Source organism: Macaca nemestrina, chromosome 10 (assembly GCF_043159975.1).
Source record: "Macaca nemestrina isolate mMacNem1 chromosome 10, mMacNem.hap1, whole genome shotgun sequence".
Lineage (NCBI taxonomy): Eukaryota > Metazoa > Chordata > Mammalia > Primates > Cercopithecidae > Macaca > Macaca nemestrina.
The window spans coordinates 64,134,523-64,278,701 of NC_092134.1; the positions used below are offsets into that span (position 1 = coordinate 64,134,523).

At 39.2% G+C, this 144,179-nt stretch overlaps 1 protein-coding gene and 2 pseudogenes across 4 annotated transcripts; 1 reads left to right on the forward strand and 2 right to left on the reverse strand.

Annotated features, from left to right (window-relative positions):
* The first annotated feature begins 6,445 nt into the window (after positions 1–6,445).
* LOC105473483 (adenosylhomocysteinase pseudogene) lies at positions 6,446–7,875 on the forward strand (annotated as a pseudogene).
* Positions 7,876–20,583: 12,708 nt separating this feature from the next.
* LOC139356709 (glycoprotein-N-acetylgalactosamine 3-beta-galactosyltransferase 1 pseudogene) lies at positions 20,584–45,328 on the reverse strand (annotated as a pseudogene).
* A 154-nt stretch (positions 45,329–45,482) lies between these two features.
* On the reverse strand, positions 45,483–79,950 carry LOC105473399 (cleavage and polyadenylation specific factor 6). 4 transcript variants are annotated; one of them, XM_011727205.3, is made up of 11 exons: positions 79,801–79,950; positions 68,561–68,770; positions 66,775–66,878; positions 63,020–63,165; positions 61,957–62,130; positions 61,717–61,827; positions 60,773–61,277; positions 60,325–60,440; positions 59,674–59,827; positions 57,313–57,502; positions 45,483–50,318 (listed from the first exon to the last, which is right to left on the reverse strand). In XM_011727205.3, the coding sequence occupies exons 1-10, from the start codon at positions 79,858–79,860 to the stop codon at positions 57,316–57,318; spliced, it is 1,767 nt and encodes a 588-aa protein (XP_011725507.1). In that variant the 5' UTR covers positions 79,861–79,950; the 3' UTR covers positions 45,483–50,318; positions 57,313–57,315. The 4 variants fall into 4 exon arrangements, with proteins under 4 accessions (XP_011725507.1, XP_011725505.1, XP_011725508.1 ...); XM_011727203.3 differs by having other exon boundaries at positions 57,313–57,505; positions 79,801–79,937; XM_011727206.3 differs by lacking the exon at positions 61,717–61,827.
* Between the last annotated feature and the right edge of the window lie 64,229 nt (positions 79,951–144,179).

A 144,179-nucleotide genomic window follows, 5' to 3' on the forward strand; every position in this document is an offset into this window, starting at 1 on the left:
ACAGACGTGAGCCACCGCGCCCGGCAAGAGTGTTCTTTAATAAATGTGTGTGCTTGTGATATATGGGTCCCTCTGAAGTGTGGAACTCAGAGCAGAGGCCCCTTTTTTTCTGAGTCGATGAGTGATACTGGTATTTGGTACTTTTCATCTTCTCTATACTATGTTTTTCTGGTTAGTTTTCTTCGTCTGATGCCATGTTTGACTGCTCTTTCTCACATTTTTTTCCCTCTAGTATCCTTATCTACCAGTGCAACGGCAAATACTACAGATCATATATCCTCGTTGGCTCTTTCCAGGAGCCGCTACAATCCCTCCCCAGCCCACTGTGCCAACAGCCCATTCACACTACCTGTTAACACGACTTAACTATTTTTACATTGAGGATCTTCATCTGGTATCCAGTTTTGCTGGGTGTTATGGGTTAAATCGTGGTCCCACGTAAGTAAAAAACATGTTGAAGTCCTAACTCCTAGTACTTCAGAATGTGACTTCATCTGGCAGAGACTGGAGTTATGCAACTGCAAACCAAAGCACACCAAAAATTGCCAGTCAGCCACCAAAAGCTGGGAAGAGGCAAGGAAGGACATTTCTGCAGTTTCCAGAGGAAGTGTAGCCCTGCTTATACCTTGATTTTGAACTTCCAGGTCCCAGAACTGAAGAGACAATGAGTATCTATTGTTTTGTGGTACTTTGTTATGACCACACTAGGAAACTAATACACAGTGTGTTTTACCCATTTCTTGTTGCTCTGGTTCATTTCTAAAAGAAGATGAAACTTTGGATCTAAGATGCCATCAAGTTCATAGTGTCAGCAGTTCTCCACATTTGCAGAATTGTGAGACTAGAATTGTCTACATGATTGCCCTAAAAGAAATGGGTTTCTATTCCATCTACTAACCCACAAAAGATCCTTAATAAATAAATATACATGAGAAGTATTTTCATATATGGAGGCAACTAAACTTCTCCATAGCATAAGTTTGACTGTAATTTGGAAAATGTTTGAATTATTATGAGATCATTTGGGTCCTTGCAAAGTTTTTGCATTCTTAGAAACAGAGGCTCCCTGTAAGTAAACATAACCAAGTCATGGTAAAAGTCTCGGATGTCCTCCCAGTCCCATATGGGGACATAGGCTTATGACGTCAGAAAAACATGAAATTCTGTTTTCCACTGAGGACTCTGGAGGCCTCAACATAGTCACTATTCCATATATTTCTACACTCCCACTACTCTCCACAAGGAGTAGCTCACTGGAGAGTGAATATTTTGTAAAAATGTGTAGTTCTTGGGGTTTCAACTTTCTTTCTTTTTTTTTTTTTGATTCGGAGTCTCACTCTGTGGCCCAGGCTGGAGTGCAGTGGTGCGATCTCTGCTCACTGCAAGCTCCCCGTCCTGGGTTCACGCCATTCTCCTGCCTCAGCCTCCCAAGTAGCTGGGACCACAGGTGCCCATCACCATGCCTGGCTAATTTTTTGTATTTTTTAGTAGAGACAGGGTTTCATCATGTCAGCCAGGATGCTCTCAATCTCCTGACCTCGTGATACACCTGCCTCAGCCTCCCAAAGTGCTGGGATTACAGGCGTGAGCCACCATGCCAGGCCCGGGTTTCAACTTTCTATCAGGAAAGGCGAGAAGTGGAAGGTGGCCTTTCAAATGTGGTTTGACCATTCTGAATCTATCATCATGATGCTTGGCTTGTGCAAATCCCAAACATCCATTGATTAATAAGAACATTCTCTGACAGCTACTTTCCCATTTCTCTCCTCCTCTTTACCTGTTTATTATTTTTTAAAAATTAGATAGAGTCTTGCTATATTGCCCAGGCAGGACTTGAACTCCTAGGCTCAAGCAATCCTTCTGCCTCAGCCTCCGGAGTAGCATGGATTACAGGTGCATGTCACCATGCCCAGCTTCTCTGCTCTTCCTTAGAACAATACTCTTATTACTATTATTATTGTGGTTAAAAAACACAGTGTTGTATTTATCATCTTTGTATTAGGCCATTCTTGCGTTGCTATAAAGAAATACCTGAGACTGGGTAATTTATAAAGGAAAGAGGTTTATTTGGCTCACAGTTTGCAGGCTGTATAAGCATGGTGCTGACATCAGCTGGCTTCTGGGGAGGCCTCAGGGAACTTTTACTCATGATGGAAGGCAAAGTGGGAGCTTGCATGTCCCACGGTGAAAGCAGGGGCAAGATTGTGGGGAGAGGTGCCACACACTTTTAAACGACCAGATCTTGTATGAACTCAGATCAAGAGCTCACTTATCACCAAGGGGATGGCCTAAGTCATTCATGAGGGATCTGCCCCCATGACACAAACACCTCCCACCAAGGTCACCTCGAACATTGGGGATTATATTTCGACATGAGATTTGAGTGGGGACAAATGTCCAAACTATATCATTCCATCTCTGCATCCCCCTTCTCATGTCCTCCTAACATTGCAAAATAAGATTATGCTTTCCCAATAGTCTCTCACAGTCTTAACTTGTTCCAGCTTTAACTCAAAAGTCCAAAATCTCAAATAAGACAAGCCAAGTCTTGTCCACCTATGAGCCAGCCTGTAAAATCAAACAAGTTATTTAGTTTCAAGATACAATAGAAGTACCAGCATTGGGTAATCATTCCCATCTCAAAAGGGAGAAATCGGTCAAAAGAAAGGGGCTACAAGCCCCATGCAAGTTAGAAACCCTGCATTAATTCTTAAAGCTTCAAAACATTCTCCTTTGGGCCGGGCGCGGTGGCTCAAGCCTGTAATCCCAGCACTTTGGGAGGCCGAGATGGGCGGATCACAAGGTCAGGAGATCGAGACCATCCTGGCTAACACGGTGAAACCCCGTCTCTACTAAAAATACAAAAAACTAGCCGGGCGAGGTGGCGGGCGCCTGTAGTCCCAGCTACTCGGGAGGCTGAGACAGGAGAATGGCGTAAACCCAGGAGGCGGAGCTTGCAGTGAGCTGAGATCTGGCCACTGCACTCCAGCCCAGGCGACACAGTGAGACTCCATCTCAAAAAAAAAAAAAAAAAAAAAAAAAAAAAAAAAAAAAACCATTCTCCTTTGACTTCATGTCCCACATCCAGGGCACACTGATATGAGGGTTGGGCTCCCAAAGCCTTGAGCAGCCCTGCCCCTGTGGCTTTATGGGTTCTGTCCCACAGCTGATCTCACAGGTTGTTGAGTGCATGCAGTTTTTCCAGGCACAGGGTGCAAGCTGCCAGTGGATCTACCACTCTGGGTTCTTGAGGACAGTGGTCCCATCCACTAGGCAGTGCCCCAGTGGGAACTCTGTGTAGGCTCCAACTCCACATTTCCCCTCAGTACTGCCCTAGCAGAGGTTCTTTTTGAGGGCTCTGCCCCTGTAGCAGGCTTCTGCCTGGGCACCCAGGCTTTTTCATATATCCTCTGAAATACAGATGAAGGCTGGCACACCTCATTCACTCTTTCACCCTACAGTCTTAACACCATGTGGAAGGCACCAAGGCTTACAGTGGCTTTCACTCTCCAGAGCAGTGGCATGAGCAGTATCTGGGGTCTTTTGAGCCAAGGCTTGAGCCAGAGTGGCCAGAATGTAGGGAACAGTGTCCTGAGGCTGTGCAGGGCAATGGGGCCCTGGGCCTGCCCACGAAACCATTCTTCCCTCCTAGCCCTCTGGGCCTGTGATGGGGGTGCTCCCATGAAGGTCTCTGAAATGACTTTGAGGTCTTTTTCCCACTCTCTTTGATATCAGCACTTGGCTCCCTTTTAGTTATGCAAATATCTCTGGCAAAATGTTGCTCCACAGCCTGCTTGAATTTCTCTCTCGAAAAACCTTTTATTCTCTTTGCCACATGGCTAGGCTGCAAAATTTCCAAGTATTCTCTCATCTTTCTATCTTCTTCTCTGCCTTCCAAACTCTTCCAACCTCTGCCTGTTACCCAGTTCCAAAGTCAGTTCCACATTTTCAGGCGTCTTTATAGCAATGCCCTACTCCTCAGTACCAATTTTCTGTATTAGGCCATTCTTGCATTGCTATAAAGAAATATCCAAGACTGGGTAATTTATAAAGTGTAGGGAAAAGAAAGAGAGCTCAGACTGTTACTGTGTCTATGTAGAAAAGGAAGACAAAAGAAACCATTTTGACCTGTACCCTGAACAATTGCTTTGCCCTGAGATGCTGTTAATCTGTAACTTTGCCCCAACCTTGAGCTCACAGAAACATGTGATGCATGGAATCAAGGTTTAAGGGATCTAGGGCTGTGCAGGATATGCCTTGTTAACCAAATGGTTACAGGCAGTATGCTTGGGAAAAGTCATCACCATTCTCTATTCTTGGCAAACCAGGGGCACAATGCACTGCAGAAAGCTGCAGGGACCTCTGCCCTGGAAAGTCAGGTATTATCCAAGGTTTCTCCCTATGTGATAGTCTGAAATATGGCCTTGTGGGAGGGGAAAGACCTGACTGTCGCCTGGCCCAACACCCGTGAAGGGTCTGTGCTGAGGAGGATTAGTAAATGAGGAAGGCCTCTTGCAGTTGAGATAAAAGGAAGGGCTCTGTCTCCTGCCTGCCCCTGGGAACTGAATGTCTCGGTATAAAACCCGATTGTATATTTGTTCAATTCTGATATAGGAGAAAAACTGCCCTGTGGTGGGAGGCGAGACATGTTGGCAGCAATGCTGCTTTGTTACTTTTTACTCCACTGAGATGTTTGGGTGGAGACAAGCATAAATCTGGCCTACGTGCACATCCAGGCATAGTACCTTCCCTTGAACTCACTTGTGACACATATTCCTTTGCTCACATGTTTTCTTGCTGACCTTCTCCCCACTATCGCCCTGCTTTCCTGCCGCATTCCCCTTGCTGAGATAGTGAAAATAGTAATCAATAAATACTGAGGGAACTCAGAGATCAGTGCCGGTGCGGGTCCTCCGTATGCTGAGCGCCGGTCCCCTGGGCCCACTTTTCTTTCTCTATACTTTGTCTCTGTGTCTTATTTCTTTTCTCGGTCTTTCGTCCCGCCTGATGAGAAATACCCATAGGTGTGGAGGGGCTGGCCCCCTTCAATAAAGAAAGGAGGTTTCACTGGCTCATGGTTGTGCAGGCCGTTCAAGCATGGCACCAACATTGCTCAGCTTGTGGGGAGGCCTCAGGGAGCTTTCACTCGTGGTAGAAGGTGAAGTGGGAGCTTGCACATCACATGGTGAAAGCAAAAGTGAGAGAGAGAGAGAGAGAGAGAGAGGTGGAAGAGGTGACACATACTTTTAAATGCCCAGATCTCATGCAAACTCAGAGGAAGAGCTCACTTATCACCAGGGGATGGCCCAAGTCATTCATAGGGGATCCACCTCATGATCCAAACACCTCCCACCAGACCCCACCTCCAACACTGGGGATTACATTTCAACATGAGATTTGGTTAGAGACAAATAACCAGACTATAGGCCAGGTGCAGTGGGTTATGCCTGCAATCCCAGCACTTTGGGTCAAGAGATTTGTAATTTCCTTTTCTGGTCAATGTTAGTGCACAAAAACACAAATTATTTTTATGTGTTGACTTTGTATTCTGCAATTTTTTTCAAAGTGTTTATTGTAATTTTTGTGGAATCTTTAGAATTTTCTAAATATGAGATCATATTGTTAGCAAATAGAGATAATTTTACTTCTTTTCCAATTTGGATGTCTTATATTTCTTTTTCTTGCCAAGTAGCTCTTGCCAGACTTCCCATATTAAATATTAGTGGTGACAGTGCAAATCCTTGCCTTAATCTTAGAGGAAAAGCTTTCAGTCCTTCTCCATTGAATGTGATGCTGATAGGAAAGAACTCACTATTGCCAGATTGTTAATTGTTTTCTGTTTGTTGTGTAGCTTTTTGCCCCTCTTTCTTCCCTTGCTGTCTCCTTTTGTGTTTTGTTTATTTTTTTGTAGTGACATAGTTTGATTTCCTTCTCATTTCCCTTTGTGTATATTCTGTAGATATTTTCTTTGTGGTTACCATTGCAATTACATAAAACATCTTAACATTGTAACATTCTGTTTTATGCTGCTAATAACTTACCTTCATTCATGTGTAAAAACTCTGCTCCTTTACATCCTGCCCCTCTTCATGTTATTAATAACACAAATTTTCTCTTTTTATAATTAGTATCCAGTAATATACATACATAATTACTTCTAATTTTTTTAAATTCAATTTTATTTTATTTCAAGACAGGGTCTCATATCATTCAGGCTGGAGTGCAGTGATGTGATCATGGCTCACTGCAGCCTCAACCTCTTGGGCTCAAGCAATCCTTTTGCCTCACTTACCCAAGTAGCTAGGACTACAGGCATGTACCACCATGCCTGGCTCCTTTTTTTTTTTTTTTTTTTTTGGAGAGAGATGAGGTCTTGCTATGTTGCCCATGAAGGAAGAGCAAATATAAATTGATAAGAAAAAAAACAAAAACAAAACAACCACCCTATGAAAAAATGAGTAACAAACAGACACATGACTCAAAAAAGGAAATGCATATGGATTTTAAGCATATAAAAAGTTGCTAGGCCTGCCCAGCACTGCGCGCCCCATGTCAGAGTCCCAGCCCCCTTCGCCTGTGTCCATCATTCCATGCACAAGCACCACCAGCATGTCTGACAAACTGCCCGACACAGTCACTGACATCAGCCTGGACGCCTGGGGACACAAGGCCCTGGACATTGTGGAGGCTGATGTGGTGGGCCTGATGTACATGAGGAAGTTGTTCCTGGCTCCAAGCCACTGAAAGGCACTCACATCACTAGCTGCCTGAAAATGACAATGGAGACCATTGTCCTCATTGAAACCCTCATTACCTCAAGTGCTGAGATGCAGTGGTCCAGCTGCAACATCTTCTCCACCTAGAACCATGTGGCAGCTGCCATAGCCAAGGCTGGCATTCCAGTGTGCACCTGGAAGGGTGAAAGAGATGACAAGTACCTGTGGTGCATCGAGCAGGTACTGTATTTCAAAGATAGGCCCCTCAACATGATTCTGGATGATGCTGGTGGCCTCAACCAACCTCATTTACACCAGGTACCCACAGCTTCTGTCAGTCAGCTGAGGCATCTTTGAGGAGACCATGACTGGGTCCACAGGATGATGGCCAGCGGGATCATGAGGATGCCCACCATCAATGTCAGTGACTCCATCAAGAAGAGCAGGTTTGAAAACCTCTATGTCTGCCAGCAGTCCCACATGGATAATATCAAGTGGGCCACAGATGTGATGATTGCTGGCAAGGTAGCTGCGGTGGTGGTCTGTGGTGATGTGGGCAATGGTTGTGTCCAGGCCCTGAAAGGTTTTGGGGCTTGCATAATCATCACCAAAATCGACCCACTCAACACACTGCAGGCTGCTACTGAGAGCTATGAGGTGACTACCATGGAGGAGGCCTGCCAGGATGGCAACATCTTTGACACCACCAGACTTTTTCAATATCATCCTTGGCCAGCACATTGAGCAGATGAAGGATGTTGCCAGTGAATAACATTGGACCCTTTGACATGGAGATCAATGTCAAGTAGCTCAACGAGAATGCTGTGGAGAAGGTGAACATCCAGCCCCAGCTGGATGAGGCAGTGACTGAAGCCCGCCTGTGCAAGCTGAACATGAAGCTGACCAAGCTGACCACGAAGCAGGCCCAGTACCTGGGCATGACCCATGATGGCCCTTCAAGCCTGATCACTACTACTGCTTAAAGGCAGGCCTGCCCTTCACCTTCCAGTTGCTGTCCTTACCCAGGCCCCAGCTTTCCTCCCCAAGAGCAAATGACACCAACCTTGAGATGTGTTTGGCAGTGTCCCCCATTGACTCCCTAAGGTTGATTCCTCAGTTTTTGACCTCTACTGCATCCCTCATATGGTTCCAAGTGTGACAGGGGAAGCTGAGAGGCACCTCCTCAAACCCTGGTCATGATGGGGGTATGAAGGAGACATCCATTGGGAACCAGCTCAGTGGTCTTGGAACTGCTAAGTTAGTCCTTCCTTAGCCTGAAGTTGGCAGTGGGGTCACAAAGCCAATGTACTTTACCATCCAGTGCTTCACTTGGCCTACAGACTTATGCCCGTGGTGCTTGGTTTATAGGTTCACTGGTTCTTCAGCCCATGACAGGTGAGAGAGAGCTATATATATTGAAGGGCAAGGGAGAACTGAAGGGCAAGGAAGAACTGTTCCTGAGAGCCTGGCTTAGTGCTGGGCCTTCCCTTAAACCTCCTTACAATGAGGTTGGTACTTTTAGTCCCCATTTTACAGGGGTTAGAATAGTTAAGTGACAACCAAGAAAGGACAGGGAAGTGACAGCTTGAGGTTGAGAGAGGCCAGAAAAACATAAAAGCAGGCATAGACCTGCCACCATTTTGTAACAAGAATGGTTCTTATCACAACTCTCAGTCAAAAAGAGAGTAATTTGGTTTATAATGTCTATATAGTGTTTGTAATATTAAAATAAAGCAGGAGTTTGGTAAATAAAAATTTGGGTGCCTAAAAGGAAAAAAAGGATGCTTAATGACATTCATAATACAAGAAATGTGAATTAAACTGTAATCTGATGCTACTTTTGGTCTATTACATTGGCAAAAATCAAAAGGCTTGACAAAATCCTATGTTAGCAAGGATATAGAGAAACAGACACTTTCATACATTGCTGGTGGAAGAATGTTCAGTCTCCTCAAGATCATGTTGGCTATGTTGTTATCTGTCAAAACTACACACTTCCTCAGCCAATTCATTTCTAGGATTTTGTCCACTACAGTTTCACATGTGTAAAATGACACGCATAAGGTTCCGCTTCAGCATCATTTATTACAGGAAAACACTGGAAAAAACCTACATGCACTGAAGAGCAAACTGATTACATAAATTATGTCACACATATATACAATGAGATAATATGTAGTCATACACAAAATTAAGGAAGTTAATTATATACAGATATAGTATGTTTGCAATATATATTTAAACATTAAAAAGCAAGGTACAGGGCTGGGTGCAGTGATTCATGTGTGTAATCCTAGCACTTTGGAAGGTCAAGGTAGGCGAATCACTTGAGCCCAGGAGTTTGAGACCCTCCTGGGAAACATGGTGAAACCCCATCTGTACAAAAAAATACAAAAATGAGCCGGTCGTGGTGCCCCATGCCTGTGGTCCCAGTTACTTGAGGCTGAGGCTGGGAGATCACTTGAGATGGGAAGCGGAGGTTGCAGTGAACCAAGATCGTGCCACTACACTCCAGCCTGCATGACAGAGCGAGGCCCTGTGTCAAAAACAAAACAAAACAGACAAAAAAACCCCACCAAAATTACTCAATTCTGATATTTGTACTCATCAGTACAAGTACTGATACAGGCTACCACAAGCATAAACCTTGAAAAAAGTATGCTAAGTCAAAGAAGTCAGTCACAAGAGACCACATATTGTACGATTCCATTCTTGTAAAATGCGCAAAATAGGGAAATTATTATAGAGACAGAAGATAGATTAGTGGTTGTCTAGGTCTGTGTGGGAGGAGTGTTAGAGGATAGGTGGGTAATAGCTAAAGGGTACATGGTTTTTCTTTTTTTTATTGTGGTAAAATATACAAAACATAAAATTTACCATCTTAACATATTGTACAATACCGCGGCATTAAATGCATTCATAATGTTGTGCATCCATCACGACCATCCATCTCCAGAACTCTTTTTATTTTGTAAAACTGAAACTCTACCCATTAAACAATAATTTTCAATTCTTCCCTCCCCATCCCCAGCACCTGGCAACCACCATTCTACTTCCTATGATTTCGACTACTCTAATTGAAATGGAATCATACAGTTATTTGTCTTTTTGAGACTGCCATTTCACTAAGCAGAATGTCCTCAAGATTATTCCATGTTGTAACATGTGTCAGATTTTCCTTCCTTTTTAAGGTTGGATAGTATTCCATTTGATTGTAGATGCTTTACCACATTTTGTGAACCCTTCATCCCTGGATGGACGCTTGGGTTTCTTCCACGTTTTGGCTATTGTGCCTAATGCTATGAATATGGATGTACAAATATAAACATTCTTATTCACTCTATTGACATACATAGATTTTTAAAAATGTGACAGATTCATCTATGATCAAATCCTTTTGAAAATCTGGGGCAGGATAAGTACACCAATGGTTCACTATGTTGAATCTCGGTTTACCACTTCACTAATTTCTCCTGTTATCTCTACAATTTTCTTTAATTTTTTAAAAATTTGCTATTCTTTTGATATCTTATTGCAGGAAATGCTTAAATCAGGGAATCAACAAACTTTTTTTGTAAAGGGCCAGATGATAAATATTTTAGGCTTTGTGGTGGTAAATATTTTAGGTTACTTACTCTGCTGTCAGAGTGTAAAAACACTCATAGAGAATAAACCTTTATTTTCAAAAATTAGCAGGGGGCTGGATTTGGCTTATGGGCCACATTCTGCTGATCCCTGGCTTACATCATTAGATCCCTCATAGATATGTTTCCATTGTTCATTGTTTCTCTTGGCTTTTATCCATGTTTTGTCTTCTGGTAAATCCAATAATTTTTTATTGAGTGTCAGAATAGCATTTGAAGAACTATAGATAGTTTGAAACTCTGTATGATGTTAATCTTCTCCAGATAACTTACTTCTGCTTTTGGTAGGCAAGTAGAACAATGTCACTAGCAGTTCCTCTTAATTCCCATAAACCAACAAGGATTGAGACAATCTGAAGCTAAATGAGTCTTTTGGGGTTCCAAATGAAAACCTGAGGTGTACACCTTCTCTTAGCAGCCTTCATCTTCAATTTTTGTTCCTTCAGCACCATGCATCTGTTGAAACCCCTATTGAGCTTCTAGACCTCTTGGCCTCCTTCAGAATTGGCAGGAAGAGGTGGCCTCAAATACCAGACTCTTTGGGGTTCTCTCCTTTCCTAGATACTAACCCCACAATTCCTCATGCATTACTTGCTTTCTGAGGCTTCAGGCAGATATATTTTCTCCAGCTTTTCTGGTTGTCTTCAGTGAGAGAGGAAGCCTAAACCATCAATTTTACCATAGCTTGAAACAGAGCTCTCTTTGTGGCAACCATTCTGGGTCAATATTTCCTATTATAGTGCACCTTTTCAATGTATACATTTGAGCCTTCAGTTTGCAAAATTACATTTGGATTTTCTACTAAGAATTTTAATTGTGACTGTTAAATTTCCTTTGCCTACCTTCTTATATTTCTGTAACTCAATGGTGCTCAGCTTACTTTTTAAAAAAGGTTTAAGAACTACTGCTTTTTAAAAAGGGATTTAGGACGCTGAGGTGCGAGGATTACCTGAGGCCAGGAAATGGAAACCAGCCTGGTGAATGTAGTAAGACCCTCCACCTCAAAAACAAAAAATTGACTCACTTTTCTTTCAATACCGTTTTTAGGCCAGGCACGGTGGTTCACACCTGTAATCTAAGCACTTTGGGAGGCTGAGATGGTCAGATCACTTGAGGCCAGGAGTTTGAGACCACCCAGGCTAACATGGCAAAACCCCATCTCTACTAAAAATAGAAAAAAAAATTAGCCAGGCATAGTGGCACACCTGTAGTGAGCCAAGATGGCTCCACTGCACTCCAGCCTGGGTGATAGAGCGAGACTCCATCTCAAAAAAAAAAAAAAAAAACTATTTTCATTTCTATGATGGTTTTCCTTTTTTCTTTTATTTCCTCCCTCCATCTGTCATTTCTTATTTCATCTCCTTCAATTATCTGACCATATATGTTGTACTTTTGCATTGTGTTCTTTTACAACAGCAGTAGGTGTCTCATTGTCTACTGATTTCAATTCATAGTAAAAATGTTTGGCGGCCCCACTCTTTACATTTGCAGGGCCTGGGGCAAGAGTAAAAACGGAACCCCCAGCCACATGTCTAAATGTAAAGGTTATAAATCAAGCTTTGGAGCTATTAAATAAACCACATCCTGCTCTCTTACTTGGGCCAATATACCTTTATGAGATTAAAATATGCAGAGAGATGGTTTTTATATGATTGAAATGCAGTCAATATAAAAGAGAACTAAATTTAATTATTACTGCACATGTCTAGGTGTTCTGTTCATGGATAAGCAATGTTTGCATAAAAAATAAACACATGCATTTCATAAATTATATTTGTTATTTTTTTGCCTTCATTTTAGCACAATCACAATATATCACAACAAATGTTATACTGTTTTCACATAATTTCTGTTGCATTGGCAGAAATCATCTAGATGATTACAAAAGAAACATTTTATTCAAAGTGTACCAAATTTCCACAAAGGGGTAAAAAATGTGTACACTTTGAACACAAAGAGAAGCAATAAAATCAGTAGGGCACTTAGTGGAAAACGATACTGTATTATGCAAAAATCTTTTGCATTTATGTTGAGGCAAAATATGACAGGTTGCCATTTCCGCTTCCTGAAACTTCTGACACTCCAGTCCTCGCTGATCTATGCAGCAGTGCCAGTAGCAGTCAATCCATAAACCCGAATAAAAGTTGGGCAGAGTTACCCATTGTTTTAAAGATACTGGGCAAAGGATTTGGAGAAGCATTTCTCTGAGGATCCAATGGCATTGTTCACAAAAATTTAGAACTATTATTCATGCTGTGCTGACACTGAGCATCAAATCCAAAAGTACAGAGCTGCCTATGTGTTCTTTAGTAAATACATGTGCTTGTGATATATGGGTCCCTCTGAAGTGTGGAACCCAGAGCAGGGGCTCCTTTTTTCTGGGTAGATGGGTGATACTGGTATTTGGTACTTTCCATCTTCTCTATACTGTGTTTTTCTGGTTAATTTTGTCTGATGCCATGTTTGACTGCTCTTTTCACATTTATTTTCCTCTAGTATCCTTATGTACCAGTGCAATGGCAATATCTCAGATCATATATCCTCATTTGTTCTTTCTAGGAGCTGCTACGATCCCTCCCCAGCCCACTATGCCAACAGTCCATTCACACCACCTGTCAACACTACTTAACTATTTTTACATTTGAGGATCTTCATCTGGTATCCAGTTTTGCTTGGTGTTATGGGTTGAATCGGGTTCCCATGTAAGTAAAAGATATGTTGAAGTTCTAACTCTTAGTACCTCAGAATGTGACCTCATCTGGAATTAGGGTCATTGCAGATGTAATTGGTTAATATGAGGTCATACTGGAAGAGAGTAGGCTCCTGATCCAATCTTAATGGTATCCTTATAAGAAGACAGTCAAGGGAGATCAGAGACACACATGGAAAATGACATGTTATGACTAAGGCAAAGACTGGAGTTATGCAACTGCAAACAAGGCCAAATATTGCCAGTAAACCAAAAGCTGGGAAGAGGTAAGGAAGGACTTCTCTGGAGTTTCCAGAGGAAGCATAGATCTGTTTACACCTTGATTTTGAACTTCTAGGTCCCAGAACTGAAGAGACAATGAGTATCTATTGTTTTGTGGTACTTTGTTATGACCGCACTAAGAAACTTATACAGTGTGTTTTACCTGTCTCTTGTTGCTTTGGTTCATTTCTACAAGATCAAACTTTGGATCCAAGATGTCATCAAGTTACTAGTGTCAATGATTCGCCACATTTGCAGCATTATGAGATTAGAATTGTCTACATGATTGCCCTAAAAGGAATGGGTTTCTATTCCATCTATTAACCCACAAAAATCCTGAATAAATATATATAAGAAGAATTTTCATATACGGAGGCAACTAAACTTCTCCATAGCATATGACTGCAATATGGAAGGTGTTTGCACTATTGTGAGATCATTTGTGTCCTTGCAAAGTTTTTGCATTCTTAGAAACAGAGGCTACCTGTAAGTAAACATAACCAAGTTGTGCTAAAAGTCCATGATGCCCTCCCAGTCCCATATGGAGACAATGTTTTCCATTGAAGACTCTGGAGGCCTCAACGTATTCACTGTTCCATACCTTTCTTACACTCCCACTACTCCCCACAAGGAGTAGCTCATTGGAGGTGACTATTTTGTAAAAATGTGTACTTCTTGAGGCTTCAACTTTATATAAAGAAAGGCAAGAAGTGGAAGGTGGCCTTCCAAATGTGGCTTGACTGTTCTGAATCTATCATCATGACACTTGGCTTGTGCAAATTCCAAACACCCACTGCTTAATAATAACATTCCCTTCTAGTTACTTTCCCATTTCTCTTTTCAATTTTTAAAAATTAGAGATGAGGTCTTGCTATGTTGCCCAGGCTGGACTTGAACTCCTGGGCTCAAGAAACCCTTCCTCCTCAGCGTCCTGTGTAGCATGGACTACAAGCGCATGACTCCATGGCCAGATTCACAGCTCTTCTTTACAATACACTTATTACTATTATTATTGTAGTAAAAAAGAAAACACATGTTACCTTTACTATCTTAATCATTTTTTACTTAAAATGATTAATTCTGATAGTGTTAAATATATTCAAATTATTGTGCAACAGATCTCTAGAATGTTTCATCTTGCAAAACCGAAACTCTATATCCACAAAACACTAAGCCCTCTTCCCCCACCCACAGCCCTTAAAAACCACCTTTCTACACTGTTTCTGTGATTTCTGACCACTCTAACTATTCTATATGAGTGGAATCATATAGTATTTGTCCTGTTATGAATGCCTTACTTCACTTGACATCATGTCCTTGAGGATAACTCATGTTGTAGCATATGACAGAATTTCTTTTTAAGGGTACATAGTATTACATTGTATAAATATACCACACTTTCCTTATCCATTCATCTGTTAATGGACATTAGGGTTGCTTCCACTTCTTGGCTATTGTGAATAATGCCATAATAAACATGGGTGTGCAAGTATAATTTAGAGACCTTGCTTTCAATTATTTTGCATGTATACCCAGAGGTGAAATTACTAGATAATATGGTTTTTCTAATTTTTTGAGGAACCTCCATACTGTTTCCCACAGTGGCTGTACATTACCACCATCAATGCATAAGGGTTACAACTTCTCCACATCCTCTCAAACATATATTACTCCTGTTCTTTTGATAGTGGCCATAATGATATGTATGAGGTAATACCTTGTTGTGGTTTTGATTTCCATTTCTTTAATGATTTGTGATATTGAGCATCATTCTGTGCATTTATTGGCTATTTGCATATCACCTCTGGAGAAATGTCTGTTCAGGTCCTTTATCCATTTTTAACTTTTTTTTTTTTTTTTTTTGGTCGCTGAGTTGTAAGTTCCTTATATATTCTGGATACTAACCCCTTATCAGGTACATGATTTGCAATTATTTTCTCCCATTCTATAGGTTGCCTTTCACTGTTTCCTTTAATGTGCTAAAGCATTTAAGTTTGATGTAGTTCCATTTATCAATTACTGCTTTTGTTGCCTGTTTTTGGTGTTGTATTCAAGAAATCATTGCCAAATCCAATGTTCTGAAGACTTCCTCCCATAATTTTCTAGTTTTATAGTTTCTAGGAGTTTTATATTTGCAAGTCTTAAGAGTTCAGTCTTTGATCCATCCTTTTAAATTTTTGTATGTGGTACAGGGTAAGGATCCAACATCACGCTTTTGCATCCAGTTTCCCCAACGCCATTTAGTGGAGATACTCCTTTCCCTATTGTGGAAAAGTGTCATAGATACAGTCAAAGTTCATGTGGCCATATGTACAAATACTTATCTCTCGGCTAACTTGTTCCATTGGTTTATATATTTATTTTTATGCCATCATCACATCATCTTTTTTTTTTTTTTTTTTTTTTTTTTTGAGACGGAGTCTTGCTCTGTCGCCCAGGCTGGAGTGCAGTGGCCGGATCTCAGCTCACTGCAAGCTCTGCCTCCCGGGTTCACGCCATTCTCCTGCCTCAGCCTCCCAAGTAGCTGGGACTATAGGCGCCCGCCATCACGCCCGGCTAAGTTTTTGTATTTTTAGTAGAGACGGGGTTTCACCGTGTTAGCCAGGCTGGTCTCGATCTCCTGGCCTCGTGATCCGCCCGTCTCGGCCTCCCAAAGTGCTGGGATTACAGGCTTGAGCCACCGCGCCTGGCCCACATCATCTTAATTGCAGTTTTTGTGGTATGTTTTGAAATCATTTAAGTGTAGGCCTTCTACTCAGTCCTTTTTTAAGATTGTTTTGCCTATTTGAGGTCCCTTGAGGATCCATATACAATTTAGAGCTTTTTCTATTTTCTGTAAAAAATGAATTGGAATGTTGATAGATATTGCATTGAATCTGTAGATTGCTTTAGGTAGTATGGATATTTTAACAATATTAAGTCTTCCAAGCCATGAGCATGGGCTCTTTTTTTTTTTTTTTTTTTTTTTTGAGAGGGAGTCTTGCTCTGTAGCCCGGGCTGGAGTGCAGTGGCTGGATCTCAGCTCACTGCAAGCTCCGCCTCCCGGGTTTACGCCATTCTCCTGCCTCAGCCTCCGGAGTAGCTGGGACTACAGGCACCTGCCACCTCGCCCGGCTAGTTTTTTGTATTTTTAGTAGAGACGGGGTTTCACCGTGTTCGCCAGGATGGTCTCGATCTCCTGACCTCGTGATCCGCCGGTCTCGGCCTCCCAAAGTGCTGGGATTACAGGCTTGAGCCACCGTGCCCGGCCGAGCATGGGCTCTTAATCCACTTATCTGAATCTTCTTTGATTTCTTTACAATGTTTTGTAGTTTTCAGTATACAAGTCTTTCATGTCCTAAGTATTTTATCCTTTTTCATGTTACAGTATATGGTATGTATTTTTAATTTCCTTTTCTGATTGGTCACTGTTAGTGCATAAAAACTCAAATGACTTTTATGTGTTGACTTTGTGTCTTGTAATTTTGCTGAAATTAGTTGTAATTTTGTGGTATCTTTAGAATTTTCTAAATATGAGAGCATACTGTCAGCAAACAGAGGTAGTTTTACCTCTTTTCCAATTTGGATGTCTTATATTTCTTTTTCTTGCCTAATAGCTCTTGCCAGGCTTCTCACATTAAATATTGTGGGGAAAAGAAAGATAGATCAGACTGTTACTGTGTCTATATAGAAAGAAGTAGACATAAGAGACTCCATTTTGTTCTTATTTGAGACGCTGTTAATCTGTGACCCTACCCCCAACCTTGTCCTTGCTGGAGACACGTGCTATGGTGACTCAAGGTTTAAAGGATTTTGGGCTGTGCAGGGTGTGCTTTGTTAAATAAGTGCCTGAAGGCAGCTTGCTGGTTAAAAGTCATCACCATTCTCTTAATCTCAAGTACCCAGGGATACGCACACTGCCAAAAGTCGCAGGGACCTCTGCCTAGGAAAGCTAGGTATTGTCCAAGGCTTCTCCCCATGTGATGGTCTGAAATATGGCCTCATGGGAAGGGAAAGATCTGAACGTCCCCCAGCCTGACACCCGTGAAGGGTCTGTGCTGAGGAGGACTAGTACAAGAGGAAAGAAGGCCTCTTGGCGGTTGTTGGCAGCTGAGATAGAGAAAAGCATCTGTCTCCTGCCCGTCCCTGGGCAATGGAACATCTCGGTATAAAACCCGATTGTATGTTCTGTTTACTGAGAAAGGAGAAATCCGCCTTAGGGCGAAAGGCGGGACTTGCTAGTGCAATGCTGCTCTTTATGCAGTAAAAAGGTTTATGGAGATGTTTGCATATGCATATCAAGGCACAGCACTTTTCCTTAAACTTATTCATGTCACAGAGAACTTTATTCATATGTCTTACTGCTGACTTTCTCCCTACAATGATCCTATTATCCTGCCACTTCCTTTTCTTTAAGATGGTAAAGATAATTATCAATAAATACTAAGGGAACTCAGAGACCAGTGCTGGCGTGGGTCCTCGGTATGCCGAGCGCCAGTCCCCTGGGCCCACTTTTTCTTTCTCTATACTTTGTCTCTGTGTCTCATTTCTTTTCTCAAGTCTCTCGTTCCACCTAACGAGAAACACCCACAGGTGTGGAGGGGCAGGCCACCCCTTCATCTGGTGCCCAACGTGGGTGCTTTTCTCTAAGGTGAAGGTACGCTCGAGCGTGGTCATTGAGGACAAGTCGACGAGAGACTCCCGAGTACGTCTACAGTCAGCCTTGTGGTAAGCTTGTGCTCTAGGAAGAACCTAGGGTAATAATGGGGCAAACTAAAAGTAAATATGCCTCTTTATCGCAGCTTTATTAAAATTCACTTAAAAAGAGGGGGAGTTAAAGTCTCCACCAAAAATCTAATTACGTTATTTCAAACAATAGAACAGTTTTGCCCATGGTTTCCAGAACAGGGAACTTTAGATCTAAAAGACTGGGAAAAAATTGGCAAAGAATTAAAACAAGCAAGTAGGGAAGCTAAAATCATCCCACTCACAGTATGGAATGATTGGGTCATTATTAAAGTAGCTTTAGAACTGTTTCAAACAGAAGAAGATAGCGTTTCAGTTTCTGATGTCCCTGAAAGCTGTGTAGTAGATTGTGAAAAAGAGGCAGGGATAGAATCCCGGAAAGGAACGGAAAGTTCACACTGTAAATGTGTAGCAGAGCCGGTAATGGCTCGGTCAACGCAAAATGTTGACGATAATCAATTACAGGAAGTGATATATCTTGAAACATTAAAATTAGAAGAGAGAGGTCCAGAATTAGCAGAGCCATCAGAGTCTAAACCACGATGGCCAACTCCTCTTACAGCAGCTCAGATGCCTGTAACTTTACAACCTCAAATGCAGGTCAAGTACAAACTCCAAAAGAAGATCAAATAGAAAAAGATAGAGTCTCTGTCATGGCAATGACAATCCAAATACAGTGTCCACAATATCAGCCGGAAGAAAATAAGACCCAGCCACCAGTAGCCTATCAATACTGGCCGCCAGCCGAACTTCAGTATCGGCTGCCCCCAGAAAATCCATATGGACAGCCAGGAACATTTCCAGCGCCACAGCACAGGGTGCCATATCCTCAGCCGCTCACCATGAGACTTAATCCTACAGCACCGCCTAGTACACAGGGTAGTGTAAGGCAAGAAAACAAGGAGATATTGAAGCATGGCAATTCCTGGTAATATTAGACTCAAGACCACCTGGAGAAGGGGCCCATGAGGGAGAGCCTCCCATAGCTGAAGCCAGATATGAGTCCTTTTCTATAAAAAAGCTAAAAGAAATGAAAGAGGGAGTAAAACAGTATGGACCCAGCTCTCCTTACATGAGAACATTATTAGATTCCATCGCTCATGGACATAGACTCATTCCTTATGATTGGGAGATTCTGGCAAAATCATCACTCTCACCCTCTCAATCTTTACAATTTAAGACTTGGTGGATTGATGAGGCACAAGAACAGGTCCGAAGAAGTAGGACTGCCAATCCTCCAATTAACATAGACGCAGATCAACTATTAGGAATAGGTCAAAATTGGAGCACTGCTAGCCAACAAGTAATAATGCCAAATGAGGCCATTGAGTAAATTAGGGCTACCTGCCTTAGGGCCTGGGAGAAAATCCAAGACCCAGGAACCACCTGCCCCTCCTTGAATACAATAAGACAAGGCTCTAAAGAGCCCTACCCTGATTTTGTAGCAAGACTTCAAGATGCTGCTCAAAAGTCAATTACCAATGAGAATGCCCGTAAGGTCATAGTGGAGTTGATGGCATATGAAAAAGCCAATCCTGATTGTCAGTCAGCCATTAAGCCTTTAATAGGAAGGGTTCCATCTCAGAGTACGTTAAAGCCTGCGATGGAATTGGAGGAGCTATGCATAAAGCTATGCTTATGGCTCAAGCAATCACAGGAGTTGCTTTAGGAGGACAAGTTAGAATATTTGGGGGAAAATGTTACAATTGTGGTCAAATTGGTCATCTAAAAAAGAATTGCCTAGTCTCAGATAAACAAAATGTAACTACTGAAGCTACTACAACAACAGATAAAGAGCCACCTGGCCTATGTCCAAGATGTAAAAAGAGAAAACATTGGGGTCATCAATGTCGTTCTAAATTTGATAAAAATGGGCAACCACTGTCGGGAAACGAGAGGAGAGGACAGCCTCAGGCCCTGCAACCAACTGGGGCATTCCCAATTCAGCCTTTTGTTCCTCAGGGTTTTCAGGAACAACAACCCCCACTGTCACAAGTGTCTCAGGGAATAAGCCAGTTATCACAATACAGCAGTTATCCCCCGCCACAAGCGGCAGTGCAGCGGTAGATTTATGCACCATACAAGCAGTCTCTCTGCTTCCAGGGGAGCCTCCATGAAAAATCCCCACAGGGGTATACGGCCCATTGCCTGAGGGGACTATAGGAGGAATCTTAGGAAGATCAAGTTTAAATCTAAAGGGAGTTCAAATTCATACTGGTGTGGTTGATTCAGACTATAAAGGCGAAATTCAATTGGTTATTAGTTCCTCAATTCCTTGGAGTGCCAGTCCAGGAGACAGGATTGCTCAATTATTACTCCTACTTTATATTAAAGTTGGAAACAGTGAGATAAAAAGAACAGGAGGGTTTGGAAGCACTGATCCGGCAGAAAAGGCTGCATATTGGGCAAGTCAGGTCTCTGAGAGCAGACCTGTGTGTAAGGCCATTATTCAAGGAAAAGAGTTTGAAGGGTTGGTAGACACTGGAGCAGATGTCTCTGTCATTGCTTTAAATCAGTGGCCAAAAAATTGGCCTGAACAAAAGGCTGTTACAAGACTTGTCGGTGTAGGCACAGCTTCAGAAGTGTATCAAAGTACAATGATTTTACATTGTTTAGGGCCAGATGATCAAGAAAGTACTGTTCAGCCAATGATTACTTCAATTCCTGTTAGTCTATGGGGTCGAGATTTGTTACAACAATGGGGTGCGGAAATCATTATGCCCGCTCCATTATACAGCCCCACGAGTCAAAAAATCATGACTAAGATGGGATATATACCAGGAAAGGGATTAGGAAAAAATGAAAATGGCATTAAAGTCCCAATTAAGACTGAGAAAAATCAAGAAAGGAATAGGGTATCCTTTTTAGGGGCGGCCACTGTAGAGCCGCCTAAACCCATTCCATTAACTTGGAAAACAGAAAAACCGGTATGGGTAAATCAGTGGCCGCTACCGAAACAAAAACTGGAGGCTTTACATTTATTAGCAAAGGAACAATTAGAAAAGGGACACATTGAGCCTTCATTCTCGCCCTGAAATTCTCCTGTATTTGTAATTCAGAAAAAATCAGGCAAATGGCATATGTTAATGGACTTAAGAGCCGTAAATGCCGTAATTCAACCCACGGGGCCTCTTCAACCCGGACTGCCCTCTCCGGCCATGATCCCAAAAGACTGGCCTTTAATTATAATTGATCTTAAGGATTGCTTTTTTACCATTCCTCTGGCAGAGCAGGATTGTGAAAAATTTGCCTTTACTATACCAGCCATAAAAAATAAAGAACCAGCCACCAGGTTTCAGTGGAAAGTATTACCTCAGGGAATGCTTAATAGTCCAACTATTTGTCAAACTTTTGTAGGTCAAGTCCTTCAACCAGTTAGAGACAAATTGTTCAGATTGTTCTATCGTTCACTATATTCATGCTATTTTATGTGCTGCAGAAACAAGAGACAAATTAATTGACTGTTACACATTTCTGCAAGCAGAGGTTGCCAACGCAGGACTAACAATAGCATCTGATAAGATCCAAACCTCTACTCCTTTTCATTATTTAGGGATGCAGATAGAAAAGAGAAAAATTAAGCCACAAAAAATAGAAATAAGAAAAGACACATTAAAAACATTAAATGACTTTCAGAAATTGTTAGGCGATATTAATTGGATTCGGCCAACTCTAGGCATTCCTACTTATGCCATGTCAAATTTGTTCTCTATCCTTAAAGGAGACCCAGACTTAAATAGTAAAAGAATATTAACCCCAGAGGCAACAAAAGAAATTTTTTTTTTTTTTTTTTTTTTTTTTTGAGACGGAGTCTCGCTCTGTCGCCCAGGCTGGAGTGCAGTGGCCGCATCTCAGCTCACTGCAAGCTCCGCCTCCCGGGTCTACGCCATTCTCCTGCCCCAGCCTCCCGAGTAGCTGGGACTACAGGCGCCCGCCACCTCACCCGGCTAGTTTTTTGTATTTTTTAGTAGAGACGGGGTTTCACCGTATTAGCCAGGCTGGTCTCGATCTCCTGACCTTGTGATCCGCCCGTCTCGGCCTCCCAAAGTGCTGGGATCACAGGCTTGAGCCACCGCGCCCGGCCAACAAAAGAAATTAAATTAGTGGAAGAAAAAATTCAGTCAGAGCAAATAAGTAAAATAGATCCCTTAGCCCCACTCCAACTTTTGATTTTTGCTACTGCACATTCTCCAACAGGCATCATTGTTCAAAATACTGATCTTGTGGAGTGGTCATTCCTTCCTCACAGTACAATTAAGACTTTTACATTGTACTTGGATGAAATAGCTACATTAATTGGTCAGGCAAGATTACAAATAATAAAATTGTGTGGTAATGACCCAGACAAAATAGTTGTTCCCTTAACCAAGGAACAAGTTAGACAAGCCTTTATCAATTCTGGTGCATAGCAGATTGGTCTTGCTGATTTTGTGGGAATTATTGATAATCATTACCCAAAACCAAAAATCTTCCAGTTTTTAAAATTGACTACTTGGATTTTACCTAAAATTATCAGACATGAACCTCTAGAAAATGCTCTGACAGTATTTACTGATGGTTCCAGCAATGGAAAAGCAGCTTACACAGGGCCAAAAGAGCGAGTAATCAAAACTCAATATCAATCGGCTCAAAGGGCAGAGTTGGTTTCAGTCATTACAGTGTTACAAGATTTTAATCAACCTGTTAATATTATATCAGATTCTGCATATGTAGTACAGGCTACAAGGGATGTTGAGACAGCTCTAATTAAATATAGCACGGATGATCAGTTAAACCAGCTGTTCAATTTACTACAACAAACTGTAAGAAAAAGGAATTTCCCATTTTATATTACTCATATTCGAGCACACACTAATTTACCAGGACCTTTAACTAAAGCAAATGAACAAGCTGACTTACTGGTATCCTCTGCATTCATAAAAGCACAAGAACTTCATGCTTTGACTCATGTAAATGCAGCAGGGTTAAAAAACAAATTTAATGTCACATGGAAACAGGCAAAAGATATAGTACAACATTGCACCCAGTGTCAAGTACTACACCTGCCCACTCAAGAGGCAGGAGTTAATCCCAGAGGTCTGTGTCCTAATGCATTATGGCAAATGGATGTTACACATGTACCTTCATTTGGAAAATTATCATATGTTCATGTAACAGTTGATACTTATTCACATTTCATATGGGCAGCCTGCCAGACAGGAGAAAGTACTTCCCATGTTAAAAAACACTTATTATCTTGCTTTGCTGTAATGGGAGTGCCAGAAAAAATTAAAACTGACAATGGACCAAGATATTGTAGTAAAGCTTTCCAAAAATTCTTAAATCAGGGGAAAATTACACATACAACAGGAATTCCTTATAATTCCCAAGGACAGGCTATAGTTGAAAGAACTAATAGAACACTCAAAACTCAGTTAGTTAAACAAAAAGAAGGGGGAGACAGTAAGGAGTGTACCACTCCTCAGATGCAGCTTAATCTAGCACTCTATACTTTAAATTTTTTAAACATTTATAGAAATCAGACTACAACTTCTGCAGAACAACATCTTACTGGTAAAAAGAACAGTCCACATGAAGGAAAACTGATCTAGTGGAAAGACAACAAAAATAAGACATGGGAAATAGGGAAGGTGATAACCTGGGGAAGAGGTTTTGCTTGTGTTTCACCAGGAGAAAATCAGCTTCCTGTTTGGATACCCACTAGACATTTGAAGTTCTACAAAGAACCCATCGGAGATGCAAAGAAAAGTGCCTACACGGAGATGGTAGTGTGCCAGACTAGTCAAAGAATCCTGCGTCAAAATCGAGAGAACGAACAAGCCTTCGTCGCCATGGCACATTTATATAGACGGAAAGGGAGAGAGGATGTTACGGGAAGTCAGGGATCTTGAACGGAGGGACTGGCTGAAGCCATGGCAGAAAAACATAAAATGTAAAGATTTCATGGACATTTATTAGTTCTCCCAAATTAATACGTTTATAACTTCCTATGTCTGTCTTTACTTTAATCTCTTAATCCCATCATCTTTGTAAGCTGAAGAGGATATATGTCACCTCAGGACCCTGTGATGATTGCATTAACTGCACAAATTGTTTGTAGAGCATGTGTGTTTGAACAATATGAAATCTGGGCATCTTGAAAAAAGAACAGGATAACAGCGATGTTCAGGGAACAAGGGAGGTAACCTTGAACTGGCCGCCGGTGAGCTGGGATGGAACAGAGCCATATTTCTCCTCTTTTTAAAAGCAAATAGGAGAAATATCACTGAATTCTTTTTCTCAGCAAGGAATATCCCTGAGAAAGAAAATGAGCTCTGAGGGTAGGCCTATAAACGACCTCCTTGGAAGCGTGCCGCCTTTTACGGTTGAAGCCGAAGGGATGAAATAAGCCCCGGTCTCCTGTAGTGCTCCCAGGCTTATTAGGACGAGGAAATTCCCACCTAATAAATTTTGGTCAGACAGGTTGTCTGCTCTCAAACCCTGTTTCCTGATAAGATGTTATCAATGACAATGCTTGCCCGAAATTTCATTAGCAATTTTAATTTTAATTTTAATGCCATCCTGTGATCTCATCCTGCCTCCACTTGCTTTGTGATATTTTATTACTTTGTGAAGTATGTGATCTCTGTGTTGGTACCAGAAACTGAGGCAATTGCAGGAGTTGCTGATGGCCTCGCAAATCTTAACTCTGTCACTTTGGTTGAGACCATCTAAAGTACTACTATTGTAAATTTCATATTAATCCTTGTGTGCCTATTCTGTCTGCTGTTAGTTGGCAGGTATACCCAACAGTTCCAAAGAGACAGCGACCATTGAGAACGAGCCATGATGACAATGGTGGTTTTGTTGAAAAGGGGAAAATGTGGGGAAAAGAAAGAAAGATCAGACTGTTACTCTGTCTATATAGAAAGAAGTAGACATAAGAGACTCCATTTTGTTCTGTATTTGAGACGCTGTTAATCTGTGACCCTACCCCCAACCTTGTCCTTGCAAGAGACACGTGCTATGGTGACTCAAGGTTTAAAGGATTTTGGGCTGTGCAGGGTGTGCTTTGTTAAACAAGTGCCTGAAGGCAGCTTGCTGGTTAAATGTCATCACCATTCTCTTAATCTCAAGTACCCAGGGATACGCACACTGCCAAAAGTCGCAGGGACCTCTGCCTAGGAAAGCTAGGTATTGTCCAAGGTTTCTCCCCATGTGATGGTCTGAAATATGGCCTCGTGGGAAGGGAAAGACCTGATCGTCCCCCAGCCTGACACCTGTGAAGAGTCTGTGCTGAGGAGGACTAGTACAAGAGGAAAGAAGGCCTCTTGGCGGTTGTTGGCAGCTGAGATAGAGAAAAGCATCTGTCTCCTGCCCGTCCCTGGGCAATGGAACATCTCAGTATAAAACCCGATTGTATGTTCTGTTTACTGAGAAAGGAGAAAACCGCCTTAGGGCGAAAGGTGGGACTTGCTAGCGCAATGCTGCTCTTTATGCAGTAAAAAGGTTTATGGAGATGTTTGCATATGCATATCAAGGCACAGCACTTTTCCTTAAACTTATTCATGTCACAGAAAACTTTATTCATATGTCTTACTGCTGACTTTCTCCCTACAATGATCCTATTATCCTGACACTTCCTTTTCTTTAAGATGGTGAAGATAACTATCAATAAATACTAAGGGAACTCAGGGCCCACTTTTTCTTTCTCTATACTTTGTCTCTGTGTCTCATTTCTTTTCTCAAGTCTCTCGTTCCACCTAACGAGAAACACCCACAGGTGTGGAGGGGCAGGCCACCCCTTCAAAATATTAGCGGTATTAGTGGTGACAGTGGACAATCTTGCTTTATTCCTAATCTTAGAGAAAAAGCTTTCAATCTTTCTCCACTGAGTGTCATATATGACCTATATATACATATATATAAAGAGACAGGGTCTCGCTATGTTGCCCAGGCTGGGGCACAGTGGCTATTCACAGGCGTGATTCCACTACTGATCAGCACAGGAGTTTTGACCTGCTCCTTCTCCGACCTGGGCCAGTTCACCCCTCCTTAGGCAACCTGGTTGTCCCCCACTGTGCAAGGTCACCATATTGATGCCCAACTTAATACAGACACCTGATCAGCATAGCGCACCACAGCCCAGAACTTCTGGGCTCAAGTGATCCTCTTGCCTCGGCCTCTGAGTAGCCAGGAATACAGGCATGTGCCATCATGCCCAGGTGACCTTTATTCGATTGAGGTGAATTCCTTATCTACCTATTTTGTTGCTACTGTATTAATCCAAAATGTTGGTCCATAGTTTTCTTGTTGTATTTTTGTTTTCAGTATCAGGGTACTGCTATAAACCTCTCTCTCACTTCTACTTTCACTGCATTCCATAAGTGTGATATGTTGCCTTTTTCTTTTCATTTATTTCCAGATAGTTTCTAAATTCACTGGTGTTTTCTTCTCTGACCATTCATCAAGAGGGCACTGCTTAGTTTCCACAAATTCATGAACTTTGTTTTCCTTCTGCTATTGATTTATTGTTTTATTTCATTGTGATTGGAGAAGATACTTCGTATGATTTCAATCTCCTTAAATTTGTCAAGATTTGTTTTACGGCCTAACATGTGGTCTATCTTGGAGAATGCTCCACGAGTACTTAAGAATGTGTATTCTGCTGTTATTGAGTGGACATCAGTTAGAGACAACTGATCTATACTGTTGTTCATGTCTTCTGTTTCCTTGTCGATCTTCTGTATGGTTGTTCTGGCCATAAATGGAAGAGGAGTATTATGTCTCCTGCTATTACTGTGTTGCTGTTAATTTCTTCTTTCAGTCCTGTCAGTGCTTCACCTATGTGGGAGTTCTAACATTAGATGTGTATATATTTATAGTTGTTATACGTTCCTGATGAATGGACCCTTTATCATTACATAACATCCTTTCTTGTCCTCCTGACAGTTTCTATTTAAAGACTATCTTGTTTAATATTATATATGGCTACCCCTGCTCTCTTTTAGCTTCCTATTTACATGGAACTGTTTTCCACCCCTTCACATTTAGATTTTGTGTGTCCCTAAGTCTAAGGTAAGTCTCTTGTAAAGAGCATATAGTTGGACCTTGTTTTTTTTTTTTTTTTAAAAATCCATTCAGCCAATCTATGTCTTTAATTAGTGTTCATCACATCTACCTTTAAAGTAATTGCTGATAGGAAATAACTCACTATTGCCATTTTGTTGTTTTCTGTATGTCATGTAGCTTTTTTGTCCCTACTTTCTTCCCTTGCTGTCTTTTTTGTTTTGTTGTGTTTTTTGTTTGTTTCTTTTGTAGTGACACGCTTTGATTCCCTTCTCATTTCCCTTTGTGTATATTTTATAGGTATTTTCTTTGAAGTTACCATTGCAATTACATAAAACACCTAAACATTGTAACATTCTATTTGAAACAGCTAACAACTTCATTCATGTATAAAAACTCTACTCCTTTACATCTCTGCCCCCCTTCACTTTGTAATTAATAACACAATTTCCTTTTTTTTTTTTTATAATGAGTATCCATTAACTCAAATATATAATTACTTTTTACACTTTTGTTTTTTGTATTCAAAACCGGTACCTGGGCATGGTGGTGCACACTTGTAGCCCCAACTACTCAGAGGGTAAGGCAGGAGGACTGCTTGAGCCCAAAAATTCAAGACCAGCTTGGGCAACAAAGCTAGACCCCACCTTTAAAAATAATAAATGATAAATTCTATGCTAGAATTAAATGTAATTTACACACCTACATTACAATATTATAGGTCTGTATATATTTCTATGCATTTACCTTATCAGGAAGTTCTGTGCTTTGAATATATCATCCCATTCCCTTCTAGTCTGCAAGGTTTCTGCTGGGAAATCTGCTAATAATTAAAAGCCCTCTTGTACATGATGAGTGCTTTTCTCTTGCTGCTTTCTTGATTCTCTGTTTTTGATAGTTTATTATGATGTGTCTTGGTGTGGTCTCTTGAGATTTATCTTTGCTGGCATTTTCTTAGTTTCTTTTATATGTCGGTTTCTCTCATATCTAGGAATTTTTTTTGCTGTTATTTCTTTAAATAGGTCTGTGCCTTTTTCTCTATTTTCCTTCTGAAACTCCCATAATGTGGTTCTATTTGATGGCGTCCCATAAGCCCTTTAGGCTCTCTTCATATGTTTTCATTCTCCTATGCCTCAGCAATTTTGAAAGTCCTGTCTTTGAGTTCACTGATTTTTTCTTCTGCCTTTCCAAGTCTGTTCATTTCCTATAGAGATTTTTTTTTCCATTCAGTTATTCTTCAGTTGCAGAATTTGTTTGGTACTTCTTTACAGTTTCTGTCTCTTTGATGATACTCTCAATCTGTTTATCCATGATTTTCTTGGTTTTGTTTAGCTATCTATGCTCTATTTTAATTAAGCATTTTTATAATGGTATTTCTTAATTCTCTGGCACCTCATTTACCTCCATTTATTTCAAGTTGGTTTGTGGAAATTTAATTGGTTTCTTAAATGTGCCATGTTTCCATTTCTTTGTTATGTCTCATTAATTTTTGTTGGGATTTTAGTATTGAAGAATCAGCCATCTCACCCAGATTTTCTCATCTCGTTTTCTATATCAAAGACTTTCTCCATTCAGCCTGGCTAGAGATTCTAGAGGCTTCTTAAGCCTTTTCTGGGAATGCATCCTCTTTAGGCTTGTGTGTGAATTCTGCTTGAAGAGGTCTGCGGTTCTAATCAGAAGTTCCCCTGCAATACCGTGGCATCTTGGGTGCTATAGCAAGTCATGGAACTGGAGCTTCGCCTAGTGTCTGTCTGTGGTACTGCAGACTCCAGAGCAGTTGGCTCCCAGAGATTACAGCTGGTGCCCCGTTGCTGTTAGTGCTCAGATTCAGGCAAAAATACAGAAAGCAGTCCCTCGGCCAGGCCCCCAAAACTTAGAATGTTGGATATGTATGTTCTATATATATCTGTTCTATATATGTATGTTCTATATATACCTTTCCCTCTGCAGATAGAAGTTTGAAGGTTTCCTCCCAATTGCTCCACACTGTGTAGGGGTTGGGGGGCTGGGAGGCTCTGGCAAGTGACAAGTCGCTGAATTTACCTACCTGGATTTGATGCCGTTGATTTTAGTCTCACCTGTGGTAAAGCAACCTGTAACTGGTTTCTGGACTTCTCACAGAGGAATCTGGTCTATTATTGTTAAATGCATTTATCCATGACAGAAGAAGGGTCTTGGGCTTCCTGTTCCATCACCTTGCTGACATGCTACAGTACTCTTTTAAAGACCATTTCTGGGATGGGCACAGTGGCTCACGCCTGTAATACTCACACTTTGGGAGGCCAAGGCAGGAGGATAACTTGAGTCCAGGAGTTCAAGACCAGCCTGGGCAACATAGTAAGACCTCATCTCTACAAAATTTTTAAAAAATTGCCAGGCTTGGTGGTGAATACTTGTAGTCCCAGTCACTTGGGAGGCTGAGGTGGGAGGACTGCTTGAGCCCAGGAGGTTGAGGCTGCAATGAGCCATAATCACATCACTGCACTCCAGCCTGGGTGACAGGACAAGACCCAATCTCCACAAACAAGCAGGCAAACAATAAAACTGTTTTCACTATCTCCCCTCTTATTCCCTCCTCAGTTCACTCAAATCATCCTTTTGTCCTCACCACTCCACTCAAACCATACTACTCAGCCACTAATGAACTTAATTGTCAAATCAAATGGTCAATTCAGTCTTCATCTTAGTCAATCCTTCAGTAGTATGCCAGACACTTAATGTTTCTCCCTCTTTTATGAAACTTTGCTTCAAGGCCACCCAACTCCCCAACTTTAAATTTTTTTCTCTTTCTCTCAGCTCTCATACCTCACAGGTTGTCCCCTCAGTCTTCTTTATTGAGTCACTCTAATTTTCTCTATCTTAAATATAGAACCCCAGGGTTCAGCCTGCTGACCTTTTAACTATCATTCTCTCAGTGATCTCATCTGGTCCCATTGCTTTAAATACTATTTATACACCCATAGTTGCCACAATTTTTTTTTTTTTTTTTTTTTTTTTTTTGAGACGAGTCTCACTCTGTCACCCAGTGGCACGATCTCGGCTCACTGCAACCTCCACCTCCTGGGTTCAAGCAATTCTCCTGCTTCAGCCTCCCGAGTAGGTGGGACTACAGGTGCCCGCCACCACACCTGGCTAATTTTTTTTGTATTTTTAGTAGAGACTGGGTTTCACCGTGTTAGCCAGGATGGTCTTGATCTCCTGACCTCATGATCTGCCTGCTTTGGCCTCCCAAAGTGCTGGGATTACAGGCTTGGGCCACCACGCCTGGCCCTATACTTCCCACAGTTCTCTCTCTAGCCCTGACACTGACCTTGAATTCCCAATATGTATATTCAAAGGACTACTTGATGTGTCCACTTGGTGGTCTGTTTTCTCAAACTCAACATACCCAGCATGAAATTTTTGATACCTACCCCCTCAAAAGTTTCCACCCCATTCCCCAGTCTTCTTTCAGTATTAGATGACTTATTTTTTCCTTCATTTTCCTAGTCAAAAACTTTGGAGATCTTTTTTTCCTCATATTCACCTATACAGCAACAGATGAAGTTAGTTTTACCTTAAAAATAAACTCGGAATCTTTGTTTCCACTGCTATTACCCTAATCTAAGAAACTATACTTTTCTCTCTTACCCATATTAAAGCCTTTGCTTTAATTCCAATTAGTCCACCTGCTTCTGGAATTGGTCCCTAACAGCTTATTCTTCAAATAGTAACCAGTGATAAAATATAGGATTATACCTTATCTGCTCATATGCTGCCAAATTTTGTCATTCCCATATAAAGCCCTACAAAATCATGTCCCCAAATATCTTCTTGAAACCATTTCTGGTCATTCTTCTTTTCCCTCATTCTATCAGCCTTTTGCTGCCTCAATTACACTTTAGGGCACTTGCACTATTACTTCTGCGAGAATGTTTTCTCTGGCTGGCCACCGTGGCTCACACCTGTAATCCCAGCACTTTGGAAGGCCAAGGTTGGTGGGTCACCTGAGGTCAAGAGTTCGAGACAAGCCTGGCCAACATGGTGAAACTCCATCTCTACTAAAAATACAAAAAAAAATTAGCCAGCATGGTGGCGGCCACCTCAGCTACTCAGAAGGCTGAGGCAGGAGAATCGCTTGAACCTGGGAGGCAGAGGTTGCAGTAAGCCAAGGTCGCGCCATTGCACTCCAGCCTGGGCAACAAGAGTGAAACTCCATCTTAAAAAAAAAAAAGTGGTTTTCTCCCTGATAGCCACATGACTATCACTCCCTCTCTCTTTTCAGTTCTGTTCAAATCACACCTTATAAGGATCTTCCATGACAAACATATAGTAATACCTTGCTTCATATTGCTTAATAATTTTTAACACAAATCGATATATTTGATCACTGTCTGCCTTTCCTGACTATAAATAATCTTCAAAAGATGAGGGATGTTATGTTGTATTCACGGCTATGTTCATTTTGGCACCTGGATATGCGACCAGAATATTTGTTAAATGAATCCTACCTGAAGAGATACTAACTATATCTTATCTGATTCAGATCCCATGACCTCACATAAACTCTTCTTCCAAGACATAAGACATCCTGAATACTGCAGCACCACCTCTTTTTGGCTAACCCTGAAAAGTGCATATATGTGAAAGCCCAAAAAATGAAATTCCTGAGCTACATCTTTTCTAAGTTATTTCTATAAGATTCAACAAGATCTCAGACATAGCAGATTGGAAGCCCTACAGATTGAGCAAAATAGCTGGGTTCAGTGGCACGCACCTGTGGTCCCAGCTACTCAGGAGTCTGAGGCAGGAGGATCACTTGATCCTAGGAGTTCAAGTCTAGCCTGGGCAACATAGCGAGACCCTGTCTCTAAGAAGATTAAAATATTCACTGCTTCATGCAAATATTAGCTAATCTTGAAGTGGAGTTTTTAGTTTGACCCTAGCACAGTGCCTGACATCTAATGGGCAACTCAGTAATTCTGAATGAATGAATACACAGAACCCAACAGTACTTAAGGTTTCTCAAATGTTGGAAGACACTATTCATCATCACCAAAATCCTGGCTTCCCCAACACATCTTGGCAAGCTGTCATGTAATGGTAGTTGCTTTCAACAATGTTAAGGTTTAATCTGTCCTAGAAAGACTATGGTTCTGGTAATCTCTACCTTGGCCAATTTCTCCAGGAAGCAGGCTCCAATTGAGGTCATCATTCTGAGATTTGAGAGCTGTTAGGACTCTAAAAAGTATTTGGAAAAACGAGATACCACACCACCACAAGGGCAGAAATGGTTTGGCACAGGTAGATTACCACCAGGTGCAAACATGCCAGGAAGATATACAGGCTTAGCAGAGTGGCCCCAAGTTGCATGGAATTCTACAGCTGTCTGCTTCATAAGGGAGGATGATTGTTAGGTCCCCATTCAGGTACATTAATTGTACTGATCACTATGTCCCAATCAAGACTACAAATAGAGAAATTTTTGTGTGGCATCAACTGCAAATCAAAGTTTCAAACTGTTTACCTTGTTGTGGACCTAGAGATACCATAATTGGTAACTGAAGTCCTCCCAACCCCCAGTCCAGTACTTGGGATGCTGGTGATCAGGCCCTTGGCTTTGTCCACCTGGTGCTGTATGAAGACTAATTTTATGGCTATCTGGAGAGAAGTGGTGTTATATGCTCACTTCTGATAAATATAAGCCTTATACTCTCCTTTGATATTATTTGAAAGAAAATATATCAAAGCAGTAAGTTTCAAAATATGCTTTTGCAAACTACATGTTCCTCTCTCTCATGTTGAGATTCTCTGATAGAGCAGAAGACTGTTTATAACATTAACTATTTGTTACTTCCATGCGCTCACTGGACTATTATCTCCTACTTCAAGTAAAATGTACTAAAACAAAATTTCAGATAATATAAATAGAAAATTATTTAAAAGTAGTATTTGTCATGTTTTTGGAAAAATACCTAAGCATTATTTTAAATATTACTACCACCTTCTAGGTATGATGGTCAAACTCTAGAATTCAGCTAGACATACAATAGTAAGCATATTTCTATCATTTTATTGATTATAAAATACATCATACTTATGTATTAAAATACATACTGTCCAAAGAGTAAAAAGGCTTGGGTGCCAGCCATTCTGGTTGGTTACGGCACATTAGATGCCCTGTGAGACCTCCTCCTTGATTACATCCCTGTACCCTCCTGCTCCTAGAAAACTATGCTGAATTTTATTAATGGTTTCTTACGTTGCTTTTCTAATATGTCTCTAAATGTTAGAATCTCTAACATAAATGGAATACTGTGTGAATTCGTCTGTGACTTGCTTATTCCAGTAAAGAAGGTTTTTTTTTTCTTTTTTCTGAGAGTTTTGCTCTGTTGCCCATGTTGCAGTGCAGTGGCGTGACCTCGGCTCACTGCAGCCTCTGCCTCTTGGATTCAAGCAATTCTCTGCCTCAGCCTCCTGAGTAGCTGCGATTACAGGGTGCCTGCCACCACATCCGGCTAATTTTTGTAATTTTAGTAGAGACGGGGTTTCATCATCTTGGCCAGGCTGGTCTTGAACTCCTGACTTCGTGATCCACCGCACTTGGCCAATGTTAAGATCTTTTTATGTTCATGTGTATAACTAGTTCTTACATTTTCAGGTTCCACACTATTTTATTGTATGAATGTCCTACTATTTATTCTATTGGTGGATATTTGAGGTGTTTCCAGTTTTCTGCTATTACAAATGGTGTTGCTATAAACATTCTTGTAAATGTCTCCTAGTGTAAAGATATGAGTTTCTCCTGGGGATATATGCACATTTACTTTACCAAGTAATGTTAAACTAGATTCCAAAATCGTCGTATGAATTTATACCCCTTCCAGCAGTATTTTCCCTTGCACCATATACTAGCCAATAGATTACATTTTGAACATTTTTTTCCCAATATTGTAGGTAAAAAATGGCACCTGTGATTTTAATATGCACTTTCCAGAATAAAGTTAAATTTTATTTCATGTATTTATAAACTTTCTTCTGTGAAATGTCAGTTCATGTCTGTTGTCCATTTAAAAAAAATTTTCTTTGGGGCAGATCTGTTTATTACTAACATGGTGCAGTATAGTTTTAGCAAATTTAATTGTTTGTTTCTCAGTGACAATAATAATACAGATGGTCAAAAACAGGCAACAAAATCTCTTTTCTAGTTCCTTTACCTGGCCACCATTTTAAAAACACAAATTCTTCATATATATAGATATATTTATGTATTACTGTATGAAAACACATTTTAACAGACTTCACAGGTCATTTAAAGCTTCAGTTTAGAGTCATTCATGTGAAAAATCTCTCCATGGAATGTTCACTTAGAATTCCTCACTGGGATTCCAGTGTTCTGTTAGAAATGCAGAAGTCCTTCTTCAGTGCCGTGCTAGACGTTTTACCTTTGTTCATCACAACTTCCATTCAAGGGTTTCCTAACCTCACTTTTGTATCTTCATTTTTGTTTGCTTGACTAATTTCCTTTAGTATATTTTCAGGTAAGGTAGGTTGATACCTGTATAAATAATTGTATACACGAAGATGATAAACAAGGTATCCTAACTCATGCATAGTTGTAGAATCAACATAGTGAAAAGAAACTGCAAGATCAGAACAGCAACCAGGACTCTCTCGAGGAGGGTAATAGTTGTAATTCCAGTGCCAAAAGGTTCTGGGTAGATAACCTTTAATTAAATGTTCCGGCACAAAGGGATGAAAAGTTTCTTTTCCAGTGGTATCTCTGGAATCTCCTGCTTCTACATTTATAATTTCCATGCATCTCCCTGTGCTGTCTTCAATGGAGGAACTAAATGTACACTTGTCTTGTTTTAAATGCATCAACAAATCTCTTCAAGGCTTCTTTGCTTAGTACATATTCTGCACCTCCACTCAATGTAGTCCTGCTTTACATAGGGTTTTAATTTTCTCCCAAAGTAAATGGGTCCTTCAGGGTCATATTTTGAAAGAAGCCATCTCAAATTGTCTAGTATGACATACGTGTCATCATCTGCTTTCAAACACCAATCAGCATCTTCTAAATAATGTTCATGAACATACTGAAAAGCTTTGTTTTCCAGTATGGCTGATCTCTGCCTTCTTTGGTTTTCAATCTCACAGTAGTGAAGTCTTTATTTTCTTCTGAACTCATAACAACACTTTGTGACAATGCTAGGCCCACGTAACTTTGAGGCCTTTTTCTCTAGGTTTTAAGGGCTTGTCAAAACCCAGCGAAGAATTTTAACTTTCTGATAGAGGTTTTCAGCGATGTCGGTGTTCTCATCTTTATGTTGGCTAGAATCTGCATTGAAGTTCATTTGTCCTTCTAGATGATTGTGTCATTATCATCTGAATGCCTCGCATGAGAATCATTATGAAGCGTATTAGGCTGAGTGCCACCCTATTCTCCCAACAAAATACTAAATAGCTGAGAGCATTAAAAAAACACAAAAAATCCTATTGCCGATCCACAGAGGAAGGCTAACAAATTCAGCTAGGATTTAGAGGCCATTTCCCGAAAGTCTGTTTCTCATATCAGCCGTGGCTCCCTCTCACTCCTCCTGGGGGGCGGAAAGGAAGACGACTTGGGATCGGCGACCTTTGGTTCTCTGGGCAGCCGCAGAAGTGGCTTGCGGCCACGAGCCGAAACCGCCCGCTGCAGCCCAAATAATTCAGCAGCAGCGGCGGCAGCCCGAATTGCCCATTTTTCTATTGGGCTTCTATTGCTCTCATGTATGTATAGTTTATTACCTATTCTTGATAAAAGTCCTTTGTCAATTATCTGCGTTCCAGTATCTTCTCCCAGTCTGGGACTTTTCGTTTCACTCTTTTAATAATCAGTTCTTAATTTTATTCAAATTTATCAATCTTTCCCTTTATAATTTGTACTTTTATGTCTTTATTGTACTTTTACGTCTTACTTTTACGTGAACCCAGCATGATCACAAGGTCAGGAAATCGAGATCATCCTAACACGGTGAAACCCCATCTCTACTAAAAATACAAAAAATTAGCTGGGCGTGGTGGCGGCACCTGTAGTCCCAGCTACTCCAGAGGCTGTGGCAGGAGAACGGCGTGAACCCGGGAAGCGGAGCTTGCAGTGAGCTGAGTCTTAAGAACTCCTCCAATCCAAGGTCATACAACTATTTCCTATATTTTATTCTTAAAATTTTGAGTCTGGTTTTGCCTCTTACATTAAGTCCACATTTAATCCACCTAAAGTTGACATTTACATATGAGATTCCCATTCTATCATAAATCTAGTTTTCATAATATGTGGTTTCTAGTCTCTGTATATTGTTCCATGGTCTATTCCTGCATCAAGTCTGTATTATCTTACAATACAGCTTAGTATCTGGTAAGGCAAGTCTCACTCCATCTCCCTCTCGGTTATCATTTGCTTTGGAGCTTCCGTATAAAATTTAGAACCAGACAGTCATATTCAGTAACAAAAACAAACTTCTTGGGATATTATTCTGATTTGCATTGATGCTATAGATTTGGGAGGAGCTGTCACATTTAATGATACTGATTCCTCCTGCCCAACAACAGAAATACTGATGTCAACAATGCCAGTCTATAGAACACACTTTCAGGAGCAGATGTCCATTGATTTGGGTCTATCTTAATGTCTCTCAGTAAAGGTTTAAAACTTTCTACAAAGAGAACTTTGCACACCTCTTATTAAACACTAGTTACATTATATCTGGCTTCCAAATTGACTTTATATTAGTTGATCTTGCTAAATTTTTAAGTCTATTAACATTATATGTAGATTCTTTCACAATATATGTATCACCTCATATCTTCAAATAATGACCTCTAAGAATCAGTTCTACTGTCATATTCTCTGGGTTGGCTTTTCTGACTCCTAAGGTGGATCAATGCTCTGCTACTGAATCTTACAAGATATCTTACCTCACCTGTAAATGAGGAACACCAATAGTACTGTTTTTAACACTTACATGAAACAACATATGGGAAAGTGACCAGCATATATTAGTCTCTTTAGTTCCTTTCTTCCAGACAGTCAATTGTTTTTTCTTTGTATGCTCAAGGTATTTTGCACATTGCAATCACTTTGAGTTACTCACTGAATGAAAATTATTTCATTTCCTGGCTCCTAAAAAAACAGAAGTAATATTCATTGGCTTTATATCTCCTTCCTGAATACCACACACATAGATATTCAAATGCTATATATATATATACAGCCTATAATATGTTTTGACCTAGGGCTAAAAACAAAAAGCAGCATTACACAGCTAAATAAAATTAAGACCACTTTCTTACACCTACCACAAGAATTCTATTCAGAATGTTAAGATACTATAAATTTCCTCAAAAAAAAAAAAAAAAAAAGTTAAATGTATTCTCAGGCCAGGTGCAGTAGCTCATGCCTGCAAACCCAGCACTTTTGGGAGGCTGAGGAGGGTGCATCACTTGAGCCCAGGAATTTGAGACCAGCCTGGGCAACATGGCAAAATCTGCCTCTACAAAAAATACAAAAATCAGCTGGGTGTGGTGGTGCACACCTGTAGTCCCAGCTATGCGGAAGGCTTGAGCCCAGGAGGTTGAGGCTACGATGAGCCATGATCATGCCACTCTACTCCAGCCTGGGTGACAGAGTGAGACCCTACAAAAAAAATAACTATTATCTAAGGATTCTCTAAGGTGACAATCTAAATGCAAAATAACTTCTTTTTAAATGACTCTCATTGTGTGCACTAAGTAAACTTAGAAACATTTTCAGTATAAGAATGGAAATAAAAAGGGTTTGATTTGATTAGCTGACTCCACCATAATAGTCAAAATATTATTAGGTTAATTCTGGTTTGATAGATTAGAAAAGGATCTTTCAAATCTTTCTTGGTTCCTATATCAGATCTTCAGTTCCTGGGTCTGCCCTTTACTGGTTGTATTACTGAACTATTTCTTCAATTATTAAAATGGAATTACCAAATCATTATTTACTGATTCATTTTCTATATATGCCTATCTCTAGATGGAAGCACACAACATTTAAAAATATTTCAGCCACTGTAACAATCAAGAAATAGTTAAAAATAAGATACCCAATTTCCACCACTAAAATAGATATTTTTTAAAGCACTAGTTATTGAAAAGAATGTGGAGAAATACACATTTTCACATACATTGAGGGTAAAAGTAAATCGGGGCAATTTACTGTGTCAAAAAACTCAAATATTCATACTCTGAATCAAGCACTCCAAGAAATTCATTATTGGAAAACAGGTATTTGCACTAAGATTTACCTATAAGGAAATTCATTGTAGCATCCTTTATAATACTCAAAAACCTAGTGAAATAACCCGAACACCCAGTGGCAAGAACTGGTTAAAATTATGTTACAAGTTGAAACAGCAGGTAGCCATTAAAAGTAGTTTAAAGGCACAATCTGTCAATCTTTGATGTGCATACAAATCACTGGGGATCTTGCTCAAATGTAGGTTTTGATTTCACATGGTACATTTTGCACTTGTAACCAGTTCCCAGACCAGGTGATGCCAATGTTGCTACCCTGCAGACCATACTTTCAGGAGCAAACTTAAGAGCATTTAAGAAAATGTCAATACTCTAAAAGCCCTCAGTTGGCCCCACATAACCTAACTACATTCTCTCTATAAAACTGACTTAGTCACACAAAATACATCATATCCAAGAACTCATGCTACTAGTAATGTTTAGAGCCAGCTGTGTTTATTTCTAAACAATGTCAGTGTAATTTTGTTGTGATTTCATCACAATATTATGTAAACCAATGAAACAGAGTGCAAAAGAGAATTGGTTCGATGAAAACTAAGTTTACTCTGGCTTTTCTTTTTTTTTGAGACAGAGTCTGGCTCTGAGGCTGGAGTGCAGTGGCCGGATCTCAGCTCACTGCAAGCTCCGCCTCCTGGGTTTACGCCATTCTCCTGCCTCATCCTCCCGAGTAGCTGGAGTTTTTTGTATTTTTTAGTGGAGACGGGGTTTCACCGTGCTAGCCAGGATGGTCTCGATCTCCTGACCTCGTGATCCGCCCGTCTCGGCCTCCCAAAGTGCTGGGATTACAGGATTGAGCCACCGCGCCCGGCCTGGCTTTTCTTTTTGAGACAGGGTCTCACTGTCGCCCAACCTGGGGTGCAGTGGGACAATCTTCACTTGCTGCAGCCTCGACCTACCAGGCTCAGGCGATCAATCCTGACACATCAGTCTCCTGAGTAGCTGGGACCACAAGCCTGTGCCACCACACCCAGCTATTTTTTGTATTTCTGTAGAGATGGGGTTTCACCATGTTACCCAGGGTAGAACTCCTGAGCTCAAGCGATCCACCTACCTTGGCCTCCCAAAGTGCTGGGATTACAGACATGAGCCACTGTGCCTGGCAAGTACTTTGTGAAGTCTCAATAAAAATGAGCTGCTTTAAAAACTGCCATTGACAATGAAACAACCACTTGTCCCCATTAGGATGACTACTATCAGATAAAAAGAAAAGCACAAGTATTGTTAAGGATGTACAGAATCTACAATCCTCATGCACTGCTGGTGAGAACGTAAAATGGCATAGTGGCTGTGGGAAAGTTTCACGATTCCCCAAAAAGTTAAACATAGAATTACCATTACCCAGCAATTTCACTCCTATATACCCAGAACTGAAAACAGGGACTTAAAAGATAGTTGTACACCTATGTTCATAGTAGCATTATTCACAATGTTCAAAAGGTAGAAACAGGCTGTCCACTGACAGATAGATAAACATGTGGCATATATGTACATAAAATGGGATGATATTCAGCCACATATTGACACATGCTACAACATGAATGAATCTTAAAAACGTAAGTGAAATAGCCGGGCGCGGTGGCTCACGCCTGTAATTCCAGCACTTTGGGAGGCCGAGGTGGGCGGATCACGAGGTCAGGAAATCGAGATCATCCTGGCTAACATGGTGAAACCCCGTCTCTACTACAAATATAAAAAATTAGCTGGGCGTGGTGGCAGGCACCTGTAGTCCCAGCTACTCTGGAGGCTGTGGCAGGAGAATGGCGTGAACCCGGGAAGCGGAGCTTGCAGTGAGCTGAGATTGCACCACTGCACTCCAGTCTGGGCAACAGAGCGAGAGTCCATCTCAAAAAACCAAAAACATACTAAGTGAAATAAACTAGACCCGAAACACAAATATTGTATGATTCTATTTATATGATGTACCCAGAACAGGCAAATTCAGACACAGATGTACAACAGAGATGATCGGGGGCTGGGGATAGGGTGGGAATGGGGAGTTACTGTTTAATGGGTAGAGTTTGTTTGGGATGATGGAAAAGTTCTGGAAATGGATAGTGGTGATGGTTGCAAAACACTGTGAATGTATTTAATGTCACTGAATTGTATGCTTAAAAATGGTTAGAATGCCAACTTCCATATGCTTTACAATTTTAAACATGCTGACACAGCTCTTACAAATAGTTGCTAACAAGACAGTGAGGCAGAACTATAATTCAAGATCACTCATTCAAATATTAACATTTGCTTGCCCCACACTGATGCAGACACTTGGGATTTAACAGATATTACAATAAGATCCTTGCTTTCATGGGACTTTATATTTGAATGAACAAGCAAAATATATAGTTAGGTTGTAAATGCTTGTGAAGAGTAAAGAATAAAACAGAGTTAAGGGAGGTAGCAGTTTCCATTCAATAGAATGGTAAAAACAAACCTCACTGAGATTCTTCTCAGGCAGCTATCTCCAGCATTCCAGTCAGGGAAAATGGCCCACACAAAGGCTCAGACACAAGATGATACCTCGCCTGTTTGAAAAACAAAGGCCAGAGTGGCTAGAATGGAGTGAGCATGGGGAAAGGTACTGGCAGATCTAGTCAGAGGTAAGAGGAGCCAAATTGGTGCGGCAGCTCACGCCAGTAATCCCAGCACTTTGGGGGGCTGAAGCAGGAGGAGCCTGAGTTCAGGAGTTTTGAGTCCAGCCTTGGCAAGATGGCAAAAAGCCTATCTCTACAAAACACAAAAATTAGCCAGGCGTGGTGGTGCGCACCTCCAGCTACTCAGGAAGCTGGGGTGGGAGAATTGCTTGTGATAAGGAGATGGAGGTTGCAGTGAGCCTGAGATTATGCTACTACACTCCAACCAAGGTGAGAGACTCTATCTCAAAAAAAAAAGGGGGCGGGGGAGGGAGAGCAAATCATGAACTTTTGTCAGGACTGCAGCTTTACTCTGATAGAAATGAAGAGCGGGCTGGGTGAGGTGGCTCAAACCTGTAATCTTAGTGCTTGGGAAGTTGAGGTGTGAGGATTGTTTGAACCCAAGAGTTCAAGGTTGCTGTGAGCTACAGTCACACCATTGCAATCCAACCTGGGTGACAGAGATCTTGTCTCTTAAATGAATGGGGAGCCACTGCAGGATTTTTAAGAAACAATATAGATTGAAAGCTATACTGACAACAGACTGTGCAGTGGCCAAGACAGAGAGCAACCCCAGCATTAGTAAGAGGTCCCAGGTATCTTTTGGTGGTAGAGACAAAGTATTTCCCTGTAGATGGAGTGTGAGGAGTCAAGAGTGATCTGTTTTGGGTCTACACAAATGAAATGATAGTATTTATATTCGCTGTTGGGTAAGACTGTGGGTTGAGCAGGTAGGTGGTACGGGAGAGGAGGGGCTGAAATATTAGCCCATCTGAATTGGAAATATAAATTTGGAAACTGACAGCATATAAATCCTACAGCCATGAGACTGGATAAGAGAACCAAGTGTAGAGACAAGTCCCCTGGAAGTGCCCTCAAAATTAAAAGGTTAGGGGAAACAGCAAAGGAAACTAAAAAGAATATAAATTTGACTCCCTGCTTTTAACCTTTTCTATTAACCGATCAAATAACTAGTCTTGGCCAAATCTAATTAAAGGGCACGTTTTTCCGTGTGTGTGCAAGCGGAAGAAACAACTATTAGAAGATAAATTACTGTAGATAACTTACTGCCCAGGTACGCATAATAGAGGTAAGAGAAGTTGGGCCATTCGTCTTTTAGTGTTCATTCATAGATGTAGTAAGTCAAGGAAAACATAAAATGGACTGCTACAGAAGTTTATAGGTAGGCAGTCTCTCACTGTACACAAACACAGCATGTGTTTACAATGTGAAATATAAAAGGCTCAAGTTTACATACTTGGAGTAGAATGGGCTTCCAGTATCCTTGGATCAATTTCTGAGTTGTATAAAAATGACTTCATCAGAAAAGTGTTTACAATAGATAATCTAAGATACACCATTGTGAAAAGGCAGCCATCACTAAAATCCTTTAATAACTTAGTAGCTCCAGTTTTCACATTCTGCAAATCACTTTTGACTGTATTCTTAGGTTAGATGCCTAGGAAGATTCTTGCATTTTGTGTTAAGGTAATTTTTTCCCCTCACTTGAGGAAAGTTGAAGAGGTCATGATGTAAAAAAAATAATCTATTTCAGGGGGAATAAAGAGCTGAAGTGGTACACATGGCTGGTTCCTATACTGTACTGGGGAGGGGTCCAATTTCTAGATCAGTGCCAACATTTCCCACACGTTATACCCACCTACCTCATATCTAATATGACAGCCATAGTAATTGTGTAGGTAGAACCTGTAGAAGTATTTACAGGAGACTACAAGATACCACACTAAAATGCTATGGCCTATCTTACACAAAAGTATCTAACACTGTATCTTGTAGAGTAGGTACTCAACATTGGTGCAAATGAACATTTTAAAGTCATGTGTTCCTAAATGGTTAGTTTGGGTATCAGTAAAGCTTAAAATCTTATGATGGTGGCAGCTTAGTATCATGACATTCAGTAAATAACTGAAAAATCATTCTAACCTCTACTCACTATATTCTGCTAGTCATAACCTTTCAGAGCCCACTGCCTCCCTTTTAAGAGTAGAACACTGGCCAGGTGTGGTGACTCACGCCTGTAATCTCAAAAATTTGGGAGGCCAACGCAGGAAGATAGCTTGAGCCCAAGAGTTTGAGACCAGCGTGGGCAACAGGGCAAAACCCCATGCCTATCAAAACTGTAAAAAAAGCCAGGCATGGTGGCATGCACCTGTGATCCCAGCCACTCAGGAGGCAGAGGTAGGACTGCTGGAGCGTGGGGAAGGCTGCAGTGAGCCATGATCACACCACTGCGCTGCAGCCTGAGTGACAGCAAGATCTTGTCTCAAAAAAAGAAAAACAAAAAAAGAATACTGTCTTACAGGATAATTAAGAAACTAATGAAGCAATAGGTACAAAAACTATTTTTAAAAAACACTGATGTGTGACCAGGCACAGTGGCTCATGCCTGTAATCCCAGCACTTTGGGAGGCGAAGGCAGACGGATCACTTGAGCCCAGGAATTCAAGACCAGCTTGGCCAACATGATGAAAAGCCATCTCTACTAAAACTACAAAAAAAAATTGGCCAGGCGTGATGGCTCACACCTATAATCTCAGCTGCTCGGGATGCTGAGTCTTGAGAATCACTTGAACCTGGGAGGCAGAGGTTGCAGTGAGCCAAGATCACACCACTGCATTCCAGCTTGAGTGAGAGAGCAAGACTGTCTCAAAAAATAGTGTTCATGGCAATCCCTTAACAACAGCAGGACAGCATCAGTGTGTTCTTCAGCTGGGTTGACAACCGTTAAACTGAAAACTGAGGAAGACAATTACTGCCGTCTCCGTCCCATAGCTTGATCCATCTACCCTCTCCCAGGGGACGAATGTGTTACTAGGTGGATTGCCACCATAAAAATGGGCGCTGAATCTTAGATAGCAAATCCTGACAATCTCACAGATCAACACCGTTACTTCTAAACTAAGCCATGCCCACACCACAATGCCCTCAATTTCCATTTCAAAGAAAACATAAGTCACTAAATATGACATCTTAAAATTTCTACCACGCACCTACAGCCCACAAACTTCTATTTTTATCTACCCTTATCTTCTCTCCTGACAGGAAGGGGTGTTTCTCTTTTATCTGTTCTTTTACCAATTTAATCTGCAGCCAAGAAGCTTTTTGAAATGCTGATTGTGACACTTCACACAATTCAGTGATTCCACATGACTCTTAGGACAATCTTTAATATGACCTACAAGCTCTGGAGAGCCTAGCCTTGCCAACTGCTCGAGCTCCACACATAAGGCTATGTTCCTCACTCCCTGCTTCAGCCAAACTGGCATTCTTTCAGTTCCTACTAGAATGCTCCTCTTGCCAAAAGCCCTTTTTGCAAGTCTGTGCTTAAAAGGTACTTCCCTCTCCCATTCACCAAGTAAAGTCATTTTTTTCCCTACAGATCTCAGCATTACATTAAAGCAGTAAATTTTTAAAAAGTTTTTCTATAAAATGATTATTGATTTTTGACAGGTAAAGTATATATCATTTATCTGAAACTGACAATAGCTTATCAGAACTGATATACCATATAAAAATCCAAGAACTATTAATGAACTATGAACGACCAAGAACAGCACTGGAAATCACTTCTAATAATTATTATTTCATGGTAATGGCTCTGAAACAAAACTAGGAAGACTGGGAAAAATCTGTCCACAAATCTTTTGTAAAAAAAGCATCTCTCTTTCACTAAATCAGGTCTTGAACTGAGTCTTACGTACTGTGGCATCTGGCCAAAAAATATTCCTAATGATCTTCTCTTAAAGTTAAATGCCCTCACAGGGCAGAGACGAGAGTCTCAACTAATTCAACACAAATGGGGATTGATCAATGGAAAGATGTAACAAACAGTAATAGGAAATCTAACAAAAACCTGAACCATAATTTTAGTGGAGGCATGGAAAGGGATCCCAGTGATGGTAATATTATTTCTCATGTTCATATTCACTTGTTTATAAGTTACCTTTAACATACTCTGAAGCTTGCAGGTTGAAATCTGAGACCTGATATTAACAGCTGAAACAGAAATATCTACTGAAATCACAAGTCTGTTACTGTTTCAAAAGTACCCCATAATGTTTCCAAGCTAACTAGTAAAATATTTTTGCTGCAAACATTTCTACTTGATTAAACTCTAGTGAGGTTAATGATCCTCTAAAACTAGACAAATTCTTTCTGAATCTTTGATTTAAAAACAATATAACAGCCTGGAAATCTGTCAGGCCTCTTAATCCTAATTTTAGCCCAATTATCAGTTGCTTTAAAGAGCACCAAAATGTCAATACACAAGAAAACAACCACTATCTAGGAGGCTGGCTTAAAGACAAAATACAGACAACAGTCCAATTTCTGTTATACTGCATACTGCCAATAAATATTAACTATTTAAACCATACACAATGGTTACCAAATCACAAATCAAACAAAAAGGACAAACTGCAAAGTCTTATCAAAAGTTTATTTTATTTTCAATACAAGATAACACCATGCTTGTTACCAGTGCAGTTTAAGGCCGACAATGGCCATATATCAAACTGCCGAACAGTCACCTAAATGCTAAAGAAAGGAAAGACAAAGTAAACATTAAACACAAAATTGCAATTACAAACATTTTAATAAAATGGAATGAGCTTTTTAATAGAAGCTAATATGAAGTCTAATTCTCATGGACAGCAAAAAAAAAAAAAAAAAAAAAAAGTCTATTTGATCAATTATCACCTTACCTTTTTGCACAGAAATCTTATTGTGAAGTCACCATAGAGTCAATAGCTAAAATTTTAAGACTTTCTTTGGCCTTCTGATATTAAACAAATTATTTACAAACTGTAATCAGTAATTCACGGATATTGGTAATATGATACAATTTTTTTTTTGTTAAGGGCTTTCCATTAAAAATTGTAAAACAACTTTGTAAGGCTGTACAGGGCTGTAAACTACTTTGCTAATATACCATGGGATGCAGAGGAAGGAATAATAGACCTTTTTTTTAAGGCTAAAGTTATCAATATTATAGATGCATTCCTTAAAATACATTATGATTTATATCCAAAGGATCCTTTCCCATTAAATACCACCTGAGTACAATTTTCAAAGTAAAAAAATAAACATGAATTCACCATAGTATTTTAAAATAATTTAAATTACAGAATGTTGAGAAGTGTTACGCAGTAACGGTGCGACAAAAAGAACACACTTTCAAAATAAAATGTTTTTGCTAAATGCAGGGTCTGTCCAATTATGAAATTACTGTAAAACATTTACACCCATGGCAGAATTTTAGGATACTCCCACATGAATAAAACTCTTGGTAGTATTTACTATGCACAGTTACCACTTCAAGGTGTGTGTGACTTCAATTAAATTCAACCTAGTATTTAAGACTCCCATTACAATATGTTAACTAATATAGCAGGAAGTCTTTAAAGACATTAAAATGTATATAATCAAGTATACGTCCCATACAAAAACCATAGTAGCTGCATACTCAGTGAATGCCAACAACCTGAAATTCTAAAAAAAGAACATTGGTTAAGACAAACCTAAATCAATCTGAACAGTGTTGCCTGAATATTTAGAATATTCACAAAAATTCCTATTGCTTCTTTCTAATGCCAAGAAAGAAGAGTGTAAGAACTTTCTCCCAGAAGCCTAGACATTTCAATACATTTTCTATTTCAACTTACAATGAAACTTTAATCCTGAATCTTGATTTCTCTAAATCAAAAATCTCACATTACGAACACAAGGAATGCCATATGTAAGGCCACATCTTAATAAATTTATAATTTTTGGTTGAATATTTATTGAAAAAAAATCAGTCTAAGGCTTCTAAGAGTCAAGTTGCTTAAAAAGAAAATAAATACACCAGTGTTTAAACTGAAGGTTAAGGTTAAAAAAAACACGTGCGCGCGCGCGCACACACACACACACACACTGTAAGAACAGAAAAATAGAATGCTTTGCTACAAAAATCCCACTTAATATATTTTAGCACAAAAATGTCTACTATACACAGTGGGTAAGCGTGCATTTACGTACATACAACATTTACAGAGGGCTATGGGATGCAAATGAACTTAATGAGTAAAATTTAAAAATCAGTTATCTGTAAAACAGCGAGAATCTCAATACTGTATTCTCAGTCAAGAATTAGAACATAAACTTCCTCTTAAGCTGAAGCTTAAAACACAAAATTGGAGCCATTGTAGAAAATACAGAAAATGCAATGATCATTCAGGTATGAAAACCAAAATGTCGAGAGCACTCCAACAGAAAAGTCTTGTAATGCATCTCATTGTATAAAACAGTATGTATTTAGATTGGCACAGTTAAATACATAAGGGAAAGAGAAAGTCTTTACCCTTTCAACAATTTTCCTTCACTATAAAATATTATACAACATTCATTAAAACCTCCACGTTTATTTTAATAACTGACCTGAACTAGTAAAAAATAAAGCAATATTCTCCACAGGAGAATTAAATGAAAATAGTATCTTAAGCTACAAGTTATCTGTATATTCCAAATTGTCATTAACTGCTTAAGAACATTCTAGGTAAAAGGACCATTAAACGGGCTAAACTATGATCAAAAGCCACTGCAACTTACTCCAAATCTTATGAAAATTGACAAAATAAAATGCACATCTGCAAATTTACACTGGAATATGCTTTCCACAACATAGTTCCTTTAACCAAAAGCAGCACTTTCAATCCAAAGTGCTGTCTGAGAAGCAGTACCATTCAGATACCGTATCACTCATCTGTTTACTACTGGCTGAAAGGAATGTGACTGTATAGCACTAATAAAGGCTATGTTTCAAAATTCAACTCGTTTGTTTTCATATCCACTACAGTTATTAACTAAGGAAAAAATGAAAAGGTCTCTGAGACACTGTTTTTGGTGTCTACGCAAGGATTTATCTCTTTGGATTGTTTTTACACATAAAAAAACGGAAGAGTTTTCAAATAACATCAACCCATAAACAACTGAAGGGGGTATGAAGAATGAAACAAGGCTTGCAATTTTCACCTTTACTGCTATACATTCATGTGTTATCAGGTAGAGAAGGACTTTGCAAAATTACTTGGTCAAACCAAGAAGTTATTTCCTTCTGACAACACTTAAAATAACAGATTAGCAGCAAACAAATCTAGTACACTCACACTGTCTGCAACAAAGTCACGTAATGAGATCAGCCAAGCAGGGAGAAGAGTAATATAGAAGGAGCAATTAAAAGGTTCCACTGATAAAAAATGAAAAGGTAAAGGATTTAATTAGTATAAAATTTCCAGTTTCATTTCAAGTGCAGTTAGATTTTTGTGATTACATTTTCAAATTGTTCAAAGAAATTTTATTTTCATGGACATTTTACTTACCTTTTAACCTTACTATTAACTAATTTCTCTTGTAATATTTATATGTCCATACTTCTTCACATTAGGGTATTGTAGTCAAAATATTAAAAAGCCAAGAAATGACAAAAACTAACAATATACAGAAAACAGGAAAGTTTTGATACAACTGTAAAATAATGTTAAAAAAGCAACTGCATTTTCAACAAAGTGCTTAAAAAATCATTTCTGAAAGGGAACAGTTTTGATAAATATCAATGATCCCATGCAGATACTTCAAACACAAAATATTTTAAAATAAAACTGGCAGTGATATGGGTAATTCAAAACAGCTAATTTTGTCAGAAGTGGTTTGATAGCAGACAAGATGAAAGTGAAGAACAGCAGTGGAAATTTCTGGAGGGTTTCTACAGTTGCACATAACATAGTATCTAGGGTATTTTAACACTTTAAGCATTGTCCTAGAATTTGGGTATACTTTAACAACCAATGTGTATCAACATAAGATCTCTCAAAGATAATCAGATCTTAAAAATATATTAACGTGCTCAAGAATTTTAACTCAAATTTCTGAAGTAGTGATTTCAAATTACATTCCCATAAAAACACCTAATCAAGTTGACACCCTGCCTCTGCCAATTTTGCAATCAAGAACACATGCTAGCCAGGTGCTTTTAAAGTGGGCCTGTATGTAAGGCAGGTTTGAGAAAAATCTTTGATTACATAACTATAGCATGAATCAATACACTGCATGAATACACATAGTATTCCTTAAACTATGCAGACACGGTTTATCTGTAATTTCCCATTACAAATACTGGGGAATACAACCGAATGTTAATGAACATCACATCCTTCAAAAATTTATATCAATTGGAAAATAAAACTAAGGCTCTCTTTACTCACATTTATCTGCTGCAGGGCTGTATTTACACTGCCTATGGCTTAAGAAATAAACCATAAGATCAATAAAAACAGCAAGTAATTGCAGCATCAAATCAGAATTGTCAAATTTTCTTCAATGTTAGCAGTTCACAATTAAGTGTTTCAGTACATCTGTATTGTAATTAACCTGCATTACACATCAAATATGTATGGGTTTTTACTTATGTATTAAAACCTCTGCTTTTTTGACCCCTTTACACATTGACTGGATTGCTATGTCTGTCAAATTTCAATTTTTACAAGTTTACATACCATTCAGCAAAGTCACAAGCTAACTAGGTAAAAACAGCTAGAAAAGCAGAATATAGAAATATTAAATATCCATGTAATCGCCTATTCTAATACCAAAATCAAGGGCAAAAGACACTTAATTACTATGTTTAATTCGCTGAACGCAAGATTAGATTGATGCATATCCAAAAACGCTATTGCAATGCTTTAAAGGACAGTAAAAATGTTGTCATAGTAACATTATCTTAAGATATTGCTGAACACAAGACTTTCCCTGAGGTGTAAACATCAAATAACTTGAACAGCTTTACACATCAGCCCCATTAAACAGTTTATTACAACACTACATCTATTGTAATCAAAGTGATGCTGTTTACAGACATTATCATATAAACATTTTTAACAAGAACAAACTACTACAAAAACAAGCATTTACTTGACTTTTTTTCCAATTGCTTGCACATTATAATGGCCAAATGTATATAACCAGTAATAAAGTTGCAAAAGCTATAACTTTTTAAATCACACAGGTTTCCTTCAAATAAAACAGTTAAGCAACATAAAAAATAAAAGTAGAGCTACTGGTTACCATTTATGCAGATTTGCTTTATTCAGATCTATTCCTGTTCATTTTATCCATGAATCCTTACAGGTTCAGTTCAATCACAAGAAGCAAACTGCTGGACAAGCGTCATTTTTCCCCCATGAAGACTGTTTTGTCTTGGAAGGTGATCCTCTTCCTTCAGCTGTAATGTGTCAAAATTTGTGATGTAGATTTTGCTATTCCCCAAAATACACAGAAAAACGCTGGCTTAACTATACATACACAAGTCGTGCATCTACTTCACTGTTACGTATTCTAACACAAAGTAAGAATTAACGGAAACAGTAGCTGCCTTTGTGGAGGTGAAATGTTCCAATTTACCTGATGATTAAACTGAGACATTCTGATTTCATTCTTCTTAGATATTATTGCCTTATAAATTTAATGACTGAAGCAGTAATGAAAACATAGCAGCTACTGTTTCTGTGATGATGGAAACATTCATAAGTCATTTTCTAAAATATGCAAGCTACAAAAATAAATGGAAAATGCTTGGATGATTTTAATGTAAATATTTTTCATTCACCCACATTATCAAGTCTATAAACTCATTTAACAATTAAATGCTGAACTAAATATAAAATTCAAAATTGTTTTACAAATTAATTTATTTAACAGCATACAGGAACTTCTGCAAGTATTATAAATCAAATGGTGTTCCATGTTACAAAATTTATAAATAAGATTTATAAATAGAGTATGGACATTTAAATTAATGACATCCACGTACAAATCTTTAGACATAATACAAATTTAAAACATTTACTTTACTTTTACTCTATTCCACCTATATAGAAATATCTAATGTAGTATTATAAACTAACCAAAACAAGCTAAATGGGAATCTACAATGATAAAGTTCATTTAAAACTCACATAAAATTAAAAAATAGAATAAAGTTGATAAATTAAAATTTCAAGAATACATATATATGCAAACTTCAGGTAGAGGTTCACAAGAAACATTCAATTAACTTGGATATAAGTAACCATTGAAACATTAGGTAATTAAAGTATAAATGACAAGAAACCACTTTAATAATAAAGTGATTTAAGAGTCAAGAGGGCAGAAGGTTTTTCAAAAAAACTTTTTTCAATTTGAACATGTTCATAGGGCACAGTTTAGTGATATTTTGCCATAAAAATAACTGAAAAATACTTTCTGCTCTACAATTAAGAGTTATTTCTGCCACTGTTATAAATTTTTCTTTTATGTCCTTTCCTCCCCAACTAGGTTGTAAGTATCTTAAGAACATCAGTACATAGATGAATGCATACTGCCTAGCAGTAATAACATAAAATTTTAAAACTGCAAAAGAAAAAAAATAGATGGTACAATCCAGGACTTTCTATTTTATATATAATAGTTTCTATATACCCATATTTTTCAGGTAACTTCAGCCATTGCTATTGTTATCTTTTATTGCATCTTCATCTTATATTGATGAAGCTATTTAGCAAAATTATTTAGTGGGAAAAAAATCTAAAATGGCAGCTTTCAAATGTTTTATTTTTATTATGTGCAATATGCTTTTAAAAAACTGGTTTATGTATTAAAGAAAGACAAGGCATATGTTCTAATCTTAAATAATAATTACTGGGAAATTAATAAATTTAACTGCAAAAGAATGCTATCTCCCTAAATTTTCTGTTGCGCTGGAAGGGATAAAAAGAGATCAGGTCATTAAGAGGGAAAAATTATTTAAAGTCATAGCAAAACAAAAATATTCCATTCTTCCATAAAACATATCACATACACTGCATCTTTGTATCATTATCACTCCAGTGGAGAATACTATTTTTATATAGAGAATCCTGTTTGTAAAACTGCAACACACATCTTTTTCCAGGACTAATGCACTCATTTGTTTGATTATACTTTATAGATAGATCTTTTCTATTAATAAATCTAATTTTCACCATACAGACATAAAATATGGGGGAGAGTCTAGCCATTTTTATTTCTATTTCTAAACACTTTACATTTATGCACTTGGATATACAAATTTTACAGTCTTAAATGAAAGTGACTTTGAAGGCAATACAACCCATTTCCAATAATCCAATTCCATATTATACTCTCAAATGTCTAAGTAGGCAACTACATCAACAAAGATAGCAAAAACCAGCTTAAAAGTGACAAATACATTCAATGCCCATGTTTTCAACGTATCATTTGGTAAAATCTGTAATGTCAAAGCCACACAATTACTTGCTTTAGGTATTAATTATAAAATAAAGGCCTATGTAAACAGATGTTAAGACAACTAAAAGATAAATGGAATCTATACCTTTTTAATAAAGTCTGTAAACTAAAGTAAAATTTCAACACACAGAGAAGTACCTGTATTTTAATATATCAAGCCATTATTAACAACTCAAATTATAATTGTTTCTGTTAGAAATTTACGTACATTTGCTAGAATTAGTATTTTAAATTAATGGTAAATTCATCTTCTAAGATTCAAATAAATACTTGATAGGGCACTTTTATAGATTTTCACATTAATATACTGAATTAAAAGGATTCTCATATAATTTTAGAGATGCACTATTAACTCAATATAATTCACTTTTCTCTATCTGAAAACTTCTTAAGAGGAATGGAAATGAGGTGGGCAAGAGAAATAATTATCTACACACCAGTTAACTCTAAAATTAAAATTCCTTCTGGTGTTGACTAGAACATATTACATAAAAACAATTCTAGTTATTGTAGATATTTACAAGTTCTCGCTACCCAAACATTCACATTTTCATCTTTCTACCTCTGTACACAGTACTTACCTCATTTTAACTAAAGCATTTTATTACTCTATAAAACACATACATAATTGTTGCTCTTACAACCCAGTAAAATAGTAGAAATAAACTTAATCACATTCAAAGAAAAATGAGCTTTGTTCCCAAAATATTTACAAAATGAACATCCCAAAATAACCTGTTATTTATAATTCATGAAGAGTTAAAACATGCTACCACAAAAGAAAAATTCTTAAAATTTGGATAGCATAAATGGCACCCTTACCCCTTTTTGGTTATTAGGTTTCTTTAAACAACGTTAACTAAATATTCATTCAAGACAAAATTTATTCAAAACAATCTATTTTACAAACTAAAACAATGGTAGTAAATTTAACACTGAGATGAAGGTGAGAAAGCAAGATGACTCACACTGGCATTGAATTTTTTTTTCAACAGGGAACATTAATCATTTGTAAACAAAACTATATTCTTAAACCACAGTGAGCAAAACACACTATACATCCATTCAAGGGATCACTTCCTACTCCCTCTTGTAACTTCAATTAAGTCAGCTGTGCAGTGAGACAGGTTTTGTAATACTCAAAGCAAGAAAAATCAGAGCTAAAGCAATGAAAGCTAGCATACATATCCAGATGAAGCAGAGTAGTTAGGCTATATTAGAAAACATATGGAAACAGGGCTGGGAGCTATAAGGCAGACCTCACATAACCTAAGAGCTGCAGAAACAATTTTAAAATCTTATTACAACCAGTATCATTCACCAGGTAATTAAGATAATTTAGTTTTCACATAAGCCTCAAAGCAACACTAAGAAGAAAATGGAACATCTTCAACATGTAAGAATTTTTTTTATTCTTTTGACGTTTTTTGGTTGTTTTCAAATTAACACAAAGTTAAGCTGAACACACAATGCAAAGCATCCTAAATATTGGGCAATAACAAAATCTACGATCCTAAGATCATATTTAAGGTAGTAGAAAGATAATCAGACGAGGCTGGCCGTGGTGGCTCATGCCTGTAATCAATCCCAGCACTTTGGGAGGCCGAGGTGGGCGGATCACCCGAGGTCGGGAGTTCGAGACCAGCCTGACCAACATGGAGAAACCCTGTCTCTACTAAAATTACAAAATTTGCCAGGCATGGTGGCACATTCCTGTAATCCTAGCCACTCGGGAGGCTAAGGCAGGAGATTTGCTTGAACCCAGGAGGCGGATGTTGCGGTGAGCTGAGATCGCACCATTGCACTCCAGCCTGGGCAACGAGAGTGAGACTCCCTCTCAAAAAAAAAAAAAAAAAATGTAATCGGACAGCAAAGGCAAGTTATTTAATCCAGACCCCATACCCAATGCTTAAAAATTGTCATGGATAATAAAGATGTGAGAATTGTAAAACCTCATAAAGTAGGGAGAGGAAAAGCCTGAATAAAGAGTATTAAAAAAAAATAATTTGGTTTCAGTAAACAAAGAAAAGCTGAATTGTTAACACAAATTTGCTGAGCAGAGATGTTCCAAAGAAGTAACAAGAGGAATGCAACCTTTTAAGTAACTCAACTATGAAACTATAATTATTTCAGTAAGAAATGTACAATCTTAAAGCACTGAACTACTTTTATTTTGCTCAGAGTGGTCTGAGAATAGAGGCAGAAATTACAGAATATGAAGCACAATGTATTTACATACTGAAATTTACAATATTGGTATTTTCTCATTAAAATATTATCTATTTGAACTTAGATATTGAATACTTTTAGAAAAACCAATACATTTTAAAATGAGAGAATGCAATTAACATTACCAACAGTTCAAACACAAAAAAAATTAAGATGGGACAGACATTAACAGCTTGCCAAGATCATTAAGTTTCCAGTTAAAAAATTAAGAACTTGCCCTTTTAGCCATTCATCATCACTTTAATAGATTACATTAGTATTTTATTTGTATACAGCCTTACTAGTGACATTCACTTTAGCTTTCAAATCACTCATTCCATTTAGTCCATTTAAGATTTACATGAAAGCTCAAAAGGACTCATATTTTAAAACTTCTAAAAAGGTCAACAGACCTTATTATGATGGTGATCAAATTTGCAGATAGCTTTTGTTTTTATTAAAAAGTTTTACTTGAATATATTTAATCGCAGTCCCCACCCCTTTATTCATGTCTACATCCACAATAAATACTGATTGATATAGCAAATGTACAATAATCCAGGATAACAGAATTCTTTGCACTAGAAATGCTTATGTAAAATTTTGCTTGGATGAAGGCACATACAGTATTACAACTCAATTCTGATTAATGTACAAACAAAACATGGAAATTCTGGTATGGTACATCAGTGATTAAGAAAAATGTCAACAATAGTTTGCACATTAGGAATTTGTAGCTAATGTCTGAATGTAATGAAACTCAAGTCATGATATAGTTAGGTGTACCCATTACTAGAAAGTAATGTTAGCTAACTCAAATACTTTTAAGATTAACAATGGATTTTGTTTACTTGGCTGACTATGCTAGTTTTACTAAAACCAGTAAGAAATTTAATTAGTTAACTTTGGGTTTAAATTGGTTTGGAGGTCCCTTGATGGGCACATCCAATTTTGCAGATGAATTCGTTTCATTATCATGTCTTGACTAACTAGAAGCTTGCTGATAACTTATAAAGTCTAAAAACAAAATAGGTAACTTACAGAACCTGTACCTTTCTATAATGGAAATGAGTAACATAGATAAGCATTTCAACTAATAACCCAGTCACAATCCACCTTAAGCAACTGATGGATATTGAGAATTTTTTTCATTAAGATGGGATCAGATGTATTTAACTCAGGGGAAAAAAGTGCTACATCTTTAAAATTTAGTGTTTAGATTTTCATAACACAATATTCAATTTTTACATTCAAACACAATATCGATTTCAATAAGCTTAGTTTTAAAAGTATAAGATATGTTTTGCCTCATATTAAAAGAATGTTTTGAGTTTACATTAAATTTTGTAATACATGGAAAACTATATAAAAATCAAAGTTTTGATATTCAATCTGCATATTCAAAATGCAAAGTATCAAAACCAGCTTTTTAACTTAAAAAGTCCTTAAAATTGTAAATAGTGTTAAGAGCTTATTTGTGTTCCATAAAAATAGCATGCTTATTTTCTAGGCATTTAAGGACCTCATTTGCATATCTGTTATGGTTAAAGAAATTGCTATGCTGTCACAGAATTACATACACTTGATAAAGCCTTTAACTGTGCCCATAACAATTTAAATACTAACAATTACCATTACTGAATTTTCAGTAAGTTTCCCATGATTACTGAAAATAATCACATAAAGAGTATTTACCTATGAGGGGTTTGTTTAGCCTTAATTTAATTTGAATATGCCAACCAACATATAAAGAAAAAAATATTTTAATTTACAGAATAACCTTTGTGTCACATGCATAAGCCTTATAGTGCCCTCCCCCCAGCTCTTCACATGAATAAATGCTGTTAACAAATATAAAAAATAAAATTACATGTGAAAATGAAGCATAAACAGACAACTCTTCCCACTTTATGAAAAATGTACACAAGAAATAGTTTTAAAATACAGAAAAAAAGACAATGATTATGATTTATGAATGAAACATCAAAGAAAATTATTTCCAGTTATTCTAAACTTGGGTATATGGCTTGACACGATTTAAAATTTTTTAGATATGGTTGCACCCTGAACCCATTTTAATTGAATAACTTTTACATCTTCTTTGCAAATTAAAGGATACTGTTTCTTTTAAAAACAAAAACCAGATGTCAGGATAGTGTCTCTTCTAAAAAAAAAAAAAAAAATTTTTCTTTTTTTTTTTTTTAAAAGGAAAAGTCTCTTTGAATGTTGAGAAAACATCCTCCTGTATCATAAACTATTATTGTGTCAGATTTTCTCATAAATTTTTAGGGACAAATAAAACTAGTTCAGGAATAGTAACTTTCCATTTATTTTTAAAAATCCAAACACATAATATATATGTGAAATAACTCTATTTTGTATTCAAAATTACACACAACCTAAGTATGTGATTACAAGAATCCCAATTTTTAGATTTTAGAAGTACACAATGAGTCCTCTTGATTATTTCCTTGCTTTGTTAAGACCATTAACTATTTGAAACCTAAAAGTAATAACTCAGCAATAAAATATTCAAAGATAAAAGGGTCAAAAATTTACCTGTCATTACTTACCCATAATTTGTTTCAGATGTTTCCAGAAGATTACATTCACAAGTAGTTGGACCATTTAAAATGTAGGTATATACTGTACGAACAGTAGCCTTGGAGTTATAGTTACTGTTAAGAATACACACACATTTAACAGGAACAAGGAATACCCACCTTCTAACGATGACGATACTCGCGCTCTCGGTCACGCTCTCGGTCACGGTCTCGGTCACGATCCCGGTGCCTCTCTCGTTCTCTGCTTCTCTCTCTATAATAATCGTCATGACGGTCTCTACTACGGGATTTATGACGCCGACTCTTTTCTCGTGATCTACTATGGTCCCTCTCTCTTGATCGTTCACGTCTTCTAAAAGAAATTACTGGATTAATGCTCTCCATAATTAGATAGCTTAAAAATATTCAATTTTTTGATGTCTAAAAAAATCTAAGGGAGCAAAAAATTCTTCGTAAATCTGGTTTAAACTTACTATCCTGAGCTGCCAATAATGATTTACCAACTCACCAGTAAGCATGAACCAGAAATTTCATTATTAAAAACACTACCAAAAAATCAGCAACCGAACACATCACAGAAATGCATCACATCATCTATTTAAGCTAGTAGCCTAAAACAGATGTGTAGTATTTACTGAAGGAACAAATAGAAAGGTACAGGGAAAATTTCAAAGCACTCGTGTTTTAAGCTAAACAACATCTACAATACGACTTTTTTAGATATAAGAGTCATGAAGTCATAACATACAATGGGGCTTAAATATATGAAAATGACAACCTATTAACATACGGTTCATGAGGAGCAGCGTCCAACACAAAGAAACTTTCTAATACGCATGTTATATTTAGGGAAGGAGAAGAGGCACAGGAGAGGGCTAACAATTGCGACCAGTAAAAAGAATTGATACAGTATTCACACTGTATTTAATATGTAGAAATGTTTCATGAACTGCCATTTTTTAAAAACAAATAATTTAACCAATGCTTACTGCCTAAAAGACTTCTACAAATTCTGCTAAATTTACAGTAATAATAACTGTCTATTAAATAATATTTATGTCTTATATTTCTAAACCAGACAGCTAAGCTCCTTGATCAAGGCCTAAGTTATTACTTTTTTTTTCAAGATAGGGTCTCTCTCTGTCACCCAGGCTGGAGTGCAGGGACACGATTACAGCTCATTTCATCCTCGACCTCTGAGACTCAAGTAACCCTCCCACCACAGCCTCCCAAGTATCTGGGACTATAGGCATGCACCACCAGGCCCAGGTATTTAAAAAAATTTTTTGTAGAGATGAAGTCTCCCTATGTTGTCAAGGCTGGTCTCAAACTCCTTGGGCTCACGTGATCCTCCTGCCTTGGTCTCCCAAAGTGTTGGGATTTAAAAATTATTACTTTGGACTTTAAAACTTAAAAAAAAGACACAAGATACCTATATCTATGACATATTTGTTCAGACACAAAGATTCTTACACTGGGTCAAAAAGGTAATAATTACAAAATTGGGGACCATGTCAAAGGCAGGCTCCTTTCTCTTAACTTAAAGAAGACTACTACCAGATACAGTACACTAAAGACACATCTAAGAATACCAAGTGAAGCTTAAAGGTCTGCCTTTCAAAAATATATAAAATTTAAAAGTTAGCAGCAATGCTTTTAAAAAAAAAAAAAGGGAACTACCTATAAGATCAGTAATTTATTCAGTCACTCCCTCATTCAAGACATTTTTATTTAGCACTCATTCTATACCAGACACTCTGTAGGCATTAGGAATATTATAACCAGCATGGCTGAGCACAGTGGCTTATGCCTATAATTCCAGCACTTTGGGAGGCCAAGCTGGGAGGATCACTTGAGCCCAGGAGTTCAGGACCAGCCTGGGTAACTTAACAAGACCGCATCTCTTAAAAGAAAAGAAATACAGTGAACAGGATAGATAAAGCCCCTGCTTTATCTCATTAGAGCACATGTTTATTCAACATGTGTTTATTGAACATGTGCTCTAATGAGGAAAAAATATGCCTCGATAATGAGCATTGGTTATGGTAAGTACTATGGAAGAAATAAAAAGAACAATATAACAGACTAACTTGGGAGAAGCCCCCTCCTAAGAAGTTAGAATGAGACGTGAAGAATAAGGTGCCAGCTATGTGAAGAGACAGGGAAAACTGCTCCCAGGAGAAGGAATATAAAGTGAAGTGGTCAAACATTTGATGTATCTAGAGAAAAAGGAGAAATATGGCTGGAGAACAGTAAGGAAGAGGTACAAATGAAGCTAAAAAGATAGGAAGGGGCTTTATCACACAGTCCCTCAATCTTTAGTCTTGCTTTAAGACTGAGTAGAAGTCTTTGAAGGGTTTTAAGCAAGCAACTAACATTTAGAGTTAAAAAAGAAAAAACACTCCAGATGCTAAATAATAAGTAAAAGCAAAGTCCTTTTTTTAAAGTCTCAAACACAGTATTCTTTCCATTTGTAAACTAACAGTTTTTTTAAACGGAAATGAGACAGGAAAGTTTTACCTTGATCCAGAACCGTAAGACTTGGACTCAATTCCATGAAGGCAATCTTGCAAAGAACTAATAAGAACTTTGCAACGATCATCAGCGGACACTTTGGATTGTTTAATTAAAGAAATTGCAGTTACCAATGTCTCAATAGCACTCCCATAATCACCTGTGAGGGAAAGGAAAGAGTTTCAAGTCAAACAAATTTTGTTTTCAAAATACCATCAAACCACTTGAGATAAGAGTGATAAGGCATTTTACAAAAGTACTGTGCTATAAAATAACTATGCAAGGCAATGTCTTCTTTTACTGTTTCACCATTTGCAAAAGACTTTCATGGTCATGATACTAACTCAACTTATTATTACAGGTGTGTAAAGCACATTATCATTTTGCAAATATAAGAATAAATAAGCTGTCATAAGGCCCCGGAACCTTTAAATGTCAAGGGTAAGACTTACATCTATACCAAATAAGTTAAAATTTGGATTTTCCCCACTACACTGTGACACAGAGCTTTTATCAATGCTTTTTAAATAAATCACAGGTAATGGTTTCGGAATACAAAAAGAACATGTAAATGACCTATCTTCTAGATTGTACTTACATTTTTAGGTCATTCCTAATAACATAAATAAGAAATATTAATACAAGAAATATACAAACCAGCACTGGCATCAGATACAGCTCTCGAAATAGCACTGCTTGAGATTGCCCTATTTCTATTCATGATTTCTTCAAATTCAGCTTCACTCAATGGCGTTCTTGCAGTATCCATTTCCCTGTAAAATAAAAACACAAACCTTAACTCATACTCAACAGATTTCCTAAGTTAGTCACAATAGTGTATAGCAATTCACACTAGCTGCTTCTGACATGTGCTTTAGCAATAGTAGTTACTTTTCCGTATTGAAACATGCTACTTTTGCTACAAAGAGAATGTCTAAAAATTCTCCTATACCAGTATCTTTCAGCTAAAACAGGGTAGCAGCTTAAACACCTCACCTTCTTGGAAGGCAGAAATAACATATTTATATAGCTACAATCTAATTATTTACAGTCATTGTTCCTATCTTTTATCATCAAGTACTTGCACAGATACACACTAACCTACCTTCCAGGGGGGCCATAGTCACCCCTATCATATGGTGGAGGTCGACCATATGGGTCTGTTGGTGGTGGACCTCGGCTATCTGATGTAGGCATGCCGCTGTTAGTTGGTGGAGGAAAGAAAGCTGGGTTCACATGCGGAGCTGGTGGTGGGGCACCTGGAGGTGGTCCAGGAAGATGCGGAGGAGGAGCTAGTGTAAGGGGTGGCCCAAGTGGACCGGGTGGACGAGGTGGAAAGGGGCCTGGAGGTGGAGGTGGTCCCTGTTGTGGAGGTGGTGGGCCAGGAGGGGGGCCGTAGCCTGGAACTGGAGGTGGAGGACCAGGAGGAAGTGGACCCAATGGAGGCTGCCCAAAAGGTTGTCCAGGAAAAAGAACTGGTGGTGGAGGGCGATCTCCTCGATTAGGAGGCCCAGCTAGAGGAGGAGGCAGAACCTGACCAGGAGGTGGAGGACCTGGTGGACCAGGTGGGCCTGGAGGACCTAAGGGTGGACGTGGTGGAGTCTGTCCAGCTAAAAAACAAAGGAGAAAGAGAAAAAAAAACCACTTCACTAATAAGATATTTTCTTTCATATGCCAAGATTATACTTTAAAAGCATAAAGCATACACCAAGTCTTTGTCTTTAAATAAAACCCATATGGTAAATATTACACTACCAACTACAATGAAGTATATCCTTACAAACTTAACTAGCTCCATTTATGCTTAAGAAAAATTACTGAAACAAAAACTTTAATAAAAAAGATTACAATGCCTAGAGATATTTTCCATCTTTCAGTGTACACACACTTCTTACAGTGAAATCACCCACCTTATATTCTACTCTGATGCCAAGCTAGAAAGTGAAACAAGGAAAAATGATCTTGAAAGGATTTTTTAAGAGGTAAGAAAATAAGACGGATGTAAATATTCTATATATAAGTCAAGCAAGTTTGGAGAAAAATAAAGACCTTTTAGGCCAAAAATGGGTATTTCCTCTATGCTGTGCCCCATATGCCATGGAATCCTAGTTTCCAGGAACAAAGGCCGAGTTCCTTTAACAAGATGCTTGATCAAATTTCCTGGATTCCAAAAATAGCATAACAAGGAGAGTAAGTCACATTAATAATGCATTACTTGAAAAAGAGAGAAAAGGAAAAGAGGTATTAGGTAGACATGTTTTATACATGGTAATTTAAGAAAAGTTTTACCTGGAAAAGGTGGGGGTGGCCCTCCTGGTCCTGCTGGCCCAGGAAATCTGTCCCCACCAGGAACAGCCCCTGGAAAACGGCCCCGTCCTCTACCACCTTGTGGAAATGCTGCACGGGAACTGCCTCCTGGAGGACCAGCTTTACCTTCCCCAGACATTTGTCCTGATTGTGTAGCTGCAAATATCCAAATACTCATAAATAGCAACTATTAAAAATAGTATTCTGAAATGCAACCATTATTATTAAAAACAACTCTATTTCTAACATATTAACTTGCAAATGCCTTGTGCCTATGCAAACTACATAAGGAAGTATGGGTTAGGAAAAACATTCACATCTATATGGGTACTTTTAAAGACTCAAATTTTTCAGGTTTAAATATATTTTCCATAAGTAATCATGAGTTACTTTCAAAATACCAGCACTCTGCAGCAGCCAAGACCGAAATTCTTCAATAGATATCTTAATTTCAGTATTACATCATTTAAATTTTGTAACATACTTCTTCTTAAGTCAAGTGCTAAAACATTAAAAGAAAAGGAACCACTTGAATTTCTGTTAATTACATAATCATCCATCTTATCTCTTTATATGATAACATCCTTAAATGTGTAATGACAAATCTTTTCTATATTCAGTTTACCAAGTGGTGAAAGGTCTTGTTGCCAAGCAGAAAAATCAATGAACACTTTCTGGTTATCAGTGATCTCTCCCCCACCATAATACATATCCACATAGTTTTCCTTTAATCTAAGAATTAGAATGTAGTTTCCTTCTGTATCTAAGATGGAAATAACAGGACAAGAATGGCAGGGCTACAGAACTTGCACATTGTTGTGTAGTATTGGGTCTGTTATATCTGGAGAAAAATGGAACAAGAGTAGGTTTCTAGTACACAGGCCCACAGTCATAACCAGTGATTAAATCTAATTCAAAGCATGGACTTTGTGAAATGGAGTTTCTAGTGAGCAAGTATTAAGATGACTTCTCTAGTATAAAACGCCTAACAAATGCACTGGTTAAAATGTACATATTTTAATAAAAGCCTCTGAGGACTGCTTACTTTTCCTGGACTGCATTTCAAATTGACTCAGGAACTGTTTATTGCATGGAGTTACAACAGGATTCTGACCATGAAGTTCTCTTTTAGGCAACAGATCCATTAACTTTTTTGAAGACGCTTCAGATCCAACACCAACAAGGGCAAACCTAAAAGGTGTTTAAGGGGCGAGGATACAAAGTAAAAAGAGATGAATATTATTACTGTTATCCTTCTGTAAAAAGGTCTTAATCTGCTTTTATTTAAAAAAAAAAACAGCTGGGCACAGTGGCTCATGCCTGTAATCCCGGCTGCTTAGAAGGCTGAGGCAGGAGGATTGCTTGAGCCCAGCAGTTTGAGGCTACAGCACATTATAATCACACTACTGCACTCCAGCCTGGGCAACAGAGTAAGATCCTGTCTCTAAAAATAAATAAGTAATTTTAAAAACTGAAAATATTTCTTAAAACTATATGAGTACACATTTTTGTTCATATTCTATAACATACCATAGAATTCATTCAAAATATGTAATTTGGTGGTTTTTAGTATTTCACAGTGTTAAAACCACCACCACAATCAATTTTAAAACATGTTCATTACCCCAAAAAGAAACTCCATATCCATTAGCCAACGCTTCCATTTCTTCCCATCCCTGTACCCTATGGAACCACTAAACCTAATTTCTGTCTCTGGACTGGTCTATCCTGGACATTTCATCTAAATGGAATCATACAACAGGAGGTCCCTTATGACCAGCTTTCTTTAGCATGTTTTCAAGGTTCACCCATTGTTACAGCATGCATCACCACTTCATTTATTTTTATGGGTGATAATTTTCCATCATAAATATACAACATTAAAAGAAATCTATCCATTAGTACACGGACATTTGGGTTGCTTCCAATTTTTGCTACAATAAAAAGATGTACAATACCATTAACCATTGGGGAAGTGCAAATCAAAACCACAGATACCATCACATTCCCACTAAGATGGCAAAAATAAAAAAGACAACAAGTATTAAAGATGTGGAGAGGCTGGGTGTGGTGGCTGGCCTGTAATCCCAGCACTTTGGGACGCCAAGGCAGGCGGATCATGATGTCAGGAGTTCAAGACCAGCCTGACCAACATGGTGAAACTCCATCTCTACTAAAAATACAAAAACTAGCCGGCCGTGGTGGCACACGCCTGTAGTCCCAGCTACTCAGGAGGCTGAGACATGAGAATCGCTTGAACTTGGGAGGCAGAGGTTGCAGTGAGCCGAGATCCTGCCACTGCACTTCCAGCCTGGGCGATGGAGTGAGACTGTCTCAAGAAAGAAAGAAAGAAAGAAAAAGAAAGAAAGAAAGAAAGAAAGAAAGGAGGAAAGAAGGAAGGAAGGAAGGAAGGAAGGAAGGAAGGAAGGAAGGAAGGAAGGAAGGAAAGAAAGATATGGAGAAACTGAAACCTTTGCACATTGCTGATGAGCACGTATTAACAAAATGGCACAATGGCTCTGGCAAATAATCTGGTAATTCCTCAAAAGTTTAAACACAGAGTTACCATATAACCCAGTAATTCCATTCCTAGGTACACATCCAACAGAACTGAAAATAACACATTCACACAAAATGGGTACACAAATATTCACAGGGGCATTTTCCTTAATAGCCAAAGGTGGAATTAACCTAGACGTCCATCAACTGATAGATTAAAAGACGAAAGTGCTATATCCGTGTAGTGGAGTATTATTCAGCCATAAAAAGAAATACTGATGCATGCTTCAACATGGATGAACCTTAAAATCATTATGCTAAGGGAAAAAGCCAGTCACATAGGACTACATATTTTATGATTCCATTTAGATGAAATGTCCAGAACAGGCATATCCAGAGCACATTAGCGGTTACCTGCAGATAGGAAATGGGAGTAACTGCTAATCGGGTACAAGGTTTCTTCTTGGGGTGATGAAATTTTCTGGAATGAGACAGTGGTAATGTTTGCCAAACTTCATAAATATAATAAATATCCTGAATTGTACATTTTAAAAGGGTGCATTTTATGACATGTGAATTATACCTCAATAAGAAAAATAAATTTAAAATAATCAGAATGATTACCAATTTGTACAGTTACAGGATATTCTAAATTATTTGAGGGAGGGAGGGTCTTAGTAGCTTAAGAAGCTTAAGCTCTTTTCCCCCTAATGTTCAATATGATCTTGTAAACTATACCTCTTATTCCAGTCAACAAGTTCTGCTGTTTGCACCAGGATTATCTTGGGTCACAGCATTTAGAAACAACTAAATTAATTTAACAAATATTTATTAAGCACTTCTTATAAGCAACGTACCATTCTAGAGCTGGAGATGTAATAGCGAACAAAAAATCTCTGCTCTCATTAAGCTTAAAGTCTTGGAAGAGACAACAAACAAGTAAAATATATCAGAGTGGAAATAACGGAAACAGGATAGGAAGGTGCCACTTTGCACAAGGTGGTCATGGAAGAAAACTCTTGAACATTTTGAGTTCTGAATGAAGTGAAAGAATAAGCCATGTAGATATTTGAGGGGGAAAAGTAAACCAAGAAGAGAAAACAGCTAAAGGTTCTAGGTAGGAATTGGTCTGGCAAACAGCAAAGAGACTAATGTGGCTGCAAGACAGTGGTAGGATAGGATTAGAAAGGTGGTGGGAAAACAGATCACAAAGTACTTTGTAGACAATGGTAAAGACTGAGACAGACAGGAAGCCATGAGAAGATTCTGAGCAGAAAGAATGTCATCTTTTTTTTTAGAACTTCTATAATGTGGAGAATAGACTGTAGGGGGCAGTCTATACTTCCAGTTAGAAAGCTACTGCCAAGTTTAAGTGAGAGATGATAGTGGCTTTGACCAAGTGGTATAAGTGAAGTTAGTGGGAAGTGTTCAGACTCCGCATACATTTTGAAAATATTCTCAGTTTAGTATAACGTGGTATAACCTTCTAAGATAACTAAGCAATATACGAAATAAGCATATTCTTTATCATTTTGCATCTAACAATTTATCCTTAAAAGAAAATCCAAAATCTGTACCAAGACTTATATAAAATGATGTCTGCTGCAACATTAGTTACAATAGGCAAAGGTGAAAACAACCATGATAACCAAAAATAAGAGGTAAATTATGGTAGCATACCAGCTATGATGCGAAAGAATTAGACATCAGAGATGTGTATTTATTTTTATTCCTTATATCAAACATATAAACACATGAATTATAATTCCATTAATTAATTAATTATTTTTTAGGAAAAAGCCCAAAAGAATCTTCACTAAAATGTTAAAAGTAAACATCAATGGATGGTAGGATAGTGGCATTTTATTTTCTTACTTTTGGATATCTATATTTTATAATGTTCTCATTCTGATCCTATCTCACTTGTATAGTTTACTAGTGAAATACAGCAAAACATTCATTTAACACACGGTATTCAGCTGCCCATCTTCTCCCATCTCTTAATCACAGGGAGAGTAATGGTTCCTAAACTGTGATTTCAACAACCATTTCAACCACAGATGGAGAAAACTTGGGAAAATTAGAAAATAGATCTGTCCACATCTCCATTCTATTGGTTTTAGTGTGCTAGGTAATAGGGTACATAAAGTGAACAGTATCAATCTCTGCTCAAGAACCTCCTTCCAATGTAAACAATCATGTGTTGTATGCACGCGTAATTAACATTAACTTAAAGGAAAGTTAACTTGTTAAAAACTGTATCACTAGCTACTAAATCAAAAAGAAAGAAAAAAATCTTACCCCTTTGACTGGCCGTTTGCCCGATTTTCAAAAAATTTTATCTCCAAAATATCATTTACTCCCAAAGAATGAACTGCTTCAGTTAAGTCTTCATCTGTTGTCCACTGCAAGATATTATTCCCCTTATTAACCATTAAAATATAACCAAGATTTTTATTATCTCAGTTTAGTTTTTAAGGGGAAATTTGGGACATACAAAATAAATGCTGAGTGCAAATCTAAGTCTAGTTACGGCCAGTCAGGCTCCAATTTTTAAACAGCACAAAAAACATCCGGGAACCTAACTTCATTCCCTGATACATATTTCAGAAACTAGACAGTACCCTTGGGGTTACAATAGGATTTGACTCTCAAGAGTTTCTGGTCCCTTACAGCTTTAAATTGCTATGATTTTAAATTGTGAATAAAACCTATTTCACTTCCTCCCATTAAAGGAAAATATTTTGAATTTCATCTTGTTTTTGAATTAAAACATAGACAAGAAAAAACTAACATGTATTTAATATTTACCATACACTTTATGTATTAACTATTTAACTCTTATAACAACCCTATAAACCCTATTATTATCCTCATTTTACACACAATACAATAGAAGTTAGAGTTTGCCCAAGGTGACAAAACTAATAATAGATGGTGGAGCTAAGATCCAAATACTTACTTAGCAACCATACTTACATAACTACACTGCTACTGTTTCCAATACTATAGAATACTCAGACTGGGTGGTGGGAGATGTGTTACAAATTAGTTTTAAAAGAAATGTGAATAGGCTGGACACCATAATGCCAGCACTTTAACAGGCTTGGTTAGGAGGATACCTTGAGGCCAGGAATTTGAGGCCAGCCTGAAGCAATATAGCAAGTTTTTGTTGTTTTTTTAATTAGCCAGGTGTAGTGACACATGCCTGTGTTCCTAGCTACTTAAGAGGCTGACACAGGAGGATCACTTGAGTCCAAGAATTTGAGGCTTCAGTGAGCTATGATTACACCACTGTCCTCCAGCCTGGGTGATAGTTTTGCAAATTGTCTCCCCCACCAAAAAAAGAAATGTAAATAAAAAGGTTAAAAATACAGTGTTATTAAGGAAATGCAACGGTGCCAAATTTTACTGATTTCTGGATATACAAGTTTTAAACTTTCAAGTATACATAATAACTAAGTAGAGATACAAAAATTCTATAGGACTATTTTAATGATATTTAAAATGTAATGTTAATAAAAATATAAATATACATATGTGCATTTAATGAAGCTCTAAATCAATAATCTTAGTCTCATGACAACCCAAATTAAAATATAATACATATAGCAGTGCTTCTATAAATCAGATTTCAAATTTAAGAGCAGAAATAAAACTCAAATTTGTAATACAAATTAAATGGACACTATTTTTAAACCAGGAGTGACACTATGTCTCTTCCCTTTTACACTTGAATCCTGGTTTGAGACCCCATGTGAGCATTATTTTTAGTGAAATTAGGCTATCTGAAGCAAGGTAAAGTGGTAGCATAAAAAAGGTAACTGAAGACAAAACTAATTTAACTATATTTAACTAGTATCTCCACCAAGAAAAGCTGAATGACCACAAAACTCAAAACTAGAAGAATTGGAATTAATGACGTTGCAAAGATATCTGTATTTCTCTCCTCACTGGACAAGCAAACACGTATAGAAAAACAAACACAGTAACTTCAAACTTATAAAAATCTGGAGAAAAACATTAATTACTAGAACAGTTCAAAATCAATTACCAATAATTTAATTCATATATTAACTTCACTCACCCAGGTTAGATTTCCAATATATAATGCAATCCTCTTTCCAGTATACGTATAGACAACATTTGGTGCCGCTCCTTTACCGACATCATCACCAACTGTTGGTGGGAGAGTATCCATGTAATCCCGGTCTTCTGGGGCATCTCCATTATTTGCAGATGGAGATATGACATCGTCATACAAATCTATCTGATCATGCCCACCATATTCAGCTTCCTGAGATACAGAAATAATGTTCTAGATTATACAAAAGTCAAAATACTACTAAAACAGATTTGAACACAAATTCAATTTTTTGTTTTAAAAATCTGATAGAAAAAGGTCAAGGATTTCAGTACCAATTTTTTTCCATTTTATGCAATAGATGTATTCTTGAACAGGCCTAAAAAGTAAATTTCTTGCCGGGCATGGTGGCTCATACCTGTAATCCCAACACTTGGGAGGCCAAGGCAGGTGGATCACTTGAGGTCAGGAGTTCGAGACCAGCCTAGCCAACATGGTGAAGCCATGTCTCTAGTAAAAATACAAAAATTAGCCAGGCATGATGGCTCACGCCTGTAATCCCAGGTACTCAGGAGGCTGAGGCAGGAGAATCGCTTGAACCTGGGAGGCAGAGGTTGTAGTGAGCCAAGACGGTGCCACTGCACTCCAGCCTGGGCGACAGAGAGAGACTTCATCTCAAAAATAAAAAAGTGAATCTCCTTTTTTATTTTTATTTTTTGTAGAGACCAGGTCTTGCTACAATGCCCAGGCTAGTCTCAAACTCTTGAGTTGACACAATCCTCCTGCCTTGGCCTCCCAAAGTGCTGGGATTATAGGCTTGAGCCACGGCACCCAGCCTAAAGTTAATTTCCATATAATGAATCCTACTTTTCCACTGATACTTATAATATAAAAAATAAGTTCTTTTGGAAAAAGAAAGACATGGAGACAAACAACATGAAACTTTCCTTGGAAATACTCTTGAGTAATAACACATAAAAATGCAAATAGACAAGTTTTTTAAAAAACTGACATTAGAAAAATCACCCCAAAATCCAAAGCCATTATATCTTTAATATTTGATCACAGAAAAATAGTTATTACGTTCTGTAGTATTCAGATCTTGTTTTCCAACCTTGAGGAATCTAATACTTTTTTAAAAAGCACAGTGAGCTGAGGCATCGGAAAGAATATGGGCACATAAATAATTCAAAACATCATAATGAACAAGGGAAAGAGAAATAAATGAAATACATGTAGAACTATCCAAATTAATTATCTTCCAAGTTGTATCATTCTCAGTGAACAAAGAGCTAATGCTTACCTGAATTCTTAGTTATCTAGTCAAGTAAATTAGCAAGAGAAAAGCAACAGACCACAAAACAAAGAGTAAAGCCCTGGCACTGTCACCAACCAATCAAAGCAATGCTACTGGGTGTCACATGCCTAAATGATAATTAGGGAAAAGGAAAACTAAAATGAAACAGACATAGGAGCAGGAAAAAAATAGAAAAGAGGGTTCAATTTGTGACTAAGTACATGAAAAACGAAATGTAGGTAAAAGCAGAATACTCAACACTATTTAATTGCCTTTGATAATCATTACTAGACCATAAGCTTGACTGAGCCTGTAGCACAGGAAAATTTCCATTTTTATCTTCTACTCTCCCTTTCCACAACTAAGTACCTGTATTGGTGTGAACCATTTTATTCTTATGACGTAGAACATTTGACATAAGGAAAAAGACAATTACAAGACAACTTAAAAGTTCAGATATAACTTACAGATTCTCCCATTAATACAATTTACTACAGAAATATACAAATGGCACATATGGAGGAGCTAATGGTTTTAGGTATCATGAGCCAAAATAGTCCCTAAATGGATAGAGAATGACCCAGAGAAAAGCATTTGTTATATGATGGTAAACAGAGCAACAAGATATTATTATGGGCCCGGGCTACTGTTTTGTTATTTAAAAGACAGCCAGAATAAGATCTTTTTAAAAGAAAAAGAAAAAAGCCTAGAAGGGGAAATATCATTTATATACATAAAGGGACCTCAAGTAATCATCAGGTAATCTATGTAATTAAAGACTTATCCAATTTACTAGTTACAGGATCTTTACATACCAATTTTACTTGTTATGAGGTAGAATATCTAAAAGACTTATTTAACAAGGGGTCTGGGATCTCAATGTTAACTCAGAGAACAAAGCTAAATTTAACGAAGGGCAGAAACTAAGACCACAAGTCACCGAATAATGCCATAATTTTATTGTTTGTACAGCAATCTAAAATCATCTTTAAGAAATGAGTTTTTGTTAAAGTAACATGCTCAGATTTCAATGACCACAGAAACTAGGAAAAAAGAGGGTAAGTTTTGTTATGAAGTTTCAGTGTAGCTGAAGCTTCAGGCGATGTGGCTGCAGCAGTAGTTCCATGCACTTAAGATACTAAAAAGTTTCCCACAAGGGGTGTTGGGCACTTTAATCTCTCTTGAAATCCGATTCTGTACATCAAGTAGAATTATTAATATTATTCAAAGGGAGTTGAGTTTCCATCCTCCTCAGCAGAAACTATAATCACAATATATGGTCTGAGGGAAAGTAAAAAAGAATGGAAGGGTTATTAACAGCAGTACTAAATGTATTTTTAAATTTACACTTTCACTTACATAAATAGGTGAACAGATTATTTTTCTTCTATTAGCTACAAACCTGTGAAAATGTTTACATAAGTAGACAAAAAATTTATAAGCATAATTGCAGCTACACTAACCTGGTACACCACAATCACTATTTTTGTCCATCCATGAATTCCTATGTTGACACAAACCAATTTTCCATATTGATATGATTCTACCAATATTTAGGATCAGCCATTTTGTCTGGCAGTTGTACTGCTTCCAAGTGGTTGTAGTATGATCCTAATTAAGACCATGGTCCCGGGGTCCATGTGGACTAGTTAGCTTCTCTGTTCCAAGGCCACAGCCTGTACACTTAGCCCCAATGGTATACATTTAAACTTTGTGAAAAAAATATAATGAATCTGAATACATTTGCTGCCATTACTAAAAATGAAACTCAAAGCACACTCTTATGTAGTATCAGTAATCTTCCTTTTAATCAGCTTCATATCACGTCAATCCTCCAGAGTAAAAAAATACAGAACACACTGAACTTTGTTCTTACTTCAGAAAGTGAGAAAACATGCATGATGTTTGCATGAGAAATTATGAAAAATGTATATCACAGGTCATATAGAAATAGCGCTCTGCAAGCTACTAAACAAACTAAAAAAAGGTTTCCAGTTTTAAAGAAATATTTAACAGTATCATTTTTTATTACATGAAGGGTCTTTTCAATTATTACTTTTAATTTTAATGACATTCAAAAACAAGAAAATATCATCATCCCTCTAGTTATCTCTGATTCCAAATGCTGCCCAATCTTATCTGCTGTTCATAGTAGCTAGCTAGCTACATTACATAAAGATGGGAATAAACAACAGCTCTTAGGGTTTAAAAAAAAAAAAAAACTCACTAATCTTTTTCACTCCCTACCATTCTAAATCACTACAATCATTCTAAAGGCAAGGTATTTTCTCAACAATTTACGAAGTAAGATTATGTTCTACATGACATACAAGTATCTGTTGCCAAGCCAGAGAAAATGGATGGTAAAATGACCAAAATCCTATTAGTTCCCTTAAAGTAAGGCTTCTCAACCTTTTCATTATCCCTGTCTACTTCCCTTCAACAAGTTACTTTTAGACATTTTTTTTCCCTAATTACCCGTCTTACAATTTTAATATCACAGATACATGATACATATTGTATACCACTATTGGGATGAACTTGCTAGCTGTCAAAATATTCATCATTCTCCCTGACAGGCCTGACATTTTTTTGATGGTTCTAAAATTACAGTAACATCATTCGAGGCTAGGCATGGTGGTTCATGCCTGTTAATCCCACCACTTTGGGAGGCCAAGGCAAGAGGATCCCTTGAGTCCAGGAGTCTAAGACCAGCCTGGGCACCTTACGGAGATCCCATCTCTACCCGCCCCTCCCCAAATATACACACACACACACACACACACACACACACACACACACATTTCGTGCATTACATGATACTATCAGTAAATACACAGCAAAGGCCACTTGTTTCAAAGCCTATTTTAAATTATTTCCATTTAAAGAAATATATGAAGGGGGGAAAGTTACATTTTGCATTTACAAAATATATCCTGTACCTAGGAGAAGAAACACTAGTATGCAAAATCCAATAGCAAATAACCTAATGCATATATTTTTAAAGAAAATATATCATTTTCTGGTTTTATCTAATTATGTTCTGAGTAGGCATTAAAATTGGCTAGTAATCCCTGTAAAAATCCCTTCCTTAACTAATGGTAAGGAAGCCAATTTGGTACTAAAAATATGCCACATAAACCACAGTGGACAATTCATAGGCAACTAAATTAACTGTACCCATAAATAACAAAACAGAGAAGAGTTCTAGCTTCCCTGAACATTCCTATCCATTTTTCTGAATCAATTCTAACTAGCTCATTCGCAACCTGACAGCTTTATTTCAGATGGTTTCCTAGTAAACATAAACAAATCATAAACGACGATTCTCTGATATTTGTCCAAGAAACTTATTTCATTAACTGGCTAAACAATTGGCTAGAATACATACATAATGACTGAATGTAAACCAAAATGATTCATGACATAAAAACTGACTTATCGGATGTCCAGGTCTGTAACTCCTAAGTGAATTTTTTGTTTCAACTACCACCTCTATACACCTACATTTTTAAAAAAGTAATTATTTCTGTGTATGACAAAGTCTTGCTCTGTTAACTCAGGCTGGAGTACAATGGCCTGATCTCAGCTCACTGAAGACTCTGCCTCCCAGGTTCAAGCAATTCTCCTGCCTCAGCCTCTGAAGTAGCTGGAATTACAGGTGTGCACCACCACGTCCGGCTAAATTTTGTATTTTTAGTAGAGACAGGGGTTTTACCATGTTGGCCAGGCAGGTTTCAAACTCCTGACCTCAAGTGATCCACCTACTTCAGTCTCCCAAACTGCTGGAATTATAGGCATGAGCCACCACATCTGGCCTACACTTCCATTTTAAAGTTGGGTGGTCAGATTACTAAATTTGTGCTCAGCGACTAACTGCCTGACAGGCCAGAAACTAAATCCCACATTAAGAGTTTTTGACTCCCAAACAAGCAACAAAATACACTACTTCAATGAACGCAGTGTAAAGTTCACAGAATTTCTTTGACTTTCCTCTCCAGATCAACAAAACTCTACAGATTAAACATAAAGGAATGGCAACTACAATATAGGACCTGTCAGTGTGCTATAATTACAGTAGTCCCCTCTCATCTGAGGGGGATATGTTCCAAGACCCCCAGTGGATGCCTAAAGCCAAGGAAAGCAAGGAACCCCACATACTATGTTTTTCCTTATACATACCTATGATAAAGTTTAATTTATAAAGTAGGCACTGTAAAAAATAACTAATAAAAGAGAACAATTATAGTCATGCATGACGAGGTTTTTGGTCCAGGTGGTCAGATTAGAATGGAACTGAAAAATTACTATTGTTTAGTGATCTTAGCCCAATGCATTACTCACACGTTTGGGCTGGTAATGCTGGTGTAAACAAACCTACTATGCTCCCAGTCATATAAAAGAATAGCACATGCAATTATGTACAGTACATGATACCTGACAACAAGCGACTGTGTTACTGGTTTATATATAGTATACTTTTTTGTTTTTTTTTTTTTTTTAAATAGAGATGGGGTTTCGACATGTTGGCCGGGCTGGTCTCGACCTCCTGGCCTCAAGTGATCTGCCACCTCAGCCTCCCAAAGCACTGGGATTACAGGTGTGAACCACCACACCAAGGCCAATTATACCATACTTTTTATCATTATGTTAGAGTGTACCCCTTCTACTGTAAAAAGTTAACTGTAAAACAGCCTCAGGCAGGTCCTTCAAGAAGTATTACAGAAGGCATTGTTTTCCTGGGAGGAGAGCCCATGCTTCTTACTGCCCCTGAAGACCTTTCCAGTGGGACAAGATGCAAAGGTGGAAGACAGTGATATTGATAATCCTGACCCTGGGCAGGCCTAGGCTAATGTGTGTGTGTGTCTTCAGTTTTTAACAAAAGTTAAAAAATAAAAATAAAAAAGGCCAGGTGTGGTCGTTCATGACTGTAATTCCAGCCTCCTTTGGGAGGCTGAGGCAAGAGGATCACTTGGGGCCAAGAGTTTGAGACCTGTGCTACACACTAAGACCTTGTCTCTTCTAAAATAAAATTAATTTTAAAAGTTTTTTTTTTTAAATGTAATAGAAAAAAGTTTAGGCCAGGTGTGGTGGCTCACGCCTGTAATCTCAGCAGTTTGGGAAGCCAAGGCGAGAGCATCACTTGAGGTCAGGAGTTCGAGACCAGCCTGGCCAACACGGTGAAACCTCATCTCTACTAAAAATACAGTAGTTAGGCAGGTATGGTGGTGAGTGCCTGTTATCCCAGCTACTCAGGAGGCTGAGGCAGGAGAAGTGCCTGAACCCAGGAGGCAGAGGTTGCAGTGAGCCAAGATTGCACTACCGCACTTCAGCCTGGGTGACAAGAGCGAGACTCCATCTCAAAACAAAACAAAAAAGAAAAAAGTTTATAGAATAAGGCTATAAAGAAAATATTTTATATAGTTATACAATGTGTTTGTGTTTTAAACTGTTATTATTGAAGAGTCCAAGAAGTATATAAAGTAAAAATGGGCCAGTCACAGTGGCTCACGCCTGTAATCCCAACACTTTTGTAGTTCAAAGCAGGAAGACAGCTTGCACCCAGGAGTTGCAGACTAGCTGGGACCACATGGTGAGACCTCATCCCTATAAAAAAATAAAAATTAGCCAGGCATGGTGGCACACCCCTGCAGTCTCAGCTGCTCTGGAGGCTGAGACAGGAGGACTGCTTGAGCCTGGGAGATAAGGGCTGCAGCAAGCCACAATTGCACCACTGCACTCCAGCCTAGATGACAGTGAGAAAATAATCAACCAATCAATCAATCAATCAAGTGAAAACACTACAGTAAGCTAAGGTTAATGTATCATTGAAGAAAAAAGTTTAAATAAATTTAGTGTAGCCTGAGTGTACTGTACAGTGTTTATGAAGTCTACAGCAGCGTACAGTAACGTCCCAGATCTTCACATTCACCCACCACTCACCTGCTGCCCCTCCCAGGGCAACTTCCAGTCATGCAGGTTCATGATGAGTGCCCTATACAAGTGTGCCACTTTTTATCTTTTATACCAAGATTTTCACTTACCTTTTCTATGTTTAGATATATTAGATACACAAATACTTACCACTGTGTTACAACTGCCTACAGTGTTCAGTACAGTAATATGTTGTACAAGTTTGTAGCCTAGGAGCAACAGGCTACACCATATAGCCTACATAGGTAGCAGGCTGTACCTTCTAGGTTTGAAATGCAAAAGCACTCTATGATCACATATGATGAAAGCACCTACGATGGACTTCTCAGAACATATCGCCATCATGAAGCGACACGACTGTATAAGTTTACTGTAATAAAAGTTACCTAAATATAGTATCTCTCAAAGTACCTTACTGTATGTAATATTTTCAGCCCTCAGAACCAAGAGTAACTGAAACCACAGAAAGTGGAACTGTGGATACGTGTGGACTACTGTATGTAGGTATCTCTCAGCTCCCCTCCAGTGTACTCTAAGGGTAGAGACTACCTAAACTTTGTATCCCTCGTTGCTGGCACATAACAGACACTTAAGAAATGTATTTTCAACATTTTTTTTTTTGAGACAGGGTCTCGCTCTGTCATCTAGGCTGGAGTGCAGTGGCCTGATCTCAGCTCACTGCAACCTCTGCCTCCCAGGTTCAAGCGATTCTCCTGCTCAGCTTCCTGATTAGCTGGGATTACAGGCAGGCACCACCATGCCCGGCCAATTTTTGTATTTTTAATAGAGATGGGGCTTCACCATGTTGGTCAGGCTGGTCTGGAACTCCCGACCTCAAGTGATGTGCCCACCTCGGCCTCCCAAAGTGCTGGGATTACAGGCATGAGCCACCACACTCGTCCTAAACAATTCAACTTTTAAATTATTTAGTTTTGGCCAGAATTTTAAAATCTACATTTACTAAATATTGGGCTAGTAATTACTACACTTGAGTATAAATCCCAGTTTAAACTGAATTGACACACTATTGAGTGTGAGACAGAATCACTTTCTTCTCAACTTCAAGTAATATGGAGGTTTGGAAGACGTTCAAATTGCCCTTCCAACTGTTCTCAACTTGGTGACATCCAAAGACCTCTAAGAATTAAAGAGAACCCATAAGGATTAGTCAGTCCCTTGTGCCTCCTCCCCCTTCATTCTCCATTCTTAAGTTCACCTGGTGAAGAAAAGAACTCTATTAGAGCTTCACTAAATTATTATTCTCAATCTATCCCCAAACAAATTAGTTTCTGCTAAGACTGTTGAATGCCTCACTTTTTTCTACTTCAATAGATGCAAATCACGTTTTGAAACAATACTGTACCTTACCAAAATACAAACAAGCTTCATAAAAGTATGACATTTAAAATATGAGACTCAGCAGGATACAGACAAAAAAATAGTAGAAAATGGAAATAAAGACTATGCCGAATTTCAAAGTACACAAATCCAATTAGAACTGCAGTTTACACTGGAAAACAAAGTTTTTTTTTTTAATGTTTACAACAGTTTTGAAGCCAAAATAAGTCAAAACTGGCTAATACTTAGGAAAGTATTTTACTCAACAATAAAACAAGAGGTCAAGTCTACTATAGCAACTAGTAGAAATAAGGTCACCAGCTAGTAAAGATTAAATCAGTTGTAAATTATTTTGTGGTTGCCTCTAATGGTGGCAAAATTTTGGAAAAACATTTCAATGACAGTAACATTTTTAAAAGCAGGATAAGCTCTGAAAATAACCAACTATCCTTTTGTGACTTTTTTTTTTTTTTGGTACAGGAACTACCACAGCAAGCAGTGGTACTGCAAAAAGATATACAAATCAATCAATCATTGATTGGCCAACGATATGCAAAGTAGCAAAAACAATGCCTCTATGTATCCTCGCCATCAATCTATTCAAACATATAAAGATCTTACTGGCAAAATTATACAACTGTGTTAGATATGTGGTACGTACCTTATACAAATCGTTGAAAAGTTACATTTAAAAGGAGTCCCTCATTGGGTCCACAAAACTAATCTCTTCTTACCTCCCGCCCAGTCAGCACTTGCTACTGCACAGGGATAACAATCCACCCAGCTATCCGGAAAAGGGAGATGTCCCTCTCAAATTAAGAATGCAAAAGCCCAAACATATTTCATTAAGAGGTACTGAAAAAAGTTTAACTTCTAAAATTGTGTCCCAATTCTTCTTTTATTGTGCATAGAAAGGTGAAGCAAAGTATTCTCTTGTAAGAAAAGCTAACAAGGGCAGCCTTGAACACTTAATCGTTGTTCCTTGCAGTTACGGCCCTCTTCTAAACGCACTGTTACATTCACTTGATAAATAAAAGGAAAAAAATTTCCTAGAGGTCTTATAAGCGTTAGAATCTGTGTTGCAGTCGAGGAATGTATCTGATTTGTAACTGACACAATTCAAGCATTATTATTTAAAACAAGCACAATTTTAAAAACACAAAAATTTAAAAACTTAACCTTTCATTACAATGTATTACATTTAAACAAATCCAGTCTTCAAAGGAGTAGCAAACATTTAAAGCCAACTAGTAGTTTTCTGTTTTCTAATATTTAAACCAGAACAAAGTCATTCCTGAAAAATAAAACAGTAAAGAGCTCTTGTGTTTCCTTGTTTTTAAAAAGCCTGAGCAACTAGTCACGAATATGACAGTTAATGGAGGGGGAAAAAAACACATTAAGCCAATATTATTTTATTAAGCTTCTCATAAGGACCTGGGAAATACAAAAAAATAAAGCTTTTAGGAACACGGCAGTTAGGCACAATTTGTTTTAAATGTGTTACTACATAATATGCAGTAAAGATACGACCAGCAGGTTCAAACCTTAAACGTCACTACTCTAGCAACAAACGACATCTTTTGCAAGGATGCCCATTATCAGACATCACAGCTCCGCGTTACCTCTAAGCAACGTCGTTCAGGAAAACCTTGCATTCTCACTTTCGCTCAACCTTTCAAAAGGTAATGCAGGGCCGGGGGATTTAACACTTTGTTTTCGAAAACAGGGTCTTATCTACAACTCTATTTTTAAACCACATCATAGGATTTGGGGTGAACGTTCTTTCATTTTAATCACTATGAGACCTGTGGGTGAGCTAACATCTTTTTGTTCCATCCAAACATCGCGCTTCCAATCTTCCTTTAGGTCCCCGGCCACCCATCTTCACAGGTATTTTCATAACAAAGGCCAAAAACGACTGGGCTTCAAAGGCACTGCAAGCCCTGGATTAACAAGGCAGGACCAGCGCACCGACTTTTATCTGTGGCTCCAAAAGTCAAATGACTTGTTGCAAACAAGCCTGCACCTCAGCCGCCTTCAGAAAGTGTGAAGGGAGGAGGAAGGCGCCACGCCGAAACCTGTCGCAAACCCGAGGAGAGCCCCAGGGACTGGGCGCGCGGGATACAAAGGGCCGTGAATGCGGCCTTCCATGAGGCGATAGTGCGCGGGTAGGGAGACAAAATGGAGCAATGGGAGGAATCTGAGCCCGAGCGGCAGCGGCGGGGAAGGGGCGGCGGCGGCGGGCGCGCGCCCTGCCGGGGCTTCTTCCTCCGGCCGGCGACGGGGGAGGGGGCGCGGCGGCGGCCAGTTCTCTCCGCCGCTTACACGCGGCCCCACCGCCCGGGCCTAGCGCGGCGGGAAGCGCCAGCCGGGTGCCACCAACAATAGGGAGCGAGGCAGCGCCGGCGAGGGAGGAGCCGGCGGCAGCTGCACAGCGGCCCGCATCCGCGCTCCGGGCCCCGCGACGGGTCGCCGCGCCCGCGGCCCGTGAAACGACGCGGTAGAACGAAGGGCGGGGGGGGGGCCGCCACGCCGGGGATCGGCGGCGCGGCCCAGAGGCGGCAAGGGCGCATAGTCTGCAGTCGCTTCGGCTCGCGGCCGCAGCGGGCCCCGGGTCAGCGTCCCAGCCGCAGCGCCGCCCGCGTCGGCGACGGGGACCCGGGCTCTCACGTACCTGGTTGAACTCTTCGCCCACATCCGCGTAAATGTCTATGTGGTCCACGCCGTCCGCCATCTTCCCTCAGCCTCGGCCGCCACCGCCGCCGCCGCCGCCGCCGCCTCCTCCTGCAGGTCCGCCCGCCGCGGCAGCAGCAGCGGATCTAGCGGCGGTGGGGGGCGCTTGCGTCACTTCCGAGGCCCGAGAGATGGAGGCGGGAGCGATAGGGGCCGGCCGGGGGCGGGGACTGTGCAACCCAGCCGCTCGGCTGGCTGAGGAAAGGCTGCTCCTCTAAGGGCAGAGGGCGTTTCTTTTGTGTCTGGGTGAGGCCCGGGAGTGGGGGGCAATTTCTTTGTCCTACTCGCGCATCCAGTTTACCAGTGGGTCCCACCTGTTTCCACACATCGTCTTTTCACTTGGCCTCTGCCATACTCAAACGTTTTGTTAATATTTTCATTTATCCGTTTTTCTTACCTTTCACACATGCAGGACTTCTAAAGGTGGAAGTTATATGTTCATGGTTAAATACAAAGTGTAACCCCCGGGCATTCTGTGAGCGGCTTAAGGCCAAAAACAATGTGTTGTTTCTGCATCCTCAGAGACAAGCAGAGTTTTATTTGCATGTAAACGCTAGATACCCGTCAGTGGTTATATTTGCACGCTGTTTATGTTGCCATTTCCATCTCTAATCTTCATGGGCTTCTTTCCTCTCCCCTTCCTCTCGCATTCATTGCCCTTCATTTTTTCTTCCTTAGATCTACAGTAGGTTGTCTCTGGCATAGTTCAGATGCTTCTAAAATGAATGCAGTCATCTTAGAGCACACCCAAGAGAGTGGAGGTCTCTTGAGGCCAGGGGCTTCTTTCTCAGAATCCTAGAATGTCCCAGCGGGAAGGGAACTGGAAAGGTGTCCTTAGGTCCAAACATCTCATTTTACAGAGGAGAAGACTGAAGCCTAATAGAACCTAAGTGATTTAACCAGGTCACATGGTCAATAAAGGTAGGAATATTCAGCCACGATACTTTACTCAAGGATGTCTCTCCAGTTTGAAACTTTCCCCTCCGTTCTTTATTTCTTTTTCACTCATTAAGAAATATACTATAGTAGAGCGTGTTTCCTGAGAAACTGGCGAGAAATCATCCATAGAATAACCCAAACAACATCTGTAAGGTTGGGCATCTCTAATCCAACAATTTGAAACGCTCCAAAATCTGAAACTTTTTGTGCACTGACATGATGCCGCAAGTGAAAAATTCCACACCTGATCTTATGTGCCAGGTTGCAGTCAAAATGCAATCAAAACTTTGTTTCATGCACAAAATAACTAAAAATATTGTATGACATAATCTTCAGGCTATGTGTATAAGGTATATGTGAAACATAAATGAATTTCGTTTAGACTTGGGTCCCATCCCCTAGATATCTTATGTATACACAAATATTCCAAAATCCACCAAAATCCAAAATCCAAACACTTCTAGTCCCAAGCATTTTGCATAAAAAAGACTCAATCTGCACTTGGTATGGTGGAAAAAGCTTGGTTGCAGTCATGGAGACCAGATCTGGGTACCCATTTCTAATCAGACATTTTATCAGCTAAATGACCTCAGTCAAGTTTTCAACTCTCATAATCAATCTCAGAATCTTTAAAATCCAGGCAATAATATCTACCTCACCAAGGCTGAAGGTTGGTGATACTTTAAATGAGTTAATATGAGTTAATATGCAAAGTGCCCTGTCCTGTTCCAAGAATCAGTACTTAAATACTGATTCACTTTCTTTCATAGGGCATTATAGAAGAAAAGAGACACTGAAGTTTAAAGATGAGAGCATTTTCTAGATTGGTGGTGTGGTAGAATGATGGCCCACCATAGATGTTCATATTCTTATCCCTGAAATCTGTGAATATGTTACCTTTGCAGATATGATGAAGTTAAGGATCTTGAGATAGAGATAGGGATACCTTGATTGCCCAGTAGGCTCAAAGTAATTGCAAGGGTCTTTAGAAGTGAGAGAGGGAGGCAGTAGAATCAGAGAAGATGCAAAGATTTCTATTGCAGTTTATTTTCTTTCAATACAATTAAAAACCATTCCAGCCAGCATGGAGGCTCATGCCTGTAATCTCAGAACTTTGGGACGCCATGGAGGGAAAATTGCTTGAGCCCATGAGTTTGGGACGAGCCTGGGCAACATAGGGATACCTTGTCTCTACAAAAAAATAAAAAAATTAGCCAGGCATAATGGTGTGCACATGTAGTCCCAGCTACTCGGGAGGCTGAGTTGGAAGGATCACTTGAGCCTGGGAGGTTGAGGCTGCAGTGAGCCATAATTGTACCACTGCATTCCAGCCTGCGTGACAGAGTGAGACCCTGTCTCAAAAAAAAAAAAAAAAAAAAAATTATCAAAAAAAAAAAATTATTTCAAGGCTCTGACTTCTATTGTTGTCTGTAAAAAGTCAGCTGTCAATTGACTATTGCCTCTTTGGAGTTAATTGGTCCTATTTTTTCTGGTTGTTAAGATTTTTCTCTTAGACTTTAGTTTTCTGTTCTCTTACCATGTGTGCTTGGAAGTGTATTTCTTGTTATTTGTGATGCTCAGGATTCACTGAACCTCTTGAATATATATAGATGTGTTTCATGAGTTCTGGAAAATTCTCAACCATTATCTCTTCAAATTTTGTTTCTGCCCCCACTCTCTTCTCTCCTTTCCTGACTCCAGTTAAATATATGTGGCCGGGCACAGTGGCTCATGCCTGTAATCTCAGCACTTTGGGAGGTCAAGGCAGGTGGATTGCCTGAGGTCACGAGTTCAAGACCAGTCTGACCAACATGGCGAAACCCCATCTCTACTAAAAATACAAAATTAGCCAGGCATCGTGGTGCATGCTTGTAATCCCAGCTACTCAGGAGGCTGAGGCAGGAGAATCACTTGAACCTGGGAGGCAGAGGTTGCAGTGAGCCGAGATAGCACCATTGCACTCCAACCTGGGAAATAAGAGCGAAACTCCATCTCAAAAATATATATATACACATATATATGCTATGTATATTAATATATATTATATATGCTATATATATTTTAGTATAAAATGTACATATACATACATATGTGTGTGTATGTTAGATCTTTTTATTCTATGCACTATTTCTCTTACCCTCTTTTTAAAAGTTTTCCATCCATTTGTCTCTCCATGCTTCATTGTAGGTCTCCATGCTTCACTCATTTTTGTGATATATTTTCCAGTTTACTAATTCTTCCTCCTATGGTGTTAATCTCATCTACTGAGACATTAATTTTGTGTTTTTTATAATTTTCGATTCTAGAATTTCTACTTGATTATTCTAAAAATCTCTTAGGTTTGTTTTTATGGCATCTAATTATTTGCCAAAATTGTCAGTCTTGGCTTTCATCTCTTTGAATATAGTAGGCATCATTGGTTTACAATCTGGGGTCTCTGATAATTCCCATATCTGGAATTCCATTGGGATTGCTATGTGTTATATATTCTGACTGTGGCTCACTTCCAGCAATCAAAATAATGTAAACTCAAATATTTAAGAAGAGCAGGAAAGAGGTTGGAAGGCAGGTAATGTTCTAAGGTTCTCCATATGTCTGCTTTTTCTCTGTGCAGAACTTTCTCTTCTTTTTCGTGTGCATGGCAATGCAACGATGAAACCTCAATGCAAGTTCCAGGGTTCAAACAACCACTATTTAAGCAAATATTCAGCAGTCTTAGTTTCAATTACAAAATCTAAGGAATGTCAAAGTAAGGTTCTCTGTGCTGGAAAAAAAAATTTAGGGAAAAAGGAACTGATTAACCCAATTTTTATGAGATTCTACTCCCATGCCAATCGAGGTTTTTAAAGGGAATGGAGTCCAGAGTAAAAACATGGCTGACAAATCCTACCCTGTAAGTCAGGAAATGGTGGAGAATTCTCCATAAAAGATGGTAGCTTTGAGCCAGACAGACATCTCAAAGAATGTCTAACACATTCTACTTATTAGACAACAATATATAAAGTCATCATGGTTAGGGAAGACAAATGCAAATCCATAAATATTTTACACTTGCTATCATTCCAATTTACACCAAACAAGTCAATGCCATAGTATCCATAGGAACAAGATTTGCGTTCCCATATACTACAGGCCATATTTTAGCCCAGTGGTCCCCAAACTTTAAAAAATACTTACCTGTAGTCAGGCGCAGTGGTTTGCACCTGTCATCTCAGCTGCTCAGGAGGCTGAGACAGGAGGATCTCTTGAACCCAGGAGTTTGAGGCTGTAGTGAGCTGTGATCACACAATTGCACTCCAGCCTGGGTGACAAAGTGAGACCTCTTCTCTAAAAACAGAAAAAAAAAATTAAAAAAAAAAATCAATTGGCCAGGTACGGTGGCTCATGCCTGTAATCCCAGCACTTTGGGAGGCTGAGGCAGGCGGATCATGAGGTCAGGAGTTCGAGACAAGCCTGATCAACATGGTAAAACCCCATCTCTACTAAAAATACAAAAATTAACCAGGCGTGGTGGCACATGTCTGTAATCCCAGCTACTCATGAGGCTGAGGCAGGAGAATCTCTTAAACCTGGGAGGCAGAGGTTGCAGTGAGCCGAGATCATACCACTGCACTCCAGCCTGGGTGACAGAGCAAGACTCCATCTCAAAAAACAAAAAAAAGAAAAAAATTTAATTAAAATACCTGTATTAGTATAACATTTGAAAACATGCAGCCATAATATATGTAAATGTAAACATTATTTTATTAAAACTTTTTATGCTAACACCATGAACACAATACAAATATAAAATTTTAAATCATGAAATGAGATTTTTTAGTATCTTGCCATGCATAAAGGCCTTAGATTATTATTGGTGGATTTAATCCATATTTCAAATAGTTTTCATTTTGATTTTTTAACATTTTAACATTTTTAATTTTTGTGTGTACATAGTAGGCATATATATTTATGGGGTACATGAGATGTTTGATATAGGCATGCAATGTGAAATAATCACATCCTGGAGAGAATGGTCAAGCATTTATCCTGTGTGTTAAAAACAATCTGATTACATTCTTTCAGCCATTTATATATATATAATTAAGTTATTATTGACTATATACTCACCCTAGTCAAATAGTAAGTCTTATTCATTCTTTGTATGTTTTTGTACCTATTAACTATACCCACTTTTGACCCCCAAACCCTCATTACCCTCCCCAGCCTCTGATTACCACCCTTCTATTCTGTATATCCATGAGTTCGATTGTTTTGATTTTTAGATCCCATAAATAAATGAGAACATGCAATGTTTGTCTTTCTGTACCTGGCTTATTTCACTTAACATAATGATCTCCAGTTCCATTCATACTGTTGCAAATGACAGGATCTCATTTTTTTTTGTAGCTGAATAGTACTTCATTGTATATACGTATCACATTTTCTTTATCCATTCATCTAGTGATGGACACTTAGGTTGCTTCTAAATTTTAGCTATTATAAATAGTGCTGTAACAAACATAGGAGTGCAGATATCTCTTTGATAAACTAATTTCCTTTCTTTTGGGTATATACCCAGCAATGGGATTGTTGGATCATATGATAGCTCAATTTTTAGTTTTCTGAGGAATTTCCAAACTGTTGACCATAGTGGTTGTACTAATTTATATTCCTACCAACAGTGTACAAGTGTCTCCTTTTCTCTACATCCTTGCCAACATTTGTTATCTCCTGTCTTTGAGATAAAAGCCATTTTAACAGGGTTGAGATGATGTCTTATTGTAGTTTTGATTTGCATTTTTCTGATGATCAGTGATGTTGAGCAATTTTTCATATACCTGTTTGCTATTTGTATCTCTTCTTTTGAGAAATGTCTAGTCAGGCTTTTTGCCCATTTTTAAATCAGATTATTAGATATTTTCTATGGAGTTATTTGAGCTCCTTATATATTCTGTTTATTAATCCTTGGATAATAGAGATGGGTAGTTTGCAACTATTTTCTCCCATTCTGTGGGTTGTTATATTAGTCCATTCTCACACTGCTATAAAGAACTACCTGAGACTGAGTAATTTGTGAAAAAAAGAGGTTTAACTGACTCACAGTTCCACAGGCTGTACAGGAGGCATTGCTGGGGAGGCCTCAGGAAACTTACAGTCATGGCAGAAAGGTGAAGGGAAAGCAAGCAGGTCTTCACATGGTGGCAGGAGAGAGCAAGTGAAGGGGGAAGTGCCACATTTTTAAACAACCAGATCTTATGAGAACTCACTCACTATTATGAGAACACCAGGGGGGAAATCTGACCCCACCAGTGATTCAGTCACCTCCCAGGTCCCTCCCCCAACATTGGGGATTACGATTCAGCAAGAGATTTGGGTAAGGACACAGACACAAACCATATTATTCCACCCCTGGCCCCTCCCAAATCTCATGTCTTTCTCATATTTCGAAACCAAACATGCCTTCCCAATAGTCCCCCAGAGTCTTAACTCATTCAAGCATTAACTCAAAATTCAAGTCCAAAGTCTCGTCTGACACAAGGCAACTCCCTTCCACCTATGAGTCTGTAAAATAAAAATAAGTTAATTACTTACTTCCAAGATACAAAGGCAGTACAGGCGTTGGGTAAATGCTCCCATTCCAAAAGGGAGAGATTGGCCAAAACGAAGGAGCCCCATGCAAGTCCAAAACCCAGCAGGTCAGTCATTAAATCTTAAAGCTCAAAAATAATCTTGTCTGATTTCATGTTTCACATCCAGGTCACACTGATGCAAGGGGTGGGCTCCCAAGGTCTTGGGCAGCTCCACCCCTGTGGCTGCTTTCATGGGCTGGTGTTGAGTGCCTACAGCTTTTCCAGGTGTACAGTGCAAGCTTTCTGGGGACTGGAGAACAGTAGCCCTTTTCTCACAGCTCCACCAGGCAGTGCCCAGTGGGGACTTTGTGTAGGGGGGCTCCAACCCCACATTTCTCCTCTGCACTGCCCTAGTAGAGGTTCTCCATGAGGGCTCTGCCCCTCCAGCAGACTTCTGCCTGGACATCCAAGCATTTCCATACATCCTTTGAAATCTAGGCAGAGGCTCCCAACCTCAACTCTTGGCATCTGCATACCCAAAAGCCTGACAACACATGGAAGCTGCCAAGGCTTGGGACTTGCACCTTCTGAAGCAATGACCTGAGTTGTATCTTGACCCCTGTTAGCCATGGCTGGAGCTAGAGCAGCTGGGACGCAGGGTGCCACATCCTGAGGCTGCACAGAGCAGCGGGGCCCTGAGCCTGGCCTGCAAAACCATTTTTCCCTCCTAGGCCTTCAGACCTGTGAAGGGAGGGGCTGCTGCGAAGGTCTCTGAAATGCCCTGGAAGCATGTCCCCCATTGTCTTGACTATTAAAATTTGGCTTCTCTTTACTTATGCAAATTTCTGCAACCTTGAATTCCTCTCCAGAAATTTTTTTTCCTACTGCATGGTCAGGCTGCTGCAAGTTTTTCAAACTTTTATGCTCTAAGCCTTTTAAATATAAGTTCTAATTTCAGACTGTCTCTTTGTGAACACATATGAGCATATGCTGTTAGAAGCAGCCAGGTGGCACCTTGAATGCTTCCTTGCTTAGAAATTTCTTCCACCAGATACCCTAAATTATCTCTCTCAAGCTAAGTTCAACAGATCCCAAGGGCAGGGGCACAATGCCATCCGTCTCTTTGCTCAAGCATAGCAAAAGCAGCTTTTACTCCCGTTCCTAATAAGTTATTCATCTCCATCTGAGACATCCTCAGACTGAACTTCACTGTCCATATCACTATCAGTATTTTGGTCGCAGCCATTCAGCAAGTCTCTAGGAAGTTCAAAACTTTCCCTCATCTTGCTGTCTTCTTCTGAGCCCTACAAACTGTTCCAACCTCTGCCCATTACCCAGTTCCAAAGTTGTTCCCACATTTTCAGGTATCTTTATAGCAATGCCCTGCTTCTCTGGTACTGATTTTCCATATATTAGTCTGTTCTCACACTTGTTATAAAGAACTACCTGGTACTGGGTAATTTATGAGGAAAAGAGGTTTAATTGACTCACAGTTCTGCAGGCTGTACAGGAGACATGGCTGGGAAAGCCTCAGGAAACTTACTATCATGGCAGAAAGGCAAAGGGGAAGTGAGTATGTCTTTATATGGTGGCAAGAGACAAAGAGAGTAAAGCGGGAAGTGTTACACACTTTTAAACAGCCAGATCTTGTGAGAACTCACAAGTACAAGAACAGCAAGGGGAAATCTTCCCCCATGATCCAATCACCTCTGATATGGTTTGGCTCTGTGTCTCCACCCAAATCTCATTCAACTTGTAATCCCCATGTGTCAAGGGAGGGGCCTGGTGGGAGGTGATTGAATCATGGGTGGCATGATTCCTGAAACAGGAGGCATGTCTGGGAAGGCCTCAGGAAACTTATCATTCATGGTGGAAAGATAAAGGGGAAGCAAGAGATATATTACATCGCAGCAGGAGAGAGAAAGAGTGTAAAGGGGGAAGTGCCATATGCTTTCATCCAGATCTCATGAGAATTCACTCGCTTGATCGTATGGACATTTTAACAATATTGATTCTGCCAATCCATGAACATAAAATATTTTTCCATATTTTTGGTGTCCTCTTTAATTTGTTTCATCAGTGTTTTATAGTTTTTATAGTTTTATTTAATTAAATACCCAGGAATTAACTTAACCAAAGAAGTGAAAGATCTATGGAGATCTTTCTATATTTTATGTGTGGCTATTGTAAATAGAATTATGTTTTTATTTCTTTTTCAGATTGTTCACTGTTAGCATGAAAAAATGCTACCGATTTTTACATGTTGATTTTGTGTCCTGCAAATTACTGAACTTGTTTATCAATTCTAATACTTTTTTGGTGGAGTCTTTAGATTTTTCCAAATATAAGATCACACCATCTGCAAAGAAGGATTTTTTTACTTCTTCCTTGCCAATTTGGATGCCCTTTATTTGGCTGATTGCTCTAGCCAGGACTTCCAGTACTATGTTGAATAACAGTGGTGAAAGTGGGCATCCTTGTTGTGTCCCAGATCTTAGAGAAAAAGCTTTCAGATTTTCTCCATTCTATATAATAGTAGCTGTAAGCCTGTTATATATGGCCTTTATTATGTTGAGGTATGTTCCTTCTACACACAGTTTTTTTAGGGTTTTTATTGTGAAGGGATGTTTAATTTTAACAAACACTTTTCCTGCAACTATTGAAATGATTATGTTTTTTTGTCCTTCATTCTGTTGATATATCACATTGATTGATTTGTGTATGTTGAACCATCTTTGCATCACAGGGATAAATCCCACTTGGTCATGATGAATGATCTTTTTAATGTATTATTGAATTTGGTTTGCTAGTATTCTGTTGAGGGTTTTTGAATCAATGTTCATCAGAGGTTGGGCAAAGTGGCTCATGCCAGTAATCCCAGCATTTTGTGAGGCTGAGGTGGGCAGATCAACTTGAGGTCAGGAGTTTGAGACCAGCTTGGCCAACCTGGTGAAAATCCATATCTACTAAAAATACAAAAATTAGCTGGGTGTAGTGGTGGATGCCTGTAATCCCAGCCACTTGGGAGGCTGAGGAAGGAGAATTGCTTGAACTCAGGAGGTGGAGTTTGCAGTAAGCTGAGATTGCACCATTGCACTCCAGCCTAGGCAACAGAGTGAGACTGTGTCTCAAAATAAAACATATATATGTGTGTGTGTATATATATTTATAAAATATCTATGTATATATGTTTATCTCATATATATTCATCAGAGACATTGGCCTATAGTTTTCTTTTTCTTTTTTTTGATGTTTACCTGGTTTTGGTATCAAGGTAATACTGGCTTCATAGAATGAGTTTGGAAGCATTCTCTCCTCTATTTTTTGGAATAATTTGAGTAAGATTGTTGTTAGTTATTCCTCAAATGTTTGGTGGAATTCAGCAATGAAGCCATCAGGTCTTGGGCTTTTCATTACTGGGAGTCTTTTTACTGTAGCTTCAATCTTGTTATTTGTTATTAATATGTTCTGGTTTTACATTTCTTCTTGGTTCTTGCTAGGTTTTATGTATCTAGGAATTTGTCTATTTCTTCTAGATTTTCCAATTTATTGGCATAGAGTTGCTCATAGTAGCCACTGATAATCCTTTGAGTTTCTGCCATATCAGCTCTAATATCTCCTTTATCATTTCTGATTTTATTTATTTGTATCTTCTTTCTTTTTTAGTCTAAAGGTTTGTCAATTTTGTTTAACTTTTCAAAATACCAATTTTTTGTTTCATTGATCTTTTGTATTGTTTTCATTTATTTCTGTTCTGATCTTTATTTCTTTTTTTCTACTAATTTTGGGTTTAGCTTGCTCTTGCTTTTCTAGTTCTTCAAGATGCATTGTTAGATTGTTTATTTGAAGGTTTTCCTCTTTCTTGATGTAGGCCCTTATAGCTGTAAACTTACTTCTTAGTACTGTTTTGCTGTATCCCATATGTTTTGGTATGTTGTTTGTGTTGTCATTTGTTTCAAGAAATTTTTCAATTTCCCTTTTAATTTCTTCATTGATCCACTGGTCATTCAGGAGGATATAGTTTAATTTTTTTGTATTTGAATAATTTCCAAAATTCCTCTTATAAATTTCTAGTTTTATTCCATTATAGTCAGAGAAGGTGCTTGATATTATTTGAATTTTTTGAATGTTTTAATACTTGTTTTGTGACCTAACATATGGCCTATCCTTGAGAATGATCCATATGGTGAGGAAAGGAATATGCATTCTACAGCTATTGGATGAAATGTTCTGGAAGTATCTATTAGATCCATTTGGTCTCTAGTGTAGATTAAGTCCAATGTTTCTTTGGTGATTTTCTGTCTTGAATATCTGTCCAATGCTGAAAGTGGGGTGTTGAAGTCTCCAACTATTATTGTATTGGGGTCTGTCTCTCTTTTTAGCTCTAATAATATTTACATATCTTGGTGCTCCAGTGTTGGATGCATATCCATTTAAAATGAGTATATCCTCTTGCTGAATTTACCCCTTTATATGCCCCATTATATAGTGATATGGTTTGGATTTGTGTCCCCACCCAAATCTCATGTCAATTTATAATCCCCAATGTTGGAGGTAGGGCCTGCTGTGAGGTGATTGGATCATGGGGGTGGATTTCTCCCTTGCTGTTATCATAATGAGTGAGTTCTCATGAGATCTGGTTGCTTAAAAGTGTGTGACACCTCCCCACTTGCTCTCTTCCTCCTGCTCTGGCCATGTAAGACATGCCTGCTTCCCCTTTGCCTTCTGCCATGATTGTTAGTTTCCTGAGGCCTCCCCAGAAGCAGAAGCCTGTACAGCCTGCAGAACCATAAGCCAATTAAACCTCTTTTCTTATAAATTATCCATTTTCAGGCATTTCTTTATAGCAGTGCAAGAACAGACTAATACATATAGTGACCTTGTCTCTTATAGTTTTTGTCGTAAAATCTATTCTGTCTGATATAAGTATAGCTACGCCTGCTCTTTTTTGGTTTCCATTTGCATGGAATATCTTTTTCCATCTCTTTATTTTCAGTCTATGTCTGTCTTTACAGATGAAGTGTGTCTCTTTTAGGCAACAGATCAATGGGTCTTGTTTTTTATACATTCAGCCACTCTATCAAATATTCTTAAATTTTTGATGTTTTGGGACCAAATCTTGTTAAATCTGATTACATTATCATTTTCGTCTCATTATGTACATCATAAAAATTCTTACCAGAAATAACACAGGCATTGGCCCTGCCATTTTTTTGTCTTTCACTTGTACTTTCATTATTGGTATTAGCTTTGAACCATGGTTTTTTAGGAATCTTCATAAGACACTTGGGCATGGGTACTTTGTGATGGTTAATTTAGGTAATCTAGAAAATATGGTCTGTAAGTCTAAGTATGTGAGCTCTCATAAACTGCCATGTATCATACTACACTGCAAACGAGGTGTATTATGTGCCTGGGTGAGGGAATCACCTGAGAATCCTCTGCATTGTAGAACTTCTCCTCTTCTCTTGTAATTGCGCAAATACCAGAGGAGGGATTACTGGGCAGCTAAAGTAGTTAATGATTCAAAACTCCTCACTTTCATGAGTACCTTCCACAATTTGTTTAAGATGACTGTTTCCTTTCACTCCACTTTCCTCTTTCATAAATCCTCTCATGTAGGGTAGAGTTGGAGGGGCAGCAGCATCTTTTTGTATTTAAGTGGAATTTGAATAAGGGATACATTTACTTGGGTTTAATAGGAAATATCTGTGTTATTGTTAGCCATCTTGGTATAGTGATAATTCCCAGAAATATTTTTACTGCCACTGTGCTGACTCACACAGCTTCTGTGATACAAAGATACAAGGCCAGGGATCGTATTGTGATCTGAGTATGTCCAACATGGTAGACTCTAGAAGTATGTGTGCAGTGGAGGAGAAACAGTTGAAAATGTCTAGAGCCAGATATTACTAGGTGAAAAAGTAGTTTAATCACGAGACATAAAATTGTAAGTGGAAGATATGGTTTTCATTAATGCCCACTCAAAATGGAAATCTCTAGTGGAGGGAGTACACTAAATAATGGGGCACATAAAATAATCACTTTTTTTCCTCTTTGTGATAAAATCACATGAAATTTCTGTTTTTCCTTGTAAAATAACTATTTATATTCATACCTTATTTTGTATTCATTTAAAAAATTATTTTTCTTTAAGAAAGCCCCCAAAGGATAGAAATATTAGGCCCCATAAAACCTAGATTCATGTCTGCCTCATCCCTTAGCAATGTGAAACCATTTGACATCAGTGAGTGAGGACATCAGTGTCAATTCATATATTAAATATTAATTATTTAATTTTTTTTTTGAGGTGGAGTCTCGGTCTGTCACCCAGGCTGGAGTGCAGTGGCGCGATCTCAGCTCACTGCAAGCTCCACCTCCTGAGTTCACACCATTGTCCTGCCTTAGCCTCCCGAGTAGCTGGGACTACAGGTGCCCGCCACCACGTCCGGCTAATTTTTTTGTATTTTTAGTAGAGACGGGGTTTCGCCATGTTAGGGTGGTCTTGATCTCCTGACCTTGCGATCCGCCCGTCTCGGCCTCCCAAAGTGCTGGGATTACAGGCGTGAGCCACCATGCCCGGCCTAATTATTTAATTTTTAAAATAAAAATATAAAAGTATATAATCAAGTAACTTTCGTTATTCCAATGAATAGATGTGTATACCTCACTTCGAGACAATTGATTAAACCAATTATTTTACTATGGCTAAATTTGAAAAACATTCTAAGCTCAGAGAAGTGTATCATATGTTCTACTAACCCTCCTTGATTCAGTCAATCCCACATTTCAAGCACTACAATTCCTGTTACCAAATTCTGTTAGGTTGAACCATATGAGAGAGCAGCTTTTTGGTTGGTTGTTTTGAGACAGAGTCTTGCGCTGTCTCCCAGTCTGGGGTGCAGTGGCGCGATCTCGGCTCACTGCAAGCTCCACCTCCCAGGTTCACGCCATTCTCCTGCCTCAGCCTCCCAAGAAGCTGGGATTGCAGGCACCCGCCACCACACCCAGCTAATTTGGTTTTTGTATTTTTAGTAGAGACAGGGTTTCACCGTGTTAGACAGGATGGTCTCAATCTCCTGACCTCGTGATCCACCTGCCTCAGCTGCCCAAAGTCCTGGGATTATAGGCATGAGCCACCATGCTTGGCCAAGAGAGCAGTTTTTATATATATATTTACATATATATAATATATAATTACATATAATATGTATAATATATAATATATAATATATTATATATAATTATTACTATAATTTATAATTTGTAATTATAATTTATAATATATAATTATATGTTATATATAATATAATTTATAATATACAATTATATGTTATATATATTATAATTTATAATATACAATTATATGTTATATATAATATAATTTATACTATATAATATAATATAATTTATAATATATAGTATAATTTATAATATATAATATAAAATAATATATTATATATAATTATATATAATTATACATACTACTTTTTATTATTAACATATTAAATATTATACATATTATATATTATATTATTATATATTAAATATAATATAATATGTATTTTAAATATATATAATATAATATAATACATAAATATATATTATATATAATATAATATTATACGTAAATATATATTATATATAATATAATATATAATGTATTATAAATATATATAGATAAAAAATATATATGATATATTATATGTGATAAATATATATTAATTATGTATAATATACTATATATTATATCACATATATTTATTATATATAACATATTTTATATAATATATATACTATAATATATTATATATAATATATAATATAATAGTATATATTATATTCTATAGTATGTTATATATTATAAATAAATTATATATTTATATATAATTATATAAATATTATAAATATAAAAATTTATAAATTATATAAATAAATTATAAATTTATATAGTATATAATATATAATATATACTATATATCTATATATTATAATATATAATATAAATTATAAACTTACATAAAATAAATTTATAATTTATATAGTATATTATAATATATACTATATAATACATATTATATTATAAATGATATATTATATTCTATAGAATATAATATATGTTATATCTAATAGATATTATATTTATATATATCTTATATATATCTAATATATAATATATCTAATATATATTATAATCTAATATATAATATATCTAAGTATTATACTATATATTTATATATGTTATATATACTATAATACTATATATTATATATTATAAATGTTATATATTACATATTTTTATATATAATATATATTAGATATATTATATATTATAATATTTATAATATGTAATTATATATAATATAAATATTAAATATTATATAAAATTATATATTATATAATATATACTATATATTATATTATATACTATATACTATATAATATATATTTATATGTAATATTATATTATATATACATTATAATATGTAATATACAATTATATATTTTATATAATATATATTTATATATATTTATATAAATTTATATTATATATTTATATATAAATTATATATAAATTTATATTATATATTTTATATAATATATAATTATGTATAAATATATTTTATATAATACATAATAAAGCATATATTATTATATATTATATATTTTTATATATCATTCAGCTGCAAGTAAAAGAAACAAGACTCAAATTGATATAAACAGTAAGGCGATTTATTGTGAGACTATCAGTGAACTCACAAAATTAACTAAGCAGCTTGAGAACCAAGCTTGGAAAACAGGCAGAAACTAAATGAGGCATAATAGAGTCAAGATCATGCCACAGAGATAAACTGCTTAGAAAGCTACTACTTGTATCACGTCACTGGACTCTTGATGTCACTTTTTTGTACTCCACTACTTGTGGTCACTCACTGCCAGACTGCTGCAACTTTGACAGCTGTAGGCACTTCATATAACTCTGAATTTGGTTCCTTCACACATTCTCTCCAGATTCTAAGTTGGAGGCTGCACATTAAGCCCATATCACATGCTCTTATACATACTACCAGGGTGATCAGATACTGGCCAAAAGAAAAGTTTTTTTTTTTTTTTTTTTGAGACGGAGTCTCGCTCTGTCGCCCAGGCTGGAGTGCAGTGGCCGGATCTCAGCTCACTGCAAGCTCCGCCTCCCGGGTTTACGCCATTCTCCTGCCTCAGCCTCCCGAGTAGCTGGGACTACAGGCGCCCGCCACCTCGCCCGGCTAGTTTTTTTGTATTTTTTAGTAGAGACGGGGTTTCACCATGTTAGCCAGGATGGTCTCGATCTCCTGACCTTGCGATCCGCCCGTCTCGGCCTCCCAAAGTGCTGGGATTACAGGCTTGAGCCACCGTGCCCGGCCAAGAAAAGTTTTTCTTATAAAGAAAATATTGAATAAAAATACATCCAAATGTTAGTATTAGTTTTGGGCAGTGTGATTATAGGTATTTTATTTTCTTATTATTTTTATTTTTTTAAAAATTCTTTTTAGAGATAAGATCTTGCTCTGTCACCCAGGCTGGATTGCAGTGGTGTGATCATAACTCAGGGAGGCCTCAAACTCCTGGGCTCAAGGGATCCTCCCACTCAGCCTCCCGAGTAGCTGGAACTATAGGCTCTCGCCACCACACTCAGCTAATTTTTCGTAGAGACAGGGTCTCACTGTATTGCCCAGGCTGGTCTCCAACTTCTGGCCTCAAGGCATCTCCTGACTCAGCCTCCCAAAGTGCTGGGATTACAGGCATGAGCCAACATATCTGGCCTTATTTTTGTATTTATTTACACATTTCTATGCTTTCAGTATTGTTACAATATATATTTATTGACTTTATAATTTAAACATTTTGTAACTTTATTTAAAATAAAAAGGCATAGACTTGGTATGTTATTATGCATTATAACCATACATTTGGACTCAAGATGGAGCTTGGCATTTAAAACTTGTAATCATAAGTCACACACCCGATTTAAAAAATAAAATAATCTGAAAGCTACTCTGTACTGTACCATACTTTTTCAGCACTTGTATGAACATGTGTTTGAAAAATAAACAGTTCTTAACATAACTTTAAAGCATATTGCTTGTTACAAATGGTCATTTTGTGCTTTGTAAAATTATACTTGTCTTTGTGGTTTTTAATGATTTATTTCTGGAAATTACTGAAGGTGAAATTGGAATGTAAAGTCCAAGTGAAGGGCTGGACATCAGCAAACACAGTAACATTAATAGGAGTGGGACTATTTTTCAACATCACCAATTGACCTTTATTTGCTAATGAGATTCAAAACTAGTAATCATACTGTTTATTTTTTCCCTCAACATATATAGTAACTAAATAAATGTGTAAGTGATGACAGAATGTATTCATTCCACTATTCAACAAATATTTTTAATGTGCTACTCTGTGGGGGCCACTGTAGGAGGCAGTGCAGAGGGAAAGAAATGTAAATAAGATTCCATCATGATGTGGTGAGAAGTGGTGTGATAAGGGTCCACGTGATAGATCTTGGTTTCAGATCCAACTCTGTCACTCTGTTCCTGGGCATTTTGGGCAAGCGTTACTTAACCTCAATGGGACCTGTTTAAAAAATATATATAGGGATAATAATACCTACCTCAGCTGGGTGCGGTGGATCCCACCTGTAATCTCAGCACTTTGGGAGACTCAGGCAGGAGGATCGCTTGAGCCAAGGAGTTGGAGACCAGTCTGGGCAACACGGCGAGACCCCATCTCTACAAAAAATTTAAAAATACAAATAAATACCCTAAATCGTGTATTAGGTTGGGGATGACAGGAATGGAAAGGAGGTAACAATTATCAAGTATATAGTAATATCTACCAGCTCCTAAGATAAGTGCCTCACAAGCACCTACTCAAGTTACAAACTCTATGTAGTGTGTGAGATGAGGGAGCTGGTGATCCTTGGAAGCACAGATGCTACTTTGAAATTCCCTGGGAAAATGTATCAGTCAGAGCCTGGCAGGAGCCAGATGGCACACAGAAGAGAGAAAATGGAGAATTTGAAGGAGTAACCATTTATGAGGATGAGGGCAGGATTAAGAGAAAATAATAAGGGAGGATAAGGCTCTGTAGGGTAAGTAAGGGCCAGGAGCCTGAAGAGACAAAGGGAACAATCAGTTACCAAAACCCAGCAGGAGAACTGTAACTGTAGGAGAAGGATGCCTGACTCAACCTCAGCCTTCAGTAGAGCCCCACAGTTGGGAGAACCTGGGAGGTAAATACCTGACGTTACTTCCTCTTGACCTTAGATCTCCTGATACGCATGCCCCTTGGTTGAACCCAAGTCAGAAAGGAGGAGGTAACCATTGATAGAGTTTATAACAATCACCCCCTGGGGCAGAGAGCAGGCTGGAGAAGCTGGGAAAATTAATCTGGAGAGGCAGAGCAGAATATCTGGCACAGAAAATAGAAATGAGAAAATGTTACCTCCCATGTATGTTCACTTGTGGGATCAAGGAGCTTTAATCCGCTTTTGGAGACTAAGAACTTCAGAGAAGGGATCATTCCAGGCTGGGCTTTACCTCAGTACCTGCCCTATTCTAAATTCTAACTCAGGAGTGATGTGATTAAAGTGGTTTATTCAACTTTGGTGAAACCTTCAACATGGCCTATTTAGTTATTATATTGTTCAATAAACAGGGAGCACTTAGGCAAGTTTAAACAAAAAGTCTCTTCCTCACTCAGAACCAAGAAATGTTTCTTCTCAAGAGCTTGCTTGGTAAGCCATTGTGAAGCATGAGTTCTAACTAACAGGCTATTGCATCCCCTATTCCACTGCATTTTCATGGGCTCTATCAAAATGAAGCAATCTTGCCACTCCTTTTTTGTATACTGTCTCTCTTCTTCCAAAAAACTCTTAACCTCAATTACATGGAGGCAGAAATGGAAATAGCTAGGGTCAAATTACAAAATGTCTGTGCTCTAGGCGCTAACAATGTTCACATAGGCTTTGGAAGTGAGCAGGCCTGAACATAGTTGATGATTATGTGGATAAATCTTTAAGTCATACTTATTATACTGTAAACTCCTTGAGGTCAGAGTACCTATCCTATCCATCTTTATACACCCATAGCATCTGGAAGAATGTCTTAGGTGTATAAAGTATTTCATAAATGTTGGCTGAATTGAATTGTTAAAAAGAATCAACCAACTTCAGATCTAAAAAGGACATATAATCCCAGCCCCCCCTTTTTTTTTTCACAGAAGAGGAAACTGAATCCTAAAAAGGTTGATAGTAAAGCACTGCTGGTACAAATTATTGAAAAGCCTGGGTTCACTCAGTTTATGTTGAATTTTCCTTTCAGTATTTCTCAAATACGTTCTATTCTGCTATTATTATTCTGATCCAGGCCCTCATTACCATGTATCACCAGCAAAGATAATCTAATCCAATGTGTTAATTTTACAAGGGAGGGAGGTGACTTACTGTAAGACATTAGAAGGGATGTATTTTGTTCCGTCTTTATGCACCATTTTCAAGTTTTACTCAGTGGGAATGGAATTCTAATCTACTGGCAAACACTTTCATTGCCTTTCCTTTCCTAGGCTTCTTTGCAGTTAGGGTAGCCATTTGATTCGGTTCTGACCAATGCAACCTAGTTGGAATTCTACTTGTAGCATATAAGGACATTTTTGCTTTCATAATCAATGGGATGGATATGACTTTTATCCTTTCTTCTCCTTTTTTCTGCCTTGCATGTAAACTTGATACCTAAAGGAGTTATAGCCTCCGTATTGTAACTGTGAGGCAATAAACATCTAGGCAAAAGCGACCATGGTAAAGAAAGTGCAATAGAAACAGTCTGTGCTAAGGTTCTGTTCTGGAGTATGACAGAACTATTGAATAATGTCAGACATCGTTTAAAAATATAAAGTTAAATATGTTCTTTAAAAATTAAAGGTAACGTGCAAAACCAGGGATATAATTAGAGCTTTTGACATCAGTGAGGATAAAAAAATGTGGGCTAATGGAAACCTTTTGTTAACCTAACAGGAACCACAAAAGGAGAAAAAAAAGAAAAACAAAAATGTAAATAGAAAACACAAAATAAGATGGTAGTGTGTCCGAAAACATCGGGACATAGCAAATGCATATCAAGCTAAACTCACCAATTAAAAGACAGAGATGATCAGAATCAATATGATCTTGAAATTACATGACACATGCCCAAACAAAGGCTCACAGGGGGTTAAAAATAAAGGGTGTAGGAAGCAAATATCAGCCAAAATGAAGGTGACGTAGGCATAGTAATATCATATAAATGAAAATTTAAGGAGTAATTATTAATAAAAATATATTTAAGATAACATTTTTATTAATATTTCTTTTCTCTTTTTTTTAACCATATTTACATTGAAGAACTAAATGTATCTTCTTTAAAGAAATGTTGGACAGGCACAGTAGCTCACACCTGTAATCTCAGCATTTTGGGAGGCCTAGGTGGGAAGACCATTCGAGTCCAAGAGTTTGAGATCAGCCTGGGCATTATGCAAAATCCCATCTCTACAAAATATACAAAAATTAGCCCCGCATGGTGGTGTCCACCTGTAGTCCCAGCTACTTGATAGGCTGAGGTGGGAGAATCACTTGAGCCCAGGAGATCGAGCCATGATTGTACCACTGCACTCCAGCCTAGGAAACAGAGCAAGACCATTCCTCAAAAAGAAAAAAGAAGGAAAGAAATGTTGGCATGAATAATATAAAAGTATAAGGTAAAAGAAAATAAATTACTGTATAGAGACAACTACTGTTAACATGTTGGGTATTTTGTTTCAATATTTTCTTTTGCTTTTTTTCCCCTGACTGGAAATAACTATATATTTTTAAAATTCTGTAGAAAACTAATCTATTAATATATGACAATCATAAAGAAGTTTAGACAATGATGAAAGCAGAAATAAAAAAAAATTAGCCTTATGCCTGGAAATAATCCTATAAATGTTTCATGTATATCCTTTCAGATATTTCTATGCACATGTATACATATACTTTCTTTTTTAAAAATAGCATTATAGGTAGGGTGCCCCACTTCACTCCTGTAATCCCAACAGGTACATTGGTTGAGCCCAGGAGTTTGAGACCAGCCTGGGCAACATGGCTAAACCCTGTCTCTACTAAAAATACAAAAAGTTAGCCATGTGTGGTGGTGTGCATCTGTAGTCCCAGCTACTCAGGAGGCTGAAGTGGGACTCACCTGAGCCCTGTAAGTCAAGGCCACAGTGAGCCATGATTGTGCCACTGCATTCCAGCCTGGGTGACAGGAGTGAGACACTGTATCAAGAAAAAAAAAAAGCATCCTAATATATGTCCCTTTTTCACCCAATGATGCAATGTAGACATCTTCCTATATCAATATTATATAAATATTAATACATACATTAATGTATATATATTATCCATTCTATGATTTACCCTAATATTTCTCAATGTATTTTTTTTTAGACACAAGGTCTCAGTTCATCCTGCAAACTGTAGTGCAGTGACGTCATCATAGCTCACTGCAGTCTTGAAATTTTGGCATCAAGTGATGCTCTTGCTGGGATTTCAGGCACGAACCACCGTGTAGGCTAATTTTTAAATTTTTAATAGAAACAGGGTCTCTCTATGTTGCTCAGACTAGTCTTGAGCTCCTGGCCTCAAGTAAACCTCCCACCTCAGCCTCCTGAGTAGTTGGAATTAACAGGCACAAGCTACAGCGTCTAACTCTCCATGCATAATTTTTCAAAGTTGAAATAATGCTGTGTATCATTTTCCATCTTGCTTTCTTCATTTACTATAAAACACTTTTTAAGATTTTTTAAAAGATATATTTGAATGATCAAATACTTTATTTTATATGTATGCAAATTTACTTAGCCATTGTTCTATTGTTGGATATTTAGGTTGTTCACAATTTTTCACTTATAGGTGCTGTCTTTGCATTTTGCTGCTAAAGCAGAATATCACAGCCTGGGTCCAAAGCACGATGCTGGCATCTGGCAAGGATCATCCCATGGTTTAACCCATTATTTTATCAGAAGCCCAATCGCAAAATAACCTACTCCTATGGACACTGGCATTAATTTCTTCATGGGGTCAGAGCCTCTCAAAGGCCCCACCTCCAAATACCTTTACATTGACAAATTTCAACATGAGTTTTGGTGGGGACATTAATCCATAACAGATACTACAACAATAATTACTTTTGAGAATAACTTTTAATAAAACTTGGGTCCCCTAGATTTTCCTCAAAATTACTTTAAATACAAGAAAGCCACCAGCAAAGCATTAATTGAATGTCTAACTAGTAATTAATATTTATGTACTTAGCATATTTGCTTAAGTTAAATTTATGACTTAGTAATGTTGATTATATCCAGTAATGGGCTGATTATATCCATCTTTTTTTTTTTTTTTTTTTTTTTTTTTTAAGACAGGGTCTTGCTCTGTTGCCTAAGCTGCAGTATGATGGCGTGATCATGGCTCATTGCAGCTTCAATCTCCTGGGTTTAAGTGATCCTCCCACCTCAAAGTATGTGACACCATACTACAGGTGGGACTACAGGTATGTGACACCATGTGCAGCTAATTTTTTAATGTATTTGTAGAGATGGAGTCTCATTACATTGCCCAGTTTGGTCTTGAACTCCTGGTCTCAAGCAATCCTCCTGCCTCAGCCTCCCAATGACTGCATTCTTTTTTTTTTTTTTTTTTTTTTTGGAGACAGGATCTCACGCTGTCACTCAGGCTTGAGTGCAGTGGTGTGATCATGGCTCACTGTAGCCTCAACTTCTTGGGCTCAAGTGATCCTCCTGCCTCGACCTCCCAAGTAACTGGAACTATAGGCTCAACACCACACCCAGCTAATTTTTGTAGAAACGGGGTTTTGCCATGCTGCCCAGGCTGGGCTTGAATTCCTGTGCCCAAGCAATCCTCCCATCTCAGCCCCCCAAAATGCTGGGATTATAGGCATGAGCCACTGTGCCCGGCCTGACTATAATCTTTATAGTACAGTCAGTCTTAGGAAATCTATGCAGATAGGCATTTTTTTGTGTTTTATAAGGCTCGAGCAGCATATTACAATTTTTAGTTGTCATAGACTTTTACAGTTGTTTATGTGCTTTTTGGATATTTCGTGGATCAAATCTGTGTGTGTTTTCCTGCTAAATCCTTGGTAACACAGTCCCCCAATCAGTGCATCATTTTCCCCTGAATTTCTGCTTCCTTTAGTCCTAAGGACGAGTCAGGCTGGTGGGAGTTCTGTAGCACCAAGGATGGTGAGGCAGAAGGTTTGTTGCCTGAAGCTGTAAATGTCACAGAAATCAAGGGAACATGCCAAACACAGCTATATGGAGAGCTAAGCTGAGTGAGCAGAAGAGAAATCTGGATCTTTGCAACCTGAGGGCAAGTGGCATCGGCAGATATTATGGTGGCTCACACCTATAATCCCAGTGCTTTGGGAGGCCGAGGTGGGAGGATAGATTGAGGCCAGGAGTTCCAAATCAGCCTGGGCAACATAACAAGACCCTGTCTCCAAAAAAAAAAAAGCCAGGTGCAGTGGTACACCTGTAGTCCCAGCTACTTCGGAGGCTGAGGTAGGAGTATCAACTGAGCCCAGGAGTTTGAGGCTACAGTGAGCTGTGGTAGTGGCACTGCGCTCCAGCCTGTGCAACAACATGACACTCATCTCTTTAAAAAAAATAAAGTTAGAAATTAGAGAGTTGTTTCAGGAATTTAAAAGCCAGGAATCAGGCTGGGCACAATGGGTCATACCTGTAATCCCAGCTCCCTGGGAGGCCAAGGCAGGAGGATTGCTTGAGCCCAGGAGTTTAAGACCAGCCCTGGCAACATAATGAGACATTGTCTTTAAAAAAAAAATTTAGTTGGGCATGGTAGCACACACATGGAGTCTCAGCTACTCGGGAAGCTGAGATAGGAGAATCACTTGAGCCTGGGAGATACAGGATTTGGTAAACTATGGTCATGCTACTGCACTCCAGCCTGGGTGACAGAGCGAGACCCTGTCTCAAAACACACACACACACAGACACACACACACACACACACGCCAGAGATCTAAAAGTGGAGAAAAATAAATAGATGCAGTGAGGAGTCCAGAGTCTGGGCCTGTCCAAATTGTACCTGGTAGGAGGTTGTTACTGCTGGACTTATAGTGCTTGTCTCTACATGGCAAAAGAAGGTATGCTTAAAGAGCCATGGTGGCTCATACCTATAATCCCAACACTTTGGGAGGCTGAGGAGGAAGATCGTTTGAGCCTAGGAGTTCTAGACCAGCCTGAGCAACATAGTGAGATCCCATCTCTACAAATATAATTAAAAAATTAGCTGGGCATGGTGGTGCACACATGCAGTCCTTGCTACTCAGGAGGCTGAGGTGGGAGAATTGCTTGAACACAGGAAGTTGAGGCTGCAGTGAGCTGTGATCGCACCACTGCACTCAGCCTGGGAGACAGTGCAAGACCCAGCCTCAAAAAAAAAAAAAAAAAAAAAGAGCCAGGGCAGAGCTGTCACAAACATGCCTCTTCTCATCTCTCCAACTCACCTCCTTCTAAGGGTTTGGTAGTATCACAGCTCCATGTGTTAACTAATAGAAAGCTCTTGTATCAGTTTCCTATAACTGCTGTAACAAATTACTAAGCCAAATGGCTTTTTTTTTTTTTTTTTTTTTGAGATGGGGTCTGTGTTGCTCAGGCTGGAGTGTAGTGGTGCAATCTTGGCTCACTGCAACCTCTGCCTCCCAGGCTCAAGTGACACTCCTGCCTCAGCCTCCCTAGTAGCTGGGACTACAAGTGCATGCTACTATGCCCAGCTTATTTTTTGTATTTTTGGTAGAGACGGGCTTCTACCATGTTGCTAAGGCTGATTTCCAACTCCTGAGCTCAAGCTATCCACCTGCCTTGGCCTCCCAAAGTATTGGAATTACAGGCATGAGCCACTGCGCCCAGCCACCTAATAGCTTAACACAAACGTATTACAGTTCTGCAGGTCAGAAGTCTGAAATGGATCTCACTGGCCTAAAATCGAGGCATTGGCAGGACTGTATTCCTTCAGAGAATCTGTTTCCATGTCTCTTCCATAAAAGATCAGTCTTCTGACAAGAAACGTGTAGTATACCTATGTACCCACAAAAATAAAAAATTTTAAAAAGTTTTTTAAATGTTTAGGGGAAACCTTTGGCTGTGCGATTAGTTGCATGAAGGCCCCCAAACCTGTACCACAGAAGCCTCTTTTGAAAACTGGGCAGCCCCAAGTACAGTATATTCTACAAAGCATACTTCAGATGCAGCCATAGAGAGGAATGGAGAAAAGGAACTTCCCATAGGACAAACCTGGGGCCATGAAAAGGAAAGGACAAAGATTCATGAGAGAAGTCTCAGCTTCCCCCATTTACCACTGCCCAGGGAGCAGGAAGAACAAATGCCAGGTGGGATTATCTAGGGGCTTCCTCCGCTACCAGGGCAGGAAATCTTTGTGATTACTGCTCTGTGGGGTTTGATGATTGCTATGAACCTGAGGCTGCTGTGTGTTTCCCATTCTTCTCTTTTTCAAAGAATTTTTTTAAACAAATACTAGCGATCCCATTCCTACTCCACAATTTATAAAAGTAAGGTGTGAGGCAGGTAACTCATGTTTTAGTTTACAGGCTACCAGTTACTTGAGGAATTGCATACAGACATTAGAAAGAGGACAGAATTAACCAGAGGCTGAACTTTGAGCTCGATGCAAACACTGGATGGTTTGGCAGTTTCTGACCCAAGAGAGGAAATAAATGTGTGGAAAGAAGGTACACATGGATATTTGGGTGACTAAAAGGGCAGAATAGGCCGGGGACTGTTAGTTGCCTCTCAATATCCCTTCTCTTCCTGTATTAGAAGTCTTTAGCTTGGCATGTGTCTACCTAGAAAAACTGTATTTCCAGCCTTCCTTGCAGCTAGATTACTCACATGATTAAGTTCTAGGCAATAGGATCTGAGTGGAAGTGATGTTTGCAACTTCTGGGTTGTGCTCTAAAAACAGTGGCAGGCTGGGCGCATTGGGAGGCTGAGGTGGGCAGATCACGAGGTCAAGAGATCGAGACCATTCTGGCCAACATGGTGAAACCCCGTTTCTACTAAAAATACAAAAATTAGCTGGGCATGATGGTGTGCACTTGTAGTCCCAACTATTCGGGAGGCTGAGGCAGGAGAATTGCTTGAACCCGGCAGGCAGAGGTTGTGGTGAGCCGAGATTGCACCATTGCACTCCAGCCTGGGCAGCAAGAGTGAAACTCCATCTCAAAAAAAACCAAAAAAACAAAAAAACAAAACAAAACAAGGCATGCCTGCTTTGTCTTTTCCTTCTTGCTGGTCAAAATGTGATATTGAGTGATGTGGGACCATGAAGACCAAAGGAATAGTGGAGCAACAAGATAGAAGGAACTTGGGCCCCTGACCCTGGGAGCGCTATACTAGACTTTTACATGAGAGAAAAAGATCTTTTCTCCTCTAAAACTGTGTAGTATTATTTTAGGTCTCTTTTCATGTGGCTGAATCTGTATCTTTTTTTTTTTTTTTTTGAGATGGAATTTTGCTTTTGTTGCCCAGGCTGGAGTACAGTGGCATGATCTTGGCTCACTGCAGCCTCCCCTTCCTGGGTTCAGGCAATTCTCCTGCCTCAGCCTCCCAAGTTGCTAGAATTACAGGCACCTGCCAACACGCCCAGCTAATTTGCGTTATTTTTAGTAGAGATGAGGTTTTGCCACATTGGCCAGGCTGGTCTCCGACTCCTGACCTCAGGTAATCCACCTGCCTCGGCCTCCCAAACTGCTGGGATTACAGGTGTGAGCCACTGTGTCAGGCTGAATCTATACCTTAACTTTCACAAACATGTTGAGTTCAAAGTGCCTTTAAAAAGGTTTCTTATGAAAAGTGTCAAATATACACAAAAGTGCAAAGAGCATAATAACATCATATGTACTCACCTTCAGCTTCAACAATTTATCTAATGGTTCAGCCATACTGACACTACTCCCTCTCCTTCCACTGAAATATTCTGAAGCAAATCCCAACTGTCATTATCATTTCTTCTGTAAAAATTTTACCATCTACCTTTAAAAGATAAGGCTTCTTTTTTAAAAACAATAGTTTGGTGGCTGGATGTGGTGGCTGACACCTGTAATCCCAACACTTGGGGAGGCCAAGGCAGGCAGATTGTTTGAGCCCAGGAGTTCAAGGCCAGCCTAGAAAACATGGTGAAACCCTGTCTCAACCAAAAAAATACAAAAATTAAGCTGGCATGGTGGCACACACCTGTAGTCCCAGCTACTCGGGAGGCTGAGGTGGGAGGATCACTTGAGCCCAGGAGGCTGAGGCTGCAGTGAGCCAAGGTCATGCCATTGCACTCCAGCAAGAGTGAGACTCTATCGCAAAAAGAAAACAAAACCCCACAATAGTTTGAAATGCTTTTGAGAAAAACAAATGTTGGTATCTAGCCGACGGTTGAGAACATCTTGTTTTACATTCAGGAGAAAGGTCTGGACTGAAAGGACTTCTTTAAGAGGCCTCGTCACATGGATGGTATTTAAGGCCTTGGCAGTCGATGAGATGACCTAGTGAAAGTGGCCCCCTGAGTTAAAAACAGCAAAATTACATCAGTTTAGATGAGCAAGGGTTCTCAGGTAGAGCAGGAAATTATGGAAAATAGGGTTAATGTACACAGGGTAGGAAGATTTGATAGACATTGTTTCCACTGCCCCAAATTCATTCCTTATCTTGATTTTCTTTGGGGACAACTACCCTCAGCTCCAACCTCATTTCCTAGGTACCAGTTATTAGTTTAGGGATGGTCATATTCAATACAGCTGATGAAGCTCAACGAAATGTCTGCTTGAGCTTCTAGAAAAGCCTCTCAGTTCTTCAGAAACTACGTTCATCTGGCTGGATGGTGTGCTGTGATGGAATGTGCTGGAACTGCTGCAGCCATTTTGTTATCAAGAAAATTCTAGAACCAGGCCGGGCGCGGTGGCTCAAGCCTGTAATCCCAGCACTTTGGGAGGCCGAGGCGGGTGGATCACGAGGTCAGGAGATCGAAACCATCCTGGCGAACACGGTGAAACCCCGTCTCCACTAAAAAATACAAAAAACTAGCCGGGTGAGTTGGCGGGCGCCTGTAATCCCAGTTACTCGGGAGGCTGAGGCAGGAGAATGGCGTAAACCTGGGAGGCGGAGCTTGCAGTGAGCTGAGATCCGGCCACTGCACTCCAGCCTGGGCAACAGCGCCAGACTCCGTCTCAAAAAAAAAAAAAAAGAAAAAGAAAATTCTAGAACCACCCGAGGGCTGTGGTGTGGAAATGGAGGATGAAGCCCACACCGAGTGGAGAGAGAGAGAAATCTGGCCCTTGGTGACACGGTTTGTACTGTAGGCTCAAGCCTCTTTTTAGAACTAGTTCTCGCTCTTAGCCTGTGAGTTTCATGAGCCAAAAATTTGCCTTTGTTATTTAAATCATTTAAAGATGGATTTTCTGACTGGGTATGGTAGCTCATGTCTGTAATCCCATTACTTTGGGAGGCTGAGGTGGGCGGATCACTTGAGGTCAGGAGTTCGGGACCAGCCTGGCCAACATAGTGAAACCCCGTCTCTATTAAAAACACAAAAATTAGCCAGGCATGATGGCAGGTGCCTGTAATCCCAGCTACTCAAGAGGCTGAGGCATAAGAATTGCTTGAGCCCAGGAGATGGAGGTTGCAGTGAGCCGAGATTGTGCCACTGTACACCAGCCTGGGTGACAAAGTGAGACCCTGTCTCAAAAAAAAAGATGGATTTTCTGTCACTTACAATACAAAGTGTTCTGGCTGATAGAATAGGCCATGAAGTCAATATTTTTTTTAAGACCTTGAGGAACCCCAGTGCCGGTCATGTCAGTTTTATCATGGGTAATTATGTTTGCTTAAGAAAAATAACTAGGCCGGGCGCGGTGGCTCAAGCCTGTAATCCCAGCACTTTGGGAGGCCGAGAAGGGCGGATCACGAGGTCAGCAGATCGAGACCATCCTGGCTAACCCAGTGAAACCCCGTCTCTACTAAAAAATACAAAAAACTAGCCGGGTGAGGTGGCGGGCGCCTGTAGTCCCAGCTACTTGGGAGGCTGAGGCAGGAGAATGGCGTAAACCCGGGAGGCGGAGCTTGCAGTGAGCCGAGATCCAGCCACTGCACTCCAGCCTGGGCAACAGAGCGAGACTCCGTCTCAAAAAAAAAAAAGAAAAATAACTAGATGTTTCCCACTTGAATATATTTTCTTAGTGCTCAGTAGCAATTAACACGTATTGCTCTTTGCCCGGAGATTTCCTGCAGGCTTTCATTAATGACTTATGGCTTCTACGGGTAATGGCCTGTTGCTGAGGTAATAGGGGTGCTTAAAGATACAGGGGGAAAAGCAGATGTGGAAACAGTTTCTATGAAAAAGAGTGTTCCGATTAAAGAAATGCAGTGAGTTGTATATAAAATCTGCTTTGGTTATGGGATAGACCTAATTATTCTCTGTAGAAGCACAGCGTGGAGGTTTTGGTCTAAGATTTTCTTAATACAACCAACTGGGAGGACAAGAAGATGCAAATTATGTTTTTGAACTGTATCCTTCAGAACAGCAGTGAAAGTCATTTAGATAGTTCTTAACGGTGGATATTAATTTGACAAAATGTTAGGGGAAGGGAGGGTAGATGGTATTATTGAAAGGCTAGAGCAGATGAAAGATACCATATTAGAGAGGGGTATCCTCAACCTTTGGGGTGTGTTGAAGTCATGGGGCCATCATCACCTGAATGTGGTTTTATTCTGCAATTCGAGCAATCACTTCGAGCAATCACTGAGCACAGAATGCTCAGTGGCAGATGATGTGGGTGTGTCAAAGAACAGTTGCTAAAGTCACCTCTAAATGATTTTCCTATATATGAGAAGGGGAAATGCTTTCTCTTTTTATGTTACATTTAGAAAAATGACAACCATGAAGATTATTTGCCAGGAAGAATATTCACACTTTTTGACAAATGATTTGCCAGGGAAATTAGCTGAGGTCACATATCTCTTATTAGGTCGATGGAAGACAGCATATTAATATTTTAAAAAAGTAATGTAGACCTATGTAAATTTAGCTGAGAGTACTATAGTTTATTAAAACTCCATAGACAACGGCCTACAGAAGGGCAGGCTTATTTGCATTTTTGTTACGAGTGCCTGGAACCCAGTGTTTAGAGAAGCCAGTAGGGATTTTTTTGTTTAATTACAAAGCATTTATGAATATTTACATTAGCAAATCAAGCATCTGCTTTGGAATCTAGATTCTAGAATAATGGAATTAATAAATACATTTTCTAGGAATGTTGCAGAGTGGGTAAGGAAAAGCTCTCTTAGAAAAAGGGCAAAATATCTTAAGTAATAGGAAGAACTTTAAAAGACAAGAGAACAGAGCCTGAAGGATAGTAGAAACTTTCACAGAAACACTGTTAGCAATAACGACATGGGCCAGAACTCTAAGGCTTAAGGTTAACAAGGAAGATTAGATTTATTGTCACCATTGGCAAGAGGAGAAGCTGAGAGTTCCCAAGTTTGGAGGACACCTTGGTGCGTCCTAAAAGACAGGCGTAAAAGTTTACCTAATTGATACAAATGAAGACTATAGAAGACCTGTGTAGGAATCAAAGAATCAGTATGCAAGTAGAACCTAGCAGCCAGGTCACAAACCAGGGAGTTACAAGTGTTGGCCTCACAGAGGATAAACAAATTGGTCAGCATAGAAGTGGTGATCCAGGTCAAAGGGACAACTTAAACAATTTCTCTGAAACTGGGAGGAATTTTTGAGATGGTAGCCTCTGGAAGTTTCTGGCCAGGAACCTAAAGATCATATTCATCTAATATCTGCTCCCCACTTACTTCCTTCAGCTTATTTATGAGACAGATTAAGAGATCTGGTTTTATGATGTCTATGGGACCTCGAAGATGTCACTGTTTGAAATCATTACCTGCTGCTACTGAGCGCTAAATTTCTGGACCACCCTCAGACATTCTGTTTCCCTGAGAGCAAAAATTGTGCATTAAAAAAAATCTTTTCAGCTGTGACTCTCCCTAATATAATGCCTGGTTCAAAGTAGATGCTTAGTCCACATTTTTTTTTTTTTTCTTTGAGATGGAGTTTTGCTCTTGTTGCTGCCCAGGCTAGAGTGCAGTGGCACAATCTTGGCTCACTGCACGCTCCGCCTCCTGGGTTCAAGTGATTTTCCTGCCTTAGCCTCCTGAGTAGTTGGGATTACAGGCCCCTGCCATGATGCCCAGCTAATTTTTTGTATTTTTAGTAGAGATGGGATTTCGTCATATTGGCCAGGCTGGTCTTGAACTCCTGACCTCAGGTGATCCACCCGCCTTGGCCTCCCAAAGTGCTGGGATTATAGGCGTGAGCCATGGCACCCTGTCTTAATCCACATTTAAATCATTAAACCAGACTATGGGAGGCCTATAATTTGCTGAGGTCTCACGAGGGTAATTTACTTATTCATATCTTCATCCATCTCTCTTTATAATTATTATGGGCCAGGCATGATGGCTCATGATGGGAAGATCACATGAGCCCAGGAGTTCAAGAACAGCCTGGGCAACATAGGGAGACCCCATCTGTACAGAAAATCAAAAGATTAGCTGGGCATGGTGGCACTTGCCTGTGGTCCCAGCTACGTGGGAGGCTGAGGTGGGAGGATTGCTTGAGCTCAAGACGTCGAGACTGTGGTGAGCTGTGATTGCACCACTGCAATCCAGCCTGGATCTCAGTGAGATTCTGTCCTTTAAAAAAAACTAGTATTATGTTCTCTTCTACAAGGGATTTGAAAAAGATGAAAATAATACATTTGATCAAACATAAAATATAAATAATAAAGCCAGGATTATGAGAAACATACATTAGAAAAAAAAAAAACAACGAGTGAATGGAATAAAATGAGATATACAAGCAATGGGGCTCCACGTAATTTTCAAAGCTGAGCCACAGAGTTGGATGTGAGTTTTTTGCTGAAAAAGCAGAAAATGAAGGCTAATCGTGATTCTCTTGACTACAAAGGCAAAAGGCAAAACATTCTAGTTCTCAAGGTTTTTTTTGTTTTTTGTTTTTTTTCTTTTTGAGACAGAATCTTGCTCTCTTGCCCAGGATATAGTACAGTGGCGTGATCTTGGCTCATTGCAACTTCTGCCTCTTGGGTTCAAGTGATCCCCCTGCCTCAGCCTCTCGAGTAGGGATTACAGGCACTCACCACCATGCCTGACTAATTTTCATATTTTTAGTAGAGATGGGGTTTTGCCCATGTTGGCCAGGCTGGTCTCAAACTCCTGACCTCAGGGGATCCACCTGCCTTGGCCTCCCAACATGCTGGGATTACAGGCGTGAGCACCACTCCCTACCTTAGTTTCTCAAGCTTTTATTGGAACTTAACTCTAAAAGAAATTTCTAGTATGGAATTTTATATCTGGGACATTGACGGATGTGGTAAACAGTGTCCTCAATGATATTTGTAAAAAAATCCCGTTCCAAATGTAACAGAGCTTTCCTAAAGCTGTCTTGTAGCACGAAACCTGCAGCATAACCTACAGCCCAACTCACTGAGAGCAGTTCTATCACAGACCAAGGAAATATGGCTCAAAACGGAAACTTTCTAAAATTGTCATTAAATCAAAGAATACTTCTAGAAAATCCAGAGGAGTACAAGTCATTCAAACACTTCTCCAGAGAGATCACCTCACTTAATAAGACCTTTGTGTTAGTCCCTTCCCACACTGCTATGAAGAAATACCGGAGACTGGGTAATTTATAAAGGAAAGAGGTTTAATTGACTCAGAGTTCAGCATGGCTGGGAAACTTACAATCATGGCAGAAGGGGGAGCAAACATGTCCTTCTTTACATGGCAGCAGCAAGAAGAATGAGTGTCCAGTGAAGGGGGAAGCCCCTTATAAAACCATCAGGTTTCGTGAGAACTCACTATTACGAGAACAGGATGTGGGAAATCAACCCTATGATTCAATTATCTCCACTTGGTCCCTCCTACATGTGGGGATTATGGGAACTACAATTCAAGATGAGATTTGGGTGGAGTCACAGCCAATTCATATCAGCCTTTGATTGGGGTTGGGAGCAGATCATTGGAGTTTATACTCTTGAAGGGTGGTGGTTCTTTGTTGTTGCTTTAAGGTGGTAGTGTATATCTTAGTTAACAAATGGGATTTTTTACAAGTGATATGGATTGGCTGTGTCCCCACCCAAATCTCATCTCATAGCTGCCATAATTCCCATGTGTTGTGGGGGGTGGGGGGTGGGCAGGGGGCACCCAGTGGGAGATATTTGAATCATGGGGGCAGTTTCCCCCATACTGTTCTTGTGGTAATGAATAAATCTCATGAGATCTGATGGTTTTATAAGGGGAAACCCCTTTTGCTTGAGCCTCATTATCTTTTTGCCTGCTGCCATGTAAGATGTGCCTTTTTCCCTTCCTACCATGATTGTGAGGACTCCTCAGCCACGTGGAACTGTGGGCCTATTAAACCTCTTTGTAAATTACCCAACCTTGGGTATGTCTTGATCAGCAGTGGGAAGACAGACTAATACAACAAGATTTTATGAAACATAAGTCATCTAACCTTCTTTAGAATAAGTGGATGACTAGTGCTCTGTTTTCATTATCTATTGCTGCCTAGGAAGCCACCCTAAAACCTAGTGGCTTAAACAACAGTGGTCATTTTTATCTCTCATGGTTGTGGGGGTTGACAGGGCTCAGCTAGGTAGTTCTTGCTCAGCTTTTTTTCATGCAGTTACAATCAGACAGTGGTTGGGGCTGGCATCATCTGAAGGCTTGCTTACTCACATGTCTGCTGCCAGGTTAGGAATACTCAATCAGCTGGGGGCTGGAACAACTGGCTCCTTGGACAACTCCACTTCTATGTAGTCTTTGCATGTGATCTCTCCAGCAGTCTGACTTTGGGATAGCGGACTTCCTACAAGGTGGCTCAGGACTCTAAAGGTGCATGTCCGAGAGAGATAGAGAGGGAATCAGATAGAAGTTATATTATCTTTTATGACCCATCCTTGGAAGTAATGCATTCATACTACATTCTGTTCATTGAGGCATGCACAAATGCCTGCCCAGGTTCAAGGAAAGGGGATGTAATTCCAAGTGTTGATGGAGAAGTGGCAGGGTTAAGAAGAGCATGTAGGGCTAGAAATACTGTTGCAGCCATTTTTGTAAAATACAATCTACCTCATTTAAAAGGTACACTGAGAGAGTTCCTATAATCAAGGGATGATCATTCTTAAAGGCCTATTCTGGGCCTTCCACAACTGAACAAATTCAAGTCCCCCTAGTTTTTCATTTTAGAGCATGAATGAGGTGACTTAGCATGGAAGATTTTCAAAGAAATTTTTACCAATCACTCATGACAGATAGAAAAAACCACAAAATGCTTCCAATTGTGAACAGTTCAACTTTGAGCAACATTAAAACCATTCCTAGTTCATGCCTCCAGCAGAGGGAAATGAACCCAGGTTATTCAACAGTTTTCTACCATTCAAAGAGTGGTGAAAAAGAAAGTGTGGGGACATGGACAAAGCTTGAGGACATAGGCTAAGCAAAATAAACTAGTCATAAAAAGACAAATATTATACGATTCCACTCATGAAGTATCCAAAGTGGTCAAAATCAAGGCCAGGCACAGTGGGTCATGCCTATAATCCCAGCTACTTGGGAGGCTGAGGCAGGAGAATCACTTGAACCCGGGAGTTGGAGGTTGCAGTGAGCCAAGATCACACCACTGCACTCCAGCCTGGGTGACAGAGTGAGACTGTCTCAAAACAAAACAAAGTAGTCAAAATAATAGAAACAGAAAGTAGAAAAGTGATTACCAATGGCTGGAGGTGGGGAGGGGGAATTTGTGTCTAATGGGTATAGAGTTTCCGTGTTGCAAGATGAAAACATTCCAGAGATCTGTGGCGTAACAATGTGAATATACTTAACACTACGGAACTGTACACTTAAAAATGGTTAAGATAGTAAATTTAATGTTATGTGTTTTTACCATTAAAAAAAAAATCAGCGGCCGGGCGCGGTGGCTCAAGCCTGTAATCCCAGCACTTTGGGAGGCCGAGACGGGCGGATCATGAGGTCAGAAGATCGAGACCATCCTGGCTAACCCGGTGAAACCCCGTCTCTACTAAAAAATACAAAAAACTAGCCGGGCGAGGCAGCGGGCGCCTGTAGTCCCAGCTACTTGGGAGGCTGAGGCAGGAGAATGGCGTGAACCCAGGAGGCGGAGCTTGCAGTGAGCCGAGATCTGGCCACTGCACTCCAGCCTGGGTGATAGAGCGAGACTCCGTCTCAAAAAAAAAAAAAAAAAAAAAAAAGAAAATCAGAAAAAATGTGGGAGTCAGACTCACAGTTCTGCTTCAGGGCCTTCAATCTAGCTACCTGGTTTACTAGAAGGCAGATTATTAAGAATGCAGATATTGACTCTTGCTAAAATGTTAAAATGCAGATTTTGTACAAGAACCAGGTCAGGCGCGGTGGCTCATGCCTGTAATCTCAGCACTTTGGGAGGCACTTTGGGAGGCGGAGGCAAGCAAAAATCACTTAAGGTCAGGAGTTCAAGACCAGTCTGGCCAACAAGGTGAAACCCCGCCTCTACTAAAAATACAAAAATTTGCTGGGCACAGTGGTAGACACCTGTAATCCCAGTGACTCTGGAGGCTGAGGCAGGAAAATTGCTCAGAACTGGTTAAACTCGGGAGGTTGCAGGGGGTTTGCAGTGAGCCAAGATTGCACCACAGCACTCCAGCTTGGGTGACAGAGCAAGACTCTATCTCAAAATAAAAAATGAAGAACCAACTGGAAGTTAATACTGCGCTCAGGCAGCTTACCCTAGAGTCATTCTTGTCCAGAGTTAAAGGCAGAAGAGAGGTAAGTTAAAAACAAACAGGAAAAACCAACTCTAATTCTCTTAGTTAAGTTTTTTAAAGTTATGCCCATTTAATTTCAAGAAAAAAGTGAAGCAACTAACAATCTATTATTCCTGATACATTTTTCCATTAGGGAATAATGAAGTATCAGGACTTGCGACTCTATTGAGTCTTGTGTAAAATACTGACCCAGAAATCCTCAATCTGACATTTTTAGGGAGAAATAGGCATTAAGTTTAAATGAAGTGTTTAACAAACAGATGGGTCTGTATTTTGGAGGAAGTCATTTAGAAGAGGCTTTGAATACGTTTCATAGGAGAAAGTCTTCACCTGCTGCTTTAAATTAAGCCTGCTAACCAAATAAAATGCATGAGAAGATATTTCTCGGTTCCAACCAGTGAAGACCTTAGGAACCACATACTTCAATGTAGACTTAGGATGACGATAGCAGGAAGGAAAGGAGGCCTCCCAGTTGTCAACCAAAATTCTGATTGTTTGTGCTTACCATAGATAATTACATTTCCAGATCTATCTTCACTATTGGCTCCAGCAGTTAAAAACTCAGGTCTCCCACGGTGCTCATGAAATTGAATTTTAAGTCACAGGCTTAAATTTGAAGAGATCTGTCTGGTCCTTCTGCATTCCTTTTACATGTGGCCATTCCAATTATTCCAATTCAAGTAGCAATCACAAGAGTCCCACCAGCCTCATGGGTAGATGTCCTGAGAACATGCTCTGTAGATCCTTCTCCTTCAGAGGGTCAGTGGGACAGGCACCAAAGGTAGATAGTATAGGAAGACTAAGATCCTGAGTTCTCAGGCCCCCCTGAAGTGGGTGTCACAAATACTGTTCCTTGCTTACCTAATAAGTTTCATGTGTAATTTTTTTTTTGTTTCTAGATGGATAATACACATACACCCAAAGCACCAATCCTAATAACTTCATGAATTATTGCATGTGTATACACTTATGTCATCACCACACAAATCAAGTTATTGAAAATTCCCATCACCTAAAAAGGTTTCCTCTTGCTGCTTCTTGGTCTGTATCCCAACCCCATGGGGAAGTAATCATTATTCCAACTTCTATCATCAAGTAGTTTAACCTATTTTTGAACTATGTATGAGTGAAGTCATACAGTACGTATTCTTTTAAATTTGGCTTCTTTCACTCACTTAATATCTCTGAGAGTCATTCACATTGTTGCTTATGTCAGTAGTTTGTTCTATTGATTGCCATGTAGTATTTCATTTTATGAATATACCATGATGAATGTATCTATTCTGCTGATGGGCATTGAGTTGTTTCCACTTTGGCTAATATGAATAAAACTGTGATGAACCTGTGTGGCCAACTCCCACGGTTACTACTGTTACTGCTTGAGACCATCATTACAGGACTGAACGAAGGGACGAAAGTAGAAATGATAAAAAACAAAAGTAACTATTTTAAGGAAAGGCTAGCATGGAGAAGAAGAGAGCTCCCTGCTTCTAGTGAGCAAAGGCAGCCCCTGAGCGTCTATAGCCCTTTGTATTTATTGGGTAACAAGAGCAAGGAGGAGGCAACGATTGGTCAGCTGCATAATTGATCACAGGTTCATATTGTTACAGACAGGCTTCAATTATGCCTAATCATAAGAAACATTTGTGCAGCCTCCAACATCTCCTTTTTGTTTTTGAATTAATTGAGCAAGGCAATTGCAGGCTGTGTAGCCCTTAATTGCCAGTTGGTGATCCAGCTTCATTTTTCTTCGGCCTTATTCAAAATGGAGTTGCTCTGGTTTGAATGCGTCTTACATATTTCCCCCTTCCCTTTCACAAGAGGACCTTTAATCCTAAGGGTTGCAGAAGGATGAAGGTCCGTCTTCTGCAACTTCTTCATGCTGAATAGGAGCGATGATATTCCTGCCTAACTATTAGGGTCTCCTGTATTCAGGGTAGAGAGGAGCTCAGTCACAAAGCATTGGTCCGTTAAACATCGACTGTACCTCTGAGTTCCAAAAGGTGAAACCCTGGTGCTCCAGCAGTTTTTCAGCTTCCTGTGTGGTTTTCTTGATCTGTCCCCATGTTATGGGGGTTCATGTCAGCATGACTCTGGTTGGTCCTCATTACGTCTTCGCATTCAGATTCAACTGGCTCGTGGCTCATACTAGGGGAACCAGGTCCATGGTTGGGATCCATGGGTCCCTCCAGCCTCCTGTTCCATAGTCATACACATCTTGAGGGCACCCACACAGTTTGTTCATCTCCTGCAAAATCACAAGCATACCTTGGAACCCACATTAGTAAATCTAGTGAAACAGAAGCAAAAGTCTTTTGTGGCTGTAGCCGGCAGCATGCTATTGCTGAAGGATTTGTTCTACAAGCTGCAACTCAGCCTCCGCCTCTCTGGTTAATTGCCACGGGGTAAAACTTTCCATTGATAACAAGAAACAGGCTGTTTCTGATTAACAGAAGACACAGAAAAAGCAAATCAAGGCTTATCCTTCTTGTAAACAATCCTCAAGATCTATTACCATGAGACACCAGTCTCTTACTCCCGTATCCATAAACCCACAAAACTTTTCTTCAATCTACACTGCACAAGTGGGTCTATGAGATGCTATGGGTTGTGGTAGATAAATCTCCCGTGTAGTTGTACTTCCAAATCCCTGACCTCCTCGCTTCTTCTTGCATAGAGAAGGGTATAATTTATAGGGAATAAGCAACAACTGAGCAATACACTCTCCCGGTTCAAAAACCCAAAGATCTTATGACATTGCTACTACCTGAATTCTCCTTCACAATCAAAATCAACAACTTCTGGGCCTGTAAGTTAAGACAGCTTTTACCGAAATCGGTACCATGTATCTTGTTGGCAAAGATTCCCAAATACCAGTGTGAATCTTAGTGAGTTTCTTTCAAATAACGTAATTTGTTCTCTAGGAGAGCTAATCCTGTGTTTCCAGGGGTTGCGGAGAGGGAATCAATGTGCCTTTGGAAACCTACCCCTGAGACGGAGTTGTGGCCTGGACATGTCCAGGGAATGTCCTCTTAGTTTGAGGTTCCTGGGTCCAGGCCCCCTTCTCACTTCCCAAGGCGGGGGGGGGGTGCCATTTTGATGAAATTTTGAGTGGCATCGATTAGCCAATGGTTTCCTTTATTGCAATGAGGGCAAAGTCCTGACACCACTTCTTGTAAGAGGGGAACTGTTGTTACAAGATCTCTTTTTGCCAGAGGTCTGATGGCATTCTCTTTTGAAACATCCAATTTTTCTACACTTATAACACTTTCCCACTTTAGGGCTTGACCCTTGGCTTCTTTTAGATCTGTCAGTTACCAAGTTAGCCATTGCCTGAGTCAATACTGCAGAGCAATGAAGCTCAGTTCCCATATCCTGACAAGCTCCAAGAAAATCTCTCAAGTCCACTGCACATCTCACAGGTGCCAGTGCATGTTTACAATCCACGAAAGCCAAAGCTAAAGTTAGCCTTTCTGTAGCCACAAAAGATGGTACAAGCCAATTTTCATCCTCCCTCTCCTGTTCACCACTTTCGATAGGTGCTATAGGTGGGGCAAAATTTTTTCTTAAACCCTGAAATAAAAAGATGGTACATGCCAAACTCCAAACAAAAGAGAAGAAATAACCAAGTTCTTCCTCATGTTACCCTGATTCAAAAACTTCATGTTCTTCATACCCCTAGGGCACTGACCAGTACCTTTTTAGAGCACTGACCTTATGTTGCTGCTGGCAGACTTTTAATAGGGTTTCTAGTTAATCTGGTTGGTTTTAGTTTTTTTCTGGGCTTTAATTTTTTCTGTTCCAGCAGTCCTTCCTCGTTCAAGTCCCTATGGGACCCTGTCTTTCCCTGCAAAACTCTGCTAGTCTCTACTTTTGTACCTCTTGAGGGCACTGACCTTATATTGCTAATCTTTGCTAGTCTTTATCCCTGTCTGTCCCTATGGCACCTGTTAGTTTCCTGCAAGTCCCTACCTATCCCTTACCTATCTCTTCCGTATCCCCTACCTATCTCTTCCCTATCCCCTATCTCTTTCTTACTTATCTCTACTTGTCCTTGCAGGCCTCTTCAGGTCCCTTCAGGTCTACTGTCCCTGATAGTTCCCGTTAGTCCCTCTTTGGGCGCCACTTGTGGCTGACTGCCACTACTACTACTTGAGACCATCATTACAGCAGTTACTGCTGTTACTGCTTGAGATCATCATTACAGGACTGAACGAAGGGACAAACATAAAAACGATAACAAAAGTCAAAAGTAACTATTTTAAGGAAAGGCTTGCATGGGGAAGAAGAAGAGAGCTCCCTGCTTCTAGTGAGCAAAGGCAGCCCCTAAGCGTTTACAGCCCTTTGTATTTATTGGGTAACAAGAGCAAGGAGGAGGAGTAACGATTGGTCAGCTGCTTAATTGATCACAGGTTCATATTGTTACTGACAGGCTTCAATTATGCCTAATCATAAGAAACATTTGTGTGGCTTCCAACAAACTGGCTCTTACCTGCCTTATGCAGTACATCTTTGGTTGAGGTTTGTCCCTATGGTGTTAATTCTCCCTGTACTTTTGGGCTGTCCAGCATATGGGCTGAAGGAGCTCCTGTGGCTTTAGGAAGAAAAACACAGAGCAGAATAACGGAGAGTTACAAGGCCACTAAGTGTGGGTCACTGGACACTGAGCTTGGGAACTGTTCAATTTAAGCTGAAATTAGAGGTGGACTGAGGGGCTGTGCCAAAAAGAGTCTTTTACATCCTGTCTTTAGAGTGGGAGTTTTGTCCTAGCATTATGAGGCTTGACTATGGGTCCTCCAAAGTAGGGATCATAAAAGGATATATTGTAATCCTGTGTAACAGAACTGCTAGCTGCTAACCAAAATTCATGTTCTTTTCTTCCTGGGTATTCAGCTAGCTCATATTTCTCAGCCTCTCTTGTAAAATTAGATGTGGCCAATGGACTGAGTTCCAATCAATGCAGTACGAGCAGAAGCAATGTGCAGCACTACCAGGCCTGATCCACAACAATTCTCCTAGGCATACTTCTTCATTTTCCTCCCCCTTGTGCTGGCTGGATGTTAATTCTCAGGTGACCTTAACCACATGCTGAAGATGGCAGAGCCTCTTCCAGCCTGGGACCCCGAATGATTGTGTGGAACAGACAATCCTCCCTCTTCTTCCTCCCACTTCTCCAGCCCCATCTCACTCATTTGGAGCTGCCTTGTTCTGAGACCAAGAAATAGACTTCTGTGGTGTTTGAGACAAAATATATTTTGAGGTTAATTTCTTATAGCAATAGCCTACCTTAACAAATATACCTGCATAACACCTTACCATTCCTCAGGAACAGACATTAAGCCTTAAGTATCTCTGCACTGTACTATTTAGGAAAGATTGGAAAGTTTAAAAAGATAATTATAAAAAATATATACAATGGCCGGGCGCGGTGGCTCAAGCCTGTAATCCCAGCACTTTGAGAGGCTGAGACGGGCGGATCACGAGGTCAGGAGATCGAGACCATCCTGGCGAACACGGTGAAACCCCGTCTCCACTAAAAAATACAAAAAAAAAAAAAAAAAAACTAGCCGGGCGAGGTGGCGGGTGCCTGTAGTCCCAGCTACTCGGGAGGCTGAGGCAGGAGAATGGCGTAAACCCGGGAGGCGGAGCTTGCAGTGAGCTGAGATCCGGCCACTGCACTCCAGCCTGAGTGACAGAGCCAGACTCCATCTCAAAAAAAAAAAAATATATATATATATATATATACACACACACACACACACACACACACACACAAAAATTAATACCAAAAAGTCTAAAATCAAAGTAAAAGTCCCCCGTCTTCCTCTTTACCCATTTCAAGTACCACTCCCATTGGGTAACCATTTTTGACTATTTCTGTCTTCATATTTTATTTCCCTAATTGTTACCGCTACATGATCTCCATTTCTTTATTTTTCTTTTTATTTATTTTTTTAGACTGAGTCTCACTTTGTTGCCCAGGCTGGAGTTCAGTGGTGCACTCTCAGCTCACTGCAACCTCTGCCTCCCGGGTTCAAGCAATTCTTCTGCCTCAGCCTCCTGAGTAGCTGGAACTACAGCTGCCTGCCACCACACCTGGCTAATTTTTGTATTTTTACTAGATATGGGGTTTCACCATATTGGCCAGGCTGGTCTTGAACTCCTGACCTCATGATCCACCCGCCTTGGCCTCCCAAAGTGCTGGGATTACAGGCGTGAGTCACCGCGCCCAGCCAATCTCCTCTATTTCTAATTTTATCCATGTTAAACAATATTTAATGGCATCCAACTATGAAAAATGAGCAGTTAACAAAGATTTTTTTTTTTTTATTCTACTGTCTTAGTCCATTTGGCCCACCACAATAGAATACTGCGAACTGGGTGGTTTGAACAACCCAGTTTCTCACTGCTTTGGAAACTGAGAAGTTCAAGATCAAGGTGCCAGAAGACTTTCTTTGTGTTTGGTGAGGGCCTGCTTCCTGGTTCCTAGATGGTCACCTTCTCTTTGTGTCTTCACATGGCAGAAAGAAGATGAGAGAGCTCTCTTGGGTCCATTTTAGAAGATTACTAATCCCATTCATGAGGGCTTCATTCTAAATGCTTCCCAAGGGCCCCATCATCTCATACCATCCCATCAAAAGTGAGAATTTCAACATACGATTTTGGGTTAATTCAACGGACTGCAACACATTCAGTTCTTTGCACCTAGGAAAATGAAAAAGAGTGTTAGGTGGAAGAAATAATGGTGGTGGTAGAAGGAGATCACCGTTTATAATTCTATGAAGGAGAACTAGTGTGATGTGAGCAAACAAAATTTTGAATCAATGTTGTGTGGAGTGTGCCTTCTACTACTCATTTGCCAGAATGGGAGATTGTCATGAGATGAAATAATGCATCTGCAGGTGTTTTGCTATGGACTCATCCCTAGTGGCATAGTTTGGATATTTGTCCCCTTCAAGTCTCATGTTGAAATGTGATCCCCAGTGTTGGAGGTGAGGCCTACTGGGAGGTGTTTGGGTCATAGGGGTGGATCCCTCATGAATGGCTTGGTACCCTTTCCCTGGCAATGAGCAAGTTCTTACTCTATTAGTTCATGCGAGATCTGGTTGTTGAGAAGAATCTGGTACCATTTCTCTTGCTCTTGCTCCTTCTCTTTCCATGTGACACACTGGTTCCCCCTGCCTTCTGCTGCGAGTGAAAGCTTCATGAAGCTTCATCAGAAGCCTGCCAGATGCTGGTGGCATGCTTGTACAGCCTGCAGAACCATAAGCCAAATAAACTACTTTTCCTTATGAATTACCCAGCCTCAAAGTATTCCTTTATAGCAATGCAAAATGGGTTAATACACCTAGAAATATTTGTGTGGGTGCATGAGGGAGCATGAGTGAGGGTAGAAAGAAAGATCAAAATTATTAAGCACCACATCTCTCCTAGAAACTATGTGAGGTGCTTTGCAAACACTGTTTCATTCCTTTCTGCAATGACCTAGGTAAGCTGAGTAAGGGAAGAGTTAGGGATGCTTTATCACTTGCCCAAGATCGTACAGTAACAGAATGTCTGTCTGCAAAGTCCATAGTCTTCACACACCACCATACCATTATATATAATGGATGCCAATTATTCTTATATCTGCTAAAATGTAGATTAAATTTAAGATACTTAAGGTCAAACTATTCTGGAGGGTAACCTCTGATGAGCGAAGTGTCTTGCACATTTACCACTAGAAACAGATCTTAAGTTACCGATAAAGCAATTCCACCCGAGCCAGCACCTTTTGTTCCAGCCAACAGAGGGCAGTGAGAGACGTAGAGTGCATTTAGAGTTAGAGTGAGGAAAGTCTTGCTTAGAAACTAATGCCAAAGTCAAGTTGGAATTGTTGTCAGCTTGTCAAAATGTTGGCCAGAAGCCCAGAAGTGTTTAAAATTGTCCTTCTCAAATGATAGATCAATCAAAAACAACTTGAAAAAAAATCCATCACAGTCCTTGAAACATAAAATAATATAAATTACATATTAATTTAGAAATAATCAGGCTATGCCTTTAGACACTTTGCTCAACCATCGGGTATCAGCCATGAAAAGATTGTGGTCCTGTTGGCATGATGTTCCTATATGGGGAAAACAGCTCATTTTCTTATTCTCTGTACAATGTCCAGACTGATTCTTGTGCTGATTCATGTTACTAAACAAATGACATCATCTAAAATCTAAATCTAAATCATCTAAAACTGAGTGTTATTCTTTAGTGAAAATCTCTTCCTGATAAATACTCCACCATGGAATTTTTTAGATAGAAAAAAATAACAGAAACTCCTAACTTCTCAGTAATGGCAATTCCCAGGAATCCTTAAATTATATGGATAAATCACGGAGGGAGCTTGCCTTAGATTGGATGTGCTACCACAGGCCAGAAGGTCGGTATCAGATTTTCAGACCTGGAAACTGCACTTTTTTCCATTGCTACTAGGACTGAGCTCTGATTTTTCAAATCTTGCCCAAATTCCTCTCTAAGGGGTCTGGGGGCATCATGCCCTACAAACCATCAATTCTCATGAGATGGGCTTTATTTAACCATGTATATTGTGACTTACTTTCCACTCTGACTTGGGCATAACAAGGAAGAAAATCAAAATATTTTACGCCAAAACATGTTTCTCTGCCATATCTTGAAATGGCCCTGCAAAGCCATCCTTTGTGGGGGAAAATCTGCATCTGTAAAGAATCTCTATTAACATAGCTAGATCTTTTTCTTCCAAACCCTACCAATCCTCAAGAGATTAACTAAAAGTCTTGCACCTTTTAAAGATCTGAATACTAAACATTTGTCATCTATTGTCTCTAAGGGCAACCACTACAAGACTTCAAAAGAACGTTGGTCTCTACAATCTTTTATCTTAACCTGAACATTTCCCTTCTATCATCCCAGGTCTTTGACAAACTTAACCAATCGTCAACAAGAAAATGTTTAAATTTACCTATAGACTGGAAGCACTGCCCTCCCAGCTTTGAGTTGTCCTGCCTTTATGAACCAAATCAATGTATTTCATAAATGTATTTGATTAATGTCTCATGCCTCCCTAAAATATATAAAACCAAACTGTACCCCAACCACCTTGGGCACATGTTCTCAGGAGCTCTTGAGGGCTGTGTTACAGGCCATGGTCACTCATATTTGGCTCAGAATAAATCCCAAAAAACATTTTGCAGAGTTTGACTCTTTTCGTCAATAGCTACTTCATCATAGAATTTAGATAAATTTTGATTAATTTTGAAATTACTCTCAAATGAGGGGGTAATGCGAGGGAATGAATGAACAGAAAAATAGAAAATAGGAATATACCAGAACTTCATTCTGACCTTCTTCCTCAAAAGTAAGCCTACCAGGATAGCAATTAGAAACCTCAGTTTAAACAGATGTTAATTGCCAGAAAAATAAAATATCTATAAATCAAAAATAAATTTCTAAGCCCGCTAACCAACTGAATGGACCCCTTCTCTTGGCCAAGGGCATAAAGCAAACCTGAGGCCAGGCGCAGTGGGGCACGCGTGTCATCCCAGCACTTGGAGAAACCGAGGTGGATGGATCTCTTGAGCTCAAACCATCTCACTAAGATGTATAAAAACCACACTGCAACCTGACCACTTTAGGCACATGTTGTCAGGATCTCCTGGGGCCATGTCACGGGCCGTTGGTCACTCACATTTTACTCAGAATAAATATCTTCAAATATTTTATAGAGTTTGACACTTTTTGTTGACATATCTGACATACAAATAAATTTAATATTTAAAATAAATAATTGATTATTAATATGAATTTATTACTAAATAATAGTAAAAGAAATAGTGCTTATCAGAAATTTTCTTAGTTAAATACATACTTCTGTTTCACTTTTTCTGTATACGTTACCGGAAAGGGGTTCCGATCCAGACCCCAAGAGAGGGTTCTTGGATCTCACACAAGAAAGAATTCGAGGCAAATCCATATGATAAAGTGAAAGCAAGTTTATTAAGAAAATAAAGGATTAAAGAATGGCTGCTCCACAAACAGAGCAGCCCCGAGGGCTACTGGTTGCCCATTTTTATGGGTATTTCTTGATTATATGGTAAACAAGGGGTGGATTTTTCATGCCTCCCCTTTTAGACCATATAGGGCAACTTCCTGATGTTGCCATGACATTTGTAAACTGTCATGGCACTGGTGGGAGTGTAGCAGTGAGGACAATCAGAGGTCACTTTTGTCACCATCTTGGTTTTGGTGGGTTTTGGTCAGCTTCTTTACCATGATCTATTTCATCAGCAAGGTCTTTATGATCTGTATCTTGTGATGATCTCCTATTTCATTCTGTGACTTAGAATGCCTAACCGTCTGGGAATGCAGTCCAGTAGGTCTCAGCCTTATTTAACCCAGCCTGTATTCGAGATTAAGTTGCTCTGGTTCAAATGCCTCTGACATATGTATTGCTGTGTATATTTTTATATGTATTGACTTTTTCCTGATTGAGAATCCTTACTGACCCTAGGGGTTTGCATACTTATGAAGCAAAAGATAATGTCGGTTTTCAAATATTCAGAATTTATTTGGCATACGTGTTCAAAAAAAAAAAGTGGTTTTTTTAGGCAAAACCCAACAGGGGGCAGTGAGGCAATTACTGAATTGCAGGGTGGTTAACAGACAAGGCCTTGTGTCAGGCAGACCTAGTCCTACTTCCGCTCTACTACCAATTCGCTAGCTGTGTGACCATGAGCAAGATACTTAGACTCTCTGTGCCTTAGTTACCTCATCTGAAAAATGAATATTACAATTAAATGCCCAGTTTATAGTGTGGTTTTGCTTGGAATATGGTAAGCACTTAGTAAATACTAAGATTTGGTTTAAGTGTTAAAAATTATTTTTGAGTAAATGCCTAATAAATGTTAGCTGCCATCATCATTATCTTTGGCCATAACTTCAGCAGATATTATTTATTTATTTATTTATTGAGATGGATTTTTGTTCTTGTTGCCCAGGCTGGAGTGCAATGGTGCAATCTTGGCTCACCACAACCTCCGCCTCCCAGGTTCTAGCAATTCTCCTGTCTTAGCCTCCCGAGTAACTGGATTACAGGCATGCGCCACCACGCCCAGATGATTTTGTACTTTTAGTAGAGATGGGGTTTCTCCATGTTGATCAGGCTGGTCTTAAACTCCTGACTTCAGGTGATCTGCCCACCTCAGCCTCCCAAAGTGCTGGGATTACAGGCGTGGGCCAATGTACCTGGCCTATATTGTTTTTTAACCAGCTGTAGCTCCTCTAGTACCTGCATGTGCAAATCTGGGACTATCCACATTCTGATTTTTTATTTTTAATTAATTAATTACGATGGATACATGCTCTGTCGCCCAGGCTGGAGTGCAGTGGCATGATCTTGGCTCACTGAAATCTCCACCTCCTGGGTTCAAGGGATTCTCTGCCTCAGCCTCCCGAGTAGCTGGGATTATAGGCACCTGCCACCACACCTGGCTAATTTTTGTGTTTTTAGTAGAGATGGGGTTTCACCATCTTGGCCAGGCTGGCTTGAACTCCTGACCTCATGATCCGCCTGCCTTGGCCTCCCAAAGTGCTGCAGTTACAGGTGTGGGCCACTGTGCCTGGCCCACATCCTGATGTTTTCTCCTGCTCTAGTAAGTTTTATAGCATCTATCATTAATTAGTGGTTTTTGATGGGGACAATCATTGAAAACTGGAGAAGATTATAAAAACAGAAGCAGATTCACAGTTAAGACTACAAGTCAGAACATGGAAACAAGGAAGGAGGATAGGTACTTAAGACTGAATTTGGGACATGGGTGTACATGGGAGAAAGAAGGTGAGTAAGTGGGAAGGGAAAAAAGAGTATGGAAATATCCCCAGCCAAATATTTTACTGAATCCAGGATCCTTGATTACCAGAACTCCAGACAGGCAACCAGTAGGACTTAAATCACTTAAATGGAAGGGTCCTTGTATGCAGCTGCCATTCAAAATATTTATCATTCCTAGACAAGATGGCATGGGGGCGGGGGAAAAGAAAAAAAAAGATATTCATCAACTGAGATTAGCATCTCAATCATTAGGATAATGGGATTTAGAAGCCAGGAAGTCAGACTCTACAGAGAGTGATGAAGGTGTGAACACTGAATATCTGAGACAGGTCTCAGTTATTCTAGAAAGTTTATTTTGCCAAGGTTGAGGACACAAGCCTGTGACACAGCCTCAAGAAGTCCTGACAACATGTGCCCAAAGTGGTTGGGGCACAGCTTGGTTTTACACATTTTAGGGAGACATCAGACCTCAACCAATATATACATAAGATATACATTGGTTCTGTCCAGTAAGGTGGGACAATTCAAGCAGGAAGGGAGCTTCCAGGTCATAGGTAGGTGAGAGACAAATGGTTTCATTCTTTTGAGTTTCTGATTATCCTTTCCAAAGGAGGCAATTAGATATGCATTTATCTCAATGAGCAGAGGGATGACTTTGAATAGAATGGGAGGCACGTTTTCCCTAAGCAGTTCCCAGCTTGACTTTTCCTTTTTAGCTTAGTGATTTGGGGATCTCAAGATTTATTTTCATTTTACACTTCCCCCTCTTTCTTTCTTTCTTTCTTTCTTTCTTTCTTTCTTTCTTTCTTTCTTTCTTTCTTTCTTTCTTTCTTTCTTTCTTTCTTTCTTTCTTTTTTTCTCTCTCTCTCTCTTTCTCTCTTTCTTTCTTTTTTTGAGATGGCGTCTCGCTCTGTTGCCAGGCTGGATTTCAGTGGCACAATCTCAGCTCACTGCAACCTCTGCCTCCTGGGTTCAAGTGATTCTCCTGCCTCAGCCTCCCGAGTAGCTGGGACTACAGGCACCAGCCACCACACCCAACTAATTTTTGTATTTTTAGTAGAGATGGGGTTTTACTATGTTGGCCAGGATGGTCTCAATCTCTTGACCTCATGATCCACCCGCCTCGGTCTCCCAAAGTGCTAGGATTACAGGTGTGAGCCATTGCTCCTGGGCACTTCCCCACTTTTCTTTTTAAAAATCTTTTGGAGAAAGCATTTTAGAAGAAAATGAGTCTCTGGTCTCAGGGTTTGTCTGAACTCTCATGGCTAGTATGGCTTATTCCTAGATAGGTAGGTCCTGAGTTATTAGGAAAGCTCATTTCTAGCAGGTTGAGAAGTCTTATAACCTATGAAAAGAAAATAGACGGAGGAAGGGAGAAAAACAAGAACAAACAAAGGAACAATCATGGAAAATTTGATATAGGTCACATTACTCTGAAGTCCATACATCAGGTGGCAGGTGTGAAAGTGGCTTATGTATGTAAATAGCTTGCTGTTATTTTCTTCTGAAGTTTAAGTTACCTAGATTCAGTTCGCAGGACTTTAGGAAATCACAGCTTAGTTTGCAGTGATTTCAAATTACAAAAAAAAAAAAAAAAAAAAAAAAAACCCAGGGGAAAAAAGGGAAGTGAAGAAGAAAAAAATGAAAATATTATTTTGGAGACTCACGGCTAGGAAAAATTGGAATTCAGTCCAAACTGTAGAAAATAATACAAACTGAAAAACATTAGGCAAGACTGGAATCTAACAACAAGTGTACTATAGTTTTGGAAACCTAATTTTTCTCTCTCCAGTTTCCCATTTTTACTTAAGACAATTCATGGTAGGACCAATTTGCTTTATTACACTTGGCCAGATTATTTCTATAAAGTGCAGCAAGAATAATTATTTTTCACATAGGCTTTTTAAATTGGCTTTGATGGAACTTTGTTTCATAGAAGGAATCTCAGGCAAGACTTTTTTAAAGCTGAGCCTAGCCATGGATTTGTAACATCAAATACCTATGAGATACGTGAATACTTCTCCTCTTGAGGTCCCAAGATAACTTGGGACTCCTGGGTCTGTCAGAAAGCGACATTCTTTACTTACTACAGGTCAGGAACCCTGTACCAGGACTGTGTAGACAAGGTATGAGTCCAGTTTTCCCAAGGGGCTTTTATTGGCTCTATAAGTCAAGTTAGTTTCTTTAAAGGAAAGCACACCTGTTTAGTCAAAGCCCTTGTAAAATAACCAGTTTCTCCAACTGTGTCATGTTACAAATGAAAACAGATTCTTATTGCACTTATGCAAAAAACTATATTGCCATAAGTTAAGAATACTTACAAATAGTTTCCAAATTCTGAAGAAATTGGGTAGAGAAACAAATGTGCTCCAAATTTTGTTCACAGAAGTATACCTAATTATTAAAAGCTGTCAGCATATCAAAAGAAAAGTTTCCTTGACTCTGAAAAACAAAACAAAGGATCAGCAATGTTTTAAGCAGAAAGTCAAAAAGATTACTTCAGTCTTCTATTAGTTCAGTATTATGTAGTTAATTCCTCTTCTGCTTGATATTCATGAACATTTCAGCTCTCCATGGGTCCTGAAAGTTTTCCTCTATTCTGATGTCACAATCTACAAAGTTATCAGAAACCTGCATTCAAGAGCACCTGTCAGAGTTTTATAGCTGATTATAAAACTACCTTCTAAAGAGGACCAAAACAAGACAATTGTTCATGGATGACAAAAAGTTTTAAGGTAGCCATAGTCAAAGATGCAATTGACAAGGAAATGTGTTACCTCTGTGGCACAAATAATTTAACATAACAATTATAATTATTACAGATAATGTACACAAAGTCATATCAGAATTATAGGAGTTTCCCATAATTTTGGAACACATAACAATAACATATTTATACAAATACAGCCCAAAGAAAACCAAACACCATTTCATATTTAACAATGCTTTCTATATAATTTTTATACCAAATAAGCCAAATATGTCATTTTTGGTCTTTGAGGAAGTGAATATCTTAAAGTATTAATTAGGTAGGAAAAAGACATAATTTATAATTTGATTTTGGAAAGCTTGTCAAGTATCAGAGGTTTAAAACACTTGGTATCACAACATAGGTTTTTGTGATACTTATTTTACAAAAAAATAAAGCAAGTCATTCATTTAACCAAAGTGATAACTCAAGGATTTCAAGAAAGGTTTCATTCTTGAAGAAAAAATCTTCATTCTTTGAAAGAGGAGACTTAATTTTCCAAGCAATAAGTCCTAATAAAAACACCATGAAGCCAATTCATTTTCCAATCTATAAAATTTTAATCTTGACCATAAGATGTAACTTCCATAAGCCTTTTATAACCTTTATAACCTTTATTAAGGAGTAGGTTAATACTTCAAGAAAACCTTGTTAATCTGCCACAGGGGGCCTACATGCTGGTCTTGCATCAGTGTGCCTTTGGCATTAATGTTTAATTTATGGAGAAACATAACTTATTTTATCTCTAAAAATCTGCCCTTACAATCTCACACACCTACCTCTTCTGCAATAGTCCCTGGGCCTTGAGGAGTTAAATAGCTTTAATGTCTGGCATTGTGCCTCAGGAATGCAGTTTATTTTGATTGGCATCTTCTACTGGGCCTGAAAATGGGGCTTAAATTGCCATCAGTGTTTAAGATTTAGCAGGACTTGACATCCTTTTTAGACCCAGGAGTGAAAGCCCTGTGACTCAATGTCACAAGGACTTTAAAAGCACATATAGAAAGATACATGAATGTAACAACCTTAAGAAAATGTTTTTAATCTCAGTTTTTTTCTAAGCAAACCAAAACTTAATAATAATGGCATAGGAATTATTTTGATAAAAATAAAATCTGTTAGGTCAGTTACCAAAAGACGAAAGAAAAGACCATCTGCAGTGCACAGAAATTATGTTGGAGGAAAACAGTTCCTTTAGACCTTTAAGAAAACATTGTTAGCATCAGGCCACAACAAATGGAACTTGAGGGAAAAAAAGCTTATATGGGCTTAAAATGAGTTGAAGGAGAGTGTTACTATTTCATGCCTTTTGAAAGGGGAGAGCAAACCAAAAATGGTTTTGATGAAATAAAATTGAACTTTGGGTTAGAAAAATTAGTATCTCCTATAATGTATTAAGAATAAATCTGTCCCTTAAGAAAATTTTATTGTTCTAATCAAATCCTTAGTATATACTTTTTTAAATGTCCAACCAAATCTCTAGAAAGACCATTATAATTTCCCTTTAATTATAGACAACTCGATCATATAAAAGTTTTTTAAAAAATAAATCCTCTTATGGTGACTTAAACAGACCATTCATGACATGCTTGGACATTCTGGTTTGTCCTGAACATCCCTCTTTTTAAAATAACTGGTCATTTTTTTCTGGGACTAAATTTACCATATGAGATTCTTTCTCATATAAAATTATTTTTCTTTAAGCTTTCTTACTAGAAAATACCTCTGTATTTTTATAACTTTTTTTTCTTATTTCCTGGTTCCTTTTACCTTCTTTCAATATAACTTTTAAATAAGCTTTGAATTAGAGAAAAATTGTTCAACTTTTTTAAAAGAACACTTTTTTTCTCAGAAAGAATGTTTTCACTGGCCGGGCGTGGTGGCTCAAGCCTGTAATCCCAGCATTTTGGTAGGCCGAGGCAGGTGGATCATGAGGTCAGGAGATTGAGACCATCCTGGCTTACATGGTGAAACCCCATCTCTACTAAAAATACAAAAAATTAGCCGGGTGTTGGGGTGGGCACCTGTTGTCCCAGGTATTCAGGAGGCTGAGGCAGGAGAATGGCGTGAACCCAAGAGGCAGAGCTTGCAGTGAGCCGAGATTGTGCCACTGCACTCCAGCCTGGGCAAAAGGGCTAGACTCCCTCTCAAAAGCAAAAAAAAAAAAAGAAAGAAAGAATGTTTTCCTATGATGTATTTTTATTGGAAAATACTCAAATAATAAAATATCTATTATTTAATTGAATATAACTTTATATTCTAAATTATGACAAGTTTGTCTATAAGTATTTATCCCATTACATTTAGCTAATTATTTTAATCATTTATCTAGATTATTTATGAAAACTGTGATGGTCAACATTTAAAGTTATGAAATTCACCACTGCAAAATTATAACTGAGACAATGAAAAAGGTATAACCTAACTGACTCCATCTTGCTTCTAACCTCCAAGCTGTTCTTGTTCCTTCCTGGGTGTAGGCCAAACTAACTTTAGAAGTAACTTTGTTTATAGTTCAGCTTTGAAACAAAGACAATAACAGCCCTTTCCCAAAACAACCTCTTTACTGCCTGTGGACTAGACTGCCTAAAACCACAAGATTAGAAGTTATGGTAATTTTACTAGATAATTCAAGATATAGCTATTTTCATGAAACCAATATCAATGTCTTATTTATTAAAAGTTATACAAGCAGGCCGGGCGCGGTGGCTCAAGCCTGTAATCCCAGCACTTTGGGAGGCCGAGGCGGGTGGATCACGAGGTCAGGAGATCGAGACTATCCTGGCTAACATGGTGAAACCCCGTCTCTACTAAAAATACAAAAAACTAGCCGGGCGTGGTGGCAGGCTCCTGTAGTCCCAGCTACTTGGGAGGCTGAGGCAGGAGAATGGCGTGAACCCAGGAGGCGGAGCTTGCAGTGAGCCGAGATCAGGCCACTGCACTCCAGCCTGGGAGACACAGCGAGACTCCGTCTCAAAAAAAAAAAAAAAAAAAAAGTTATACAAGCAAAGATCATTCTGTTTTGGGTCGGGTTTATAGATTTGTAACCTTTATGCCAAATTTTGATACCTTATAGTATTTGGCAGGGATAAGTATGAAATTCCTTGACCAATAAATGCAAACAAAAATGTATGCTGGCAATTCTTAAGACATTTTAAAATGTTACTTTACCAATAATTGTAAAGCTAGCTTATTTATTAAAGATTTTACTTAACTCACATAAACTTGAAAAAGCAGTTGACTAGTCTTTTTTCTGATAAAGCATTTAAGTGCTTTTATTTTTCTTTAAGCCAATTAATTAGGGCTATTTTATATATTTTCAGTAGTGAAGCATTGTGTACACAACATAAACACACATTGATAGAAGTACCTCTTATAGTTTCCTAAGACCTCCTTTTTTATTTTCCTATCTTAGACTTGCAAACTCTTGATAACCTGTTTCATTACCCTGGCAGTTGTCAGCTAAATAGCCTTAAATCTGCATATTGAAGAAATAACCCTTAGATGAAAAATCAGATAGCAAAATGTACATCTCAAGGTACAGAGAGAAAAAGTCTAGTGGTGCTAGAGGGACATTAAAGATGGATGTGAAATCAAACATAAAATTATAGAAATCTATCATAGGATTATACGAGGAGAGCAATTTTATTTAGATAGGGGCCACCTATCTTTTTTTTCTTTTTAAAGGAAGTCTCGCACTGTTGTCCAGGCTGGAGTACAGTGGTGCTATCTCAGCTCACTGCAACCTTCTTCTCCTGGGTTCAAGTGATTCTCCTGCCTCAGTCTCCTGAGTAGTTGGGATTACAGGCACGCCCCACCATGCTGGGCTAATTTTTGTATTTTTAGTAGAGACGGGGTTTCATCATGTTGGTCAGGCTGGTCTCAAACTCCTGTCCTCATGATCCGCCCGCCTTGGCCTCCCAAAGTGCTAGGATTACAGGCATGAGCCATCATGCCCGGCCAGGACCACCTATCTTTTAACTAGATCTCTAAGCACTGGAGAGAGCCCATACACAAACCTGGGTATCCAAAAAGGCTAGACCATTTGATGCTTTTATAGTGTACTTAAAAAAATTTTTTTTAAACAAAGACATTTCTAAGTGTCTAATCTACACTATTCTTTAGGAACCCAAGAATAGCAACGCTGGGCGCAGTGGCTCATGCCTGTAATCCCAGCACTTTGGGAGGCCAAGGCAGGTGGATCACTGGAGGTCAGGAGTTTGAAACCAGCCTGGCCAACATGGTGAAACTCATCTCTACTAAAAATACAAAAATTAGCTGGGTGTGGTGTCATGCGCCTTAATCCCAGCTACTAAGGAGGTTGAGGCAGGAGATTCGCTTGAACCTGGGAGGCAGAGGTTGCAGTGAGCTAAGATCACGCCACTGCACTCCAGCCTGGGCAATAGAGCAAGACTCCATCTCAAAAAAAAAAAAAAAAGAACCGAAGAGTAGCTTCTGTTGCAATAATTATTAGCCAATAAATCAGGTAACACAATACAAAAGCAAGCAGTTTAATAGCTGAGACGATCTTTTCTGTTTATACTCTTGGGGTTCCATTAAGAAAAACAGAGGTTTCTCCCCAAAAAGGAAACTGACACCTTCTCCAGCTTCTTTAAGTCACCCTTTGCTGACTCTTTTTTCGGACTCAGCCCGCTTGCACCCAGGTGATTAAAAAGCTTTATTGCTCACACAAAGCCCGTTTGGTGGTCTCTTCACACGGACGTGCGTGATACCTTCCATCATCATGGAAGCAGAAAAATCTTGCCTTCCTCATGTTGGAAGCAAGTAAAATTTCAAAACAAGGAGTCATACAGCAAAATAAACTTTAGATCTCAGTCAAATTTTGGGGGATCAGGAATTCTCTGGAGTGGCTGCTTCCAGGCCTCAGCAAATTGTCTGATTGGTTTGAGCCATAAAGATAGCTCAAGCTGGCACCAAGCACCAATAGGAGATTTGTCAAAGGTCAGGGGCACCTTCACTCATAATCGCTTTGTGGTTACCAAAATGTGAACCCTGAATATCTGAGACAAGTCTCAGTTACTCTAGAAAGTTTATTTTGGCAAGGTTAAGGATACACCCTGTGACACAGCCTCAGGATGTCCTGAAAAGGTGCCCAAGGTGGTTAGGGCACAGCTTGGTTTTATACATTTTAGGGAGATATGAGACATCAATCAATATATGTAAGATGTACATCTCACATAAGGTGGGACAACTGAAGCACGGAGGGGGCTTCCAGGTCTTAGGTAGGTGAGAGACAAATGATCGCATTCTTTTGAGTTTCTGATTATCCTTTCCAAAGGAGGCAATCAGATATGCATTTATCTTAGTGAGCAGAGGGATGACTTTGAATAGAATGGGAGGCAGGTTTGCCCTAAGCAGTTCCCAGCTTGACTTTTCCCTTTAGCCTAGTGATTTGGAGACCCCAATATTTATTTTCCTTTCACAAAAGAAATGAAAATATTTTACCCAAAATATATTTGTTTGACATATTTTGAAATGGTCCTGCAAACCTATTTTTTCATGAGGGAAAATTGCAACTATAGACAGTCTCCATTAATGTAGCTGGCCTTCCCTTTCTAGGCCTTTCCAGGACCTAGGAGAGATCAACTGAGAGACCGACACCTTTAAAATCTGAAAAGAAACATTGATCATTTATTCTGTCTAAGGGCTACTACTTATGAGGTTTCATCTACATAAGGAGACCCCCTATGCTAGCCAAGCCTCTTCCTTTCTCCCACTCATAACCTGTCTTGCCACTACAACTTCATTTACCAACATGACCTGTTTGGGCCATGCTCTCAGCCTGCATTCTTTCTACAATCTCAAGGTGATACATTAGATTCCGTATCTCACTGGGGTGTCGGGTCTTCATTCTGAAGGCTTCTGTGTGTACACATGAAATAAACTTGTATGCCTTTTCTCCTATGAATCAATCTGTTTCATGTCAGAGATTTTTCAGTGAACTTCCATGGGGCCAAAAGCCCGGGGAGGTATGAAAAAGCATTTTATTTGGGAGTAATTGGGAGAAGGAGAAACTATAGGAAACTTGGGCAGATACAAGAATTTAGGCGAATGAGTTAAGATTCTCTCGAGCAGGACACACTTGGGTGTGCAGTCCCTGTCTATATAAACAATTTGAGTTACCCCAAATCAGTGTCACCACCATTTTGAAGGCTCTATCTCACAGAGTCCCTTGATGGAAAAAAATGCCTGCTGACCAGTGAAGCTAATTGCTCACCAGTCTTCCTTCCTAGAACTGGGGCCATCTATGAGGATGACTCCAGTGATACAGGGCCCAGAGTGCTTTAGGACATCTGGCTGACCCCAACTAGTTTGATGGGGAGTGTTTGCTGGAGGGCATGATATAGTGTTGAAAATTACCCCCAAAGAGGAAAAACAGGGACAAGTCCATGGTCCAGACTTCGGTCCCAAGCACCAAATGGGGACTAGAAAAATTTAAAGATGGTTCTCCAAAGGGAAGGAAATGTGGGGCCCACCTTTAGGGCCCTATTTCCCCATGTCTAAGGGTGGTCCTTACCATAGGTCAGAGTAAAATCAGCGTCACTTGTATGTCGATTTATTTAGCTAAATTCACTACCTGGAAATGGGACTGGACTAGAGAAGGAATTGAAACCGAGGGCTAACCTGATTAAGCCTGCCAAACTTAACCTGCTTTGCTTGTGTTAAAAGAAAAACTTCAGTCAAATTAAATTTAAAGGAGTTTAGTTGAGCAACGAACAATTTGCAAATCAGCAAGATCCCAGAATCATAGCATATTCAGAGAGACTCTGCAGCCACATGATGGAAGAAGATTTATAGACAAAAAACGGGAACTGACATACAGAAATTGGAAGCGAGGTACAGAAACAGCTGGATTGGTTACAGGTTGGCATTTGCCTAATTTGAACATGGTTTGAACAGTTGACTACAATTCATTGGCCAAAACTCAGTGATTGACACAGGTGTGGGCTACAATTGGTTTACATCTGCACTTGTTATAGTTCATGTTGTAGAGAAAAAACCTCCAGGCCAAACTTAAATATGTAAGGAGGCAGCATTAGGCTAAACTTGATTAACAATTGCTTTTAAACACTTACTTCTAGTTGGTCTTAAAACCCCCACTAGCAGGTCACAGAGCTAAACAATATACAAATAAACCCACACCAACTTTCTTATGAATAACATCTCTGACTGTGGGCCACTCATAGTAATGGTTGCTTAAAGTTGTTTTTCAGGAGTAGGGGGAAGTTCTTGGCCAGTTCGAGCTGGCTGAGACCACCCACCCTTCAAATGGCCCTGCATGAATGCCCAATAGGTGACCTTTTTGCATCAGAGGGCCAAAAATTCATCCCTGATATTGTGCTAAAGCCACCATTTTCTGAACATGCATTCTTTGAAGAACCATGAAGCTTGACTACATGTGCACAGATCACTGATCTCATTTTTTTCTTTCCTCCTATAACATTTCCTCAGCCTTGGACCACTTTGCTCCTCAATCCAACAAATGTTCCTAAAACCACATCTTTGGGGAGGCAGGTTTGAGACCTATTCTCCCTCCTTGCTTGGTTGTCTCGCAAATAAACTCTTTTCTTTTGCAAAACCCATCATCTTAGTGATTAACTTGTTGCGTGCGGGCAGAATAAACTGGTTGATAATAGAATGACTCTACTGTGGCAATTAAACAAACCTAGCTATGAAGGTAAAGCATGCTGATTCTTAGAGTTACAGCCCCTTTAGAATTTGTCTAGCCAATTCTAGAAAAACAAAAAAAAGCATGTTGATTCTTAAGAGCCGCAACTAACCTTGGCCAGTGGTTCTCAATGCTGGATATACAATGAAATCACCTAAGAAACTTCAAAACAAGCGACACACACATTTACAGAGTGATTGGGCTCTACCCCAGACCAATTAAATCGAAGTCTATTGGGTCAAGGGTCTGATATCACGATTTTAAAAAGCAACAACTCCCAGATGATTCTAATGTGCAGCCAGAATTGAAAGCCATGGCTCTATGGTTCTCACCAGGATCAGAGTCTCATCATCCATTTCTTCGGCAATAGCACTTTTTCTTGCTACTTAATTCCTGGAGTTCCAGACCATGTGGTAGTTACTGACCATAGATAACTGCTTTCCAGCCAAATCTGGATTATCTACAACCAGGGAACTGTTACTCTTTTATCAGCCACAGATGTTGTCAATCTTAGCTCCCAAGAACCCCGCCTTCAGCCTGGTGCTCTCTCTTGCCCAGTGCCCTGTTCTGCATTCACGATATTACATAACTTTATTCAGCTAATACACATCTGCAATCATTAGTATTGCTAGAATTAAACAAATGGGTTGTTTGACTTTGAGATCCTTCTATCATACTCTTATGCTAAAACCAAAGATTTTTTTAACCATGAAGAAAATGAAAATTAATTTGATTTGGAGATTTTGGAAATGCTCTAAAATATCATAAACTAAATAAAAAAACAAGTGCTGTAGAAACGTCTTATCCCTTTAAAACAACAAAACCCTTGCAGAAGACTTACTGTTGATATGGACAGGAGACAGGGAAATACTGGGTAGAAGAGGGCAGTTCCCCAGCAAAGACCTCACCTTCAAACCTGGAAACCCATGGCCCTAAATGGGAACAGGCATTCCTGTTTTCATGCCCAAAAGTTGCATTTTGGCCCACCACACGCCCCCATCCTGTACCCATATAAACCCCAAACCCCAGGCTCCACAAGGAGACAAGCAGATGAACAGAAGAGCAGAAGAGCAACAGAGAAGGAGAGAAGAGGAGTGTCTGAACATCAAATGGAGTTTGGCTAGGGATGGTCAGAGAGGAGATCAGCTGCTGGATGGCCAAACTCCAGGGGAAAATGATCTTCCCACTCCATCCCGCTTCCAGTTCCCCATCCATCCTGCTGAGAGCCACCTCCACCACTTAATAAAACCCCTGCATTCATCCTTCAAGTCCATGTGTGACTTGATTTTTCCTGGATGCCAGACAAGCACTCAGAATACAGAAAGCAGTCACACTGGCTCTCTGCCTTTGCGAAAGGGCAGAGGGTCCACTGAGCTGTTTAACACTTAAGCCCTCCGCAGACGGCAAGGCTAAAAAAGCACACTATAACACATGCCTACTTGGGCTTCAGGAGTGGCAGGCTCCCACCCCTGGATGCTGCCATGGGGCCAGAGACCAGAGGCACTCGCCCCAGCTCCTGCACCTGCCTGTCTGCATGCTCCCCATCCTGTAAGAGGTTTCAGTGTGCATGGCGGCTGAAGAGACCAGCTACACCCCTGTGACACGTCCTGTGAGGGTGGTCAGGGAACTCTCCCATTTCACTGTCAGCCCTTTCTAAAAGTTAATCTGTGTGATTAATCTTTTCTTTCCCAGGATAAAAAAGTCTATTGCAGGCAAGAAGCTCTGAATTCCCACCAATTTTTATTTATTCATTTGTCTGTTTGTTTATTTTAGGCCTTAGATGGCTTCAGGGTCCTCCAGTTGGAGAAAAATAAATGGAGCAAGCGAGTTCCCAGAATACTTTTTGGCCCTACAAATTAGATATTTATTAGGAGCTAAAAGAAACTGCAGTTGCTGCATAATTAGGAGCAACTACATTTTTATTTTACAAAATCCTTTCTCAGCAAAGTATCCATCTGCCAGTTTTCTAAATTCTCTCCCGTAGATGCTAGCCTGTAAAGCCATCAACATTTAAGTATAGCCCTTCTGTGACATTTAAAATCACTCAGAAAAGCTGACAGTATCTTAATAATAATAAAAACTTTTTAAAAGAGATGGGATCTTGCTATGTTGCCCAGGCTGGCCTTGAGCTACTGGGCTCCAGTAATCCTCTTGCCTCAGTCTCCACATATTCAGCATTACAGGCATGAGCCACTGTGCTGGGCTCCAAGTTTCCCTTTTGGATCTCACATGAACTGGCTGTGGTATGCAAATCATTTCATCTCCATGATTTTCTGTTTTCTCAATGATAAAATAAAGTGGATCAGGTTTAGATGACTCTGTAGGACACTTACAGCTTTAAAATGGTGTGTTTCTGGCCCAGTGTGGTGGCTCATGCCTATAATCCCAGCACTTTGGAAGGCCAAGGCAGAAGAACTGCTTGAACCCAGAAGTTAAAGACCAGCCTAGGCAACATAGGGAGATCCTGTCACTATATAAAATTTAAAACTTAGCCAGGCATGATGGTACACCTTTGTGGTCCCAGCTACTCAGGAGGCTGAGGTGGGAGGATCACTTGACCCCAGGAGGTTGAGGCGCAATGAGTCATGATCACACCACTGCACTCCCGCCTGGGTGACAGAGCAAGACCCTGTCTCAAAAAATAAAAAAATGGTGTTTCTGTGATTCTACATTGAATTTTAAAGATTTTAAAATTGACTTGGCTTGTAATTTCATTCAAAGCTGTGTTCTGACTTCAGTGAAAGCATGGATATTCCAGGTACTTACTCATCAAGTAAAATCAATGTGAAGGTGATAATGCTGTGGAATGAGTCTGCAAACAACAACGTGAGTGTCTGTTAAACAGTCAACATTAGACTGAGTACTGTGGTAGATACAGATAGTTTGTGATACTACCATTGTACCAGGGAACTTATCATCTGTTGGTGAGAATATTAGCACATAAGAAATTCTGTATAACCAACTGTGAGGTGTGGACTTCCGGTACCATTACCTAATGGAGGGGGAAGTCAATTAATAAGGCTTCCCCTGAAGGAAGTAGGACTTGGGCTGAGTTAAGAAACATGTAAACATGGGACAGATTTGGATGGATGGAGGCAAAAGAGGAGGGCTTTCCAGGCCAGGGAAGAAGCCCAGGCAAGGAGGAGCCAGAATCATTTGTATGATGATGAACGGACGAGACAGGTGTATTAGGACAGGTAGGACTGCCAATAGAAGAGAACAAAATAGAAGTAGCATTTGAGAAAGGTATCATTGGACAGCAGTGAGAAGACGGATTGGAAGAGGAGAGAGTTTCAGAAAATAGCTGCCTTTTTTTGAATGCCTTCTGTGTGCCAGGCTCTGTAATGGACATTTACATAGACAATCCCAAATCATTGCAACAATCTACAAAGTAGGTTTTACTGTCTCTCCATTTTGCAGATAAGGAAAGTCACGCTCAAAGAGGCTGAGAAACAGTCCTAGGCCATCCAGCTGGTAGGTGGTTTCGTAAAAATTCTAATCCAGTTTGGTAACTCCTATTCCACCATCCCATACTGCCTCTCCCAGAACAAGCAGGCTTCTGCCAGTGCCATTCACCCAAATCAACCAAAACTTGATCTTTTGGTGGAGTTTGCCACTGTAGCAGCCAGCTACTAGGCAATTAATTACCTTGCCTTGCAATGATCTGATTTGGTTGCTATGAATGCCTGAATAACTCAGATAGAGACTTTGTGGTCTGTCCTGAGGACAGATGCTTATCCAATGTATGAAAGGCAATGTGACTGAGGGTGTGAAAGGCACTCAGACTGAGAGCTGGTCTCCTTATTGATATCCAGGAGCAAAACTACAGAGGCAGGCTCTATGAATAGCTGTTGTAATACCAACCAAAGGACAGTCCTTTGTTTGTGCTTAATATGGAAAAATCTTTTGGTCACACACCAGTGGTTTTAGTAACACCTGCACATTTTTGGCTTTTGAACACAAATTAAAAGCCAAATTTTAATTCAGACGTAGAAGTTATTTAAGTGAATTGTTCTTCAGCTCTGCAGAAGATAAGAGGGAGAGCCAGAAGTCAACATTACAATTTATGATCTTCATGTTTCTTTTGTCAGTTTCCAGAAGAAATCAGAAAAGAGATGATGATGATGATGATGATGTGTGTGTGTGTGTTTGAAAGAGTATATATTCTTATATATTTCTATATAAAAATTTCTTTTTATAAAGACAGATCATTGTGTAAACCTTAGTTCAGAAAACCTAAGTCTTCTATTTCTTTAAAAATGGAGATAAAGTCTGTACTCTGCCACCAATATCATTGATTCGGTTCAAGCCAGACGTAAGCAGTCTGATTATATCACTGCGGCACATCCAGCTAGCTTCTCGATTGATACCTTCTGAGGTGTTAATTGCAATTGTGAATTAATCATTATTCCACTGAGCCGGAGTCTTATTTTCCTCTTCAAACTTCTCATTATTAAGTTTGCTTGAATTGATTGATGTGAGGACATCATCAATGCAAATTATCATTCAGCAATACAATACTAAACATGCACAACTGTTTCCATTATGCACTCTGTCACATAGAATTTTACATGTGAAAAGTCATAATTAACCACGCATTCTAAAATTCTGTTTTTGTTTCTTTATTATAGTTTATGTTCATGAGTTCAGGACTTTTATCAGGATCTCCTTTTCATCTCACACACTCTGAAACCCAAAATGAAAGTCACAGTGGTTCCACTCTTTTTGGAAAGTTACTGATTTCAGAAAAGAATAGAAATAAATATTTGGTACAAGTGCCTTTTAAAAGTACTAGCTCCTCTCTGAATTTATGTACATTAACAAAGCTATTATAGTAGTCTTGCCATGATAAAAATAATTCAGCAAAACTGATAATTAATCTATTAAGATGAGAATGTGTAATTCCACTATTTTTCAGAAGTTTTCAGTGCTGGAAACTAAGGACTTTTAATAAAAGTGCCTCTCCATCATAGCTACAGGGAAGTTGCACTTGTATCTTGGAAACCCATGGGACTAAGTAAGGGTCTAACCAGGAGAGGATTGGGACGTTGAGTATTTGGCACTGGGGTGGGTCAGGTGCTGGGGAGGCTGACCTGGTTGCACCTGCTGAGAGTGGAAGTTTTTCTAATCAGCAAGCTTGGGCATTCAGTGGATTCCAGTCTGGGCCTGTGCTTGGAAAGGAGAGAACCAACATACAGAGACTGCATCTAGTTTAATACTCAGTGCTGCAGGGTACGGTGGCTCACGCCTATAATCCCAGCACTTTGGGAAGCCAAGATAGATGGATCACCTGAGATCAGGAGTTCAAGACCAGCCTGACCAACATGGTGAAACCCCGTCTCTACTAAAAATACCAAAAATTAGCTGGGCATGGCAGCATGTACCTGTAATCTCAGCTACTTGGGAGGCTGAGGCAGGAGAATTGCTTGAATCTGGGAGGCGAAGGTTGTAGTGGGCCAAGATCGCGCCATTGCACTCCAGCCTGGGCAACAAGAGCAAATCTCTGTCTCGAAAAAAAAAAAGAAAGAGAGAAACTCAGTGTTGAAACCACCTTTGTAAAATTGTGTCAGTGAGAAAATTATGACAGTGAAAGAGATCTGATCTAACCCACCCTTCCCTTGCCTTTAGCTTTCAAGCTGCCTTAATTATTCCTGACCTTAGGTTGAGCTAACTTCGGAAGACATTTAGGTCAGGAGTCCCCAGCCCCTGGGCCACACACCAGTCTCTGACCTGTTAGGAACCAGGCTGCACAGCAGGAGGTGAGAGATGGGTGAGAGAGCGAAACTTCATTTATATTTACATCCACTCTCCCTTACCGCTTGAGCTCCACCTCCTGTCAGATAAGCAGTGGCATTAGATCCTCATAGAAGTGTGAACCCCATTGTGAATTGTGCACGTAAGGGATCTAGGCTGCACACTCCTTATGAGAGTCTAATGCCTGATGATCTGTCACTGTCTCCCATCACCCCAAATGAGACCGTCTATTTGCAGGAAAACTAGCTAAGGATCCCACTGATTCTATATTACTGTGAATTGTATAACTATTTCATTATGTATTACAACATAATAATAAAAGAAATAAAGCACACAATAAATATAATGCACTTGAGTTATCCCTAAACTATCCCCTCCACCCTCTGGTCCATGGAAAAATTGTCTTCCATAAAACCAGTCCCTGGTGCCAAAAAGGCTGGGGACCACTGAGTTAGGTTATAGTTTAAATAATCTATAGTTTATTATTAAATAATCAAGGCCTATTATTAAATAATCAGGCCTATTTAATAATAGTCTTTCCCCAAAACTCAATCAATGTGGTTGGCTGGGCGTGGTGGCTCAGGCCTGTAATCCCAGCACTTTGGGAGGCCGAGGAAGGTGGATCACCTGAGGTCAGGAGTTAGAGACCAGCCTGACCAATATGGTGAAGCCCTGTCTCTACTAAAAATACAAAAATTAGCCAGGTGTGGTGGCAAGCGCCTGTAGTCCTAGCTACTCAGGAGGCTGAGACAGGAGAATTGCTTGAACCCTCGAGGTGG

Coding starts and splice junctions, on each gene's coding strand:
- LOC105473399 (XM_011727203.3), bottom strand. CDS start 79,860: ATGGCGGACGGCGTGGACCACATAGACATTTACGCGGATGTGGGCGAA. Junction 63,166..66,774: donor GCAAACGGCCAGTCAAAGGG/GTAAGATTTTTT, acceptor AACACCTTTTAG/GTTTGCCCTTGTTGGTGTTG. Junction 61,278..61,716: donor ACCCATTTTTGGCCTAAAAG/GTCTTTATTTTT, acceptor TTTGTTTTTTAG/CTGGACAGACTCCACCACGT.